Genomic DNA, 142,073 nt, shown 5'->3' on the forward strand with positions numbered 1-142,073 from the left:
AATTATATTTCAGCTTTTTTCTGTTTGCAATGTAAAAAAATATGTTATATTTTTTTAAGTAGTAGATATTATATGCTACATAATTAATAAAGTGAATTTAATAAGAACCAACATGTCTTTGTGCAATGCGATATTTCGGAAGTCTTTAGTCGCACTAGAAAACAGGCGCTTTTGGAACCATTTGATATTAGGTATAATGGTCCTGTCAGATCTTTCGTCCTATAGATCTATGAGAGGAATGGAATATAGCGTTATTTTGCTCTTTCTTTTTTTTGCTTTTTTGGCCTAAGTTACGTAGAGCCGAGCCAGTAGATGATTTATGTGCAAACAGCATGATAAATTTGTATATAAATTAATTAAAAGTTATGAAAAAGGCGATTCTTCATTGGTAAGAACATAACACTAACAAATAAACAGTATAAATGGAAGTGTGGAGTTGTGGACATCAACTTCTTTTCTGCGTATTTTGTGCGCTACATTAATCACAAGCAGAGTTCAATAATGGATTGGAAAATGGTCGTTGACATTGACTGTCATCTTCGCTCGATAATTGGCAGTGTGTCAAGTTACTACCCAGTGATGATGCTTTGCCACTTTGCTTATCAGATAATGTGTCGGTCGCCCAAGAGCGAGTTAGCATAATCGTGTATACTTTGGCGTATACGGATTTTAAATTATATCGTATATTTATTTGCAAATTGAAATTGTATTTTTAGAACATGAAAAACTAATAACATATCATATTTTAGACAGTGTATTAGTATAATGATTTCACTGTTGAATTCTGTATACCTATTATATTTGTATTACAAGATATAGATATTAAACCGATAGATTTGCATATAGATAATATGTATCTGTTGCTCTTTCAAGCAGAATTTCTTAATAGGTAGATAGAGCCTAAGGATAGAGCAGTCAAAATAAGAAGCAATGGTTATTAATAATATTTAAGAATAACCAATTCGTAGATTTGCTTAATCTTTATATATAAAAATAAATCGCAAAATGTGTTGGTAAGCGCATAACTCGAGAACGGGTGAACCGATTTCGATAATTCTTTTTTTATTATATTTCTTGAAGTACGAGGATGGATCTTATGTAGAGAAAACGTAAACATGTACCACGGGCGAAGCCGGGGCGGACCGCTAGTTAATTATAACTATAGCTTGTATTCTATGTAAAATAAGTAAATAACAAAACTAACTAATAATGAAACTAAATCATCATTTTATTATAAAAAAATATGAAAATATACTGCACTTAAAAGCTATTTAATTCATAATATTTCAATTTCTTTAAGTAGATTGCATTGCAGGTAAGTAATACGCCAAGCAAGTTTTTCGGTATTGTTCGCTTTCGAGAAAGTTGTTGTTTTCGATTTGTATTTTAAATGAGTTTGTTAAGCCTCTTCGTTTTGTGAAACTAGATCGAGGAATAGGGCATACGGGAGATTATAAAAACTTTGAAAGAGCATGTTTTCCATATCCCGACGTGTTGGTTTTATATTTTTATGTATCAAATAATGATAAGTTTTAATTACTACTACTACTACTTTTCTATATGCAATTAAATGTTGTATCATACATTTGTTATACATATTATGTAGCAACTTAAAGAGTGGCTTAAACTGTTTCATCAAATAGAACTCGAGCTTGAAAAATTGAATTCAATTACAGCGACGACTAGGGACAATTAAAATTACCTAACTTAAGGAAACTTTTTGTGTCTATGGTTAGGTCTATGATGAAATAAAATGTATTTCATCTTTGGAAATATATAATAGAATCAGCGTGTGTACATAGTATCTAGGTTATAAGTAGATATAATATAGTTTCTTTTTCTACTACAATTAAGTCCATCGATATCAATAGCATACCAAATCTCCACCCTATAATATTCTTTATGCATCAGAAACTTTGAATATTTGTACTTAAGTAATATTAAAATTAAAAATTAAAGTTAACGGATTGCTGAATACATAAAACATATATCTTTAAACTATCTTTAAATACATTCTCAAAGAATGTCATAAAATTATTTCATAAATCTAAGTTTCCAAGAGCTGTTACGGAACATTTCATCATAAAAACTTCTTCTTTAGCTATATGGTAATACAGCATTTTCCAATACAATACGTGACCCAAAACGCTTAATTTCGTTTATGTGAATTCACAAAAAAGCTTTATAACGAACGTCTGGGTCGGTTATTAAAAATATTTATAATTTTTTGTGTATCCTGTAGGCATAATTAAATAAGATCGCCTTTGAAGAAACATACTTTCAGAAAATTCGTCAAGTTGATGTCACAAGCGTTCAAAGGAAGCTCATAAATTTCAATACTCTTTAAATGTATAGGGTTGGAGCCCTTGAAAGGTTCTTCAATAGACATCGAGAGTGCGATAAGCGCAAGGGATGTGATTTGCTCGCGGGCAAAAGATAGCGAACATTTTATTGAATTCCTATGCAACACTCCTCAGCCCGTACTTGTGTAAGATATTAACTCATGAGAATGTTGTACAAGGCAGTTGTAAAGAACATATAAAGTTATATAAGTACTATAAGTTTACTAACAATACAACTTTACTCATCGACATTGTTGTGATAAGTGAGATTCTTAAGTATCTCATTTATAATGGTGTATTTACATCAAACGAACATAGGGATAGAGGTAGAGCAAGAACATTATTTCGTGATCTTTCAGTGTAAACAATAACTCGTATTCAGTGTGGTTCAGTATTCACGTGTCTTGTTATTTAGATTTCTATGGTTTTCACTAAAAGAATTTGACATAGTGGGGTTAGAAAAGGGTTAGAATGAGCATTTGCTTGTTTGATGTAATTGGACCGTTACACGCATGTAAATTCCAAACATATATCGAAGCGTAAATAAATTTAAATTTTTTAATTCTGGATATAAATTTAAATCGAATTTGGCACACTTTCATGGTGGCGGAGAGTATCCTCTTAGTATTTCAATAATGCTCCATCCTAATCTATCAGTGTATGCGAGCTTAGTTCCGTTTCACAGACTACAGACTACAATGAACGATCGGACACCATTTCGTACTCCAACTTTGCACTCATGGTAAATGGGTAATAAAAGTTTGCTTAGTTGTACAATTCATCATGTGCGTTATTGATGTTATAGCGCGTAAATGGCTGCACTTTTCAATAATTTTACAGTCTTTACCTACCTACTACATATAAATATTAAGTATGTACCTAAATTGATGATTATATCTATAATCATCGATCAACGTGTAATTTATGAAAGTATGTGGTTGTTACATTACATTATTCGTAATTTTTTGCTATAACTATTCAGTATCCGGAAAAATAATTCGAATATCACATTTTATTATCGGCCATCAATTATCACAAGTTAAAATCTATATCTATACTAATCTATACTGATATAATAAAGCGGAAGAGTTTGTTTGTTTGAACGCGCTAATCTCAGCCTTCAGGAACTACCTACTGAAAGAAAGCCCATTTATCGCGACTATAGACTATAGAGTAGGTATAGGCTATGTTATATCATGACGCTAAGACCAACAGGAGCGGGGCGCTGCGGGTAAAACCGCGGGGTACAGATAGTACATGATAAAAGCAATGAGGCATAAATAAATTCCTTTCTTACATGACACAAAATATAAAGGCATGAAACACGCGTAAGAAGAAATTCCTCGAACATTGAATTCCGATATTACTTATTGGATTTGCAGACATCACACTCTATCAGTCACCACACTATTCTTATTAATATTGGAATTTAATATTATACGACAGAACATTTTATTACCACGTCTTAGATCTACGATCGCATGGGCATGTTTTCTGAGGCGTGAATTTCTTAAGATTGCCCCGGTTTTTGAACAAATTTTTGAACGTGTAAAGTTGTTGATCAAAGTCTCTACATCACACAATGTAAAATAATAGAACGTGATAAAACTGAATCAGATCTCAAATAATAATGAATTTGAATCTATTTAGTTTTTTTTACAATACTTATGTACTTCATGTTGTTTTTTAATAACAAATTATTAAATGTCTTCATGTTTCAAGCTGCAATAGCCAATACGTAAATCGTCGTAGGTAATTATTCATTTTCTCTCCCAACAAATATTCGAATATACCATATTTTTTTGGCAAGCAAAACTTTGTCCCTGTATTCAGTAATGCAATTTATTAAGAGGAAATTGGGGAAAGTAATAAAATATGGTTAAATTGCAAAACGGAACCGCAGTCCAGCGCGCCCGCAAGATCCGCCATGTTGGAGGGCAGTTTTGCTTTGATATTTTGCAAGAAGGTTTTAACCGAACTCAGGAAATTCGTTACTCGCTTCATTTGAGTATTTATTAGAACGGTATTTTTTATACTTAATATTATCCAATATCTCCAATTCTCCATAGATACTGCTTTCCGAATCGGTGGCAATTGTTAAAAATATGTAAAGACGATTCGAAAGTGCTTCTAAAAGAAGTCTAATTGAATAAATAAATGTTTCAGTTTGAGTTTTGAGTTTATTTACATTAATACCGACTAGATGTGGATCTTTTGCTACTACTACCTATTTCATTCTCAAAAAGTCATAAAAAGTGTTTTTTATTATTTCAAAACAAATAATGAATTTAATTTCGTAGTTTATTCCAAATATTTAATCTATAAACAAATTATGTATGAAATCTAGCTGCAGAATATTTATCATATTTACTGAGTCTCTACGTTACATGTTATAGCGGTCTTTTGTGCTTTGTGTTACGAAGATTGTGAATTATGCTTCTTAGAGCAAAGCCATAGAGCAAAGCCTTCAAATTTCATTATTGCGATATTATAAGAGAAATGCAATTATATAACAAAGAGAGTTTTTAAGTATTATTATTTTTTTACATAATGTGCCTATTCGATTATTTTAACTTCAACACATAAACCGTTTTGTTTAAAATTAATGTAATAAAAACAAAATATACTTCTAATACACAATATCATTCCTGGCATTACAAAGACAATAAAGAATAATAAATACCTATTATTCCAATATACATTACGAAACAAACTCAATGTCACGATTCTATTATTCTCTCGTATAAGAAAACTTGATACGAAAAAGTAATACGATATCTACATTTTAAATACAACAAACGAAGAAATGCGAAGATGTCAAATAGGAACGTCTGACGAGGGTTACCTTTGTACCGAATACATAGAGCTATTTATTAAAAGTACGCAAATTAAAAGACGAACCAAATACCTTGACTATTTTCATAACAACAATATTTTGAGCTTATATTAAATGACGGTTGCAACTTGCAATTAACGCTGCCGCTAGCAATTAAAAAGTTACAGATATTTAAACTGTGAAAAACTTACCTTACAAAGATGATAACTGCTAGTAAAGGCCGGATCGTCATGACGGTTTTTCGAAAATTAACTTTCACACGGAACAAACGCGTGTTTGTTATTTATTTCAATTTGCGCGTGTATGGAGCTTTGAAACTACGAGATATTGGACGTCTTGTTGATGTTCGCGCCCTCGGAGCCTGTCTCGAGTGTAAGAGATTTACAATAACACGCATGCGCTAACAATCTTTCTATGAAAATCACCATCGTTATCGTAAACTTTGTAAAACAATTTACAGCAATGTTAAATGTGGAAAATAAATAAATTGTCATAACTTTAAAAATAATTAACGTAATTTTACAAGTCTTTTAAATTTTCGGAGCTTTATTAATTATTATCATCATTACATAGTATAAAACAAAGCAATCGCTTTTTCTGTCCCTATGTCCCTTTGTATGTTTAAATCTTTAAAACTACGCAACGGATTTTGATGCGGTTTTTTTTAATAGACAGGGTGATTCGAGTGGAAGGTTTTATTAGGTTTTAGACAAAGCGGGCGAAGCCGTGGGCGGTAAGCTAGTCAATTATATTTTTAACATTTTATTGGTAGAGTTAACGTTAGATTTTTAACGTGCAAAAATTGCCACCAAAAAAGGTTAAAGACCGTCTTAAAATTACCTTCCTTTTGAGCTTCTTGGCCGTGAATTTTGATGAACTCCGTCTATTGAAACAGAGAGAAATTTCATAACTTACCTATGTATGAATATTCTCGTCATCTTAAAGTAGTATTTGACATACTATGAACTAAAGAAGATGACTCATTATGTGGAATGTGTAGCAGCGTATTATTTTCGGATTTAATATTTGCAACTTTAGTTTTGCGGACTTATTTTGTAAAAAGTTTTATATTACCATTTATAAGTTTTTATAAAATCTATTCATACGATTCTACGCACACATAAATAAAATAGTCATTTATATTTTTCAATGAGCCTCAGAGCCTAACCTTATCATTTAGCTATAGAATATACTTGAACAGTTAAGTAAAATAAAACTAGAAGTAAAGATAATTTTCAATGCAAAACAGATGACCTTAATATCTGCATTAGTAACAGAAATTGACGTATTTTTATGTATTCATATACAAATTACAATCATTATTATATGAAAGCTCGAAGCTCATGTAGATATAAAAATAACGGACCAAGTGTTTTCAAAGACCAAATTTCTAAAATTGGTTCACTATATAGTAGATAAATTTTGCATGTATTTGTTGTATTTTTCAAGTAAGTATTGATTTCAGCGAAGCGAACAGAGACAAATCATGGCTCTGTCTTGAATGAAACAATGGCTGACAAATGACGGAGTCCCGAGAGCTTAGCTGATTGCCACTGAGATCATAGTGCATCTCTAATTTTACGTCTTAATAGATGTTTCTCAACTTAACATTCAAAGGCCAGCTACTTTCTTTTGAAATAAGGATTTATAATATATTTATAGATGCTGAAATATAATGAAATGAAGTTATTATTAATGATGCATACTATAAGTTTAAAATTATTAATTTAAATTAATTATAAGTATGTTAACTATAGGTAATTGTAATGCAAAATAATATAATTTGACACGAATATGTAATTTTCATATCAATAACTACCTACATATATGAATTTACTTTTGTTTATGTGTAATGTATACATGTGAGCTTTTAAATAAAAAGTTAGCATAATCTTTATAAATTTTAATATTTCGCTTAATATTTTAATTGAACTTGTAAGATTTATTGACGTCGTAAAAATGTGCTACAATAGTGTGACGCCATATCAAGTGCGAGCATCATTCACTTTTAAAATCGTCCGTGTCGTCCTTAATAAATTGAGTTTACAGCAGATTTGAGGATTGATTAAAATGCAAATTTCATCATGCTTAGCTCAAGCGGAATTTCAATTATCGTGTCGTTCAAACGTACTTTTCCCTTTACAGGAATAAAGCCTAAATTTACTTTGGAGATTTAAATGATTCGCTTTTGACAATTATTGTAATTGTTATAACAATTTTGCTACGGTGTAATGTTTCTTGATTGATTTAAAATGCGCAAAGTAAACTATAATAGAAAGAAGCAAAATGTTTTGGACTGATCGCTTCTAGACTTCGAATATTCGAATTTGATTTTAAATGAACACCTATTCGTACATTGTATATAAGTATGATAGAGCTAAATAGTTGACGAGTCAAACATTTTGTGAGCGTGTTTAGCTTTGAGGAGAAACAATGAAGGCAGTTTAAATGACCACATTATCTTGAGTTGGCGTCCCGCTGAAGATAATCTTGTATATATCCGGTACTTTGCCGTTATTTAGAGTTAACGCTTTATTATTAAATTATATAGGTACCTAAAGTTTTCTTAATCTACAAGTTATTATATCTAGGTTTTAGATGCAGTAGTTGAATTAAGTCATTTCATTATTATATTTCATAATAAGTAGTTTTCATATTTTTTTAAAATTTACAACGTCAATAGCAATGATAAAATTATGGTTACTTTAAAATGTTAGATAGGTATCTTATACTGAACTCTAGTGAAGGTTTCAGGACCAATTTCCTGTCGGTCCAGACTTTAGGTAAATGTATGAGCTCATGATAAAAACGCTGATGAAATGTCTACACATTAAAATTAATGAGATCCCTGGAGACGTTACTTCATTTTATGATTTCATATACGTTATAGGTATTTACAGAAAAGATTATTAATTATTATATTAAAGAATATTCGGTTTATAATAGTCACGATATTACATATTAATAATAATTTTTCATCTGTAAAATAATTAAGGAAAAACACGTAGGTTCTAAAATTGAGAATCTTCTAGTTAAAACTGTATAAAAATCTCTAATCTGTAGAAATTTTACTTTATAAAATATAAATTAGTTAATTGGTTGTAAAATTAACCTTACATAAAGCTATATCTACAACACACTTATCAAGTCTGAAATAAATTGAATAATGAAGTATTATAAATTTAAGTTTAATTTCAATTAGAACATGAAATTTACATACTAAACTGGTCTGTGAAATTTGTGAGTATAATGAGAACGAATCCTCTCTTACAAAACATACTAATTCTATGCTTGGCCCGTGTTTTACCGGAATGAAGAAAAAACCACTCCATCTGAGTAATTATTTCTATGCAGATTTATACATCGACCGAAATATAGGTATTAAATAAATATTGTCGAAATAATATAAGCTTCTATGTGGAGATTTGAAATAGGATAATAACATCGTATTAAATCCTAACGTCTTGGCTGGAAGAGATGAGATCAAACGAAGTGAAAGTATCTCCGATGAAATGTGACAAATACTCGAGACATTCATATATAAATCCTACTTTGTGTATTGTGATCTAGTTGAAATTCGTTCGGTATTTCCAAGTATTTCAATATTTTTCGAATAAAATTTAAAAGCACTGCTACGTCTTCGATACTTTGTGGTTTACATCGCCAGTTGCTAGACACGCAAATGAAGCATCTCTGACTGAATCTTTTGAACGTACTGTATTATTTTTTTAAGCATGTTGAAGGAGATACTATTGTATTTTATAAAAATATTCCAAATTCAGTCTTGAAAAATGTTTTGTCACATTTAAGGGACATTATGAATTCCTTATGAATTCATTAAAATTTGACTCACCGTTCATGTGTGGTTCATGTCCAGCCATGTATAAAATCTGCTTTCAAACCTTTTCATATTAAGTTGCTAAATCAGCATCAAATAAAGTTATTAAAATAAATTCAGTATGGAGGTATGTTGATTATAAAATTGGCAACATCGATTCTGAATGAGGAGGAATGAAAATGAATTAGGAAACATAAAAAGTAACTGAAAATCGTAAAGTTTGTTGCATGCATTGAAAAATAGTGCAGCGAAATTCTAATTGTAATTATATTATTCATAGTGAATTAGGGATATTATAATAAAATATATACGGATTCGGAAGTCATATAAAAGCAAAACTAGTTGAATTTTTTAAAATATAAATTGGGCTGTTGTTAGGCGAATTGCCTCTCGAAGGATTTTTTCCTCGATTTTAGCAAAAGTTTTATTTTTCAGTTATAACGTAAAGGTACTCATAATACCGTGCCATCTCTAAGCCGCGAAAATTATCCGAAAAGCAAACTGTCGTGGTTTAATTAAGATGATATCACATTGCAAAGTACACACACTATCGAGTGCATTGCGAGCTGACAGCTAATTTTAATATAAGCAGCGACATTTTGCGCTAGTGCGAATAAATGTTGCGTTTCAGAGTTGTAGGAGTGATATGAATGTCGCTTGATTACAATATTTAGTGAATTTTGTTTAAATTAGGTATGTGCAATATTAGTAATAAATCTACATTTTTTATGAATAGACTATCACGATTCGCAAATGAAATTGAAAACTTATAGAATGTTTAACACATATCAATTTAATTTTTAATATCTTCAGTGTTCAATCTCTTTATCCCGTATTTCCAAACATAAAAGGAGGGAAATCCAAAGTTCGCGAAACTTAGCCATAGTCACGGGGTGGCGCAGGCGCGACGGCACTCCGCGCGCCACGGCCGCCGCGGTCGCCTGCCTGCATCGCAACGAACTAGCGAACTTTACGCGTTTGTAACGTAATGCATCGAGTGATTAGGGCTAAGTCCGGTTGAGCTATAGAAGCCCTCCTGGGCTAACAGCGACCCTACACAAAAAAGAGCGTGTGTGAGCACACATATCAAAAGTGAAACTTCTTTGGCAAGATTCAAAGATACCAAAATTACTCTTTACTCCATGACGTGACGGTATTGCCATGACGCGAATTTAATTTTGACTCTCATCGAAAGAAGTTTCACTTCAAAAAGTGATTAGGGAGTGTGCGTGGTGACCGCGATGCGGCGTTTGCCGCGCGACAGCGTGCGATGATCGCGCGGCGCACGCCAGCGCGCTGGACTGTGCACGCGCGACGGTGCGCGACCCTTATGATTTTGGCCCTGTGCTTCTTTACGTTTGTACCAGTTAAGTAAGTAATTTGTATAATTGTAGGAAAGGAATGAGGATCTCTTTTTTATTATTATTAAGTGAAATTAGAAAGGATTTTTGTTTAAATTTATTAAAATGTAACTACTTAAAAATTTATTATAACGTTAAAATAGAACATATTTTTTGGTTTTAAATGGATTTTTTTTTCAAAGTGGATTTATTATTTTATACTTACTTACACATTTTTTTTTTAATTTCAAACATCTACTTATATCGTAACGAACAAAAAAAAAGATAATGATAAAGAGTATGTTTTTAAATATAGTTCTGTGGTTTTTAATGAAATATTCTATGATTTAATATCAAATAGCTTTGCTCGTAATCTTCTGAGAAAAAAACATCGTCAGTATATTCATTGGGTATTTGATGTGGTATTAATTAATATTTATGAGCTTCATAAAATGTTATGTAGAGCGCCCAAGCATACCGTTGCGACGGCCGACGGGTAAGTTCACAAAAACTACTAAATATCTGTGGTCAAAGGTATTAAGGGTCGGGATTTCACATAATTCCAGTTAAAACTTGCCTTAACATTATTTAGTAAGTTTAAGTATCTTCACAAAGTAATCCTAAGCGTGTAGAAACTAAAATTATTAGCGTATTAATTTCGTAGAGTTAAACTAATCTTAGTGTTTGGTAATTGTAATCTTTTTGTCACTTCATTTAACCCTTTTTAGCACAAAGAGCAGCAAATAAAATTAAGCCTCAAAATTGACAAAATTTCCTTTTCAAAATAATGATTGTTTGGGGTACCTACCTACCTTTTGCTTATAAATGTAATCAAATGGATTTATATTTTTTTGCGAACCAAAAGATGAACTTAGTACAGTAAATAAAATGAAAGGGACATTTTAATAATTTGATACTTGCTATTCTTGGTAATGGCGTCTGACAACTTGAGTAACTGTTCTTATGTTATTTATAATAATCTTATTTATTTTTCCCTTAAAAGACTGCTTATATAACAAGACAATAGACGATTATCACACACAATCTAGAGTTTCCATCAACCATGTGGTTGCAATAATTTAAGGCTCGTTTCGTCCCCAGTACCTTAGGTTAATGAGTCATTTGAAACTGTAATATATGTATATTAAGCGGATCTTTAATCGTGATGTCGCAGCATCCCAACACGTTGAAAGGCATTACACGTAAATCCATTGAACTAATTGCTGTCCCGAGCGTCACCGTAACTCAATTCCGCATTCTGTTTGCTGAATCCTCACGCTAAATGGTAATTTTGTACGGGAATCTCATTTATGTGTCCACGTCCACAGAAGGTGTAATTTGATAAGACCGTAATCAATGTCCAAAACGTTGGAAAAAACTGCTGTTTCGCTTTTTTATTGAGTTAGAGTCAACGCTTTTACACTTAAGAGTGTTAATAGTAGTGAAAAAGTAAGGTCTTTTTCGCAATTAATTCCAGTTAATTCGATAAAAAAGGATACCTAGTGAAAACTTTTGTAAGTTTATTTTTTTTTCTCTTTTAAGTTGGCTCTTTTTATAACATTTATTTGTATTTATGAATTAATAAGATGAATTATTAACAATGTTTACCCATCATAAAAATTACACAAAAATATTTTGTATGTTCTCTTCTATCTGTATAACCTAGGTGTAATTTTAAGTATTTTCAATGTATAATCATTTTTAAAGTTAAAGAAAATATTGGTGCATTTTGTTAATCAAAATCAGTAGTGCAGCAGAAATGAACGAATTTTCAATCAAGGCTTGTAAATCAGTTTGTTAGAAATAATGTGAAAGAAAATATGGATTCAATTTTTTTTGGTTCAATAAAAAAATTGGTTAACAGAATTACTTTACCAATAATGTAGTGTAGCAGAAACACATATTTTAGCAAGGGTTGTTGGCCTACGACAACTTACACTGACATGAATATTAAATTACGACTGGCATTACATGAATGCTGTTTGATTTTAGGTTAGAGCGTACAGCGGCCGTGGATCGGTTGGAAAACGTGACACACACCGTGACTCGGATACTGGACGGATACGATATACGACTACGACCCAATTTCGGTGGTACGATATTTTCAATAGCAGTACGATGAAATTTGCAGTGGTTAATTACTAAAAATAGGTGTAAAGTGCTCTTTAGTTTTGCATACATAAATATCTGCTCTAAAGTTTAGAGTTCTAAAGTTAGGTGTAGTTTTACGCTGTCTATTTTCAGGAAAAAATTTGGAATGCATTTTTTGACACTTTCTTTGTGTTTTTTTTTAATCTTCAGGATGAGAAAAGCAATTTAATTATTAATCTAATTAGTTAACTAAGTATATGAATATCATTGCTAAATTAAACATTTATTGTAGACTAGCGGTCCGCCCCGGCTTCGCCCGTGGTACATGTTTACGTTTTCACTACATAAGATCCATCCTCGTACTTCAAGAAATATAATAAAAAAAGAATTATCGAAATCGGTTCAGCCGTTCTCGAGTTATGCGCTTACCAACACATTTTGCGATTCATTTTTATATATAAGATAGTAATACCTATTTATGTATTAATTTATAATGAAACGTATACAGATTTTCCTTCAAGAGATTATTATAAAGAAAACCCAGATTCTTGTATGTACCTCGTACAATAAATCTTTTTATTTTAGTTCTTGTATAATACCTTGCAAATAAATCCATAGAGCGGTAGGTTGCAGCTGCTGAGAGCGGTCGGATTAAGAAATAATAATATTTCTAGTCTGTCTTGCTACTCTTGTTCCGTAAAATTAAGTTGGCACCGTGTACGGATATAATAGTAATCCAACTATAAAATGTACAACGAAATTAATAAATTTATAAGAATACATCTTTGGTTATGAATAAAATAAAATATACATATGGTTATAAGAATGTGTTTTACATCTCTTGATGGTCCTAGAAAAGGTTTAGTGCTTTAAATATAATGTTGTATGCTAATTTTAACAGTATCAGCATTGCTTATACTAAGGGTGCTTTGAGTTAAGAACATCATAAAATGGTATTTTTAGATTGCTTATCTGAATTCCAAAATGATGAATGAATTTTAATTACGAACTTTAGATTTAAGAGTAGAGTCCCGTGATTTACCGGTTATGTAGCAGTAATCAAAGTTCAATATAGCGATTATAGAAAATTGCGCATAAAATGCAAATGACGGAACGCAGTAAAGTTATGTATAGTACATAAATACACGATAAATATCATATAAAGAATGTATTGAAAATGTTCCATAATTCCAAAGCCCTTCATACATCGATTCACGTGATATTACCGCTTTTGAAGAATACCACGATATGCTTCGAAAACAGCCTTTATGTTAAAGGCATATTCATGCTGTGGAGCATGTGATACAAAAGATATTGAGTTCGTTCAGCAAACATATGGCCTGTCAGCGGTTAGCCGGTCACATGTGATACCTTCTTGCATAAAATGTTATTACTTTTCAGGCGATCCGCTGTATGTTGGCATGGATCTGACCATCGCGAGCTTTGACGCTATATCGGAAGTTAATATGGTAAGCTTTTATTGATAACAAATATTTTTTTTATTCGGATAGGGATTTTAATACTTCATTATTATTTCAGGTTCAGGTTTTAGGGTTAGATATTCAAAATAAATTGTAATATATTTTTCTTAGACTTATAGGTACATTTTAATTGTTGTTTTAAACTTAGTTACCAACTATTTACTACCTATGTAACGTGAACAAAAAGTTGTACTTAATCTGGTCGCCAAAGAAATGATAAATGCACAACGTGGGGTAAACCGATAAGTGGACGCACCGAAACTTCGGACAAGTTTTCCTTTGGTCCAAGGATGTCACTCTTGATCGCTCATCGTGTTCGTTAAGCTTTTAATAGCGAAAGAGCGCAAGGCCAGCACTTGACATACATCGCCGGTCACCGGGGGCGGAGTGCTGCGTCAGCCAATCGATGGTGCCGCGTCTGGTGACACCTCCCACTCATTCATGCTTTCAGATGTAATGTGTGAAAGTTTTGTTAGTACTGGTATCTAGATGGTATCTATTTAAAGACAATTAGGATTTGTATTACATAGTTTTTGGGTAAAAGTGTATTTGAGGATATGATTTTGTAACATTTTGTCGAAGCATCTAACACGTTAAGTACCCCTTAACCTTGGAAAAATGTGCCCTAACGAACCATTTTATATTTAACAAATTCAACAGAATACGACGTGCGTTATATTATGTAAAGCGTGAACTTTTTCAGGATTACACAATAACCCTTTATCTGAACCAGTACTGGAAGGATGAAAGGTTGGCTTTCGGTTTAATGGACGAGGTCTTAACCCTCTCTGGGGACTTCGCTGATAAGATTTGGGTTCCTGATACTTTCTTCGCCAATGATAAGAATAGGTCAGTGCAATTGCAAATAGATATAATAGTTTTTTGATCTATTGACTTGATAAATTGTTACGTGTTTTTATTTTTTCTTATTCACTATTTAAAAAAAGCCATGCACGTCATTCCGGACGATATTAAAAATACATACATATTATATACTATATGTATTTACAAATTATTCTTGTAACCCGTGCAAATCAATCTCTTGGGCTCTTTTGGTGACAGCCGAATGGAGTTTGATCAATAACTGATCTGCCTCATTTCGCTTAATATTTTTGAGATGATTTGTTATACAACGATAAATAGATAGGACTTAAGCTATGTTTTGTTTATGTTTAAATTGCCTTCGGAACGAATCCATTGAACTAAACATAGGAATAAATAATCTAAAAGTTTATTATATTGCAGTTTCCTCCACGACGTCACAGAGAGGAACAAGCTGGTTCGTTTAGGAGGCGATGGGAGCATAACCTACGGGATGCGCTTCACGGCCACGCTGGCCTGCATGATGGACCTGCACTACTACCCCTTGGACAGTCAGAACTGCACCGTCGAGATTGAAAGCTGTGTGACTCCATAACTTTAATATAATCAGCTAAGCTTCTGCTTTGCTAACACGCTCTGGTCATGTTCTATGAATCCGGCACCTTTTGCATTCTTATGATTTTGATTGAGGCACAATTGCACATTCGCACATAATGCACGTATTGCAATTACGCTTGCATTAAAGTATTTTGAACATTAAACACATTTTTGTATACTTACGTATTCTTTTAAAACTCGAAACCTTAGAGCATTAAACCAACAATGCTCTTACCTCGAAACGATGATTATTTTTAAAAACTTATCGAACTATTTGGTAAGTTTGATATAAATAACATGGCTAATGCAAAATTAAAATTATTCCACTGTTTTGAATACGAGATATGAAACGTATTTCTCTTTGTAAAGTTATTTCAAATAACTTTAAAGCTGACTATTCTAACAGATGGTATTTATAATCTGTAGATGGTTACACCGTGTCTGACGTGGTGATGTACTGGAAGGATACCCCGGTACGGGGTGTGGAAGACGCTGAGCTGCCGCAGTTCACGATACTTGGACATGAAACTAACGATAGGAAGGTATGAAAGTTAGAACATCGAATATGACTTAGTTACCAGAAAATTAACACTATGATTAACATAATAGTGTTAATTTTAACTCTCTTTGTTATTGGTAATTATATCTGCCTGTTAATAAAAATAATGGATTGTTCGAAATTATCTATGTATTATATGAGCGTTAATACTGAAAAATCCACACATCATCTACTCAGTTCTATACACTATTTAACCTCTAATATAATCACTAAACATCCTAAACTCCATCTCTAACAAATGATTCAATTAAACCACGAAACGTGTCTATTAGAAACTATTAACATTCTAGGAGAAGTTGGCGACAGGCATCTATCAGCGTTTGTCACTGAGCTTCAAGCTGCGAAGGAACATTGGTTACTTCGTGTTCCAAACTTATCTGCCGAGCATCTTAATTGTGATGCTGTCCTGGGTGTCGTTCTGGATCAATCACGAGGCAACGTCTGCAAGAGTTGCTTTAGGTAAATAAAAACATTAATAAATAATGTATTTTCTATGTTCTTACATGATTTTTTATTAAAATAAAATTTTCGTTGTGATCCACGCATCGAATTTTTTTTTAGTTTACTAACATAATAATGTCTTTAATATACACAAATGAATATGGCTTAATTTATATGTAATTAGTGCCTGTAGATAAATACAATTAAGAAATTCGGAAGAAATAAGTATGATTAATCTATTGTACTCTATCAAAAAGAAATTTCGCTTTTCTGGTTTTTATAATAAATTTTATGCAATTAGTATGGGGACATTGTTGCGGTTAAGGAAATTTCGGGTTTCCATTAAAATCCATCAAAAGTTTGTCATTTAGGTAGACCCGCTGCGGGAAAGTCCTGCAATTTTTAATTTGTTCTTACAACAATTATTTGTTGTTTATAATGAAATTTATTTATGTTTAGGTATAAAACGTTTTGATGGATCTCCTTAATTGCATTCAACAACAAGTTACTGAAGTTTACTCAGTTATTTGCAATTCTTTTTCTTTGTAACATAATATTGCAATAATTAATTAAGAACTTATATTTACATCACATAAATAAATAGCTCTACGAAGTAAAAACTCTACAAACTAGGTATTATCATTTATTAATTCAATTCACAACCAACCACATAACTACCGATGAACAGAAATCCTTATGAGGTATAGCCCGGTATAGGTACCTAACAACAGTCCTAATAATGACATAAACTGACACACTGACTAAAAAGTAAAAAAAGAACTTATTTACACCATTACCGACCAAACCACATAACTACAGACAACAAATCCTGGCAGGTATAACAACGGTGCTCACAATGACAACAATAAGTACGGGCGTACGAAGCAGCCTGCCGCGCATTTCATATGTGAAAGCCATCGACATCTACCTCGTCATGTGTTTCGTGTTTGTGTTCGCCGCATTGCTTGAGTATGCGGCTGTTAATTATACGTACTGGGGCGCTAGGGCAAGGAAACGGGCCAAGTTAAAAAACAGAGACCTATCTGCTAGTACTAGTGTGGAAAAGGATTTGAAAAGCTCTGGAGGTGGGTATAATACAGGTATTGTGTTTACTATTTGGATAGATGATGTTTTGGTTTACTTTTATGATTATAAATGGATCAGATTAATACTTATTATAATTGAATCTTGTACTGTCCTTACTGTTGATATAAAATATGGTTGTTACCAGTGTTTCATTAGCTCAAAACGAAATCTAAAATATCTCCCTTAGAGCTTTAAGCTTTAGGGGACATATTTCGATAAATTATATTATTTGTGGAGATTTTTAGTATTTTAATAAAAATATGTCTTTTAATCAATTATGTATTATGTAAGATTTTTTACATTATTGCAATTCATTTCAACGTCTTCAAAATTATGTGAAAATTAGATGAAAAATATCCAATAATACCTCCGTGTAAAAGTGATGCCGTACTAACATAATTTTACGCATTATTTGACAAGGGTCACGATCACCTGAAGAAATTATTGCCCTCCGCGAGTGTACGCCAACGTCGGGCAGGGTTTCGCCCCTATTAGGGCTGCGGTCTAAGCCACTGCCGCCGGCGACTGGCGCTCCGCCCTCATTGCGTTTACAGAGGGACCATACAAACCTTCGTTATAGGACCCGACCGCACTCAAGGACTTCTAGAAGTGAGAATTTATTTTAGACAGCGATAAAACTTTTAAACAAATAAAATGTAACGGTTCGATTTTACTTATAGCATCTTAGTCTATTAAAATACAAAGAATAAATTCGTTAAAAAGTGATCAATTTATAAATTCACTTTTATTGTCTCTATTAATTATAAGTTTTATATTTTTTATGTTGTTTGTATTGTTTTTTAAGAAAAATGTTTGTTCGAAGTTAGAGAGCTTTACATTTTTCAATCTTTACTTTGAAAGTTTAGGCACACTTAATCAGCTATTTCTATTTACTAATTGAAATTATGTCTAATTTAATTAGTACCTATAGTTAGAAACAAACTTAATAAAATATGACACATTTTTCAGACAGCGCAACCAAACCTCGTGTGATGCACGCTCTTCGGAAAAGCGCTACAGTTATAAAAGCTTCGATGCCAAAAATCCGTGACGTCAACGTTATAGACACGTATTCACGCGTCATATTCCCCATAAGTTTTCTTATCTTTAACGCTATATACTGGGTCTTCTATGTAATCGATTAGACTAACCAATGATACTATTGGCTCCCAGTAACTTTTATGTAGATACTAAGCCAAGTTCAGAATCATGGATATGTTAAGGATAAGAAAATCCTTTAGCGTTATAATAGGATGGTTAACTTAACGGTTTTTGGATTCAATATGTAAATATAATGCTACGTAGTTAATGTGAACCAATATTAAAATATATTGTGCGTTACTAATTAATTATTGTCAAATAATGATCATGTGAGAAAAATGTGAAAACGAGAGTCTTCTTTTATTTATTCAGACTTTTATTTCTACCACTTTATTACTATGTTGTCACGGGACCATACATGATTTACGCAGGTGACATACTTTAATTTTGTTTATTTATTCGTTTAACTGTATGAAAATAATTAAATGCATAAGTATAATGCATTGATTATTTTAAACAATAAATTAAAACTGTACAATATCTTAATTATTGTTAGTTTCTGTAAAACATAACCTTGTTATTTTTTCGTTAAAAAAAGACAAGTAATTCATAAGGACTATTTTATGTCTTATTAATAATAAATAGATTTAATTGTATAGAACCCTGCGATGTTCGAACATTGTGCATACTGCAAACTATTACTTTAGTAGAATTAACATACTGCCAAACATAAATATCAAATGTAATTTATATTATATGATACTACTTAAGCATATTATATTTTAAGTTAATCATACTAGGTTATAATTATATGTTTATGTCACGTTATATGTTAATAGTTGTAATTTTATTTATTAAACAGTCTAGCTATTATAATATGTAAAAAATAAAAATTATTAAAAATAATAATGTATTGTTATATATATATATATATATATATATCTAAAAAGAAAAAATAAGTTGCGGCTATAAGTTGAAGAAACTGGAAAATGTGAATGTTTGATTTTATCAACGGTATGAATTATTTTAATTTATCTATAATATAAAAATGAATCGCAAAATGTGTTGGTAAGCGCATAACTTGAGAACGGCTGAACCGATTTCTTTAATTATTTTTTTATTATATTCCTTGAAGTACGAGGATGGTTCTTATGTAGAGAAAACGTGAATATGTACCATGGGCGAAGCCGGGGCGGACCGCTAGTTTTTAATAAAATAAGTAATGGCCCGGTTTTACGTAAATTTAAAGTATCTAACTTTATTCTTTTATTAGATTTAATGCCTTTTTGTAGCAATGGTTTTTAACGTAAACCTTCCTGTTTTATTCCATTTAATGAATTTTCGCCAAGATTTTTAAATAAAATGTATCTTGGTCCATGGTCGCAACTTTATTCTGTAATAAATAAGTAAAATAAAAATTATAATGTAGTAAATTGATGCTAAAATGAGATTCTGTTCAACAGCAAATAGTCCAATTTGATGTTTCTATGTAGTTGCAAATTATAAATGATATATCCATGAAATAAAAAATATAATAATTATATAATAAAGGTTTTTTATTTACCATAAATATTGAGTATTGTATGAAAAGATGTGATTATGATTTAATATATTTTGGTTTATTTTTAAACTTGTTTTCTTGTTTAAATCTTCGTTCTTAATTGAAATGGTAATCTTTTATTTTTCAAACTATTAGGACTTAACGTGGTTTGCTTCAAATAGTAGTAAGATATCATAGATAACATTTTTGAAAAGAAAAATAATGCTTACCTATATTATTAATCATAATTCGAATAACAGCAGTGATAATTATGAAAAATATATTAAATTAAAGTTAATTATCATTAATTGCATACGAAAGCACATAATATTATGACCCTTGGGTATATTTTTTTGAAGAAAACGACATCTTTACATTGACCTTTGAACGAAAGGCTTTTCCTATAATACATACTATTCAATAAAGCCATCTAGATAATATCAAAATAACTACGAACTAGAAGCCTGTCAACTAAGAAAAGCAAAATCCAACGAGAGCTCTACATTTTCCCGTCGCAAGAAATACAGCCACTAAACTTCAAAGATTTTCCTTCAGATGTCGCTGTTTATACATTTCGATACAAAGATTCAACATCATGATATTTATTTTTTTAATAATTGTCAGACACTTGGCAAGTAATTTTTTTGATATATTTTTGATATATTGTTGACAAGAAGATTGTTGATATATTGTTGTGTTGATTTGGTTTTTTTTATCCGACTTCCAAAAACCTAAAGAAGGAGGAGGTTCTGTGTTGACTTTTGTGAATGATTTTTTTAAATATTTAAATTATTTGCAAATAATCTGATCGCTTCTCAAATATAATATTATTATTTATTTATAAATATTTTAGTATTCTAGTTCTATTTAAAATGTATATTAGAGTAAAAATTTATAAATTTCGTATCTAAATAAAAATTAAATCAACGCTAACGGTCATCCTCATTCGCATTACTTACAAGATATTTTTTAATCAAACTTAAAATATTAGACAAATAAAAAGAGTCCACGTGAACATTTCTACTATATATAAGCAGTTCGTCTATTTCCATCGAGTGTTATTCTCAGTAGCCGATATAATACAAATGTTATAAGATAGCAGGCAGATAGGGGCGGGCGGTCCATTCATCGAGTAGCGCAGGTCGCGGGGCGCAAGGGAGGGCAGCAAAGGCTCCGGATCACTCAGTACCTCCCTTGTTACGGCGCGAGTACCGCGTCATAAGCCTGTATGTAGAGGTATTGTTGTTGCTTCCAGCTAACATTATTGCTTTTGTGAGTGATTATTAATTGAAAGTGCTCATGTGAACGGATTTTTGTGCTGTGCTCTTTGTCTTGGAAATATGTGCGTGCGTTTTTGATTCATAAAAGGTGTGTATGATAAAATATATTTCGAGACGTTGGCTGAATTATAGGGCAGAGCTAGAGAGGATTTTTATAGGAATTCAGTTTGATAAAAAAAAATGGTTGATTTTTTTGGGATTTTTTGGTTTTTTTACATTACGTTTTTTTCTCTATCTATCAACTGCGAAGATATTTCATACAAAATTTGCTTATAATATTCCCTTTTTAATTTAAATAGGTTGATAGCGATTATGTTAAAATTTAATTAATCTAAAAATTGACGTCGCAGAAAATTTTCACGGTCGTGTCCGTGGGTGGCGGGATTCGGGCTGCTAGGCTCAAGGGGAGAGGGGAGAGCGGGGGACGCTCACACGCGCAGCCTCCGAGCCGTATTGATCGACCAATTTTCATTGCTTAATTGTAAATACTATATCAAAAGTTATTTTTAAAAAAATATCTAGAATATCATTCAATTTCACGGAAATATTTACAGTAAACGAGGTGTAACGAACTAACGAGGTAAGGCTTAGTTTAAAAAAAATATTGTTTTATCTACGCGATTTATGTAGATAAAACATTAAATAAATTAGAATAATAATAAAAAAAATACACAAAACATCTCAAAATAAATTAAATTTTGTTGTAAACTACAGAGAATAGGGACATGAATAACTTAGGTTACCATGACCTACTCACAAGGTTTTAGAAATCTACCCTCCTTGAAATTCTGTTTAAATTTTCCACAGTTCGTACTTGAAATATACGTAGGTGTATCTCTCATAACTAAAGCATTGCTAAAAATAGAATTCGATCATCTCGTACTTCGTTAAAATTTTCTTAACATTAATCTTTTTACTGCTCTAGTAATCTCACAAGGCACACGCACTTACTTCGGCGCTAATTTGTTTAATTATAATTTCATTTTTAAATATACTTTCTAATCTGTATTAATTATAACTAATCATGTGTTACATGCTATGGAGATTTTAAATTTTATTCTGCTAACTGGCACGTATTGTACAATAAAATTTCCCATTTATAGTGTACAGCCATGCTTTACTCGCTTATTTTTAAATAATAACTTAAAAAAAAAAATTAAAGACAACCAGAATAAGAGCAAATACGCTTACTTATTGTCACATTTTGTAAGGTTTCAGGGGATAAAATTCGAACGAAATGGAGTTTCTTTCATAATTTGCTTTCAGTGTATTTTCGACGTTAAAAAATAAACCTCTTTGTTACAGTATTTTAATAATAAATTCTTTACGTGTTACTTTTTACGAATTAGTGATTTTATACAGCAAAATATGGTTTCGTATATTTTAATAACAGTTATTGGGAGGAATCAGGCATTGATAACATATATTATTGCTATGATAAAAGAAGGGAAGCTACAAAATCTTTATGGAGGTCCTGAGCTACGGCGTAGAATGCGCGGCAGGGTGCGTAGTGAATGGAAACTGGAGCAACAAGTTGTTCGTGGCGCTAGCCCGCGCCTGCGCTTTCGTAATCCAATAAAATTGCCAATTTTCAATATGGCTGCTTCTATATAAAGATCAATTTAAATTTTTATGACTGAAGAAAACTAAAAGACTAAAACAGATAGGTAATAATTTATTTCTATGATTTTTTTCTTAAATGCTGTTGTTAAAGACTGTTAAATATATATAAAATGTATATTTAAAATGAAGATTAATATAACTAGAGTTTAGATGTAGATATTTAACTTTTGTAAAGTAATTACATAAGTACATTATTTTCTTTTAGCAACTACAATATACCCACTATCTAAATAATACATAATATATTAATATGCTTAGTTCTTTTTAAACAAAATCTTTTTATTATTTTGTTTACATACCTAAAATATTCTATTGATTTCTAATTATTATATAATAATAGGTCATAATCCAGTCCACTGCCGAATAAGACTAAACATAGATATTATGTACTTTAAGAAATATGAAACTTCTTTGCTTAATAATAATTAATCATATTATATATGAACAAATAATATTTCAGGTGAACTATTAGTAACTATTATTTTATAATATAATATTACCTATATTTCAGCGTACAAAGATGTGTATCCAATACACATAAAGCCGAAGATTGTCACGTGCGTTATCAATGAATATTTTAAACCACAACTCAACATGAATCATTTCCCATAACATTCTATTTATATTGGACGAGTATATTAAGCATAGCTACTGTGTATCTGAAATCTGAATTCATGAATGTTAGAGGGAAAATACTCCTTCTATAGCTATAACTGACGTCATTGTGTGGGTGAACAGAATTTATATCGAGTCAATTTGTATAATGAGATTATCTTCCGAATTGAATGGCTACAGAACCTACTGTATCGTTTTTCTGTAGGTATTTTAGTTATTTACGCTTGGGATTACTGCGTTCCTAGTATAAGATTAGCTCGATAATCGCATTATCCTAGTTTCAACGAGTTGCGAAGTTATTTGTTGAATATGTGAGTAGTATTTACATGGAAACAAGAAACGTTTACATAATAGTTTTAACAGTAGTTTCAACATGCCATTCTAACATATAGTTATTATCTTGTATATTAAACCCGTGTTTATATATTCAGGAATGAAATATATACCTACATTAAATATTTGTACATTATACTTTTTAGTTGACGATTCCAATATTTTTTAATTAAAATATTAGGAAGGAAGTGTTGTAAAGAACTTTTAGATTAGATATCCGTGGTTTATAGTGTCTTCTTCGTTTTGATTCTATGAAAATGTTTTCATTTGTCATATGTAAAATTTCTTATAGAAATTTTACAGAGCAAGGTAATCTAGTAAAAGTCAATCAAAATACAAGTTTATTTGTGAACAGTTAATAGCCCACTATTTCCAAGACATCAATAGGTTTATAAATGGGAATTCTAAATTAATTTGTCAAGATATAGAAAATCTCATTTTATATTTTCATAAGCAGTGAGTGGGTTGTGGGCTGAATGTTCAAAGTGTATCCATGTATTTCGATCATTATATTATATTTAAATCGTGTCTTACTCATTATGAGTACATTGTAGTTTTGTGAAACGTATGTTTCATCGCTGCACTTAAATGCAACGGATGATAATGGTTAGTGTGAAGGAAAGACATTATTTTTTTTAAATCATATTATCAACGTGTCTTTATGGGATAGACTGCTTTTAGTATCTGTGTAAAGAAGTTAAAAGCACTATAAATATCTAGATTGTTTAATGTAGGTACATATTTTTAGTTTTCTTATAAATTAAATGACTCCACCAAGTAACTGGTATCCAAACCAAGTTAGATTTATCACAAATATAAACTTTTAGAATTCAATAAACGGTTATAATTATAATTATGAACTTTTATGGTTGGTTTAACGAACACACATCATAAGACGTTCAAACTTTTGTATTTTAAAAGGATTAATTTGTTACTAGGTTAACAGTTTAATCTTGTCAGTAGGTGAGGAGCCGGCGCAAAGCCATGTTCCACCCCCCAAGGGCCAGATCGCGCGGCGTCCACGCTCAGGTCACCTAGACGGTGACGTCTACCACGCTGCCTAACCGCCACAATGCTCAAGCAACTTGTCTTATATTTCAATTTTATTGCGGTTTTCTTCCGTTACGGTAAGTGGGATTTTGGAAATAAAACGTACTTATGCTATGGTTCCTATAACTTTTAAGTTAAGATTATATTCTTCTTGTAATTTGTACAATTGAGATAATTTTTAAAATTACGTAAACTATGGTAGTCTATTTATTTTGTGGCAAGGGGAAATCTTACAGTATTCATACCTTACATAAATTTTAACATATCTGAGAAAATTCTAGGTATTATTTACAGTAAACGTAAATATAGTTCATTTAAGTAAAGAGATGATGTGGACTAATAGAATTTTGTTGTTGATCTTGCCTATTTGGTCGGAAGATTAAGCTTCACAGACCGAGCCTCTACCACCTTGTAATCTATACGTTAACAACATTACAATTATTCAAGTTAAGTAATCTATATTATTTACCCCCTTTAATCTAACAGGGCACTGCGATGACACCGTAACGTTATCAGTGACCCGCTACGCGAACGGGTCGGTAGAGCCGCCGGACACGCGGTCGGTGGGCCGCGTGCCACCCTACCAGCCGCCCGCCATCGGCCTGCCAGGGCCCATGCAAGTTCCTGGGTTCAGACCACACAGCCCCTATACCAGGGTTGATGCTTGGCACCGTAAGTACAAACTAACAATAAGTATGAAAACATATGTAGCAATATAAAAACAATATAAAAAAGCTAAAATTAGACAACCTTGTATGAACATAACAGTGGATAATAAAGTTATTTTTGCACAATAGAGTAAGCACAAGTATTATTTACAGCAAATGGACGCATTTATATGAGTCCAAAAGAATTAGTAGAAGAAGACCTCGAAGATGATCATCATGTTGGCTGCAATATACCATGTTCCAAAGAATTCTTTTTTTGCCAGGTTAGTAACTATTGATAAAAGAAGATGTAGAACATGTAATATAACGAATAAGCATTATAATATACATATGTAGAAAAAATGTTTTGTATCAATATTAGGTAACTAACTGTTTATAAATACATAAATAAGTAATACAAAGAAACTCTTGTAATGTCTTTCGTGCTACGAACCGTCGTAGCGTCGTAGCCCATGACAACTTTCGTAGCACGGTTTGTATCAATACCAAGAAGCACAATGTAAGGCACACATATGAATAAGTAATAAGTAGACTCTTGCAATGTTATGCTACGAATATTCGTAGCACCTCCCAACTTTCGTAACACGAACTATTTTTGCCTTTTGATTCTTTGAATAGTAATAATGGAATGTTCATGTATTGTATCCCTATAATTTAATATATAAATACCCAGTTAAATGTTATCGCATTAATGGATTATGTTCTATTTATAGCTTTAATGAAGTAAATAATAACAATGAAAAGTGCATGTTACTAAGTAATACATTCCACAGACGACATGCAAATGCATAGCTTTGGAGAAGCGTTGCGATGGCATCCAAGATTGCATCGACAACGAGGACGAAGCTGGCTGCAGGAAGTCCTGTGATGAACAGGACAATCGGACGCTGTGCCACGGGACCAACGTCTGCATCGCATTTGACTGGCTCTGCGATGGAGACAACGACTGTGGTGATTTCTCAGACGAGACACATTGTGAGTTTTTCAGAACTTTTTATAAACCCTGTGTTGTAGAATTGCTTTTGCGATGATAAATTTTGTAGTGTGTGTAATTGTGTCCAACTTGGCAAAGGGTAGTTTTTATTTTCATTTTAAATGAATTATTATAGGAAAAACAAGCATTGCTACGAGCTTTTTCCCATTTCACGTAGAAATAAGTAAAGAAGAAAAATGCAAAGTTTTACAATCTTTCTTTTCAATCAGGTTTGGAAGTAAATTGTACAGACGATCAGTTCCAATGTACAAATGGACTTTGCATTCACAAATACTGGTTGTGTGACGGAGATAATGACTGCAGAGACAATTCTGACGAGATGACCTGCCCAAAGGGAAAGTAAGTGATAGTTTAATATGTAAGAACATGTAAGAAAAAATGAATTAGATATAACTGCAGATTTTTTACTTCCTTCGATAAAATATGTATATCTATAAATATTATAGATATTCAAATATAAAGAAACATCTTCTTTATATTTGTCTTCATTAACATAAAAAGTTATAAATTGTGACATTATATAATATATTACTAGTCCCTATAAATCGCTAGGAGAGGCACAATGGTTGGAATGGAAGTAATCCCATTGATGGGGATTTCGCTCGTTGACGTAGTAGAGTTACGTCAAAGATTTATTTTACATACATTACGTGACCTCATCGACGGTTGAATGTTTAGTGGTTTGCGAACACGGATTACGATTAAACATTAAAGAAGCATATTTATATACTTATGATTATTTAATAACTTTGTTTTACATATAAAGTAACTAACATATTTGATACATGATCCGCCTTTTGCTGCCATGTTTATGATATCTCGGTCTATTATTAGCTAATGAAACAAAAAAAAAACAATTATAAAAGATTATTTTTAATCAATAAATTAAAAATAAATGTATTTTGTCGATAGGTGATTTAAAAATAGATTCGTTCCTCAAAGCTAAAGCATTACATCTCTGAATAGGCGTCATTAATCGATTACATCGTAATAAGGCGATGCTCAAGCAATTTGCGACTTATTGGATCGAGGCTAGCTTGCACTGGATCGATAGCGAGGCGGCAAGCGGTGCGCGCAGGAGCGAGCGGGGGTATCGTAACCATGGCAACGCGCCCACACAAGCCTTGCGCCGTCACCCGACCCGATATATCCACTTTCGTGGGCGAGCAATGTATTGAAACATACTGTTTTTAATTACGTAACTTCTTAGCGACCTTTGACTGGGCGATTTTAGATTGACATCTCATTCGAACGCGATTTCTTGGAAATCAGACTGACACCTCTGCTTTTAGATAGTTCGTAATGAAGATAATGACGTAGGTTCATGCTCTATTGACTTAGATGATGCAGCCTACAGCTGATAGAAGAGACAAATATATTCTCATAATAATATTTAAATTCTGAATATCCTTAGGGCTTTGAGTTCCTTCTTCTGAATAAAACATTGCAAACTCTATTTTAAATTCACATTTCCAAGCAGCATATACCTACTAAAAATATTCACGTAACTTTCAGTTGTCACATTACTCTCAGTTGTTTTAAAAAAATAACTTCTTTCCTTCCAACGTGTATTTAAGAACAGCCTATTACTTCAACGATAGTTATAAAGTAATATTTAATCCCACCAAAAACATAAATGTAAAAATTGGAGCCGAGTTCAATCGTTGACTTAATTTGCCAAAAAAAGAAATGAGATCTAAATGTGTGCCAAGTTCTGCAGACAGTCCAGAAATTTATTTACAAAGATGTATTATGTTCTTAGATTGACTGAAAACTCAATTGTTTTATTTTCCCTTAGAGAACAATGTTTATTCCAAAATACAACTTTTTTAATTTGAATAATATAATTATTTTCACAAAGCAAACAATTAATGACCTATTGACCCCATAATTTGATGAGGCTAGTTTTACATACTGTTTAGTGTTTATATTTTGTGAGGTTCTAAAAACACCTCGTAATAAAAAATAATGTTGAAAATAGCACTGAACAAATTCATTCTATTATTATTCAACATTTTTATAGTTATTAAGTATTTTCAAAATGTTTATTTAAGTAATTAAAATTTAGGTAAATAACTTATTAAAATTTCGCTTTTCTATCATTTAGATGCAGAGAAAACCAGTTCACCTGTGTGTCAGGTGACTGCATACCTCTACATTGGCGCTGCGATAAAGAAGCTGATTGCCCCGATAATACAGACGAAACTGATTGTCGTAAGTTTTCCATTTATATGATCTTTAATTAATATTAGGAATTTCAAAAAATATGCTGAAACTAGTTTATGTGACATAAACATCTTTTTAATGTTAAACAATAACATATTTATTTAGATGTATATTACATCTATGTATATTACATCTAATTACACATTAATACTTGCAACGTTTGGAATTAAGGCCTTTTAAGTGTTTATAACTTTATTAAAACCATGATAATTCCGCAGCTGTTGATCTTCTGAGATGCGGTGAAAATGAAATACAATGCGATAACAATAAGTGTGTGAGGAAAGACTTTCTTTGTGACGGAGACAACGATTGTGGAGACTGGACCGATGAAAACTCATGTCCTCTTATGCCTGGAAACTGTAATGCTGCTGAATACAAGTAAGTAAATATGTTAGAATCAACCTTATCACAAGATATGCAGAGAACATAATAAGAGCCTAGAATATAAGATCTTGATTAACTTCATCATCATGACTTTTTTCACGTAACACCAACATTGTATTACCATATTCTTGCGAATATATTAATTTCTTCACAAGGACTAAGCCTTAAATTACTAAATTACATTAAAATTTACCTTTAATAAGCTAATGAAAAACATCTTACTTTTAAAATAGATGTAACGATGGAAGATGTATCCCAGAACTCTGGCGGTGTAATATGGAGAAGGACTGTATCGATGGAGACGATGAGTTGAACTGTGAATCGCTTGGAATAAGGAATTGTACCGTTGATGAACATATGTGTGAAGACAGGCGATGTATTTCGGTAAGATTGTCATATAAAATGAACTGTGTAGTTCTGTTAAAAAGTTTATAGTCGTGTTTCATACATTACAATGACGTTCATTATTTATATAGAAAACCTGGCTTTGCGATGGAGTGCGAGACTGTTCCAATGGTGAAGATGAAATAAACTGCCAAGTGTTTTGCGAAGAAGACCAGTATATGTGCAAGTCATTAGACAGCAGTGCTTTCAGAAATTGTGTTAAACGAAAACACGTTTGTGACGGAATGAAAGACTGTCCACAAGGCGACGACGAAGAAAACTGCCCAAAAAGCAGACAGTGTACTGCGAGGGATAAATGTGAAAAGCTATGTATACTGACATATGACAAAAGACAAGCTTGCTCCTGCCCACTAGGATATTTACTAGCTGAAGATGGCTACAGGTAAATATCCGCAACATAATACGAATGAAACATCTGTAATCGAATTAGAGACTGCATTCACATAAGACCTTATACTTGAATGTTATCCTCTTAAGTTTGAATAAAACGGCTTCTGATGCAACACAATGTGTAAATGGAATTAATCCTCTTCTCGCTTACATTCTCCTCTCATCCTTTTAATGCGGTTATGTTAAAGAACATAATGCAATAATGTAACAACTTCTCACAATGCGATTATTGAAGGATGAGATACAAAAATAATATATTTTCTTACAGTTGTAGAGATATCGACGAATGTATGTACGAACAAGACCCAGTGTGCTCTCAGACATGCTCAAATACACAGGGGAGTTTTCTATGTGGATGTATGACTGGATATGTGTTGAGGCCTGATGGAAGATCTTGCAAAGCAACTGGAGAATCACCAACTCTTTTATTTTCTAATCGCATCGGAATACGAAAGGTATTTTACGTTTATTTATTTATTTATTTATTTTAAGTAATATATTATTTATTTTGTTTATATTTTAAACCTAACTCAAAGTACGTATACTATTTCATAGGTATAAGTTCGTATATTAATAATAATAGAATGCTTATATAATTATTATTTTCATGCAACTTACATTTTAAAATCTTTTAGGTGTGGCTCACTGGTGAAAATTACGAAACGGTATTGAAAGGCCTCCACACTGCTGTAGCTTTAGATTATCATTATGATAAGAAGTTGATATTCTGGACGGAAAATAACATGAAAGTTATTCGATATGCACCTATGGATAGCAATAATATGACTGGTAAGGAAGCGGAATTTTCGATAGGACATTGCATCTTCTTGTAACGCATACTATAATTACATAATTATGATGAATTTTCTAGATGTTATACGATGGGGATTAGAAACTCCCAGTGGCGTGGCAGTGGACTGGATACATAACTTATTGTTCTGGACGGATTCCGGCACAAGGAGGGTAGAAGTTGCGACTTTGGATGGTCTCCAACGGGCTGTAATAGCGGCCAGTGATTTGGACAAACCCAGGGCGGTAGCTGTACACCCAGGAGACGCGCTTGTTTTTTGGACTGATTGGGGTAAGATAAACAACATTGAAGAACAATATTTCCGGGATATTCAACATACACATTGATTTCATTGAAATAATCAGGACATATTTCTATATTATTTTTAAGCAAATTATTATAATTATAATATGGTTATAATAAAAAAGGTTATTTCCACTTATGCAGGTCCTCGGCCTAAAATTGAATGTGCGAATATGGATGGAAATAGACGGAAAAGTGTAATAATGGACAACATCTTTTGGCCGAATGGTCTAACCATTGATTATATGGAATCCAAGATATACTGGGCAGACGCGAAGCATCACGTTATAGAGAAAGCTTCGTTTGATGGAGGGGATAGAAAAAGAGTAAGCATAATTTTATATATTAAAAACATACTTATTTTTGCCTTACAAGATACAAATACAATTACACAACAAGTTACAAATACAACATTACAAATACAAGTCAAGAAATTCTTAGAATTTCAACTTATAACTTGGCATGCCTTCTTATAAATTTCAAATAAGTACAATTTTTTTATTATAATAGTTACAGTATATTCTGCATAACAATATCTACATTCTCTTTCTACTTAGATAACAAATAAGGGCGTACCTCATCCATTTGCCCTAACTGTATTCGAGGATGCCATCTACTGGACAGATTGGCACACAAAAAGCATATCAACTATTAATAAGAAGACTGGTATGGGCATACAGGTTGTGCACGCTAGTTTACAAGTTCCTATGGACATAAAAAGGTAAGTTATCATATTTCAGCATTATAATTCTTGTAAATGTACTATCGTCTCTATTAAATGTCGGAAAAAATACTGATATATGCTGTTTTTTATCCTTTAACTGAAAAGCTCTACAATTAACTGTTCCCTAAATATGTTGCCAACTTATACAAGGAAATAAACTATAAATTTATTCCCTTTGAGAAAGAGATTCAACATTTTTTTTTTCAGTTTTCATCCCTTACGGCAATTGACAACATACAAGAATCGTTGTGGACAAAATAATGGCGGCTGCTCCCACCTCTGCCTTCCGAATAGTGACGCATATACGTGCCGCTGTCCTATTGGTTATAACCTGAAATCAGATGGGTAAGTATTTTTTTATAAAATATTGCACTTAAATAATTATAATATTTGGTGCTACTAAATTATAATAAGTAAAAAATTAATTGTGTGATACAAGCGATGGTAAATATGAACATAAATTACAAAAGCGGCGTTTTGAAGGCGATATTAATTTTTATCATTAAAAAAATATTTTAGCCGAACTTGTGAAGATACACCGGAAAAACTATTACTTTACGCGCGGAGAAAAGACATACGGTTAAAACTTTTGAATCCACGCAAGCAGATGGATGGATTGGATATGGTAAGTTTTTAACTATAATTATATTTTAAAATGTTTTAAAATATCAGTTGATAAAATAAACTAAATAAATTTCATTAGATAAAATAATTTAAAGAAATTTCAACACAGCATTGCAATCAAGGCTATAATATTTTAACTCTAATTTATATCTACGCCATTTTTGCAAAATGCGATAAAAAACGTAAGAAACTAACATTGTATATTACTTTTAGGTTATACCAGTAGATAGTATAAAATCAGCTGTTGCTTTGGACTGGGATCACGCGAGAAAGAGAATATTCTGGACTGATGTGGAAAAGGACACGATCAATAGAGCCTTTTTAAATGGATCCAATCAGACTGTTATTGTCAGCACTAATTTAAGTAAGACTTTATCTTTGTAGGTACAACTTATAACACAAAGTATTTTTTTTTTGTTTTTTTTTCTGGTTGTGTTCAAATGAAAAGCTCTGAAAAGCTTTTGTACTTTAAAATACTACGTAAAGTTATTAAATATTTAAAAAATGTAGTATAATACTACAATAAAGATTTTAATAACCTTATTTTATACTTCTACAGTATCACCTGCTGGTTTAGCATACGACTGGATGACAGACAAGCTCTATTGGACAGATGCTGGAACCAACAGAATCGAAGTGTCCAATTCAAATGGCACTATGAGAAGTCTGCTCGCGTGGGAAAATATTGACAAGCCAAGGGACATTGTGGTTGATCCTAAAGGTATGTAATAAAGCATTTTTTATAAACTTTGGAAAACAAAGAAACGTTTGAAAGTTCAATTATCTCAAAAAATTATGATGTTTAAATTATAGTTATAATAACTTTATTATCGTTTAGTTAGGTATATTTTATAGTTGTAGTATCATATATTTTATGGTCTTCCTAGGTGGCGTTATGTACTGGTCAGACTGGGGTAAGAACCCTTGTATAGAACGGGCTGACATGGACGGGGGAAACAGAAAGAGACTAATCTTTGGAGACATGACTTGGCCCAATGGGCTGGCGTTAGACTTGACTTACAATCGCATCTATTGGACTGATGGCGGCAATCGTACTATTGAGTTTGCGAACCTTGATGGTACAGGGCGTACTGTCTTAATAGGTATATATGAATTTTACCGCATAAAATAATTAATATCTACAGATCATAAGACCTTTAATAATACAATACTAACACATTATGGACGAACAGGAGGTCAACACTTAACCCACCCATTCGGCTTGGATCTCTACGGTGATGAGGTATTCTGGACGGACTGGGACACGAATTCCATTCAAGCTGCAAACAAGTTTACAGGCAAGAATCGAAGGACACTGGACGCTGGTGTAGAAGGTCTGATGGATGTGAGAGTCTTCCATAAGGAACGGAAGGGAGGAGTTAATCGGTAAGTGGGAAAGTGTGCTCTTCTTTTATCGTTTACTAGCGGTCCCCCCCGACTTCGCCCGTGGTATATGTTTACGTTTTCTATTCATAAGAACAATCCTCGTACTTCAAGGAATATTATAAAAAATTAAATTATCGAAATCGGTTCATCCGTTCACGCGTGATGCCGTGGCCAAGCGAATCGATGTGGATTCATAAATATAATATTTCTCGTTTTATTTTTAAAAAAATATTATGGCCATTTTACTCATTAGGTTAAGTACTTTCGATATCAGTTTAAAGTTTTTTGATATCTGGAAGAGTAACGGAAAAATCGCACACTTAACGATTACACCCTGTACAGAGATTATAATATAAAATGGTTTAACAAAGCGTGGAATATGTTATGTACCTTAGATATTTTCAAGTAGTACTTAACTCATGTCTTCAAAATGTCTTCAAACTACCTACGTGTAAGTTTTAAGATGGAGATGCAGAAATTTTACAAAAATCAGAAAGATATTATATTCAATCCATATATATTCGCTCTGCAATGTAGAGGGTAGGTACATAACAATTTCGTAGAAAAATAAGTTTATGGACGAATTGTTTCCTTTTAGTTGTGGCAGAAATAATGGTGGATGTTCACATCTGTGCCTTTTGAAACCAAGAGGTCGCTCCTGCGCATGTCCTACTGGCATCAAAATGACGGTGATTATTAAAACTTTCTATTATTTTAAGAGAAACCTATTAAGTTTATAACTCTACAAACATGATTTAAACCCAGGTAATCCTTATTTATTTGATTTTTTTGGTTAATTTTATTAGTTCTTTAAGTACCTACATGTTATTTTTTTGTAAATAAAAATCTCTATTTTATCAAAAAATTGACAAAACATTTCAATATAGGAGGACGGAAGAACGTGTTCAGACGGGCCCATAAACTTCTTGATATTCGCACACCGCGTGGACATACGATTCGTTTCTTTTGACGTTCCTTATTTGGTGGACGTCGTATATCCGTTCCAATCTTTGAAGAATGCTCTAGGAGTTGATGTTGATCAAAATACTGGTAAGTATTGTTTATAATGTTGTTTGTTATTTTTAAAGAAGTTTTAAGTTGGAGATAAGTTGCGAATGTTTGCTGTTGTACGTCTGAATCTAAATGTAAGAGTGGATGAAGATTGTGTACTAGCCATAAATTACATCAGCTACTACAATTTTGCCAATTTAGAATTGACATTTTTATTGTTTTCATGTAAAATACACTTAAACTTTAGGTTTAATATATTGGACGGATACCGCGGAACGTTTAATTCGGCGAGCGGACAAATACGGGCAGCAGGGCAAGACTATCATCACAAGGGGATTGCAAACTGCCGATGGGCTGGCTATCGATTCTGCTGGAAGAAAGGTAAGAAATAATGAAAATCTGCACACTATTAAATTGTTTTTGTTTAATAATCAACTTTTGTGTAGTAAAGTATTATTATAAGAAATGAAAATAAATCGTATCACACTGAAAAAGGTTAAGTTAAAGTCCATAGATCTTAAACAGCAGTTTATTTCAGCTATACTGGACGGACGGGGGCCGCAACAGTATCGAAGTATCAGAATTGGACGGGTCTAACCGAAAAGTACTTGTGTGGACGGGTCTCGGTAAGAAAACCTAAACTTGATACAAAATGTGATATATTGAAAAACACCTACAAAATATTGTAGATTTTCCATCGCTTACTGAATGAACGTTGAGTTACATTGATACATCGCCTGCTGCAAAGATATAAATAAAAAATTTAATTAATATTTTCTAGACTCTCCTAGAGGAATAGCACTACATTACGAAAGAGGTTACATGTTCTGGTCGGACTGGGGTACTGAAGCCAAGATAGAAAGAGCAGATATGGATGGGACTCATCGGTAAATGACAGTCTACTAAAATTTCTTAGAAATTTATTTACTAGATTTTGTTGTAGCAACGCTAAAATGTATTTTTTTTATTTTAGTTAAAAAAAATAGTCGGTACATTGTATTCTAACCCTAATTAAATAATTACAGGCGCGTCATTGTTAGCCTAAACGTAGAATGGCCGAACGGTCTTGCAGTGGATCGGATAGAAAATCGAATATATTGGAATGACGCTAAAGCCAGAACAATAGAAAGTTCCGATTTCAATGGATGGGATAAGAAGACTATTCTCAGTAATGTTCCATATCCGTATGGGATAGTGATAGTGGGACAACATATCTATTGGACCGATTGGAAGACCAAAGCGCTGCATAGAGCGGATAAAACTAATGTGAAGGAACAACTTGTTATAAGGGACAATCTTGAAGGCTTGATGGATATAAGAGCAATTCAGGTAAGATTAAATTTACAAAAGACGGAGTAAAGAATCATATCACTATCTGGGTTTTGTTTGTGAAAATTAAACTAATAATAGCAAGTTTATGGGATGTTATATTATGTATTCGTTATATTATAATTGATGGAAATTTTGCCGATATAAAGAAAAATGATGAATATTATTATCAAAATACTCTATAAAAATCCCTCACAATGCTAAACTAAATATGAAATTTTAGGGTGACTACAAACTAGATAACGAATGCGGTACAAACAACGGAGGCTGTTCTCACTTATGCCTACGAAATTCCCGCGGATTTTCTTGCGCGTGTCCCACCGGCTTGTTATTCGAGAATACCACAGACACAGAGCCAAAAATATGCAAAAAGCATCCAGATAACTTCCTCATATTTGCCACTCGAACTTCGATGACGATTATTTCATTGGACACACCTGAATTAAGAGATATCAACATTCCTGTTGAACATATGGAGAGTTCTATCGCGATTGACTTCCACTGGGATAAGAAATTGATCTTCTATACTGATGTCAAGCTGAATCAAATAAGGTAAGTGAGAAATTATCAAGTAAAATCGATGAACGTTCTAAACGCATCTTTAAATTTTCGATTTAATGTGCTTAGAATCATTTTGTTAATCTAACGAAAACGAAAAGTATATCTGTAATGGTTTATTTGTCTGTAACATGTTATTTAATGTTTGTAACAATGTTCGAATAGGACACTGAATATGGAAAACATGACGGAAAATAAAATGATTGTAAACACGAGTTTGGAGACACCTAACGGCCTAGCAGTAGACTGGATTGCAGACAATTTATATTGGACTGATAATGAATATAAGGTATGTGTTTATCAATAAAAATGTGACAAAAAGTGTTTTTACAAGAGCTATGACTGTAATTATTCTTTTTTTTAATAGGTTGTGGAAGTTGCGAAATTAGATGGAACGTGTAGAAAAATCTTACTGTCTGGATTAAATGAACCGAGAAGTGTGGCACTGTTTCCAGCTAAAGGGTAAGTTTTGAATTCTTAAGAAATTTCATGAATATAATTCCATTAAAATCCCAAAAAACATAATCTCAAATCACAGCTACTTGTATTGGAGCGACTGGGGCGAAAACCCAAGTATAGAAAGGGCAGCATTAGACGGAACTCAAAGGAAAATCATCGTCGACCACGATCTAGGATTTCCAAACGGTCTGACCATAGACTACGTAGAGAGGAGATTGTATTGGACAGATGCGCTTAAAGATAGGATCGACACATCTGACCTGAATGGCCAACATCGTGTGCAACTGGTACCTGATGCTAAAAATCCTTTTGGAATGACTCAGGTATTTAATGATGAATTTTATACTAACAATGATTATTGAACACGTATTGAGCTGCGATTGTTAAAAAATAATATAATTTTAATTCTGACATAAACGGGTGTATTTGATCAGAATCAATTTTTAAACACAGTTACTAATTATTGTGAATATAAAAGTCAAGCTTGAAATCAATGCAATGTTAACACGACGTTAACAACTTTAAACCAATTTCAGTTCTGCGAGTTCATCTACTGGACTGACTGGTTCAAGAAGGCTGTAATGCGAGCAGACAAGGAAACGGGCAAGAACGTTACTGCAGTTAGTACGAATTTCGAGATGGCCATGGAGATAAAGGCTGTGTCACACCATCGCCAGCACGGCTGGAACCCCTGTATGGAAGAGAATGGTGGATGCTCGCACTTCTGCTTCTTTAGAGGGCACGACTATGTGTGCGCCTGCCCTGATGCACCTGATGAAAGACCTTGCTCTATAAGTGAGTGTTTCCCTTATTTTCTTGTAATTTTAGGTATTAAATAAATTCAAATTGTGTTAAATATATTTCTTACATTTCTTTGCGATTCTAAAATGTTTGATAAAATTTTATTTCTTTTGACCTTTTTTTTAACATTTGAATTTTATTGTACATAAGTATATCTTATATACATATTTATAAAACATAACAATAATTAAAATAATATACAACAATTTTCATCCCTTAGCGCCAAACAAGCGCATAGAGCTGCGCATGCCATCCCATTACCCGCCGAACTACGACTACATGGACTACGAGCCGGTGCCATCACCCCCTCCGCCGACGCATTCCACCGCGCTCCTCGTGTCGCTAGCTGTACTCGCTGTGGTGCTTATAGCGGCTGTAGTCATCGCTATCGTTTGTGGTGAGTGGTGTTATCAAGATAGATATAGAGATGACACTATTCCTTTCACCTGTTAGTCACAGTATACGCTGCTCTACGGCTCTATATGTAGAGCTACATGATTACACAGATCTAACATTTCCTTGTACTCTAAATAATTAGTTATTCGCTAAAATTCTAAGTTCGCTAAAAATAATCTTATATAAGTCGATAATTTGATTGATAGAGTCATAACATTAGACCAACTTAACTAAAGAAAACTTTACCTAAGTATTGCACCCCACCTCAATGTTATAATGGCATTACTGAATTTATTATTTAAGTTTAAAATGCGAATGGTTGTCGAAAAACATAAACCTTATATTGCAGTGAAAATTCTTAAGGATCGCGGCGGTGAGTTAAAAGAGACCCACCGAGATTCGAATTGCCATATATCATTCCACAATCCTAACTACGAGCAAAGTGCCGCTGGACTCAACGAACAGGACCGGAGACCTTATCGGTTACAGGGCATCTTCAAATATGACAAAAATCAGGTAAGATTTATAGAAAGCTAGTAATATGATTGAATTGACTTCGTCGTAATTAACAAATGTCATTGCCGTGTTTAAAATTAAGACAGTGTTCAAGCACACCCCGGACACTCCATACAAAATTATCGTTTTGACAGTCACACTGTAGAGACTGCAAATGTGTGTGTTAACGCTTTATGGTTGGCACATTTTTGACTAGCGTAAAAAAAATCGCGTTTTTCTGATGAAATACATCCGTAAACAGCACAATATCTAACCATTTTCTACGAAAAACGATAATCACAAATCCAAAATAATAAAATTGCTTTAAGTCAATTTGATTAATGTTGTCAATCTTCGTTGCGTTTCGTCTAAAGACGTCGTTGGTATCGTCCTTGCGGGGAAATGGGTACCATAACATGTCTGATCGTGCGGGGTGAGGTAAGTGTTTAATTTTGGCGGGAGGCGGAGAGTGTCCGTTCTGTAGCGTTTAGCTACTATTATGTATTCTGTGGTTCAAGATTAATTTGTGTAGAAACCACGTAAAACACCGCAACAAAATACAGACTGTGTTAGTGTACCTAATTACTTTTTATTGAAAACGCTGAATTGATCTATTTAATAACACATCTCAATTATATTATAGGGACGAGTAACAAACGTATACATACCGGAGGGCACCAGTCTCCTGCCCCCGCCCCCGCCGCCGCCGCACCGCCAGCCGCTGCGGCCGCCCACACACGACGACTTCGAGCCCGTCACCTTACACTCCTTCACCTAAACGCCACACCACAGTGGCGGATTTATTGAGAGCTAAGGCCTAGAGCGGCATGAAAAACTCGGGAAACCAGCCGCCTTGTAGAACCTACCCTAATGATTTTGCTATTCTAGATTGCATCACATGTAGGAAGGCGGCAAATGTGAAACGCTTGGGAAACGGGTAAATCCGCCACTGCGACTAGATCTAGCCAACGACTACAAGTTTAGCAAAACTTAGACATGACGTAATTCGACGGACTATTACTTGTTAATATTTGTGCACTCGGAGAGTTCGAGAAACATCTGCACTCGTCGAGGCTCGCACCTCGAGTAGGTATTAACGATGCCAATCATTATTAGAGTATAGAAGAGTATAATGACTATGTAAATAGAGGCTAACAAAGATCCCGTGTTGTAGTACGTTTCATAGAAAGCGTATGTTAGACATTGTCGTTAAGCCTAATTCGGACTGCGATATGCGACTGAGAACTTTGTGAATTTTGCGCACAAGTCGTACCTTCAGTGAGGTGAAGTTTTGTAGTCGCGATATCGCGAGTTACTAATCAAATTAGTATATTTGTTGATAAGATATGATCAGATTATTCGTATTATTTTTGTACAATCGCTTGTCATTCGACTCTCCGAGGCTCACGGGGAGCGAACGACGAACCTTATTGTTAGATTTGTACCTAGTGTTATTATTTTTATCTGGTATACAGACGTTGTTGGGAACTTGGGATGACTATTTATTTCACCTTAATGTCCCGATCTCACGAAGTATGGCTGTAAACATAAAACAATTCAAAGAATTTGTTTTCATAACTATTGTTATTTAGGGCCTTTTTCATTCGGCGCTATATTTGTTTTAAGTATCTAGTTACTGTTAAAATATACTTTCCAGAAGTTGTATCTAGTTGTCTTATATTAAGAAGCGTGTATAGAGAAGGAAATGTGTTAATTTTTAGCTTTAGACTCGTCAAAAACAGCGCTTCGTCTCCTATTAGTGATAAGTTTTCTTTAGAATGTTATGATTATTTAATTCGATGTGTGCTCAAGTGGAACGGTAAAAAGCACTGAATGAAAGGGGCCGTATAAATCTTAGTATTAATTCACCAGGATAATATGGTGACAATAAAATATCAATTGTAAATAATTAGTTTTAATTACGACGTTTTTGTTCCACCTGTAATTTTATTGTAAATATTTTGTTTGTCATTGACTCTGCTTTAATTTTCTTTGGAAAGTAACCTGTACCTGCAAGTATCTTGCAAACATTAACATCTCATATCACAATAATTTGTTTAGTGAATAAGATTTATGTGCTCTCAAATGAAATGTGTTATTAAATAACAAATTAAACTAAACGTTAATAATATATCGTAATGAACAATGAAAATATTCCTTTCTGATACGTCTCGCCACCAGAGTGACGGCAAGAATAGTAACAGGGTGTTTATAATCTAAGATAGAAGATAGTTTATAGGACGGATGTCGAATACAAAGGCTCATAATCCGAAACTGATTTTATTTATTTAAACAACTACGAACACTTTCATTAGCTACCTCGTTAATATTCGAAGGTTTATTTTAGAAACTCAGCAGTGTGATAGAAATCTATTATAAATAAAACACTTGCATTACATAATAGTTCAAATGTATGTACATAGAAGCTAAATATATTTTTTAACAGAAAAGATTTTTAAAATGAAGATTTATTTTATAATTCGGAATGATATCAATTTTACTCGATTTGCAGGTAATATTTTATTATTTTCTAAAGTGTGGCAACGAGTATCCCATTCTAATGTCTGTATTATTTTGTAATATGTATTACTTTTTAAATGTATGGAATGAGTGAGTAGATACACCTGCTTTGTATTATAAAATGTACCTACTTATTTATGAATTAAATTCAGAAATTAGTCCGCCCTAAGAATTGAATTGAAGATTTTTTAACAATTATTTACTTGACTTATCCTAATTTCAATCACCTTTTTTTAAATCCGAGGTGACTCAGAGTTGTTTAGTAGAATTTTATATAACGTTTCAATTAGTTTTAAGTGAAGATTTTAAGTAAATTGTTTTGTTATACTGATAGCTTGTAAGGGGAAGAAAGTTGAGTGCTGTGATACCAGATGCTTCGTGAGTAGAGTGAATTAGCGTGATGGTGGTAATTATTTACATTTTTATCGTTTGAAATTCTGACTTTAAATCGGATTTGGATTAAAGGTGCTAAAAACGCACACGACGAATGTACCCAAAAAAGTTTATTTCTGACTGAAAAGGAATGATAACGTGCCAAAATTCAAAAGTATTGTTTTTTTACTTTAATATCCGTTGACATTAATTCGATCTTTAGTATTGTAAGTAAAATAAACAGCTTTTACACCTTATAAGCCTCCTAAAAAGAGGTGTTAAAACTGTTGTCCAATTTATAATAAATAATAGAAATTATTCAAATACATTGATGTTTCATTTCATTTTTTTTATCCCATCCTTGCATATTTAGAAGGGGACGCGCTGATGCGAGTGGTACGACTTCGGTTAAAAACTATAATATGAATCGAGTTTTGATCTTAACTATAAAAATACCCTCTGGTATTTTTTATGCACATTCTTAATGGTGCATAATGGTTACTTATTAATACTTGAATATCTTAAGCGCATAATTTAATATCATTAATATTTTTTTATTTGCATATTTTTTATAGAATGAATAAAAATTAAAAAGATTGAATAGATAACAGACATTGTTCAATACACTGTCTGTTATCTATTGAGAAGTTAAAAAAAAAAAAAACAAAATGTAGTCAGATATTATTTTATTGAACATTCTAATTTACACAGAGATGAACATGCCTTATGAAGGTACATCTAGTCAACGTTAAAATATAACATTTAATATATAGTCCCAAAGACGTGAAAACATTATTTTTTAGTATAATTTAGTACCTATACGAAATACTTAGAGCCTTCTGTAAGAGTTTATATAAAACTAATACGTATTATTACTTATATTAGGTACATACATTGTGCATTAAATAACACTTAAAGCGAGGCCGAATCACATAATTCATAGCACTGTAGAAACAGAAAACTTTAAAGATAGAAAATTTCCAAAAGTTTCAGGCCGGTTGCAGAGCTTCACTGACCATCAGTCGCGCTTGTCATATGTATGGAAATTCATAAAACTGTTCATAGCTAGACCGACCATACGCGTATTTCCATACATGTGACAAGCGCGACTGACGTACGCACTGATGGTTGCTGAAGCTCTGCAACCGGCCTCAACTATTCAAACCTACCCGCCTACTTTATATTTTAATTATACCTGATTGAAATAGTTCACTTATTCTAATGAGTAATCGCTAAAATTCTATTATAAATGGATGATTTAACGTGTACCAAATTACGTGATCAGGCCCCATAACACATAAAGCTAGACGGTATTTAAAATACCCGAAACACTGGAATGTAGCATAATTTGCACGTACAGTTATTTAAAGTATTATTTACAAGAGTACATATAACAGTCATACACTATACAAAATATAAAAATAACTATAGTCCATTAGGTCTATACAAAATGTAGTTTAGTGAAATTCGAAGACACGAACAGTCGTAACGATTGCCTAGGGCGCCTAGTTGATTCCACAGCCCACTACATAACGACTAGAAAAACATGGGATGGCTATAAAATAAGCATATAGAGTAATTAAGTAAAATATAACGTAAGGAAATGAAAATGCCTCTTTTTGGAATAACGATAAATTACAATTAAAATACTTTCATTTAGGATAGATTTTTGGTTCAATAATAACTTGAATCTCCTGGTACTGGCATGGAATAAATATTATCGGGATTTTTTCTCAATTTTAAGGCCGGTTGCAGAGCTTGACCGACCATCAGTGCGTACGTCAGTCGCGCTTGTCATAATATGTATGGAAATTATAAAACCGTTCATAGCTAGACCGACCATACGCACGCGTATTGTCATGCGCATTAGTGTCATAGTCATACAATTGTTGATGCGTATCGTCAGGACCGACGGTACGCACTGACGGTCGGTCAAGCTCTGCAACCAGCCTAAGAATTGCAAATTAAAACATATTAAGGGAGGCTGTGTGAATTCCTCCTCATCAACAGTTTCACTAAGATTTTTAATATTTCCAAAGTTAAAAAAAAATTATTCAGATAAAATTATGAGAATTCTATAATCCGATCGAAGTACCAATCATCAAATAAAATATTTTTGAAATAATCCACTGACTGCCAATACAGCTTACAAGTTACGCGTCCAACCTTACATAATTAAGGTCGTGATTTATCCAACATCCATTTATTATTTATTATCAAGATTCAAACAACACCAATGATTGTTATCAATGTTATCTCAACACATTTTATACCTAATCTCCTTAAAATTTTGAATTTCAGCTACATAACACATCCACAAAAAATAACAGAGTCAGGTACGTTATAGGATTCGATTTGCAAAATATATTTTAATAAATAAAAAAATATACTAAAAAATCTATCGGCATTAATTTGACCAAATTAAAATGACATTTCATAATGATTTCAAATAAAAATCAATACATCTAAATGTGTCCACTTTTTAAGAAACTATTGCTGAACAAAACTTTCTTGATAATTTGGTATTTTTTTAACACGGTTCATCGACTATAACAAAATGGCCGTGAAATTAATAGAAAACTCCTCTTGGCACATAGTAAATAAGCGGAAAGTAGATACGGCTATAAGAAATACATTAAAAGTCCGCTAGTATTGATATGTCAGCAAAAGATAGACCAATATTAACATATTATTACTACAAGTTATATTGTTAACATCCAATAAACAACTACTATTTATGATTAAACAAGCACGATTAATGTAGTTGAACTTCTACTTTTTTTAAATAACCAATCATTTCTACGTATATTCTATAATTTGATAACCAACAATAAAGTATCAAGATTAGGAGATCCTTGTGCATTACTTTAAGTTAAAAAAATAACACAATAAACGTATTTGATTCGAAAAGGAATGAGATATTTTTGTAGTCAATAGAAAAACAAACGAAAAAAATAAAACTTAAAAATAACACTGGTTATAGTTCCACTAGGTAAATCAAAAATAATCTACGAGCTTAAAACGTTTTAAGTCCCAAACTTATTTGTGACAAACATACTAGTAAGACAGCAACACATAGCAATATACTACGTAAAATGTTCTAAAAATGAGATCGGTCGATTGCTTGATAGCCAAGATAAAACGTACTATGTACACAAATCGTCACAGATAAATAATAAAAATGAGGAGTAGAAAAATAAAATAATTAGCATCTATCGCCAGCATCCCTGTAAGCATTATTATCAATACACTTATCTATTGTCGGTATCCTTTGGCTTCGTTGAGCGACGCGGTGTGGTAGCGCTTCAGCTCGGGAAATACTTCTAGGAGAACCAGCTCGAAGATTTCCTGGGATACATTATATTTTATTTTTTTATTTTTTTTTTACCACAAAATTATTATAGTAGGTATAAAAAGTTTAAAAATTGTTCGTAAAAATAATTTTGTCTATGATTTTTAGATATGATGGAAAAAGCTTTTTAATGTTGTTTATTATTTTATTTAAAGAGAAGATAATCATGATAGAGAAAATAATGGAATACACACACATATTCTTTATGTTAAAAAGTATTATCCATTCTAATTTATTATTTTTTTATTAAATATAAAAGGTATCCTATTACACATCACAAGTATTAAATATGAATTTTCTTTTATTTATATTTTGTCTATTAATAACATACGATAAAAAATTTCTTGCATTTACAACATTTATAAAATTCGCGTACCTTGTAACCAGACAAGCTAAACCAAAAACGCCCGCCAATTAAAAATAGCATTCAATTAAAATTACACGTAACCATTTGTCCATGTAAAACCATGACATTGATTGTTGACAATTTGGATGGAGCGCCTAGTGTCCACGCCGGCTAATTTAAGAACTACTATATCTTCAGATTTGCGGAAGAATGTTCACACTTCGAATCACAGATTCATAACGTGATTACGCTCGAATAAAACAGTAACGATTTAACGCTTTCGTACTCGTAAAAACATACGAAAATATACACTTTTTATCATGTGAAAGTTAGGCAGGAAAGTGCGTGAATTTTTTATGTTAAAAAGTGCTTGATTTAGAAGTGAAGATTTTGTTTGTAAAATGCCTATTTTATACAGTGCAGTGGCAAGTGATAATAATATTGTAAGTAAATTCGCCTCGTGCGATGGTAATTTTGATGAAATCGTTGAACAAGTGATATTAAAAATTCCAACGAATATCAATAAAATGACTTATTCTCATGGACGTTATTTACTGCACTACATACTTGATGTGGACGGATTTTATTTTTGTATCACTGACAAAGTGAGTATGTCTTATTTAAAGATTTATGTTATTTTTTTTTGTATGCTAATAATAATAATTATGGGTTTTGATATGTCTTCATAATAGTTAAAAAAATAATAATAAAAGATTTTTTTAATCCTTTCGCCGATTCGCCTTTCGAATTAATTTAGGTTAATAAACAAATAAATAACAAAATTCCAGAGTTGCGTAGGGGTTGTCCAGTAGCGTCATAAATTTGGCTTAACTCCATCCAAATCTAGTTTATTTATATTGGTAATAATATTATTTTTGTGTGTAGGCATTTCATATCACATTTATTTCAATAACCGTGGATGATGAACATTGAATTAAATGTTGAAGTTTTCTTTACTCTGTCCTTAATATACAATTTTTTTTCATATATTTTTAATTCTTGAAAAACATGTAAGTTCCCCTTCACCCCTCGACCACTGAACCGATTTGAATTAAATTTGGTACAAAGATAGTTTGAGGTCTTAGAAAGGATATAAGATTTTATTCCGGATATCTCAAAGAAACTGTGATTACGCGGATGAAAGCGCGGATTGAAAGCTAGTGCTTTACAAATTTTATTGGCGGTCAAATGAATAAAAATAAAAGCTATTTTTAATAACTGATATTCCTGTTACGTATATAAGTAAATAAATAGTGTCATTCATTAATTTCCAGACGTGCCAAAGATCCAGAGCATTTCTATTCCTCAACGAAATAAAGAGACAATATGAAAATCATAAAAGTGACTTCAGACAAACACTGGCGCAAGAAATGTATAGATATAACGAAGACTATAGTACCATAGTGATACGTAGTGGTGAATTGGAAGAACTGAATTCTATTGGAGTCGATAGCAGTGGTAAAAACTTTATGAAACTATAATAAAATCTTAAATTGTTATTCCAATAAACTAGGTTTAGGAAAAGGAATATTGTAAAAAGTATTGAATATTGTAAATATTGCAAATTTCATTGTTTGCTTGCTTTTAACAATTGAACTCAAAAACTTATCGACCAATTTTAACACTTCTTTTACCTACCATTAGATATTTACATATTTACCGCTGTACAGAAGCTATATTTTTTATTATTTTTTTCGTCCAGATCAAAACAGCTAGTTATTTTATGTACGCAAAGGTGCGTGAAAACTTTTAAATAACAAGACTTGTGTTTTTTCAGAAAGTATACTTGGTGAGAAATTATTATTTGTGGAAAATGCTGATAATTTAAGATATACGGTGAGTAAATTTTTAACATTACTAAACTAAATGTTTTGTTTTTATCCGCTAAATATGTATGTAGTTAAAAATGTAATAAATATGAGAGATTATTGTAAAAATCATGACATGTGTAAATTTACTGGTTTCAGTTTTATCTGTAAAAATGTACTGTAGGTATTATTTAGCAGATATTATTACGGATAACGATTCAATACCGATTTATTTATGTTTTACCGATTTGTATAGGAAGAATTGAGTTCGTTATTATTAAATGTGTTATTTTTTTTTTATTTTGCAGACGATCTCATGCATAGAAAGGAAGCCACAGCGAGTATTAATATCGCTCGATGAAAGAAATCTTAACTATATTATTATTGTATTAGTAATTGTTGCTGGATTAGCAACCATATTCTTTTTATCCCCTTCTACTCTTGCGGTTGTGGTCGTCATACTGTTATTGTACGCAGTTAAAAGATAGCATTGTAAAGAATGATTAAAAATGGTGATGAAATAAACGTATAGTTCCTATTATGCCTTTTATTTTTCCGATACAGTTTTATGAATTATACTATTTTCAGGAAACTAATTTACAATATTCACTTGAAATGAATTGAATTAAATTATTTTCATTCGAATAAAAACATTAGCGACGGTTGAAAATGTAATAAGCTATAAGTTTAGTCACTCATTGGTTACATATAAATCTTTAATTACGAAATTACGCGATTCAACGAAATAATGCTTGCTTGTTGTGGGTTTTATCTAGAAGCAAAACAATATAACCTCTAAAAATCATCCGCTCTGCATGTGAAAAATCACATAAAAAACTTGTTTACTATGTTACAGCATGTGACGGCCATTATAAAATGGTCGACATTGATTTGATAAGACATGATAATCGCGCTCGCACTCTACATATTATACATACATTTTGTGGAGTTTCACTCGCTCCTTATTTCAGCATGTGCTACACTCTCACACTTTACACGCTTTACCTGCCACGATCTGCATTTCTACATAACGCTTTCCATCACGCTCTACGCCTCTACATTCGTTAACATCACGCTCTACACCTCTACATTCGTTAACATTCACGCTCTACGCCTTTACATTCGTTAACATTCACGCTTTACGCCTCTACATTCGTTAAAGTTTACGTTCTACGCCTCTACATTCGTTAACATTCACGCTCTACACCTCTACATTCATTATCGTCTATGCTCTACGCGCTAACTATACTTCGTAAACGTATGGCAGCGCTCTACACGTAATATATTGCTGTACTCTTCAACTCTACACCTCTACCCGCTCTACAACTATACACCTCTTCTTCTGACCTATATTACAGGTTTACACCTACCATATGCACCAGCTTTCCACACCTGTTGCCAGTTTAATGTTATTTAAATACTGTACATGTACTGGAAAGAAATAAAAATACGTCTGGCACTCGGGGACTGCCGCGGTAAAGCTATTGCATGCTATGCCTTCAAGCCACACCTCCAAGCCCGTCGGAGTGGGGAGCGTGAGGTTTTTTCGTTACGGAATTTCTCGATTCGGTCCCTACGCTCAACGCCCGCGATAGAAGCTATGCAATAGCTTAATATTTTGTATTTATTTATTTACCTTTATCCGCTCTACGCCTCTACCCGCTCTACAACTCTACACCTCACCCGCTCTACAACTACTCACATAGAAGAGCTGCTTGTTGTGCGTGCTGTCCTGCAGCGTGTGGAACAGCTTGTGCGCGCCGCGTGCGGCCGCGTGCGCGCCGACCAGCGACGACAGCGCGCCCACCACGCTCTCGCTCACCTGCGCGAGCGCTAGTGTGCGCGTGTGCTCTACAAATTATATTATAATTCAAAAAATTACAAAATAAAAATGCACATATTTTAAGATTTTCAAAGAATAGAAAAAATCAATTTTGTAGCTGCATTCTAAACCGCGTTGACATGCTGCATGCATGCATGCCTGACGGCTCGACCACCCATAATAATCGTGGGATCAAATACTTCACTGTCTTAAACAGAACTTTTAAGATGATTTTATAGAAACAACCTGTCTTAGTTGTTTTTAATTTAAGTGTTCAATTTGTTTTTGTTATCAAGGCGAAAAATAAAGGAAAAATATTGGATATTGCGTTTATTTTTAAGGTTCGTACACTATTACGCTATATTCGGTTTACGTGTGTCCGGAACACCATGTTAAATAAATAAATAAAAATAAATAAAAAACACTTTATTGCACACACAAAACAAAACAAAATCAAACAAAAATAATACACCTGCAGCTACGCGTACCGCGTGAGCCGCCGTCCGGTCAGTTTTTGATCATGCGTCAAAGAGGACGCACCCGACTGGGTAATGCTATAATTGAACGGCAAAAAGATAAGACACGCATGTTCTTCGAACCCGCTATCCGTACGCACCTTTAAAGCTATTTCTATTTTTGTATGTAATAGTAAAAAAAGTATTAAAAACTTTTTATTGATATAATAGCTAATCACAGTAAAAAAAGTATATAAATATACCTTTATCTCTAATATTTCTGTTGGAGGTAGTTTCACTGAGAACGCCACCCGGCCACCACGACTTCAAAACTATACTAATATAGTAATGCAACATTTGTTCAGAGAATAACCATGATATCGTCTCTTTTATTTGCCTGTGAAAGAATCATGAAATTTAATAAAATACCTATTATTTTTTTTATTACATATTTGGAGTACCTTCTATGGAATATGACGAAAAACTTATGACCATTGGTAACTAAGCAAACTATGTTTTCTTAGTTGTTATGTTATGAATTTACAACTTCATACAAAATGTTTGAAAACTTATACAATCTTTTCATTTAATTATAGCCATAAAGTGAATATAATAGGACTTCTTTTGATAAAAATAATTCTCTTGCATTTAAGGAATCCACCACAATTTTTAATATTTCATTCTATAGCATAAAAATGTTTCAATACAACACAATCTCACCTATTAATAGTTCGTCCATACGTAATTTGCACGAAAGTAACCAGAGTTTTCCTGAGCCACTTGAACACGCCTCGCATGTCGAACACTTCACTTAGCAAGGCGTATAGCGGTTCCGCTATGCTATCTCTCTCTTCGCCTATTGGACCTGTACCTAAATTAAATAAACATAAGTGCTGATTTACACAGGGTCAGTAACTGACTACAAATTCGAGACAAATCAGTGCTGACCAGAAAAAAAACCCTGTGTAAACAGAATTGAAGTCAGTACAGAGGCTTGAAGTCTATGTAAACAGTTAAAGTCAGTCGCGGCGCCGAATTATCATCGCCTTACTCCATGCCGCGACCTTGAAATTCTACCCTCACCGCGCCTAAATAATTTTCAGATCATAAATGCTAAACTTTAAAGTAATGTTTATTATTTATATAGAAATAAAAAAACATACTTTAATAATGTTGATTAATGGCACATCAAAAGGGTCTATCGCTAGTAGGCATTTGATTACAGATTATAGAATTGGACCGATATATTGGTATATCTTTTATGCACATAAATTTACACATACAATGTACTTTTATTAATTTAAACTTATTGCTATCATATAAAACACAATAATAATATGGGTATCATGAGTAGCACATACCTCTCATAGAATTAGTGACGTTTTTGCCGGCATTATCACCGCCGTTCCCATCAAGGTACATGGATATCTCGTCGTCGTCAGCCGATGTATGCGGGTACGCTTCTTTCTCTTGTGACGATCTGTTCGTTGCATCACTACTTGTGCTGCATATGCATGGAATTTTTATTCATTTTTAAAAGAGAAATCTTGCTTAATATTGCTTAAAAAAGGCTTTTAAATGCCTATAGAGGTTTAAGCGGATTAGGGGTATCTCAATGGGTACGCGATTAAATCTCTAACGTAGTATATTATAGAGATTCTAATCCCGTACCGATAGGTATACTAATACCCACGGCGATAGCCGATAATTGTAGCTTAACCGGTAAAAATACAAAAATAGTGTTTTTATTGATCTAGTAGATTTTGAGTTAAACCGTGAAAATTAAATAACGAAACAACAAAAAACATTTTGTTATAACAAAAGCTTTTTAATTTTTATCTTACCTTTTGAACAATGTAGAAAATGAAAACTTATTTTTCTTTGGTAAATCACCTTGTTTAAGGTACTCAGAACTTGGGTTTAGGAATGTATAAAGTGCTTCGCATTGATTCAACCTATCATCTTCTAAAACAAACTGAAAGAGAATTATAAAATAAAAAGTTATTGAGATCATTCTATATTTATTTAAGACAACATAATATAACTCAGCCACAAAAATCCATACTTGAAAATATAAGTTACATACCTCTAAATATTTTTGTATCAAAGATTTCGCCTTCTCTAATGAGTTTTTATCATTTTTACCGAATATAAATTTAAAAGAATTTGAAGGAAGCTCTAGATTTTTTAGTTCCGAACACATAGGCCTTAATTTCCGATGAAGTTCCTGAAATCAAAAGTTTTATTATTCCCACCAAAAAAGAGTGTGTGTACTTATGCAGACGCGTTAGAAGTTATACTTCTTTGGCGTATGGAAAAAAATACTAGAATATACAACTGGAACATAGTTATCAATTTTCATACCACCTAGAACTAACTTCATGCTGTTAAATTTAGGTGTCGGTGTGCGCGCGCATCGTAAAAATTCACTCTCATCGTTTTTTCTCCATCGCGCCAAAAGAAGTATAACTTCAAAAATTATTTTCATACAAAATATTATATCAAATTAAGCAATTTTGAACAATTTTGGATCGAGACTCGAGTTACCATTTTAACAACAAAACAGTAATAGAATTGATTAATTACACACAAGGTCCCGCCTCGTGATCGAATTTTTTCTATCCTTTATAAATTTATATTTATAAAGCATTTGAATGCCATAAAAACAAAAAAAAATATAATTACACACAATTATCCATTATATAATAGATCAATTAACTTTAAGATAAGCTAATTTTCAATTGTACTACGATAATCTTTAAAATTATTCAAGAGATTGGAAAAATACCTGAAACTCATTGAGTGTCCTCAAAAGCACCCACCCAGTGGTGATCTGTTCAGGTCTGTCTTCATTGCTTGGGTCCTGTTCAGCCATGTGAACTACTATCACGAACTGGGGTGGTTTTGATTCGTCAATTATCTACAATAAATGAAACAATTAAATTTATAAAGTTCTTTTTAAATGATATTTAATTGAGTTAATTCATATTGATCCACAATGTTTAACAACTGAGCTATAGAAATAAGTACATTACAGAAATAAGTAATAAGTATATTATGGTTAACAGTTTCAATAAATTAGAATGAATATTTCTATTACCATTTTTAACTGGTCATCTCATACACACAGACAATCTTACCGCACCAGCAAGCACGCAAGCACGTATACACGTATGCACACGTAAACGAATGCTGAATTTAAACGAAATTAAAACGAACGAAAGTGTCATTCTTAATTAAATAAATTTCATGACTGATAAATATTCTGCGCATACGCGACGCAAGTTTCACTTTGCGTTTTTGCATTTGATACTTCTCGCCGGCGAACCGCTCCACCTTGTTAGCAAGCGTGGTTAGTGCAGGCGTATATACACACGCACACACACGCGCGCTCATAAACACTCACGCAAAGCACGGTTAGTGCGAACATACACCCACACACACAGAATCAATCCAATCAAAACCAATGCTACACACACACACACCTATTTTTTTTAAAGTGGGGAAATCAACCAAAGATACCCACGGCCCCCGGGGAAGGAGCCGTGGGTTATGTCGGATTCTTAGCGACTAAAACCCCACTGTGTTCCGTCGAGCGGCTTTAATGATGGGGCCGCGGGTATTGTACACAAACACACCCACCTCAGCGCTATGCACGCTCGCGCGCCACTGGCCCAAGTGTTCCGCCCACGTGTCAGTACGCGCAAGATGAGCTTCGAGGCGCATCTGTTCGCCCGCGAGCCGTTCGACTTCGTTCGCGAGCATGGTTAGCGCGGGTGATTCCGGTTTGAGGGACGCTCGGAGTGCCGCTAATGCCTGTAATTTTTGTAATAAATAAAATGTATTATTTTTATGATGTGATCATATGATTTTAAGGGTCATATAAACTTTTTAGTTTATATTAATATTCATTAGTTAAGTTGTAAAAGTATATGTACATTGAAATACAATTTACAGCTTTTATAACAAACTATTTACTATGTGCTATTTTGTTATTAAAGATTGTTCAATTTTTAAAACACATTTTATTTTTTTTACTTTTTATCCTTTCCCGAAAAATCTACCTTCCTAACAGTTACACATAAATAAATAATATAAAATACCTGTGTTTTATTATTATGTCGTTCTTGCAATTGATCCAGTTTCCGCCTGGCATAAGTGGAATGTTCTATTAAATGTACTGTACCGCCGACGCTTTCCGCCGATGACACCGATTCACTAGACAGCTGACGATCTTCTATTGGCGATCTCTCTGATATTAATTCTGAAAGAAATGGATTTACTTTTATTTTAAATTAAGTATTATATTTTTATTTATTCACTTAGTTAAAAATACGAAATATAATAAGTTTCTTACAAATGTGAGAAGAGACAAATAGTCAGTTTATTTCATCATATCCAAAATACCATTTTTAAATTTTTAATTACATCAAAATAAAATTAGTATATAAAGGAATTTGCAGGAATATCAAAAACTTAAGAGTGATATATTAATATCATTGATATAATATAATATTAATTAAATACACTTATTATTAATAACTGACCTTTATTAGCCTCTTCTGTAGCAAGCTCAGCATTTAAAGCTTTATATTGATCACTAAGTAAAAAGGAATGATAATATTTCTCTTGTATTGTATCCACTATAGTATCCTGTACTTCATAAAATACTTCTGGACCTGTGTCACCTAGTAAAAATGATTCCATTCTTTTCCTTGTTTCCTAAAACATATTTTTTTATTGAATGAATAAATATGTTCCTTCTTTATAACCCAAAAAAACAAATCACTAATTATTTTATAGCATTTCATAATTAATATGTAATGTTATTGTTATTTTTTAATTTATAAAAAATATTTTTTTTTTTCAGTGATAGTACTATGTATAGTATATGTAATTTCTTGTAAAAAAATATTACGCCGCAAAGCAAATGCCAGTTCCATTTAATTCGTAATTTATTAAAAATACCTTATCCACTTTTATTTCTGCACTCGGCGATCTAATGTAAGTGTAAAATATTTCGGCGCCTAGCTGATGCCAACTGCTTCTAGGGCTATGTCGTAGCTCTTCCACTGCTGTCCAGAACCCAACAAGACCTTGCGAGCAAAGTGTCTCCAAGAACATTGAAAGATACCTTCGTCCAGTCACACTCTCCAATATTTTGTGTAGTGGCAATGTCTGGAAATAATGAAAGGGACTATTGGCAGTTTCTAACTTTCTACTGACTTTATTTCACCATGTAATTATAATTTATATAAAGGTCAATGAACACAATCACAGGTTTGCAATTTTGTTTCAATATGAATAATTGTATTAATTGAGATAAGTGTGTTTAGAAGAATTAAGAAGTTCTTATTATTATAATTAATTTTTTTTTTGTAATTTCTACATACATAATTTTGTTGTAGGTTTACACATACCTTGCTATCAGATTCCACAGTAGGAAAAGCACCATCCCACCCCAGGCTCTGCAAAGCAGCTTCACACTCTGCTTTAGCGATTGTCAGCTGATCAATGTATCTCTTTAGTTTTCTAGCATCAGCCACTTGTTGCCGACTCACATTGTGTTGGTTCCCACTCTTCTCTATTACCTCTATATCCACGCCTTTAGCTCGTTTGATGTTTTGTAGCGTTGTTGCTTGCATTATCTGTGTTACTATATCATACCTGTCGTTTTTTTTTTAAGTTAGGTCTCATCAATATCTTTTCTTATTATATTATATAATAATTGTAACATGTAAAGAAAGATATGAAGAACACCAGTTGTAAGTTACAATGAGTACATTAAAAAATATCATATTCACTGTAACATATTTTACACATCAGTGAGCAACGCTTATGAAACTAAAAATTCTTGTTCAATGTACATACCTCAAGCGTTTTAGCGTATCAATATTATTGCAGTTATTAATAAGCCGAATGTAATCTTCAAATGTTTTAGCATATTCATGGGTTCGCACATGCATAGCATCAACTTCCTTTTGTGCTTCTAAATACTGTATAATTTTTTGATTTATATAATCAGGTTCTGTTATAAGATCTATTGCTGGTTGGAGAACTAAAAAAAACAAATAACATAAAGAATTGTAAGACTAATAAATAAATTTATTTTGAATGTAATACATACTTTTGCATGCTAGTACTTCTCTTAGTAAATGAGAAGCTGGTGTCAAAGAATAGCATCTAGGCATCAAAAACATAACAATCATTTCACTTATTTGTCGGAGATAGTGTAGTTCTGTATCAAAAGACATCAAATGAGGTAATAAGGCAAAAACAGGTGGCTGATTGAGTTCCAATCTGAAATAAATTGTTTTTATTTATTATGTAAAACTCTCATAGTTTTAAAATAGAATGAAATATTAATATGAAAGTAATCTACTGAAGCCAGTTAACTAAACACAATGGAGTAAATAATGTCATTATATGTTTATTTAAAGATGTATGATGGAATTTTAATCAACAATTTACTCACGCACAACTTTTTGCAATTCTTATCCTCTCAAAGTGCTGAGTAATTTTAGTCACCATATCATTAGCCAAAAGCTTTTCAGCGTCTACTCTCAGCAATCTCTCATATAAATTTTGAACAGCACCCCAAATGTGTTCCTTAAATTTTTCTATAACTGGTTCTGGTTTATGAGTGAGTTCTTTTATCCATCTTGTCACAAAATCTCTAAGAAAGTAGTCTATTAACTGCTGCAACTGACTATCAACTGTTCTTCCAAAAACCACAGGCAAATGAGGTTTTTTAGTTGAATAAGACCAATTGGTTTGCTCCTCCTTTAAATTAAATTTTCAGGATAAGTTTTGACAAAAAAAAATATATTTAAGTCAATGAACATATTTACCTACCTACTTCGTTTATATTATACAAACCTTTATCGCGGATTCCAACATTCGAGCTTCCTTTTCAATACTATCTAATATAAATAGCGATGTTTGATGTGGAGATGACAATGATACATGGCCCCAAAGAGTAAATGCGAAGATTACCACGATAACTGATAAGCTAAATAATCCAATAAAAGTTAAGTTCCAAGTTAAAGGAAAATACCAAAAAATTGATACACACAAACATAATATAAAATAAAATCTTCGCATAGACATGGTGTTTTGTTAATCTGATCATATATGATATTCGAACTATTATAAGAAATGTAATCAAAGGAATTAAATCACAAGCACGGAACGGTATTACATTATTAAAATTACAATTATCTTTAGACGAGATTCAATTTATATTTAGATAAAAACACATAACAAAAACTAGATAGGTACCCATTTCCCAAACCCAATACTGATTTTTGATACTTCAGCAGACTTCAGTTGAATTTCAATTTACATACTTCAAACGTCACAGTGACATTTCAGTAATATAAAACCAATATACAACACAGAGGTATAAAATAGAATTGGGTTTTTGGTTTTAACCTGTGGTTTTACGGGTTCAAACTCAAACTCAAACATTCATTTATTCAATTAGACTACTATTTAGTAGCACTTTCGAATCGTCATTACATAATTATTTTAACATTTACCACCGATTCGGAAAGCAGTGATCTATGGAGAAGAATCGGCAAGAAACTCCATAGTTGCTCTTTTAAAATCATGTCGATATTACATAATATGTAACTTATATCTAAATACATAATATATCATAATATACAAAGAACTGTCCTGTGGTTTTTACGCGACAACCCTCCATGGGTTTTTATCGTCCATATATTCCTGAATACTGTAGTATGCTCTCTGAACTAGTACATTTTTTATATAAGTTTTAAATTTAGAACTACTAAACTCTCTAATATTATGAGGAATTCTATTGTAAAAGCGTATACCTTGACCCGTAAATGAATTTTTAACTTTAGCTAATCGGAAAAATGGCATTTCAATTCTATTTCTGTTCCTTGTGCCATAACAGTGTCTATCTCCTACTCTTGTGTGTAAGTCGGCGTTTTTGTGTACATGCAAAATATTATTAAATATATACTGTGATGGTAGAGTAAGTATACCAGTATTCTTAAAGAGATCTCTTAGTGTTCTATGGAATACATTATTAATATTACAATTTTCTTTATTTAGACTAGCTGTGCCTCGAAATTTTACATGCATTATGTTTAAGCACGATGATATAAATATTTATAGCCTTCCTCCATAATTGGGCTAAGAAATTATTTATGTATTTAGGTAATTCCAGATAGATGAGATACTAACTTAAAGTCTGTTAAGCAAAATGGCCCACAGGAAGTGTCTGGGAGTACTGATATCTTATTTTTAACTGTTTATTCTAAAATATATTATGTGAAAATCAGCCATGAGAAAATACGTGAAGTAAGCATTGAGATACTATTACTACGTATGGAGGAGACACCACGAACAAAATCTGTGCGCCATTTTTTTGCTCTAACTGGCTGTTTTCCAATTACAGAGCATAATGTGACTCAGTGGCGCACAATGCCGAATTATGCTGATGCTTAATTGGAACGTGAAACGCACCAGCAGGTTGCGCTAAGTTCAGTGTTGAAAAAAAAAATATTCATAGAGTTAGAACAACCTCATTAATGTGTAAATAAAGTGGTATACATAATAATTGGTTGATCTAATTACAGCACAAGAGCGCATTATGCGGCATAATGCTTAACGTTGAATGTTTCAACTACAGCAACGCTTCGCACAATCGAGCACTCTTAAAAGTAATGCGCGTGAATTGATGCGTGCAATCCATTTATCGTTAGTATTATTATTAATTGTTGGAAAAAAATTTAAAGCTTTCGTTTCATTGTAGTATTTTCGAAATAATCAAAGTTAATTCAAATTGTGTTAAACTTTCGAACAAGGTGCAAGATGCAAGTGCATTGTTTAGGGCACTTACGATTCAATGATTCGGGGTGATTCGGGCTTGATTCGGGTGTTTCTGGAAATACGATAATTAGCGAAGATCTGCATGCGCATTATTAATTTTGGAGTACTGTATACACACTGTATACCACTTTATTTACGGGGCCATCCATAAAGTACGTCACACTAATTTCATGAGTTTTTGAGCACCCCCCCGTCCTTGTCACAGGTGGTCACATTTCTAAGACCCCCCCCTCCCTAGTGTGACGTCACATGTTTCGCAATTTAACATCGAAAAATTGTTAAATTAAAACAGCAGTTTCAAAATAGTTGGATTTCCATTTAAATTAAGTAGATACTTTTTTTATGAAATCAACATAATTAGTCCATTGAAAAGTTACATTTTGGGTTCGCATTTTTTAGAGGACGCAATTTTATTTTTTTGATGTGTAGGGGGGGGTCAGTGTGAAGCTATCGCTAAGTTTGTGGGATCGCCACCCTTGATCCGCGGCCGCCATCTTGAAAATAGTGGTTGATATGGTTTTTATGATATATCTCATAAACTATTTATCTGATAAAAAAAACATTGTAAGCATTATTTGTTGCAAATTAAATTCTCTACAACTTTAGTCCAGTAATTTTTTATCGTAGAACTATAAATAAAAAAATTATAAGCGAAAATGTTCAGAAATTAGAGATATTCATATTTATATTTTTCGATATTTTTTTTTTATCATTTTAGGAAGAAATTATATCAGACAATTTATTTAGATTGTTTTTCGAGGAACAATTTTTATTTACAACATTTTTTAATTACGTCAGTACTAGCTACTTTTTGGTTTACTTACTAGTTTTACACATCCAAAAAATAAAATTGCGTCCTCTAAAAAACTTAAGATTTGGCCTAAAAAATGTAACATTTCAATGGACTAAATATCAAATATTTTAAACATATTATAACAAAAAATAAACTAAAGAATAAATATAAATTGTCAACAAAACAATTTAAATCGTATTGCCCTAAAGATAGAGTTGGACATATTTTTTAGTTTAATTTATATTTCAAATTACGCGATTAGTACCTGTAGATTTTGAAATGTGATGTCACGAAACTTAGGACCCCTCCCACCCCTTGTCACACCATGTCACACTTTGTTGACCCCCTCCCCCCCTCTTTACGTGTGACGTACTTTATGGATGGCCCCTACTATTTACTTACTACTTTATTTACGTTTATTTACTACAACTTAGCGCAACCTGCTGGTGCATTTGAAAACTAATTCACGTTCCAATTACAGTACGCATCACGTAAAAAGAACGCTGGATGCATAGAAATCTAAATAACAAGGCTGGATGAAAGTGATGGGGTGTGTTTGCGCATGGATCGAGTTTTGCACGTAAGCTATGTGCCGATTATTTTATTTTTAAAGTAGGCTCGCGAATCGTGGCTTCGCAACTACCTATTTGTTATTCTTATACACTTCTTATACCACCTCATATCACCAAATAGACCGATAAATCGCCAATGCGCAGCTTAACCGTCAGCGTTCTTTTTACTTGACGTGACCTGTAAGCATCAGCATTGTGCGCCACTGAGTCGCATTATGCTCTGTAATTGGAAAACGACCACTAACACTACCCAATCGTCCACATTTCTGAGGTCATTCATTCTTTGAGGTCTGGCGGTCCTGGGATCTTGTAATATAATCGGAACACACCCGTAGGTACCTACCTACCTACCTACCTACCCCATGCTTCAGATTTCAGTGATGAGTGACAACTGACAGACGATAGGTAGCTGTTGTCATGCTGTTGTCACGTGGTTGTCAAATGTCACTTGTCAGTTGTATAAAGTTTTATTTACCTGCTAAGAAGTTAGGATATTTCATATTTTACAAACTTAAATAACTTGAATCATTAAATTAAGGATTTCGTTTTGTTTATATTTAATGTCTGAATATAAAGCAACGTATTTAGTTGTGGGCGGAGGAATAGCTGGTGTAACATGTGTGGAAAGTCTTGCAATATTACATCCTGAAGAATCCCTTATCATTTTAACAGCTTCTTCATTAATTAAAAACGTCAGCAACGTGAGCTTTTATGCTAAAACAATTGTTAAATTTGATGTCCATGATACCGAAGCTACTTCCCTACACAAAATTCACCCTAATTTGAATATAGTGTATGACTCATTAAAACATTTGGATACCACCAATAAAGTCGCTGTTACAGAGAGTGGAATACAGATAAATTATAATCTCGTATGTATATGTACCGGAGGTATACCAAGATTGATATCTGATTCAAGAAAATGCAAAAGAATACTTGGTATTAGGGATACAGAATCAGTACAAGAGTTCCAAGAAAAATTGAAGAATGGTCGTAAAATGGTTATAGTAGGCAATGGTGGCATTGCATCTGAAATAGTACACGCTACAAGAGGCATTCAGAAGATTTGGGTTATAAGGGATGATTACATTTCAGCAACATTTGTAGATCCAGGTGCTGCGGAATTTCTTCAAGATACCTTGAAAAGTAACATAGAAAAAAATGATAGTCCAGTATTAAGAAGACATATATTTTCTGAGGAAGATACATTAGTATCATTGAATAAAAATCTTAAATCAGCAGCACTTGGACCTGATTGGTATAGAAAATTAGAGAATACAAGAAATGAAACTGGGGAGCAAGAGTTGGAAATTATCTATAAAGTGGAAGTTGAGTCAGTAATTGAAAGAGAAGATACTGAGTTTCCCCTGGATGTAAAATTAAGTAATGGAAAGACTGTTCAATGTGATTTTGTTATTTCTGCCACTGGGGTGGAACCTGCTGTTAGCTTTACATGGGACATTGAACCAAAATTTGGAAAAGATGGGGGCTTAGCTGTTAATGAACTTCAACAGACATCTATAAAAGATGTATTTGCTGCTGGGGATGTTGCTTGTGCATCATGGGAACATGCTCCTCACTGGTTTCAGCTAAGGCTTTGGACCCAAGCTCGGCAAATGGGTTCTATGGCTGCTAAGGCCATGCATTCTAAAATAACAAATGAAGAAGTATTACAAGACTTTTGTTTTGAATTGTTCACTCATTGCACTAATCTTTTTGGATATAGAGTAGTGTTATTGGGAAAATACAATGGACAAGGACTTGATCAAAATTATGAAATTCTTTTAAGAATGACACGGGGTCATGAATATATTAAATTTGTACTTAAGGATGGCAGGCTGCAAGGTGCTATTTTGATTGGAGAAACAGATCTTGAAGAAATGTGTGAAAATCTTATTTTAGACCAAATAGATTTAACTCTTTTTGGAGATGATATACTTAATCCTGATATTGATATTGATGATTATTTTGATTAATTTAATTTTTTATATTTTATTAATCTAATATTATGATATGATTATTTATTTTATGATAATATGTTAAGATACAAAATGCTATACTGTTTGAGTTGTTAAAGTTTTTTTTGTTTATCATGTTAAATTAGGAAATACATTATGATACATAATGCTTTTTTTATTACCTACTTATTATCCAACTAATATATTATTAGAAATATTAATTTACAATATAAATTTGACGAGTATTAGCATTGTAGGGGAAGTGGGAACACTGGGGGAAGTTTACACATTTAGTAAATTTTTACATGCGCAAGGTTCAACGAAGATTCTTATCATCTAAGTTTACATCTTAGCGAAAAGTTTATAATTTGAAATAAAAAAAAAAAGACACTTAGTGAGTGTGGCACTCGGGGACTAATGATCTAAGGGACTGCCGCGGCCGCGGTAAAGCTATTGCATAGTATGCCTTCAAGCCACACCTCCGAGCCCGTCGGAGTGGGGAGCGTGAGGATTTTTGGTTACGGAATTTCTCGATTCGGTCCCCGCGCTCATGGCCCGTGATAGAAGCTATGCGATAGCTTAAAATACGTGCAACATAAAATTGATTTGCTGATGTGTGTAAAATGCAAAAGCCTCTCCTTAAATTATTTAAATATAATTTTTTTTTGTTAAAATTATGGTCGGAAACCTCAGAGCAAATTGCTCTGAGTCGGAAACTTTTTGGGAACTTTATTTCGTGTCTGTATGATGGTGGTATGATGTATCTGACATTGACATAAAATGATAGATGACTGAGCAATGAAACATGTTGTCTTTGTCTTTTGTTAATTACATTGTTTGTCGTCGTTTCTAGCTAGTGGTTGTCGTGATTTCCAATTTCACTTTTAGCTTTAATTTTGTTATGAAAGTTACACTGTTAAATAATTGGTGTCATTTCTATCCATAAATATATAACAGACTCCAGTAATTTAATACAGTGATAAATTTCTAGAGTTACGAGTTGTTTCCAGTAGTCGTTGGCTCTTTGTGTTCATTGTTTAGTTAGGTAAATATCGCAGTGAGATCAAGCAAAATGCCTATTTTATTCAGCGTAGTTGCTAGAGGCACAGTCGTTTTAGCCAAATATGCAACTTGTGCTGGAAACTTTACTGAGGTGACCGAACAGATTTTATCGAAAATTCCACCACATGATGACAAATTAACTTATTCTCATGGAAATTATCTCTTTCACTACATTGCTGAGAATAAATTAGTTTATTTCTGCATTACCGATGACGTGAGTAAATGTTTATTATCTACTGAAGTGCTTGATAAATGAATTATTTTATAATATGCATTTAATTCGATATTCTAGAAATTTCAAAGATCGAGAGCGTTTCTTTTTCTCAATGAAATCAAAAGGAGGTTCACATCAGTGTTTGGGGACACTGCCCAGACAGCTATTCCATATGCCATGAACAGTGAATTTGCCAGAGTATTGGCTACAGAAATGAAACATTACAGCGAGTCCAAAGACCTAGAAACTATATCACGGGTCCACGGAGAATTGGATGAGTTGAAGAATATCATGGTTAAAAATATTGGTAAGTTATACATAATATTATACCTAATTATAGTCTGTAAACATGCTCAATAGTGTTTGTAGTCACCGTGTGAAATTTCCATCTTGTTGACATAGACTGTTAGCATAATAATTGATATAATTAAGAAATATGGATCAGAAATATATCATTTAAATTAATATCTTATTTTCTCTGAGAGAATATGTTTTTATTTATCTATGCAGGCCTTGTTTCTTTATCATTATGATTTGTGTGTCACACTACTATGTATAGTATGTCATTGGTCTGTTTATTATTGATGATGCATCTAATGTGATTCAGGATAAATAATTGTTGAATAATATAAACAAATAACAAATTAATTACAATTTTTTAAAGACATGTCTAAGATAAACATGTTATCCAGGGAATAATCAGGATTAAGATAAGACTTACTTTGCACATAAGACCTTTTTTATTTCATTTAGAACAAATACCTACGTTACAAACCTACCTAAAAAATACCTACTTATTTTTGTAACCGGTTTTGTAAATCACTTCATGGATTCCGTTCATAATGTTTTTTTGTGTTATATTTTAGTATCATTGATAATATTAAATAATCCTCTAAATCAAAAATAGTTTAGTTACATACAATATGATAGAATTCAATTGGAAATGCTCTTTTTCTACACTTCCATTGACAAAATGCATACAGTCATAAGAAACTTGTATATCTATCTCAATATGGCAACAATTTTAGATTTAAATACACAATAATAACATTTCTGTATGTATTTGGCTTAACATTAGTACATAGGTATGTGGATATACAGTCGAGTCTCGTTAATTCAAACCTGCGATAATTCGAACCTCTCTATAATTCAAAGTTATCACGAGGTCCCTACAAAATCTCTTAATATTTCGAACTAAATTCATACATTTTTGTGCACTTGGTAATTCGAATGAAAATAGCATTGCTATATAACAAAACGACGCGTTAATTCGAACTCATCGGCGTCCAACACTCGACAATTCAAAGTTGCAGAGAGAAAGAGGCGGAAAAATTGTACGCAGGTAGTCAGGTAGGTACATTTTGCGACAAGTTCAAACTTGTTCAATGACGTGTGTTTTTATTATGATTAGATTGACTTTACACTTCTAACGAATTGGTATGTTTAGTTATCATTCGGTTACTGTAGAATAGCATTTAATAAATAAAATAATTGATTTACAATTAATAAGTATTTAATAATTCGAAGTTTTATTTATTTCCTCTCACAAACTTCTAACCATTTGATATTTCAAACTCTTGATAATTCGTAATATTTTGAGAGTCCCTCGGGTTTCGAATTAACGAGAGTCGACTGTATTATTACCCGTAATAACTTATAGGTTTCATATAATTAAATAATACTCAACCTAAGCAAATGTATTGTATATAGAATAAATCTAAAATAATAGATACTATAAGAACTAATTACCTAAAATTTATTAGGTTAATTGTATAAGGCACTAAGAAGGTATTTAACTTAATCCATAACTTTAAGTAGGTTAAATAGTAATAATGTATTTGTATTAGGTAGGAAGCCATGGGTTATTAGTTATTCTTAGTATATATTGATCCCATTCAAACTTGTTTATTTCAAATGTTATCTCTGATTTAATGAATGTTTGCTATTCATTATGAAATCTGTTAAAGGATTGAAACATTAATCATTATTTGTTAATTATGTATGTTTATGTGATATCAAATAATTAACAGTTGATAAAAATACAGATTTGTTTAAATGAGAGTAGATTTAAAATAAAAAAAATCCTTATCCTTCATTAATACAATTAATTGGCAGAAAATAATTTTCTGTTATTGTAAAAGCATTTAAATTTAAAAAATGTATACTTCTTGCTTGTTAAGAAATACCAATGAAAATGTTTACTTTTATTTAATCCATTTGTGGAAATACTTCTCTTGTTTATATATTATATACTATGTATATTTGCTGTACGGGAACAAATATTTCATGCAGAAGCAACCTTCATGCTTGTGATTATGTATGATTATTTGAGATTGTTACCCTCATTACTGATGATTCTACATTCATATAGCCAATTATATAATTTAAATTGATGATTCAACCAAGGAAGGGAAATATTATGCAATATGGTACCAAAAAACCTTTATTCATAAAAATATCTTATCAAAACAACCTAATTAATATGTAGGTATAATGGGTCCTTAATGCCAAGATTGCCAAGAATTAAGGGCATTTTTTAAGACAAACATATTTTTATATAGTCTTCAAGTATTGAATTATAATTTTTTTGAATACATTTTCAATTGTTTTGTTAAATAATTTTGTAAAATTGCATTGTGAATTTATATCTAAGGTGAAAGTTACTGTAGGTACATACTAACCTATACAGTAAAAAATGTTTTGAGATATTCTAGAAAAAGCATTGACCTTTCTATTAGTTTCATATACCTATTTATAATATTATGTAGTTACTATGAAATTATAATGTACCTTGACCTTTCTGTTTAAGGCATTTTTACGATATAGCGAAATAATTCTAATTCACCCACACTATTAAAATTGTTCTTCTTTTATTTTAATTATGGTTTTAAATGTGTATACTTAGTTAAATTATTTTCAACCTATTTTAGTTATTTATAAGAATGTCAAATCATCACATAAATAATCAGATAATTATTTCCTATTTACAGACAATATGGCGATGCGAGGCGAGAAATTGGAACTTCTAGTAAACAAGGCTGACAATTTAGCAACCAGTGTAAGTAAACATTATTTAAATTTATTCAAATATAGTTGATCTGCTGTTTAAAAACGTGTTAAATAATATAAATTTTTACATGTAATTTATATTTCTTATCAACTTATCTGTATATTGGAATGTTGCTGAATAAGTTTGAAACTGACAAAGTTATATCTGTAACTTTATTATGCAATGTAAACCTTGTGCGTAAATAAGAAACAGTAAGGCTTCGCACTTCTTACGTAGATCTTTATTTGTATCTCACAACTCATTGATTCATTTAATACATGTTTTTCTTGCAGTCCGTCTCGTATAGGACTTCGGCGAGGACCCTACAACGTTCACTGTTTTGGAAAAATATTAAAATGTACGTGATTATGGCGTTGATTTTTGCGTTCGCCATTTATTTGATCGGCGCGATGGCTTGCGGTGGACTTGCGTGGAGATCTTGTGTTGGTTAGGAAGTTAATTTTTCATTAAATTATTAACCTGATATGCAGAGAAATGAGAGCATCGATTTTATTGCCGTCGAACATTTAAACGTATTATATGCAATGTATCTTTCCTTTCATTTATTATTCAACAAAAACCCTACAAAGGGACCTTGTAAAAACGCGAAATTATCAAATAGATAGGTAATTTAAATATAGATTCAATCATTATATAAATCAAGGCTTAACCCTTTGTTGTTATAATATGCATAAAAAAAACAAATGTCCATTTATTTACGTCTAGGATAATGCACGTTTTCACCAAGAACCATATTATAGGAAGCCTCCGGTAAAATATTATAGACTTGTGGTTTGAAACCACTACCTTAATACAGTAATACAATTTATAAAAGGAAAGGAAACTGGTGAACTCGTGCCATTAATAAATACCTATAACATGCAATAAATTCAATAAATATTGTACAGCTCTCGTCAAACAATTCGATCGCTCTGAAGTTCGTGAGGGGTGGAGATGCAAATACTAACTTAAAAGCGATAGAAAAGGACAGCATGTAACTTCAGAGTGGTCTACATGTTTGATTTGACAGATCTATACCTATCATAGAGAGAAGTTAATAATTATTTTAGTAGTGATGTCTCAAGATGTTTGATTTGAAAAATCTATAAATATGCTCAACAATGTTTAGGAGAGAACTGCAATATACTATATTAAACACTTAATTAATTTATTAGGTTAAAATATATCTTAATTCGAATAAGTGAACGTAATTAAATTAGATAATGTTTAAACAGTATCGAAAATCACATTATTATTGTAGTTTCTAAAATAAATTATTATATAAAAACCACGACGATACTCCAGTGTCCATTGAATTCAGTTTATTTTTTTTATTTGATATTTATACAACTTTTCAGTCTATGTTCGAACTACGTCATCTTAAGACATCACTGCTATTTTCTATTATTTTTATTTATTCAGAATATCTATCACACAAATATCGTTGTTATTTATTTGTATGTAGTTAAATAAATACAAATATAATGACACTGTTAATATTTGACTCGTAAACTCATAGAGAATATTATACGATATAAAATATCAGATAAATATTATAAAAAAAAAATGATTCCTTACACAATATTTAGTTTTAGAAAATATGTAATTAATCAATTCCATAATATTTGCAATATAAATATTTCAGATTGATTTTGTATTTTAATTTTATTATGTATTTTTGACGTGACAACGTCTTATAAATTGGTTTGCCGGGTGACACTTCAAGAAACTGCGTTACGCTCCGCTCACGTTATGCGCTCACAATGAGAGCGAGTGAGAGGCACGCGTCCCTTCCACTCGGGCATGGTTAGCCCGCCTAAGAGCGAGAGAGACAGACATAAAAAGTCGTTGTCACGTAAAACTTTCGCCCGTATACCGACTTTACAGGCAAACAATTTTTTTCTGAATTGATATCTATAAATTGCATTTGAATTTATTTATATAGAATTATGATCCTATACCGTTAAAAACTAAAATATTGCAACACTGACATTTAATGTTATAGTCATCTAATGTACCTAATATGCATTTGATTGTATGTTCGATAACATTTTTCCTGTTTCTTAATCTATACCTAATAACTTTGTTCTTATCAATCTGCTCTTTTATCTTTTTTTTTTCTTGACATTTTTCCAATTGAAACTAGTAAACTATGTTGGATTTAATATAAAATCTTATTAATTATACTTTTGATACTAGCGGTCCGCCCCGGCTTCGCCCGTGGTACATATTTCGCAATAAAAGGTAGCCTATGTCCTTTCTCGGGTATCAAAATATCTCCATACCAAATTTCATGCAAATTGGTTCAGTAGTTTAGGCGTGATAGAGTAACAGACAGACAGTTACTTTCGCATTTATAATATTAATATGGATAGTGTCTCACTAAACTGAACTTTCGATGTACCTAATCTTATTTGATGGCCATTCACTTACTGAAAATTGAATAAAAATAAATTATAAATACAGTAGGTAGAGTTATTAATTTTTTGGCTGTGAATTATTCGTTTATTTACCTAAAAATTTAACTTATCTAAGTGCGAACTTGCCATCAAAATAAAACATATTTCTATACATATTTTAGTTTTTAACGGTAGACATATACATGGTGTCCATGATTTTGGATCTTTTAGTTTATGGTTTTAAAGTTATATTATATGAAATGAAATAAAAGTACCAACGAATAAGCAGAAAAATACTAAATGCCTAACACAACTAAAAGGACCCAAAATCTAAAACACGATGTATGAACTTTTGTCACCAGAAAATGTTTCTTTATCCTATCCCAATATAAAGACTTTAGTATTGTGATATCAATTTTATATTTAAGTATAAAACTTGTTTATTAATTGTGTAACTATGTTATAAATTTGTAGATTATTATAAAGCGTTGTTTTATTTGACTTCCTTAATGAGGGTTAGAATATAATGTTAATTAAATGTTTCTAAGGTTTATTCTGTAGTAATAAGAGTGTTAAAAAAGACGATTGATTAGTGAAACAGTATTAAGCAGAAAAAACCATCTTCTGTTCGGGTTTTTCATATTCGTTATAGGACTTTCTTACTTATGAACTAGAACAGCTGTTTTGTTCATTAATTAAGTGCATTTTCGTTATCATGAATTTAAATCGATCACAGAGAATATTATATAGACTGAATAGAAAATCTTGTGAATCATATTGCCAAATCCACAATTTAAATTTTTATTTATGATCTTGAAAAGGCTGCACAGTGGTGATTTTAGACTGTAGTAAATCTATACTAGTATTGTAAAGCTGAAGAGTTTGTTTGTTTGAACGCGCTAATCTAAGGAACTACTGGTCCGATTTGAAAAATTCTTTCGGTATTAGATAGCTCATTTATTGAGGAAGGTTATAGGCTATACAGGGTTAGTTTTCAATGACCGGCCAAATTTTCAGAAATGGTTCAGAATCGATAACATTTTAGATCTAATGAAAAAAAAAAACTTTTTTTTAAAATTAGATTTCATTCCTGTCCGCCACTAAAAAGCGAACGTGTGGACATTACAAAAGCACAATTCAGTTCAATAACCTAGATACCCAGGTAGAAGTTAGCACACACATAAATTTGGCGATGCGCGCACGTACACAAGTGCATTGATTCTGGCGGTGTTTACGATTTAGGAAATTTTTAAGACATTTTCAAATGAATGCTATTATTTTTATTTTATTTTATTCGACAATAATGTTTCAAATGTACCTTTGGTTTAATATCTAGATCTTAATTTTAAATTTTGGCTGGTCATTGAAAACTAACCCTGTATATCATCACGCTACGACCAACAGGAGTGGAGCCACGGGGGTGAAACCGTGCAGAGCAGCTAGTATATTATATAGGTACTAGCTTACTGCCCGCGGCTTCGCCCGCATTGTCTTAAACTTAGTTAATTATGTATATAAAAAACCTTCCTTTTGAATCACTATCTATTAAAAAAACCGTATCAACACCCGTTGCGTAGTTTTAAAGATTTAAGCATACAAAGGGAAATAGGGACAAAGAAAGTGACTTTGATTATACTATGTAGTGATAATTAAAAGTACCTACTAAATAAATAAATACACTTATTTGGCGACTGTTTCGTGCCTACTTACGTGTCGAATCCAGGATTTCAGTTATCGATTCGAATTTTAATGCCGTTAAGCACACGACTCCCCTTTTCGCATCACATTTCAGGGGATAACTTTCGTGAAAATGTTACAGGCTATGGTTACAGGATAAGTATATCAATGAGCTTGCATGTTTTTAGATTTTTAGAGAAAAAAGAAATTGCTGATTAGGTACCTTAAGTTATATCCTCATTACTTCGATAAGAGCAATTAACTTACGGCCTATTTTATGATGGTGAAGACGTAGATGCGTTTTTGTCCTCGAAATCTTTCTTGGAAGAACAGTCGGACGTACGCAACTTTCACTATCTTGCATACCGTACATTGGATTATTCCACAATTGCCATTTTACTTTTTGATTTAATTCTCTTCAGGTAGGCAATCCAGAATTAGATTCCAATCCATGATCCATCACGTCTTAATCTGGACTAAACAAAATAACTTGTTCGTGTTTCCTGTCTCATCCTGGTATCTACCTGTATCTGTTGGATAGAGTGGCCGTTATGCTGATATACATACTGAGTTGTGATACAGAGTTAATGAGTCCTCCGGTTACTGCTTCAATTAAAACTTAGTGAGCTGTGAGAGTACAAAAATAAAAAGCTTAGACTAAGCCTAAAACCTAGGTTTAGTTCGATGTAGTTTTTAAGGACGCTTGCGTAGTAGTGTGCATATTTTTTACCCAAGCATTAAAATTTGGAAATGACTGGACAATTCTCTTGTTCAAAATTATTGTAAATTCATTAGAAGTAAATGTTCATTTCAGCTTCCCGATAAAATATCTTTTAGATATGTATGGAATATTATCGTAGTTATTATACGGTACCTATGTACCTATGTATTAAATGTCGCTCTAATAAATATTTGATATTGTCCGCGAATGTCCGTTAATTGTCCGCGAACGAGAAAGTACAGTATTAAAAGATCGTTTAAGGTACAGTTAATACTGTATTCATTTGGTTGGTGGTCCAACTAATTGAAATCCGAAACCTTATCTAGGTGGGTGGAGCAACGATTGTTGCTTTTTACGGAAGTATAAACTTCTACAACAAAATTCCTTAAATTTGTTATTCAAATCGGCATCGTATAGGTAGGCACCTACATAATTTAGCTTTCAATAACAAAGGCTACTTTTATTCGGGCACCCTTCAAGGGAAACTGCCAGCTGAAGCAAACTAACGACTGTGTTTCAGTGCGCAGAGTTTTGAAGATAAAGAAACGAAAGAACCAGCCACTTAACATGTGACATAGATTGTCTCGAACAATTATATTCAAGTTCATCGGAAGCAATTGTGACGGTATTCGCTACCCCATAGAGGCCGATCCGTTTCCGGGTTCAGATTGATCCCGCTGGCGAGGGTGCGTCCCCTCCCTACCGTGCTCGGTCACCTCCCGGCAATCGCGCGCTGTCCTTTGCCGCGGGAGGGCGCTGCCGCAGCGCCGTTAGTTTCTCTCACGTGTTCGAATACGTCGAGTTTCGTGACACTACGCGCGTGTCTAGAATAGGAATCGGCCTATTCGTGTGTAAACGAATGTTTGTAGCGCATTATTGTTGTTCCCTGAGGATTAGTGACGGATATTTTTTATTCACCACGAATGCATAATTAAATAATTTGCAGTAGTTTTAGGTTTTTGAATCTGTTTGGCTTGCACGCTAACTTTACCATAACGGATGTCGAGATCAAACAAATAGCGATCAGTTAAAAATGATTGGATATGAATTATTTATAAATGACTCAACAGGATGGATCGTCCATATCAAATATTTTAAACTACTTGCGATACATATTTATGATCGGTAGCTTTTAGGCGCATAATTTGTTTGATTGATGGCTTCGATTATTTTGGTAGCACCTTTGCCGCGCAAACATAAGACAATAAAAATATAAGCTTGACGTTACTAGCACCTAATTTAATTTTAACTAAAATTGTTCTAATATGCCAATTATTTACGTTTTGATTTAGTTACTAAATTATTTTTTATACCGTGCGTACGATCCATCGTTGGTGTTCATTTAAAACGCCGGGAAACGGTGTCGATTTTGGGGAAGGTTAAACTAGGAACGGTTCACAGGTCATTGTTCTTTTTTACGACGGTTCTTTTTTTGGTTAACAGAGATAAATTACTATTGTTCTATTAACTATTTTTTTTCTTTTTGATTGTAAGCATCTGGTTTGGAACGTGAATTAGTCAAATGGGCGCCGCACAAGTTGTCGGAATTCAATTATACAACTATTGTAGAGTAAATAATAATGCATTTATAAACGAGGATAGAAAGTGTCCGTCATTAGGAAAAGTTTTGTCTTAAAATTGTTTTTAACTCAGGAACCAGTTGTAAACAAAGTTAAGAAGATGGCTTAACTTTGGTTTTAATGACAACAAAATGGATTACAAAGAAGTGAGAAAGCGAACTGTATATTGATAGTTAAAGTTTGAATGGAGGTGAAACAAAAGTGACAAAGATGGATGATAGTTCGCCGGATCTGTCGCTGAAATTGCGACGAGGGTCAAGCGATTCCAGGGAGTCCTTTTATATGGACTTTGCTCAAGGAATCGATTCTGATATTGAAGAAGTGACAACTATTGAGAGGATTATCCCGGAGCACCCGGGAGGGAGAGCGGAAGGCGACGCCGACACTCTTGCAACTCCCTCTGGGCTCGAAGACAAAGATTTGTCGCAATGGTGAGTGCAATTGCATTGTTCTCTTTATTTTTATTCCTTTTGACGACATTTGCTTGTTTACTTTAGGCTTGAAACAGCTAAGGTGTTTTATTGTTCTTTTATTCATCCTATTTACTTTCTAGTTAAGATTTTTAACGTCTATAAATTAATTTAACTTTTTATTGGCTACAGTTCTTAGATTATAATTATTACCAATCCCATATCAAACAATCATTAATATTTGTGTCTCATCTAGAATTAAATACATAGAAAGAAGAAAGAAAAGAAATACTGTTAATAAACCAATTCTCTATAATATTTAATTGCTTTATTAAAAAATAAAGGGGTGTTTCAATGTAACCGATGTTAATAGGATACGTGCAAAGTGTGGTTGTCAGACACCAATCGATTTCAGACAATTAAATTGAGCGACGTGTTGTTTGCACTTAATTATCTGTTTTATTTGCAGTGACAATAATTGGTAAAAAATTAACTGGGAAACAAAGAATGGACAGTCAGGTTTATACTGGTGCATGCAATGGACCAATAATTGTAAATTGTATAACAATATAAAAATATTTTTATTTAAGAACACACAAATAATTTTAATTTAAAACATATGTCATGACTCTACATATATTTTACTAGCTGTTCCCCGCGGTTTCACCCGCATTGCTCAGCTGCTGTTGGTCTTAGAGTGATGATATATAGCATATAGCCTTCCTCGATAAATGGGCTATCTACCACCGAAAGAATTTTTCAAATCGGACCAGTAGTTCCCGAGATTAGTGAGTTCAAACAAACAAACAATCAAACAAACAAACAAACTCTTTAGCTTTATAATATTAGTATAGATGAGCTATACTTTTTAAGAAACAATGTGACAGCAAATATATATCTCACAAGAAAGTAATACGAAATAACAGTAAACAAGCCGTTCTTTGCATTCATCAAGATACAATAAGCATGAATGTTTTTTATCTGCCACATTATACGGCAACCGCGAAGACCGCAAAGTAGAGTACTTCGACGCAAGAGCATGTCAGTTAGACACTCGTTTGACAGGTCCGATAAGGCTTTCTACGGCCCTATGGGTCAGATAACCATATGAGATGGAGCTATTCAGGTTATCAGATTTATGCTTGCTCATCGCGCTAATAACCGACCAATTAAAGTTTATTTACAAATGGTATATTGTGACGTGTGAGATATGTCGATTTAAGTTTGCTTTGTCAATTATATGGATGAGGAGTTTGAGTACACGTGCATACTAATATCTTGACCATACAGCTTCGTATATCTTTTTTTTTTCTGAAAATAATATAAAATTTAAATGAAGTTGTTTAGTATGGGATGGATGAATTATTTTTCTGGTTAAGTACGTACGTGATCAGCCTAAGATAGATTGAAATGTCTCAGGATGAATCTCAAGACATACCTATTGGTTCTACGCTCGCCTATTAACCACTCTACCAAGGAGATTGTCAGAAATAATAAAGAAGATATTATTTCTTTTGTATTCTTAACTACTGTGTCAACCAATGTACGAGCTATAGAAACAATTAAAAAATAGAAAGCATCTCCAGCGTTTCTTCCAACTAACTTAATAGTTTTTTTTAACGTTGCACCATTACTTAAATCAAACCGTCGTCAGAGTACTTATAAATAAAACGGATTAATGTCTGTTTATTTTTACTTAAAGTGCTTTCCAACATGATTGATTTAAAGTTATGTGTTAAGTTCTGTGAAATATATTATATTAATGATACTCCACGAATACCACGAATAGATGCAAAATTACAAGAGGTCATTTTACAAAATTTGTTTGGTATGTTTTCGTTCTAAATTCTCTTAGCTCATTGTCGTTCACTGGCTATGCCCCATTGGCTTTTACACTTGATGCCGTTTACAATTGATACACATTTTATTGAATACCACATGAATGAAACTTGAAAGCCGTTGTATACAGATTATAGATAACTATGACGTCGCAGATTTGCCGTTTGTGATTTATTACGTATTCATCCACGTCATTTATATTGATCTTACGTTCAACGATCGCTACAATAGGCGCTCCTCATTCAATGTTTTTCGAAACTTCATCAACTTTATTTAAATAAACATTGGGTTTTAATCCGTTGCTTCACAATATAATTTATTTTTAGCCATTTATAACGCTTATGTTGGAAGATTGGAATATTTAGGTTGTATTTTGGTTGTATTTATTACAGTTTTGACTTTTTTTGGACATGGAATTTTGACTTGGAATTGTTGTGCCTAATAATACGACGATTACATATCGTTTTAGTTTATGAATCTAATTTTAATCATTACTTACCTAGCATTGTTTGTTCCATGAAAACAATATTTGATTTAGATATGATTTCTTGAAACGAGGGATGTTTTAAGTTTAAGGTGTGTAGATCTTGCTCTACCTCGGAAATCGTAGCTTCCAAACGGATGATGATTTGAAAGCTTCAGTCACAGTGGTTACAGTATAAATATGCTTTGCTTGTCAATGAAATATCTTGCGGTAAAATATACCAATATAGGATGTAATTTATAAGCTACCGTAGTAAGCATTACATTACCTACATTACACGTAGACATAGCGAAGTTAGACATTCCTACTAGATACATTCATGTTAACTTAAACCGCATTGATAATTGTATTTATAACATGCAACGGCATTCATAATATTATATTGATCATTGACGTGAGGTTAAATAGTACATAATATTGTATTCGAATGAGAGTATCGATTATGTACCTACATACACCGCTAAAACTATTAATTATTCTTCTACTATTTGATATCAAGTATTTTCTTTGGAGAATTTTGAGAATAATGTATTGTAGGGATTGATTTTGTGTTAGACTCTACATTCATAAATACATGCTTCTTTATGTAAAAATGAAAGCCGTTGTAATATTTTACTACATCCTGGGTTCACAAAGTACCTACGCGAAATTAATTTGGCAAATTTATAAGTATCTAGATAACTACATTTGGTAACTATCCCTGTTTATAACTTTATGGTTTCTTTAAGATAACTAGTTTTAATTCTAAATCTATACTACCACCATAATATCTACTTATACTGGAAATTAAATACGTTTTGAAATCATGTAGTACAGTCTAGTTTCAGACTGGTACCTGTGCCTGAATGCATATTTCACTAACCTACTTACTCTGAGATAATATAACTAGGTACTATTTTGGTTCGCAAAACATTCGAAAATTATTCGTTTATAACGTTCAATGTGGTACGTATAATATGGGCTCCATAATCTATTTTTATCTAGAGGGTGATCCGGAAACGCTTCATGAATATGAAAAATTTCGCTATTGACTGGGCACATTGCTCTAAGCTTATAATAAATGTCTTGCGAAAGAATTGAACCACTACAGTAAAACATTGTTGCTTTTTTGTAGTAATATTACTATTTACTACACAAAGCTAATCGTAAGTTAACGTTGGTACGGTCAGCAAAATTCTGGAACTACTGAACCGATTTTAAAATTATTTTACCGTTGGAAATATACGTGGTCCCAGAGTGATGTACGCTACATAATATGTACCACGGGCGTAGCCGGGTCGGCCGCAAGACGCTAGTTTATTATAAACAGTATAATATAAAGATACAGTTTTCACGTTTCGAAAGGTAAAAGGATTTTAAAAAATCTACCAAACAGTTTTAAACAAATCTCTATAATATAAGTTTAAGATGTAATTATATCCTACACAAGTGCTATGTTGCCTATCGTCCGTCATCATGTGTCACGACCTGCGCTCACGATCGTCTTGTGTGGTCTGCGTATTAATAACTAGCAACTCTTGCGCAATGTCTAATAACATCCATTAAGTTTAAAACGATTTAGTTCTCATAAAGCTCAGATTTTGGTTCCGTCAAATAGGAAAGGATGTTGTTGTTGTTATTCCGTTTCGTTATACCTATTTTGTATTTATAATTAATAAGCCAGTTGAATAAGAAATAAGAATCTTGATTTAAGGAAGGAGTTAATTAATTATTATTGAATTGTAATATTTATTTCACTTTCAGCAAAAGACTAGAACAAAATATGCTGCCTTGGACTTTAATAAAAAGCGTCAACCTACAATCTAGGTTTATGATGTTCTCTGTACACGAATATGATAAAAAGTAAAAACACAATACAATAACTGATCATTTTACTTAAAGAATGAATACACCGTTATTTTAATTACAGAATTGTAATATCAAAAGTGCACCTCCATTAAATGTAAAACTGAGAAAGTTATGTAGGTTAAGAATTTTATGAGGGGTCAGGTAGGCTCCTGCGTTAACCCTTGTTCGCCTATACCTACAGAAAAATGTTTCACGTTATAACATTTTTAGGAAAGGTTCCTGTAAAACATTGGATACATTTTAAGTCGCCAGCTCTTACGGGAAAATCCTTCGATAGAGTACGTCTTGTTTGGAATTTGGCATACGAATCTCTAATGTACAATGCATGAATTTAATTATAAAAATATACGATTAAAATTATCGCGTATTTAATTTATGGAAAGTGATATGAATAATGTGATGGTATTTCATGCAATTGCTATGCAAATAAACGTAATAGAGTTAAACACGACGTCAACCAGACACCCTACGATATAATTATGTTTGAGAGTTTACACTTCTCGATTTATTGCCAGGACCATTGACTAGGTATCATTTTATGTAAATGTACTAAATTGCTAAGATTATAAACCTATTTTATATTTATTTAAGGAAATGAGAAATACTGATTTGTGGATGAATTAAGTCTTCAAAAGACGTATGGTTATTGGTATATTTACATATCTCAATCTAAAAGAATCATAACCTAAAAAGATTTTTTCAAAACATGTAGGTATGTAGGTATATCCTTAAAGAGTTTAATCAAAAAATGATTGTCTCCGGCGAACAATGTATACCTAATAATTAATAAATAAGACATAAACACCCGAGACACAATAACACAAAAATGAACTAATTATAATGTTCCTAAATAAAAAAATATAAATTTTCTCTTACTATAAAAATATTAAAAGGGGATGCTAAGTAAATGTAAGCATATGAAAAATGTGTGCAAAGTCCTGCAGAGAAGTAAAACTTGTATTTCAAAAACATATGCTTAGATTTATGCATCTTTACAAACGTTTATTTATTAAATAAAAATGTATAAATATTATACAGTTTATGTAGAAATTAAATGAAATAGCATTTACTTTTATGCTCGTAAATGTTGAAAAGCTAGCTAATTTGTTTAAAAGCATCCTTCTTTAGACGGAAAAATGTTTGAGAGATAAGTATCAGTGGACAGGAATATAAAACTTCGAAGAAATCTGAATCAGTCATTTTATATCTGGATACTGATAAAAGCCGTTGAATCTTCTAACTTTGTTTTGTATAAACGGTCTTGAAAAAATAACTGTATTTAGAGTTAGGAATGTAAATAAACATTATAACCTGGTTTTATTAAAAAAAACCCTCTAAAACATAATAGTTAAGTTTATAATATTTAAATCAAGTAAGTTATATTATATACTTAAAATATATAATATATTGATAAATATTTACGCGTTTTTCATTCGCATGACATAATTCCACCTGAATTAATTAATATATATTTTTAAAATAAGCAAATATTTAGTTTGCATTAAATAGTTATAATATAAAGTGATGTAAAATATACCAAGTGAAATGAGTTTTAGTATTTTTAATCCTCACGTCGTTTAACTACGTTTTAACGTTGCACATCAAGTACCGTCAATTAGGCTGTAAATGCGATGATTTTATTATAAAATCTAGTTAATATATTGCGTTGAATATATATTAAAGTATGTTTTCCCAAACGATTTTTCAATTTATAAGTGAGAAATGGATGATGAGTAGCTAGCTAGGAAGCCGCATTATTTCTATCATGTTTTACAATTATATTTTTTCGAATGTAATGTGTAGGTAATTAGGTATATAGTATGTTTTTTACAGTGTATAAATAGGTAAACCATGTAAAAATAACCATAGCGATAATTGATAATCTTTCTTGTCAAGTAAGAAATCATTAGTTGGTATTTTATAAATGATTTCTCTAAGGCTTTTCTATATTGCATCGAAAAACGTCCCGATGAGGAGGATAACGTCAGAATGTCTTCTCATAAAATACTTTAACATGGCTTTAGAAGAGCCAAGGGACGCATCAGGCTCAAAGGAATTATGGGCACGAAAAACGCTGCTCCTGAAAAAGTATTAAAATTATTGAAAAATAAATGTTGGAGAAGTTCCTTCTTTTTAAAATAAACCAATATAAGATGATTTATTTCTACTTTTGTAAATTACAAAGTCAGTGAAGTCATTAAGTGAGTATGTATTTCCGAATACATAAATGTTGTCATTTATCTTTCTGTACGGATAAAAAAATCACTGCCTTACTGCTCGCACACGTTAATTGTAGACGCTAATAGATCCAATTAAGAAGTACCCCCCAGTGGTGCTCGTTACGTCAGTCATTGTATCGGATAGCTATCATTCCACTATAATCATTCCGTCTGCTTCCGCCGTTGATTAGAGCATGCGGTCCCCTCGTCTCAAACAGACAGTTTATAGCATGATTCGGAAACAGGAACACACATGAGTACGTTCACTTGAAACGACATGCGACGCTAATTTCACGCCAGACGGCTTGGCAACGGCCTTCCCCAAAGCTTTTACAGAACGCGAATCCACCCGCGCCAAAACGTTGTACATCGCTCCATTGACAACAATGTCATCGCGGATTATGTTCTGTACACAGCAATGCACTACGCTTTCCACGTAGTTTTAGATCCGCGGTATTCGCCACGAATTACTGCGATGCTGCATTTCCGGGCGTCAAAAGCGTAGCGCATAATTAAAGTTATCTGTTATTCGCATTTCTGATATTCGTCGATCGGCGTCCAATTATAGCATGAGTGATACATGGATTGACTACCTATACTCAGTATGAATTCACACAAATTGTAAACATTTCATTTAGTGGTATCACCATTTGTAAGCTTCATTTTATCAACCTTATAACTCGTATAAAACGATCTTCTAAATTGATTTAAGTTTCAAGAACACGGTATTATTTCAATGAAATAAAAGCTGCAATGATGTATAATTTATTAGCCTTTCGTAGTAACGAACTTTTAAGCCGTTTTACTTTTTTGCAGAAAGTTTAAAGCGTGGAAGCATTAATAGCAGTGAGCAATTTTTATGAAAGAAAGTAGGTTAAAATTTTTAAAGCTGTTATAAGCTTATTTTGCAGTTTAATAAAAACATCGTTAATGGATTTATGTTAGTAATGCCTAGTAAAAGCTCATGAGTCTTTTACATTTTTGCACAGGTAAAATATACTAAAAGCTATTTAATAATTTATGCTAGTGTTTAGTTTCTGAACCTATTTATGTAGGTTAAAAAGACAATAAAAATACATATCTAATTTATAAAATGCTATCCTTATCGCTTTAAAATTTAAAAGATGTTTACGGAAATTTTAATTTAAAATTCACTAAATAATTAAATTCGTAAATACATTTATCATACGCGGTGACGATTATTACTTTTTGACACGTTAAATTAAGCTTAAATATTATAGTTTAAAAATATATTTAATTCGGTTGTACTAATTAATTGAATGGGAATTTATAATACGATAAGCTAATTGATGCAAGTTGTTCTACGCTCATATCAATCTAAGGGGCTTCTATTTAACTCGCTACGAAGCCGTATCAATTTGTAGAGCATGCGAGTATAAAACAATTACCCCAAATACATTCTATCATCTATGAAGCATTACACGGAACGTGTTCTGAAACAGAGCCTAAGTTCGCCTTCAAATTGTGCAAATAGTTTGCTGCCTCTGCCATTAGCATAAAATGAGCTCTATCCAGTTTGTTTATACAAACGCAGGCACCAGGCAGGTTTCAAACAATAATTATATGCACAAAACAAAGACACTTGCGCTAGTTAACAATTCTCGAATCACAAAGGCAGTGTTCATTATTTCCTGATTGCGACTCAGTCAGCCGTGACAGAATTTGTCGTATTTTCAGCAGATATGTAGGTGACAGCCTGTAAAATTGGGAAGCAACAAAAATTGCGTTTGGTCATTTGGTGAAGTGAAAATTGCATCACATACATGTGGTGGGCTTTCTAATGTATATATGTTATGTTTAAGTAAAGATGTAAGAAATAAATAACATTATTTAAAATAGATTGTAAGAAGTTAATATTATACAAGGTTAAAATAAAAAAATTGCTTCTTCGCCTAGCGGTTAACCACATCGTTTGATTTACATCGCAATGTAACACCTCTACAAAATACCTACGTACAAAAAACACAGATTTGTGGAAACGACGAAAATGAGACTCGCTAAAATCTAATAAAACCAAGTAAGATGAGAGATTCTCAAGAGTGCACGGTGCCTAAGGAGGCTCTAAAACAATTTCGAGTCATACTAACGAGCTTTCACGTCTGCATTTCATATTAGCCGCGGTATAATGTTCTCTGTGTACGCCCATTTCGCATTAACGGTGTTGATCTTTGTTCTACTAGCATGGAACTGCTTTAGGACTTCCGTAATTAATCCCTGAACTTGGAAACGGAGGAGGTATCATCAAGGAACTTTTAGCAATCAATGAATAATGTCAAGCAAAACAGGTATTAATTTAGCTTGATTAATTTTGTTGAGAATTGATTGAATTGTCATCCGTTGATTGGATTTTCTCTTTATCCTCGGTCCCTTTATGGATTTTTTAAGAATATAAATTATAACGAAACAAAAGTGTAAAATTTCCTGAAAAATAACAGTATAAGTAGTTTAAAGCACTTTAACGGCTTATGTGACTAACTCTTTTTGTGAGAGAAGTTTTGAAATTGAAGAACAAAGAACTTTAAATAATAGAACAAAACTAAAATATTATTGTATTTTTCTTAATAAGTAGCCATTTATTGTGTAATATAGATAAACGACGGGCTGACAGCAGGGATGAAGATACACAGCTATATGAATATAGAGAGCATTTAAAACGCAGGCACGTAGGACCAGGAGCAATATGTCAAAAGCGAGAAAAAATTGTTGATATAATCGTATCTGTCTACAGAGAGCCACAAAGGAGTCTCCCCTGCTTTTGACGCCCAACCCACTAATATTTTACTCAACGGCCTATCACGCACCATAAATCAAACATTGTGGGCTGCTGTATTTAAAGCAGGGAAGCCATCTATTTATAATACCTTCGTGATTCCGCAAAATTATCATTCTTTCTGACAGTCACGTTCGGCCCGTGATAAACGTGTTTCGCAAAGTCGCACTTGCCGAATTATCAAATGAAGATGGATTGCGAGTTATGGATAACACGAAATGTGTTTTTGTTCGCTTTGGTTTTATACAGTTTATTAATTTTGAAGATAAATTTGTAAACAGACATTAGAAATGTTCTGGATAAGATATTATGCGGATAATATTGCATTAGTAAAATATTTTGTATCTTGCTTTAACTGCACATATTATTATTTAAATAATATTATAATGTAATTTATCCAAGCCTAAAGCGAACACCCTGCATATTTTGACAGTCGAGATAAACAAATACCAATGTTTTTCAGACCTTCAAAAGTCACGTATCTTTTATTCAATCCCGTTGCCGTAATCGGAATCAGTGAGTTTAGCAAATCAATTCGTTTCCATAGTTTCTCAGCTGTCTCGCCGTCAATATCCTGAATTATGCAGCGATCGAGACCGTTACCAGTCGCATCAGACACAGAGATCCGCATGCATAATAAAGTTCGCGTAATTTTCCGTTTCGCGTTACGGTTAAGTGCATGAGGTTTTTCATTGACACACTTTTTGGAGCTTGTATGCGAGAATCGCGTGAATCAACTTTTAACACTAGATTAATTATGTGAAAGCTCGACTTTCATACACCTATTTATTTTTCAAACTCTCTGCCGGCAAGTCAATAATGAGATATAAAGCGGTAGCTGGTTATTTCTGATGAAATAATTATTTGGTTAAATAGTTTTTGAGTTGATCCACTACATATAAAGAATAATAATTTAACTTTTTTACCATATTATACACATAGAGTAGTGTGTACACTATTTATTCAACATGTCTACTAAAGTTAGCGTACCATGAAGTGTTTTCACATTCTCATACAAGTGATAACTGCGTTAAAAACAACCGACTTCAAACTTGCACTTGCAAAATTTACAAATACCTACAGACAAAAATGCTTATAAAATAAAAACTACTGGGCCTATCCGAATAAAATTTTTATGGGACCAATTCGACACCATCCCGCATCGAACAAAAACAGAATCACGTAAATCGGTTCAGAAACCTCGGAGTAATCGGTGTACATACATAAAAAAAAAAAAATATACCGGCCGAATTGATAACCTCCTCCTTTTTTTGAAGTCGGTTAAAAAGATAAGATGCTTAAAGCTACGGTGGTTGAACAAACAAATGGATTGGTAAGAGAAATTTATTCTATCCATCAAATTAAAATTAAAATCGTCTTTAGAGAACACTGAAAATTGAATTTGTAATTTTATCTTTCTATTGGTTCTGTATCACAAGTTTATAAGCCTAAGTTAATTTTATCAAACTCCAAAATTTTGGAATTGAGAGCATTTGTTATTTTAATTCAATTTAATTTGACCTTTTATTAACTTTACGTCTAGTAAATTTTTTGCATCAAATAAACTATTTTTTTCACAAAAATGGTCGGTATGAATTATATATACATCATTCTACTTAAACACAAAAACAACTAGACATTTCAAAATTGTTTTCAATAACCGGGCTATCAAGCAACTTTTACTTGAATGATCATCAAATTAAATTTTAATCTGGTTTTCCTTATTTCGTGGAACTGGAACCGAAATAAACTTAAAGAAATTTGTAGTGTTTGTCTTGTTTGTGTTACATGCAGGTTAATGACCCGGCTGACGGGATGTTTTTTTAAATGACTTTTTACGACGTTCTCGAGGATGCTGCAAGACACCTGACGGAGAAGAGGAATGTAATTAAGGGACACCTGAGCTTGGAATTGCGTTGTCCCTTAATTCTTTATAAATGTAATTTATAATCGGTTGCTAAATCCTAGCTGAAACTATTTACGACACGCTAACGAATAAATAAAGAAAATTGATTAGAAAAAGCTCTATTTTTTACAGTTATGAAGTCTAGTTAGTAACTATAAAATCTCTTGAAGATTTACGATTTAGTATTTAAGTTGTTGTAGGTAGTTAAAATATTTATTTCATAACCTCTAATTACTCATTACATTACCGAATTGAGTCAGATCTAAGATTTATCTCTTCCCTTATTAATGGAGGCCAGATGTGTGTTGAATGTCGAGATCACGTGAGAAAATAAGCAATACGTAGGGTAGATAACAGTAATGGCTCGAACGTACTAATGATTTTTGCAGCTGACAAGAAATTCTGCTTCGAGTAAATCTTTTTCGTCTATTACTCAGGCGCTAATTCATAGTAACTTATGAATGCTTTATTCATATTATTTATGTCCTATTTATTGTAAGTAAGTATGTATGTTCATAAGTAATACGTATTAGAGCTGAAAAATTCGCACAATTGGGTTTACAAATAAAAATAGTCTTTTATTTTGTATAAATTGGCCTATACTTATAAACAAAAACTTTTGAGAGTGGACATTGACTTTTTGAATGGAATATTAAAAAACGTCGTAACTAGAGCACCAACTTTTGGAAAAAGTTCAGTATTTTTTAACGTCCAGCGAAATAAAAATGTAAAAAGTTTAACGTTCTCTCTTGTCCTGTCCTGTCCCCAATTCTGCAGTTTGCAGATAGAGATAATACTTGACCGAAATTTAATATTGATTGTTCTCGGGAATTGTGCCTTTTATCTTTTAAGTGCGATAGTTTATTCATTAATTTATAATTTATTAGCTTGGTTAGCTAGCGTTAAATTAATACCACATGTAGAGTGTTTGAAAAACAATGAAAATAAAAATGTTATATTTTTCTTAGTTTTAACTTGTGCCACATAACCTATAATTTTTGTAGTTAAATATAAAAAGGTAAGGTTACCATGGCATTAAGAAACCCCCATAACTTAGACTATTTGAAGTTTCTTTTGTGTCAACTTGCAGACTTACGGGCATTGTAAGCTGGAGAGCTCTACACATGTCGTGGCACTCGACGTCGCCTACGCAGCTTATAGCGATTCTATTCTTCTTACCACGTGGTGGCGTTGTTTTGTTTGTACAGCCGTGACATAACAATAGTCCAGTCAGATTGCATTCAATATTATGCATGTCTAGGTTCGCAGCTTTAAAGTGAGAGATAGTTTAGTTTGCATTATATTGTTCTGAAAATTACGTAGCTTGTTTTGTATGAAATTTCTGATAGTTTCTAATCTCTATCACTAAAGATAGTTCAACAATAGATGAAACCACCAGCCATGAAACTATGATGATTACTGTTTTTTGTTAATTCTAATATTTGAACGAAAAAGATTAGAATTTTCTTTAACAATACTTACGTAAGGGTCCACATTTATGTGAGAAAGTTAAGTTATGACCAATATTTTATATCTAATGTCCAATATTGTCGTTCTCACCAACCTACTTCGCATGAAATCAAAGCAATAAAATATATTGTTCTGAATTCTAAATGCCTTTGTTTTCATACTATGGATACAATGTATTCTCGCGTAAACAACAAATCTAATAAACAGAGACAAGAAGAGGGAATATTTGCCTATGTAATGAACAGTCGCGCCGTCAAGGAAATCGAAACATTAACATTTAACATCCTTACTCCATCTCTCTGCAAATGAAAAGACAATTTATTAGTCGGGAATTTTATTGAATTTTATAGCATTTTTCAAGAGCCATTTGGAGTTGTATTAAGAATTTATAGCGAGAGGTTTACTGGGAATGGCAGGATATTATTTCAGTGCTAAATTTTCGTGAATTGAACTATGACACAGATTATTTGTGTGCCTATGTTAAAACTTACATACATAGGTATATTCTTACAATTAATCTATCAAGTGAATTCGAAAGAGTGCATTGATGAACTGACGTATACCTATGGATCAAACATAATATATTTGATGTTTTATTTTTGTTTAAAAGTGCTATTTAACAACATAGAGCTCATAAATGACTAGGATCGTCTTCGTCGATCGTCGATCGTCGCACACACTTAAATACAGTAATAGCAGTAGACGGTTTGGCGCCATGTCGGTCAGCTATTTGCAATAATTAATGTAGTGTAACCTACTTCTGTATACTTATCCACGACTTGCATGATGCGAATAAGGTGTAGCATGTGATTATTTTCCCGCGACTTTTTTTTGTATTTATAGAACAAAGACAAAACAAATATTTATACACTGAAAAGTTCTAAAGATTTTTTGGAAATAATAGTGTACTGCATACTTAAGTATATCGTATGAAACCGAAAAGTTCTTTTTACTTTAAAATGTGAAGAAATAAGATATAAATGATTTATGATGTCTGGTGTTAGTGGATATCGTGAAGCAACATTCAAGACCTACAATCTAGGTACATACTTAATATTATGATGTTTCTAACTAATTTAATTTTGTTTTAATTCTGTTCGCTTATTACTTCAGAATTCGTTTATTACTAAGTAGATCAAAAGGATAAGTCTTATCCTTTTGATCTTGAAACAAACAATGTGATAATAATAATAACTACGTATGTACCTCCACAATATTGTATACGTATGAAATTAATAAAACATCAAGTAAAATAGCTAATAAACATTCTTGGGTTGCTTTGGGTCGACATTTTATATCATTTCATAAAGGAATATTATGTGTAAAGCATGTTTTTGATATAGATGTGATTCAGATAATGTAGTCGCTACATTGTTCATAGAGTGGCTCTACACAATTTGATAACTTGTGTGGTTGTTTGAATTGATAAAATCACGAATTAAAGACCTGCAGGAACCAGGTTAAAGATAAGATAAATACCTAGATGAGAACCGACATTGTGTAATGGTTTTACAAATATAGCATACTTACAAGGGAAGTTTGAATATAGCAACGTCGGATTTCTATATTCCAATTGAAAAATCGCAGTAATTGGAGCTTAACTGAAACAAATCACTGCCGGCCACGTGAGCTGCGGCGTGGCCATAAATCCAAATTGACACTAACTGGCTTATGTTGATCTGCCATTTGGGGTCCCACTTATGTTCAAATGTTGCGATAAATCATTTGCAATTGTGCCAATTTAATTGTAAGACTAACCGAGATTTTGTACGTGAACGTGTCCTTTTGTGTTCATAATTTACTTGTTAAATTCATAAATTCAACTGAATAGCCTTGTTTATCGCTACCCGTACAAGCTTTAGCCTATAATTTGATAAACAGGGCTAAAAGTTCGGAAGTTTTTGCACGACGGAGCAACAAATGTTTGCACATCTACACATACATACTACCTATAGCTATATTCGTAGGTTTCATTGTAATTGAAATTTAAGTTTATATTCAGAATAAAAGCGCATTGTTATCTCCAATTGATCTTTAAGTTCCAAAATTGATATTAGGTTGACCTTCTATCATATATTTAACCTTGTAATCATACATAAAGAGCGCATACAATCGAATCTCTATCTCCATCGTTGCAAAATCGACAACATCCGCATTGCTTCCACCAGACCCCCACGTCCTCTCATCATGGTTAGTTGCCCCTTACCATTATTATAATTTATAATGGCTGTGTTATTAAAATATTATATTAAGCTGCATAGAACATTGTTTAACTATTTCTAGTTCATACTATGAAATACAATGAAATTTCCTTACAATTAAAAAAGGAACTGTATTCTTTTTATGGGAAACAAGACGTGTCATGTTCTAGTTATACATTGGCGCCCACCACCATCCAAATAGGAGCATAAGCTACGGATGTGTCGCAATCCTAAAATAGTATGAGGAATAAGAATTGGATGTGCCATAGAATAGTATCGTTTTGAGTTGCTGGATTCTCACATAGAAGTTTGGATATCTCAGCTAACTGGCTATGCAAAATAATATGCTGATTATCATTCAGTCAGTATTTATAATCATTATCAGTAATAATCCTGTATATTAAATTCAAGAATTGATCCAGGAGACTGTGGGTATAGTTTCACATCAAACAATTAATTATAAATGATTGATGTGTTAATAAAGTAATAGATTGCAGCGTTTAGAACGCATGCAAACAGCATAACACAAAGAATGTCTTTATAGTGTTATTTGTGGTTCAATTTCGCTAGAGAGGTTATGTCCGGTCTCGCCGTCGTGTTTGCAATGATGGCAGTAGAAAATTGCTGCAGTGGTATCATCTAATTTGATGATCCCCTGTTCGTATCAAGAACAATTCAGTATGGAGAGCGCGGTTGTAGCGGACTGCGCAACATCACCCATAATAGTTGTTTAAAACATAATCTGTTTGAAATAATGCCAGTTTAGTAAGTGCTTAAGTGTTATAATGAAGATTACGGAGTCGGTGCCTAGTGGAAATGAGGTGGATGTTGTTAGAAGGTACTCTTTTATACGTACATTTTTATATAACAGGTAAACCTTATCTATGCTTTTTCTGGATTTATAGGTGACAAAAATTATAATTTTTTTTTATGAAAAGAATATTGATTGATAGCTTTTTTTAGTAATTATAAGGTATATGGAAGTTATTTTATTAAAATAAACAAACACTTACCAAATGTGGCAGTAAATCTCGACATTATGAAGTGGAAGTAAGCTGTAAGCCCTTGCGCTGTAAGGATTTGATTTAAAAGCGATACTATTGTCTGGCTAACGAAAGATGAGACTGGAAAAAGGCGGCAAATTAAAAAAATCAACATATGGCAACTTAGGTTATAGTTGGAAATATAGTTTTAATACTTTTATTTATTATTTTCTCTTACGAGCAAAAAAAAAACAACAAACTCTTCATCTTTTTAATATTGATTTATACAGTAATATAGTAGTTAAGTGATACAGACAGACAAAAAAGAACACCGAATGAAAGCAAGAAAAAACACAATAAAAATACAATTAAAGTTTGTTTAATCAATATAATCATATTAAATCTAAAAATTCAACCGTGAGTGAATAGTAAGAATCACTATCATTTTCTCTGACTCTTATTATGAACTCTTCCATTTCTGCAGTTATTCCATCTCGTTTTTTATGCTATCTTCAACACGAATATCATGGTCCGGTCATAGAAGAAATCTCGTCAAGATACTGATTTTGTGTCTTTAAACATTTTGAACGAAACAGATCATTCAATTTTTTTTATTGTTGCTTGAATAGTTTATAACTGGACTATTGGTATCATCCATGTTACCTGCAAAATAATAAATATTAAACAATGCAATCAAAATGAATAGTATCAAAATATCAAAGTCACACTTAACAATGCATTGAGATATTTCACGTAAACACTCTTGTTTTTCCTTGAAAACTACATCTCTTTCAACTTGTTTCTTTTCAAATTTACTAATCATAGTAAAAAGAACCTTTTTTAAGTCGCTTTTCAATGTTTTCGTCTCGTTTTCAATTAGAAATCACTAAAATTGCGGAAATAATTTTCACTTTGACACATCAACAACTCAGGTTTTATTGACAATTACGTAATTATAAGTGTTGCCATATAAATTTTCGAAATAAAACGCCAGTCTCATCTTTCGTTAGCCAAACTCTATGTTCCTGTTAAGTTCACTTCGAATTACAAGGTGTACGGAAAGCATAGAAATGAAACCATTGACTCCTGTCCCTCGCCGATGCCCTCGCCCTACTTCCGGACGTATCAATGTTATAAACACGGCTCGTCCTTAAAGCCGGGTCATCGACCGCTTACGTGAAGAATCCCTGTTAACAAGGGTGGCATGCAATTAAATTTAAAATGCACCGAAATGCGGACACTGCACGCAACCTGACACCAAATTAGAAGGCGACACGGTCTATTTTGTTCGCCATAACAGATGTTCGGCAATGTGTCGTTTATATTCGAGATTCATAGCCCATTTTGTTGGGTAAATTTTAAATGTCTCTTAACTCTTAAGTAGGGTCGGGCAGCGACGTAATCGGAAAGGGTACATTTTTAAACTAGAGCTTTTATAGATGAGCTTAATATGGATCTTAAAAATCATAATGTTTGCAATTGTAGGTAAGTACCTATGTACAAAGTAGCAATAATAGTTTAACTTCATCTAACAGAGCTGCAAATGTTTTTGTAAATCCTTTGATATCTCAGAAGTGCGTGTTTGCTGGGTGGTTCCTTTTTGCGCCGTAAATACGGACAATAATTAGTCCATTGTGTTCTCGATTTTTATACTTAAATACTTATTTAAAATATTAAGGACCAGAGCATGCTTTTTTATTTTATTATTATTCGAAATAAATATTTTAGACAATTGAAACTACAGAAACTTACATTTCTATTTATCGAAAATGTAGGTAACACTGATTCTGTCGAATTGCCTATTCCATAAATTTTATAATTTGCTCCCATCAATTCCCGAAAAAGCTCAAAGACCCGAACAATAAATATTTGAACAAAGGGAATCTAAAATTAAATTACTTACGAAGATCGGAAAAACGATCAAAATGTGATTTACTCTCGCTTTTAGCTGAACCAGTCTGAGTAAAATCGCACTCAATCCCTTTCAGAATTTTTTCCCTAGCGCTGAAACGTTCAAGTACAATAACTACGTTGAACGTAAAAAGCCAGTTACTACAGACGCCCATTGATCACCAGGCGGGCGGCCGGCGAGCTCTAACGAAAGGGAACGCTACGAAACCTACGCTTATTTTAACTAACCATGCAACGAACTAAGCAAAAGCTCCACTCCTCAAATACAAACCTAACAGCATACGCAATAAAGTCCGATTTGAAACACGCTCACAGCGCAGTTCTGCTTTTACTTTCGAGACGACTATAATACCAAATGTATATCTAGTATGTATCCAGTAGTATTTGTTACGGGGTACAAAGATTAGTAAGGTTTTAGATAGCGTCAGCTTTTCGTGCGAGCGGATTTATTTGTTCGCATTAAAAGCTTTCACAGAGCGCGATGAAAAACTCGATGTATAACGAACTTTTATACTTTAAAACCATGCTAAATGACGATTTATGTGGAGTTGCTTTTAAAATCCTCACTATGCATCACGTTTTTAAACTGGAAAAGAAGTAATGAATTACCACTTTACCTTTTAAAAAATTGTCTTTAATATTGTTACCTATTTGGTTTTTATCAGAACATACCTACAGCTGAACCATTTTTAATACTATATTCTTCAACAGTATAAAAGGGTTGTCTCTATGTATAACTCTATTAAGGGCAACTGGAATATTGTACTTGACATGTCTGAGGTGACGAGGGTAACACAAATCTGTCTTGATATGATTATTTCACTACTATGTTAGAGATAAGAAAATAATCCGTTTTATTTATGAACTAAATACATAAGCTTAACCATATATAACAGACTTGGCGTCTCCAGAGCGTCGCGTCACAACACGTAACTCTTCCCATTTGTCAAGAATACATTTCGGAAATAAACCAAGCCTGAAAAACAAAGCGGTGTTGAATAAATGATTATTATATACGTTCATGGTACCAAAACGTTAACAAAAACAACAACTTAAATATATCAGTTACATCAACTTTTTAAAATAGCTTAGTGATAGAATTTCAAATTAGCCAAGTTTAGATTTACAGTCGCACATATGTTTAAAAACCGATGATAGGAAATATTCGTTAAGTGAGTCAGTAACTCAGTAGATATTAATAATTTAACTTTGAGTTAATTCTTGTATACGATCCATTTAACGTAACATAAAATATAACCTAGAGTCGATTTATTGGCTTAGCTCAATTATTGCAACTGGAATGCGATTGCTTGAGATTCATACCTACATTCTGCTCCTCAGTCCATGCACGAAAAATAAAATTTACTTCCCGATAAAGTTCCTTGCCGTTTCGTATTGCTTTCATAAATCGATTTTACACGACATTTTCAGTATCTAAGACGCTTTGTTATGTGTTTGGTGTGAAAGATTTGTGAAAATTGACGTATGATAGGCATTTTTTTTTAATTTAAATTTAAATTATTAAAGATCGCCATTTATTCCTAAATTTGGCATTGTGGTGAATAAAATAATGAAGAGATTATCCATCACCATGAAGAGTGAAGCTTAATATTTTAATATTGCATACAAAAAAACAAAGTTCGTTCTTTATAAAGAAAAATCCTCCTTTCCTTGCCATAATTCTCTGTCAAGTGGGGTGCCAGCTGCCAAGTAAAAAACGTGGCAGTGCCTTGTAATATCCTTCACGTTTAAAATTAAAGACCCTTGTATTGAGAACATGCCGTCGTAGTATATTCAATTTAAATTATTTAGTAGGTACATTGTCACTGAATATTTTATCAATAACCGTGTTTTGACAGACGTCGTTAACAGGCCCTGTTGGTAAAATCAATAACTAACTACATCATGATTTTCAATAAGATACCAATAATAGTAAAATAGGAAAAGGAACTTACAGGTTAAATGGAATGACAAAATAAAATATGTATAATCGTAAATTTAGAGGAAAAAAACATCTTGGCCCAACTTTATTGACATTATTATAAATCAGCTTCTCATTCTCAATCTAGCTTTCCGCCCGCGGCTATGCCCGCGTTTTCTGAGGAAAACCCGCATAGTTCCCGTTCCCGTGGGATTTCCGGGATAAAAACTATCCTATATGTTAATCCAATATACCCTATATATGTGTAAACTAAATTTCATTGTAATCGGTTCAGTAGTATTTGCATGAAAGAGTAACAAACATACACACATCCATCCTCACAAACTTTCGCATTTATATCTAATATTAGTACGAGTAGGATGGGAATCATGGGAATATCAATAAAAACCGTTAACTATTGTTTTAAAAGTCATTATCGATTTTATCCATTATTGAAACTATTAAATGCCAGCGGATGATGTAGACAGGTTAATAATGTTAATAATCACTACGGTACCGTTTAGTTGATTAAAATAAACGTAGCATGTAATCCAGGTAAACCATTTACGCGGGAACGGGAACGGATATCAGACGCCGCCATATTGGATACGGAAATGGTATTCACGTCGCTTGACGATCTTCTGTATCGATTTAGTATTGGCATGCAGTTACCTATATGTGTTTTTATAGTTATGGTTTGTAGAGAAGAAAAAATATGATGAGTTATGTGAATTTAATTTCTTACCCCGAATATTTCTCTGATTCTTTTATTGTTCTTGGATACTTATAATATTGAGCATAAATATTCGAAATTGAAATTGTCAACACGGTTTTAATCAACTTTAATTTTCATTGCATATTAAATGTTCAATTCTTCACTAATTAAACATTATGAAACACAACATGTGAATATACTTGGTAAAATATCAAACACACATAAAATATGAAAGCTATAAACCCAGTACATGTAGGAATTAATTTAAAAATATACTTATTTTAAAATGTTCACTTTTAAGTTTTACCTACGTAGGGTCTGCTGAATTAACGAACGCTAATGAAGCACGACCGTATTTATTTCACCAACCACAGTCCCTCTTAATTTCGTCTAGTTCGTTAAAAAACATAAAATTCAACACAACTTTTACTATTTTATCTGTATACTTTCATATGACGAAAGTAAAATTTCGATTGGCTGCAATGTATTGGCCGGAAAGACGAATCGTTAGAATAAAGAAAAAAAAAAGACTAAAGAAAAGAGAGAATTAAATTGGCGGAGATTTTATAAAATATTAAAAAAAAATCAATGTAAATTATGTTTGTGGTGTGTTTGTGGTTTTTGTGTTTATTGAGAGAATAACCTTGTGTTTGTATTCATATTTATTAATTAATAATTTACTATAAATTATGATAAAAGTTTATAATTACAGCGGGAGATTCAAAACAATTTTCTTCAGATTATTGTAATTATTTTCATGAAACGCGAAATTTATAAAATATTTTTAGAGTGAAACAGGAATCTAATTAATCACGTTACTAGAGCGGAAAATTGTTCCATGGGTATAAGTACCATAGCGCATGCTTCTACTCAAAATGTTAGCAAATAGAATATTTTGACCTGGAAACTACGTTGTTTGCGGGTTAAGTGTTTGACAATTCACATTTACACAAACTCTATATTGAAATAACATTGTAATTTTGAAATGACTGTAAAATTTTATAGAATTTTGCATTGTACAAATCGATGAAAGAAACGTGATGTTTCAATTATTTTATTTTTATTTTGTTTTATGTTTATTAAGTTTGTGCTTTGCAATATTATCATAAAAAAGTACTTTGGAATTTAGTAAATCAATAGAGCGTAGAGTCCCTCGTATTATCGTGACACCTAATACTTAATAGGCTAATACCTACATACTTACTTTGCAAAAACATTAAGCTCACTTAAATCAAGTTATGGAATCCTTTACAAAATGATAAGTCGGAAAACAATGAATAATCACTTCCGATTAAGAAAGTTCAACGTTAAGCATACCTAAGTCATTTTCTATTGTTCCTACATTCCATTCAAAATAGATTATAGCTTAGGCCGCATTCAAACAGGGCTCCATGGTTCTATGCTTCATATTTGATTTATGACTTGAAATTTAACATCTTCATTTTCGGAATAATAATTTGGAAGATATATTTGCAATGCCTTAGAATGCTATAAAATTAATTTTATCTAAAACAAGCTGCTCGTTTGACAGGAATGAACTAGGACAACGTTTAGTTCGTTAATGTAGGATCTAGATTACTAAAATAATAAATTTATTTAATAACAAGTTTTTGGATGGTAAAAATTTTTCTGCATTCATTTATTTGTTCAAGAGCTTTGATTGTGTTTGTATCGATATACAAGATAGGTATCTTATAAATATTATTTTCGACATTCCTATTGTCTGTGTAGATATTGTATTTCTATACAAATTATTTATTTAGATAAAAAAATACAAAGCGCGTGTGGCGCGAGTATGGCCAAATGTTTATGAAAACACCTAGAAGATTTACATTGATATTACGTCACAATTTTTTATCAATTCAATATCAGCATATTATGTAAATTCGTTATCACGGCGAAACATATGAAGCACCATCAATTACTAGCAGAAAAATGTTCGTATGAGAATAATTGAATAGTCAGCATAATAAAGCATGAGGAGGCATTTAAGTGGACCCCCTCCCATACTTTATAGGGATTTCGGTATCCATTGAACCATATTGATCTGAGTAATGGAATTAAGATAAAGATGGTTATTCAATTTATATCCTATTTCGTGTTCCTTGCACGTAGTTTCTTGAATATAGCATTGGAATAGTTTTTCATATGTTTTAAATATTACAATTAATTATTATACAAACCTTTTCTATACTAGTAATTGCACGTTATAGATCGTTTATCTTGAAGTTTTATTTTGTGCCAAATGTGAAAAAAGTAGAGCTCTGTTTTGTAGACACTTTGGTGAATAAATTGTATATATTATTATTGTAATTCGAATAAGTTGATAGTAATAGTTATTGTATCGAGAGGTAGATTCAAACTTACCCAATAATAAACATTCCATTCGGGAATAACTTTTTCCTTTGACGTTAGTGTTCGAAGATTCCAAAAGTTCATTTTATGTGAGAAGTATTTCTAATTACACGGATACCTGAACGTTTTAATGAGAATCTTCAGAAGTTTTAGTTTTAAGGGTGATCGATTTCACGCATTTGTTAGACAAGATATTGATGAACTTTAATTTTATACATCATTAAAAATACAAGTTGGAATACCGACTTGTAATAAGACTACTATAATAATCAAAATCTCTAGTAATTAGAATACTACTCTACTCTATCTCTTATCTAATCAGAATATCGTAAATGTATAAAAGTAAGACTGAGAAGATTAAAATAGGGCACCCAGATGATTCACTTTACATAATTTGTAGATGATTACAATATAATACTCATACTTATTCACTTACTTTAAATTAATTGACGATTGGGTTTGCGAATTAAAGTATCCCAATATGATGCTCATGTGTTTATATTTTATAGGTAATTAACTAACTCTAACCACAATTCTCAAATGAATATCCCTTGCAGTTGCTTCTCAATCCCCGCGAACAACATGTCTGGCGGGTCCCACGTGTCTCGGGGCACGTTCGGCGACTCCGAGATGTCTGGCAGCAGCGCTCCGCCCCTCCCGAGCCCGGCGTCCGCGGGGGCTGCGCTGGTGTCTCCGGAGACCCTGAGCAGGCATAGCAGCCCCCCGCCGATACCCGCGCACCCGTGTCAGCCGGCCCCTTCGTGTTCCTCTCATCATGTGCATATGGAGTCGCCGTTGAGGTTTGTTAACCACTATAATGTAGGTGTCGAATCTACAAATATGTATGTGATTGTATTTGCACCTGTCTATAGACCACAGCTTCGATTGCTACTAAGGGAGATCGTGATCAAGCAATCCTATGGTCCGTAGAAATAAATAACAGATTAAATCAATATTAACTCACGTGAAACTATAAAACTAGGACGTATTATAAGTTACATTATTTATTTTATATTGCAACAAATAAAAACATGAAAATGTTGTGTTTTACACTTCGCTGCCATAAATTATTATAATACGATACCTTAATTAATGGGTCCTGGACCCTGGTATATAATTATACACCTAAGTTTTGTCTACCGCTAAACTCTCGCAAACCAAAGGCGAAAACGTATCCGAAACTTGAACTAGGTATAACAAATGTGGAAACACAGAAATTTTATTCCATCGGAAGTTAGATTAAATACCTACCTTTGTTATGATTTCCTCTCGTTTTAACAGAGCATTTTGTACCTATTTAACAAGAGTTTATCCTATGCTTCTCATTCTATTGTGTTATGTTTTGTTTTGTTTCTCTAAAAGTATAATATAATTCGACTTACACTAAAATGTAGAGTCCGTTTAAGAAAAATATGTTTACGGGAATGACGATAGACATATTTCTTACCCTACATTCATTCAAACGACAATATAACTTACTACGAGTATTTCCAAGTAAATACGCTGCACTGCGGCTGACTTTGGTTGTATAGTGCACACTGTGGACTGAAGATGTGCAACTGTAGGATCTGCGGAAAACCATAACAAAGGACTGTTACTTTGCATAAACTGCATTTCGCTTGCTTATTCTCTCTGGAAACATACAACATTTTACCAAGAAATCTACACCTACTTCACTATTAATAATTAAACTAAAATAATTATTATGTAACTCATACTATATAATATATACCTGTACATCGTAATTAATTGTAATATATCTCATTCTCCCAATATAGTAAAAAAACAGAAACTTCTGCTCTCAGTCTCAGATAACTAACTATGTAGCTATACAATTTATAATGCACACGTTAAATAAATTACTCTTCGCTTTTCCCGCTATTATCGAACAAAAAATGTGAAAATATAATATTATTATAATATTTTAAAACTGTAGACAAAGGCGTTATACGATCATAAAGTAAGCAGTGCCAAACAAGTATTAGAATATGATACTCAATGAGATTAGTATCGAAATGTATCGGGTTTCCACAATATCCAGACAGGATGGAAAATGGCGGACTATAAATTACAGGAACGGTCTAGGTTTCATAACTATGCTATGTACGTGTTGCTATTTAAATGGATTCATAAATCGATGGTAAATTGTTGGCTTATTGGCTATGTTTTTTGCGTATGGTGTATACTGATAAATCGAAATGATGATTTACATAAATATTTATAATCATGCTTAAAATGTTAGGCATAATATTATTGCACACCTCGGCCATACTGAGCCATAGCACATGTAAAACAGTAAATTAAATATTTTCACGTAATTTTTTAAATCAAATTACCTTCTAGAAATATACAAACCAGAATGAACAATAGAACAATTTTGTCTATGTAATACACAAATTTTATTAATTTAACAAGGGAAAAGTTTCCTTTGTGTTCAAATAGGTTTGTAACAAAACGGAAGTCAAATGCGGGCTCGTATTACGTACTAGCCGTATCACTTCGAAAAGCTAGATTCGTATGAAACTTTCACCTAAATAGACAAGTTCTATAATCTATTTTAGTATGAGATTTAAATTAGTAGTGTTTTTTTATTAAATGAGAAAAAGTCTATCTATTGTGAGAAAAAGTCTATTGCATTGTTGTTAGTTATTCGTTTACATAATATATAAAATTTTATTAAAAGTCAACTTATTACTTACCACATACAATATAGCTTTAAAGGAACTTGCGAAATAAGCAAATTCTTAGTAACCTCATGGATTTATATCTAATGAAAAATACCATCTGAAGGCATCTTGAAACGACTTCAATACGGAATCATTATCGGAAAAGCAATTTTATATTTATCCTCAAGAAGTAAATTTCTGTGCTCCGTATCCAACGAAGTAATCAAATTTAATTAAAAAATAGATTTCAATACACATCTTCGAAATCTCATTAAATTGTTCCGTAAAAGGAAATATCTTTCATTTAACGGATTATATGAGGTAGAGATCTAAGGTAAAGGAATTAAGAAGGCGGTACTGCTAAGTGCTAACAATGCTTCGCCTATAATTATGAGAGAGTAATAAAGGAGTAAATAAATTTCTTTCTCCAGTGGCACTTGAATGGAGAGCGGTTTCTGTATGAGATTTATGTGCTGAATGTCGTAAATTCAATGTAGGATTTAGTGAAGCAAGTGTGGTCGAGCTATTGGTATTAATTTGATGCGGGGCAATTTTGTGCTCTTGGATTTAGTCGGCTTTAAATACGCTGAGTCGTCTTAGGAATATGATGGATAGCGGAGCATTTACAGTGGCTTATACTTTTAGTCTATCTTCTGTTTAGAATATTGTTTGTTAACATTGAATGTTGGTTAAATAGTTGTAGTCCATTAGGTATACATTGTAACTAAATTTATATAGTATGAAAGTAGTGTTTTAGTGACAAAATCCATGAAATTTTGTTCAAAATTTTTGAGTGCTGAATAGTGATTAATCAAAAACTAAGAGCAAAGCTGCTTGAACTTGAAAATGAAAACTGTTTTATTGCAGTATTTTTAAGTAACAGAGGTCTTCTTGATTGTTTAGTTGCTTTTAGTAGCGATTCAGAAAATCGTTGTACCTAGAGTCAGCAAGTAACTCTATATTTCATGTTTAAAAAAAAAAAAAAAAAAAAAAAGAATCTTTTGGTTACCTATTCTTATTATTACATACAATAAAGACCCTAATTATTTCTTCATAGGTTACCCAGTCCACCATCGCTAGGAACCTCATTGTCTCTTCAGCCCGTACTGTATGGCCATTCAGATGGAAGTTCGCCGCGACCACCGCTACCGCCAGCACGACGACCTTCCAGGCCAAACACTGCTATCCCGAGCATGCATATTATTAGCGCGTGAGTATGATACAATTTATAAAACAATCTATAAAAAAGGTAGCGTATTTTAAGATCCAGGTTTTTATATGTTTACGATTTATAAGGTAATAATGTAGAGGCAGTGGTAAAATTAAATATTAAATATAGGTAAGTGGTGTTAAATAGTATAACAATAGAAAATCATATATTCGTGGATAATGTTTCAATAATACAGTAATTGATACAATAAACAATAATTAATTGTAAATTAATTATTGCGTTCCATTTAATACTTAGTTTCAATATTAGGTGGGACTGGAACATGCTTCCTGAGTCTGTGTTCCCCGACGAGTACAATATGGGGGTCTTCAAGCGAAGAGTGAACGGGTACCTTCTAGGGAAGCGCGCTCCATCTTAGGCCACATCTCAGCTTACCATCAGGCGAGATCGTGGTCAAGCGCTTCCCTATCGCACAATAAAAAAAAAAAAAAAAAAGGTACTGAGATTAGGCAATAGAAAAATTAATATGCATACACTTGAGAAAAATGTGACTGCATCTTTTTCGTATATCTTTTTCGTGTACTTACATGTTGTGATCAATACTGGATTTAGCGAAGTATGGTAAAGTGTGTATAATTTATTAGCAAATCCCCGGTCTGTGCTTTTGACTAACTTTATTTTGGCTACTCGCCAGTAAAGTCGAATCCTGCTCTAAAGTTTTTGTACATACAAGTTACAGATATTGATTAAAATTTGAAATAAAAATGAGAAGCTGAATATCATTAGAACTTGCATTATTGAATATTGATCAATATCAAGGATGTTTTTGTTCGCGCAATGCAACATTAAATAAAATGCTTTAAAATAATACTTAGAGATATTATAGAGAAAAAGCGATGAAAACCTTCGGCTTATTCATATAGTATTTTCTAATAATAAAGAGGAAATATAATGAGGTCAGAAATAAAGGTGATGCTCTCCCAGTTCTGGCGTATAATCTTATAATATAAAAATGAATCCCAAAATGTGTTGGTAAGCGCATAACTTGAGAACGGCTGAACCGATTTTGTTAATTATTTTTTTATTATATTCCTTGAAGTACGAGGATAGTTCTTATGTAGAGAAAACGTAAACATGTACCACGGGCGAAGCCGGGGTGGACCGCTAGTCTTATATATAAAAATGAATCGCAAAATGTGTTGGTAAGCGCATAACTCGAGAACGGCTGAACCGATTTCGATAAAAAATAATTATTATATTCCTTGAAGTACGGGGATGGATCTTATATAGAGAAAACGTAAACATGTACCACGGGCGAAGCCGGGGCGGACCGCTAGTACTTCTTAAAATTTATGTGACATTTCAAATTTACTTTTATCACAATATTGATCGTTAAATGTACCTTTAAAAATTAGCACATTTACGTTTTTAATCTGTCATGATTATTTTATGGTAACATAATATATTATATCCTTTTCAAAGGATATATCGTTTGGTCGTTGGGTTCAGCTGACGCGGTGTCTTTGGGCCTTCAACTGAACCCTAATAAAACTTTATGCTCACTCAAACTGTTATCATATTTATATATGGATCTTCCTTTTATTGCGAATAATAAGATATGTGACTACGAGAAATATTTTCGTATTATTTCGATTTTTTAGGGAATTTTGTATGTTGTCCAAGATGTTGTCGCATAGTTGTGGCTTGTCATATAAAAGCTCGTTTTTATGTCATCTTTTATATTCAATTAAGGACTCTATAATATTATCTAAGAAAGCTCTCCATAATATATAATAGGACTCCATAATATCTAATAGGAAAATGATCTCTTGGGTTAAGTTTTTATTAGTATTTTGCTTATCCGACGTACATTCAATTGTTTTATTTTATTGATGGTACTTAATTTGTCTCTTCACCCACCCTCTTTCCATATATCATATACTAGCCGCTCCGCGCGGTTTCACCCCCGTGGCTTCTCTCCTGTTGGTCGTAGCGTGATGATATAGCCTATAGCCTTCCTCGATAAATGAGCTATCTAACACCGAAAGAATTTTTCAAATCAAACAAACAAACAAACAATCAAACAAACAAACTCTTCAGCTTTATAATATTAGTATAGATATAAATGTGTAAATCTACAACCATGTTATCGAGACGTTTTCACATCCTCTCAACATAACACTGTATTCACCGATTATGAAGAAAAGTAGGCACGTCATAACAAAAGAGAAAGAATAAAAAAACATCCACCCAACGCATATAGCACAATATGTAACTTTCAGTTACACTCCCCTTCTTAGGGTCAAGAGTGATATATAACCTTTGTCAGAATATTACATGTATTTTCTGAAATAATTTATTGTACTTATTTGATTTCCTGTAGTAGGTACGTAAAGACGCTTGGCGTCATCTGTGGCGAACATGTTTTACACCTGTTTCATTTGGAGTTTGTTATTTATAGATGTTTTATTCACTCATTTGGAAGTTATGAATCGAAATTAAGATTTGATTAAAACTCTATACCTACTGTTATTCAATGTTCAGGTTATAGCAATGGACTTTATTACAGTTTGTCTTTAAACAATATTTATTTTAATGTCATGTATTTCTAGTTCGTATCATTGACATCACATGCATGATGCATCACATATAGTCCAGTCTGTGGGGAAGTGTAAAAGCCTCTGCTCTACAAAAGGTGGCGTAGAAAATGTTTTGAAACAATATTGTTTAGGTATAAAAGGTTAATAAAAATCCAAGTTTTCGACCTTGATGGACCCAGGCGCTAGCCGCCATCTTGAATTAGTGCCCTTACGCACTAGCGGTTAACCGCGGGGGCGGCTAACCGCGCGGTTAGCCGCTTTCCCATTTTAATATGCAACCGCTTATGATTGTACGCACTAATCATAAAAGCGGTTGCATATTAAAATGGGAAAGCGGCCAACCGCGCGGTTAGCCGCCCCCGCGGTTAACCGCTAGTGCGTAAGGGCACTTAAAGGTGCTAAAATTAGGTATAATTTAAATAACTTCTCAATTGTTTACTACATCACAAAAGTCTCTATGAGGGGTTCAAAGAAGACAAAATTACCTACATTTTTTGCATACATGATTATTCTGTAAGTCTTAAAGGTAAAAAGTTACAAGCGACGGAAATAATAATATTTACAGAAATCATATAATTTTAATTTTGTTTAAAAATTGTGCAGCTATCATTTTTTAATTCTTTTTGATGGCCCGGACTGGTTAATGGTGGCTTCTTCATTATCGTTGCTGAAATTTTCTGTTTCATTGTCTGTATTTTTAGTTTCCAACCATGATAGCTGTACAATTTTTAAACATAATTAAAATTATATGATTTCTGTAAATATTATTATTTCCGTCGCTTGTAACTTTTTACTTTTAAGACTTACAGAATAATCATGTAAGCAAAAAATGTAGGTAATTTTGTCTTCTTTGAACCCCTCATAGACACTTTTGTGATTTAGTAAACAATTGAGAAGTTATTTAAAATATACCTAATTTTAGCACCTTTAATTCAAGATGGCGGCTAGCGCCTGGGTCCGTCAAGGTCGAAAACTTGGATTTTTATTAACCTTTCATACCTAAACAATATTGTTTCAAAACATTTTCTACGCCACCTTTTGTAGAGCATAAATACCTACAGACTGGATTAATAGCCGTGGGTAGAAAGCTAGTAATATGTAAAGCTAAATTATTACAAAATTCACATTGAAAGATAAATAAAACAAAATATCAAATCACACATAAAGCACGGTTACGCACCAGCGAAGCTAGTATTTAATAATCACATAAAATACATACATTTCTAACTTAGCTTAAACATTATTAATATAAAATATTTCTTCCATTGTAAGGTCTACACCATGACACATGTCTTTAAATCGTCATGTCTCAGTTAAGAACCCTCCGTTACGTGTGACTCTCGGGTTATTGTAAATTTGCCACAAAGTTAATTCGTCACCTAAAAAAGTATGTGTAAATTTGCCACACTTTTATTTTTTTAAAGTTAATTCGTCGCGATTTAATATCAAGTATTGTAAATTCGTCACATCGATAATTTAAGTACAGATAGCAAAAAAATTAAACAATAAATTAATTTAAAATGTTGATTTCTTAATCAGTTTTAGATTTTCAACCTTACATGTAAAAAAATCACAGTCAAATTGGATGACGATGGACTTTGTAAAAACATAAGGAACATCTATTTTGTATATGTTCTAAAAATTCACAGCAGTTATAAAGAGTATTACTTAACATCTACATTATTCTACATAGGTAATGGTAAAAATCACAGTTCTCTCTATAAATATTTTTAAAATGTAATGAAATGAGAGCGGCTCTATAATATTTATCACAATCGTATAAAAATAAGGATAAAATATTTTTCACCTATTTTGTGAGGGTGTAAGGGACAGCCTCCCGAAAACTTTAACCATGGAATCATTCTGAGCAACTTTCCCAAAGAAACCATATTGCGGAAATGAAAAAAAAAATTCGGCTTCCCATACAAAATTTTCGAGTGAGATGCTAATTTTGTATAGGAGGTTGAAATTTTTTTTAACAAAAAACTCAAACAGACTAGCGCGTTTCATGTTCATGACACTTAATAAATCACAGTTAAAATCACATTAATTAATTTTATAATTCAACTTTCGTTTTCCATAAAAATAAAAATTCTAATACATATAAAATCATTTCAAACTTTTAAAAAGCGCAAATCAATTTGACTCCATAATGAATTTACCTTATGTTATTGATGAATTTACCTTATGTGAATGATGACTGTAATATTAAAATGTAAATCATTATATTGCTGGTTTCATCGCAGGCTGAAAGGTATAATTCCCTTGCCTTGCTTGCTGGCGGTACTTTACTACTTGTGGCAAATTTACAATAACCCGAATATATCTGTGACGAACTTACACATACTTTTTAAGGCATGTGACGAATTTACTTTCAATGTATGGAGTTTTAAAAACGTGACGAATTAACTTTGTGGCAAATTTACAATAACCCTGACTCTCCATGTCACGAGCTCCCTTCGCTAAGGGCTCTCTTGATAGAGTTGAAAGATTTCACTTAATTAATCGAAGTTTCTTAAGCTGTTATTCATTAATTCTAATATTTATTTATATTATTTCACACTTTTTTGTGATTTCATTTAAATAAACAATGTGAAATGTTTTTAGCGTTTTTCTATGGCACTCATAAGATATTTAACATAAATATTTGTCACTCGATTAACAAATAATTTCCAATTTAATTTATTAAATATAATAATTAGAAGTAGGTTAATACATAATCTAATTAAATGTTCTTACATTGTAATAACTTACCTCTATCTAGTGTAGAAAAACACGTTCGATAGTAACATTACATTGTCGTAATTAGATCAAGTATCATATTCTCCTAACGCACTCAATATACTCGGAAGTGCAGCCCATCGATATGAAGAGAATTTCATCTCGAGAAATTTCATTAGCACTTGCGAGCAAATTGGGAATTGCTCTCGTCTGGAGTTTACTTCCGTACTCGATTAGGATATTATGTACGTGTTATATGCATTTTGCTATCTTCATGTCACAAACAAGTTTTGTATATTTTATGATAGCAAAAATATCGATCTAATTTAAGCTATTTGAATGCTGACTACTCTATAACTTTTCTTCTTCCATCGTGTAGGTAATAAATAGTGATTAATAAAAAGTAAACATCTTTTTTCCAATCGTACAATATGTAGATAGGTACATAAAAAGCGCGCTTGCCTCATTTCCGAGGTCTAATTTCTAAATTAAAAGCACACTATTACATAGTAATAATAGTTAGTAGGTACTTTGACAATACTTACCGCTTTGTAGCGGAATTATACCTCATTACAAAGGCTCGACTGTTCCTAGAATAAAATCTTCCTTAGTAGGGTAATGGGAATTCTCTGTTTACTGCTAGTGTTAATTATAAGAGCGGCCGCCTCTTATCTAGTTACTGTAATGGAATTATTATAGAAAGTTTACTGTGGAAAATGTTTGTAAACCAATATCGTTGAATGATTTATTGTGTTCAAAACCTGAGTGCATTTAGAACTAATAGATTATTCAGATTATTGTACTATGGTATATTTTGCATAGTTAATATGGAAGCAAGAGAATGTTTATGGTAAAACCTTCATTTGGGAAGAAGGAACAAAAGTGAATAATATTCTTAATGGGGACAGTTCCTTCCAAGACTTTATTTTTCTCCCTACAATGACGTCACGTTTATGATATCATAGACATTAATCACAAGGGATAAAACTGTCTTTATGGCCAATGTTGGAGCACATATATAATATTACTACTTTCATTTGGATATTATGTTAATCACAGTAGAAATGTACCGAGTAGCAATCGTCTTGAGTAAATTGAATTGAAAGCTCCCTTCCCTCATTATAAGATCTATTGATACTTTGTTTTGATGATGACTGATCAAGCTTCTCTTTAGTTACATTTCATAATACTTTTGATTTTGATTTGTCATGTTCTGTTTTTTATATGAATTTACTGAAAATAAGACTATCTTCAAACTATTAACACAGCTATTAAATAGAACTAATAGGTATATTCTATTAATATATTATGTAAGTAAAATCATTAGGATAAAATATAGCACATCAACGTTACGTCACAAGTTATTCATCGCAAAAATGATTCGTGCAAAATGTTAGTGAAAGAATACGTGAATCTCTGCTAAGTACAAATGTAAATTTTAGGTATTCTTTTGTTCCATTCTTGTACTACAATCTCGACGCGTCTAAATTGCGAGACGAGTATGCATGATACTTTATATATATAATCCCTCCTAACTACTTGCAGAATAATTCGTATTCAAGTGCGTTCATTCAACTCGCGAAGTTAAAAGTGGAACAACGCACAAGGAGTATCTCTCAAAAACCAGGTCCCGTCCTTTTGTGTAGATACGTATGTTTTGGAGGTATCGTTAGGATAGCTGCGGGGAGCCAATAACACGCCGTTGTCATGGTAACGGAGCATGTACGAGAGGGGGCTTACCCCAAGGGAATGAGGGCTCACAAAAACCAGACACGAAGACACCTTGAGTGCTACAAGTTTGGCAACGAAGTTTCGTGAATGTTATTGTATCTAACAATGTTCGCGGGTCTAGTTTTTCTGGTTTTATAATTATTTAGTGCCTTTCTGCGTCCTTGGTAGCGCATCGTGCCACCTTGAATGTTAAAGTAACGACAACAGAGGATTATGAGCAAATTATATTTATCTTTACCTATCTTTGACAATTATCAAATACTAATGATTAATTCAATTGATTAACTACAGACGATGATATTAAACATGTAATTTGCATATTGAAACAATAGTCAATTTGCATGTCTACATTTTGTCTATAATTTTAGAAGTATCTTTAGTCTTGCTATCAATTCCAAAGATACTTAGATATACTTATTATGTTTATATTATATTCCTTATATTCACTTCCTTGTGTTTGAAATCTCTCACTCATTCAAGGGCTTGACGTCTAACAGTAAACAGTTCCAACTTCATAATGCTAATCTGTTATAATTGTACCGTATTCTTTCAAGATTAAAAGAAAAGATGCTTTATAAATGTGTTTATTATGTCAAGTTTTTCATCGTCAAGGGAACACTTCTGGCGGACGGGAAGAAACGATAAAAGCTTATTTCTGTAATATTAAAACAGATTACTGTTATACAGCTTGATGAGGGTGCAGAAAATGAGACTCTGACTCGAAAATAATAAAGTCTATTTTACGATAAAGAGCTTTAATGAATCCTTTCTCACGTGCTTAACGAGTTTGATAAGGGCATGTTCCACGAGAACGCCCCAGATTTTTAATTAATAACTAAATCTATAAAAATAACTTTTTACGAACACGAAATATCAGATTGCGAAACTGGGTTGTCCTGTTTAAAATATGTGGTACAATTAAAATTAAAAGTTACGTAAAAAGCAAACGAATTATCAAATACATTTTATAAAAAGGGAAGAATGTTTTATTTGTACGATACTTAAAATAACAAAGGAATTCCTGATTAATTTGTAAGAATAAGTAGATTTGGGGTTTGAAAATATTATTAACGATGTTGCCATGAGCACAACTAATATATTCGGATTAAATGGTGTGTATTGAATTGTAATAATCAAGATCAGAGGCTTTATACAGACCATATACGACGCGTCACATGTCAAGCCGAACGAGGTAACGTGTTATTTTGATTTGGGTATACCTACCTATACCGACGAGTTAAAAGGGCATTGAAAATTTTCTGGCATATCAAACCCGCCGCCATTTTGATTTTTTTTCAAAATCGCGGCGCACGATTAAATTGGTATGTATGGATAGAGGACACATAGACGAACAAAAAATGTCTCATAACATAGTACCCTAAAGCGTCACATTACCGAGATATTTGGAGGTAAATATTCACTTATGAGTACGACAAACACTAAAAATAGACTTATTACGTGTCTATATGCATAATTTTATCTCCAAATAATCACTCCCAAGTAGATTATTATTATTACAGGAAGAAAGTAGGTATTCATTACATTACTTACATTTTTATGTAATGTATGTATGTTTTTATGTAATGAATCTACCTACTTTCTTCCAATAAACTGTTATTTACCTCCAAATATCTCGGTAATGTGACGCTTTAGGGTACTATGTGATGGGACATTTTTTGTTCGTCTATGTGCCCTCTATCCATACATACCACTTTAATCGTGCGCCGCGATTTTTTTTTTTTTTTTTTTTTTTTATGTTATGGGAAGGCAAACGAGCGGACGCACTGCCTGGTGGTAAGCAGGTTGCGATTTTGAAAAAAAATCAAAATGGCGGCGGGTTTGATATGCCAGAAAGTTTCAATGCCCTTTTAACTCGTCGGTATAGGTTGGTATACCCAAATCAAAATAACACGTTACCTCGTTCGGCTTGACATGTGACGCGTCGTATTAATGGTCTGTATAAAGCCTCTGATCTTGATTATTACAATTCAATACACACCATTTAATCCGAATATATTAGTTGTGCTCATGGCAACATCGTTTATAATAATATGAATTTGTAAGGGTTGTCACACTAAGCATATTTTACTTGCTTGCTTATGTAGCGGAACAATATAATCACACCTAGATATGTTTTAAGAGTAATTTATCTAAGTTCTTGTTTTTAAACATAAAATTGGATATATGGTAGAGAGAAGAAGATAATAAATATTTTCTTACTTTAAAGCGAAACTTTCATCAAATCGTGTTTCCTAATAAGTCATTCCAAAAAGCATTAAATATACCTAAATAAATATCTGAGTACTTCCAATAAACAGTAAAGATATATATTTTGAAATAAACCATAAACCATTTGGTGTCTATAATAAATACCCTCTGGATAAAGATTATAATATTTACACTGACAAAATTTTCATATTTTTCCCGGGAAAATATATGCGGGTGTGAGTTTCTATTCCTTGGCTTAAAATTGATGGTCATGAACATTCTAAAGATGCTGTCTATCTGTGACTACACTCGCTTTAAAATGTTCAAACATTGGGTTCAATAATATTATGAATAAATCCCGCTTACAATTCTTTCAAGTCATACTTCTACACAAAATTAAAAATAAAATAAAATAGGTTATTGTAATCTGCATTTAATTAAGGTACGTCCATTCAAATTCTGCCAATAAACTCAATACAAAGTATATAATGCAATATGTATTTGTTTATAGGAGTGAAGCTTTCGCAACGACGCTTTCAGCTTTATACGGAAAGCTCCTGGTTGTGATGGGAATTGCATTTCCTATGGCTGAAGTTATTTCTACATACATTCCACCATCGTTTTATGAGGTAACATCAGCATTATAAATTGATAATTTTATGTAAGTTCAGTAACAAAGTTGCATCTATAAATTTCACATACGATGTTGTTCAAAAATACACGAGTCGTATGTTCAAAGCTTTGTGAAACGCAAATTGCAATTGAAAACTGGACTTACATCAAAGAGTATATTCATGAGCACTTAGATCTATTTGAATATATGAACAAAATATGTAGTATATTTACTTTATAATTACTATTTTATGCATATATTATATTTTGCAGGGTTTTTATTTATACCTTTATATTGGAAGCATGGTATTTCTTCTCTACATGTACGCGGCGTTGGTTCGAGATAGATCGCGTTCAGCAGCTGATACTACAGTTATGGCAAGTGAGTATTTTGCGAATAAAAATATCCATCCTGAGTTAATACATATGAACTAAAATAAGGATTTGTGATTATCGGAATTTAATAAAAAAAAATGTAATCAGAATAGGTTCGATGTGAAAATAGTAGTAGTAGTAGACAGGCATACTTAGACGATTTTTGAGGTAGTATCTATTTCACAGGTAAACTGTGATAGTATTCTCAGTGAACTAATGGTATTTCATATTTATTCATCTAATCTGATATATTTTCTGTTCTGATAAGATATATTATCTTCTTTTGGTTAAAGAACAATTTCCTCATCAATTTACTTTTAAGCAATTATATAACCGCTTGAAACTTATTATTAAATTCATTATTCGACGAGGGTCGAGCTTCAATTAAAGTTTACTCAAGTCCTCGTCTCGATTTTAAGTAAATTTTCTTGCGACGTGTACCTGTGTAGATGCTATGCAGTAAATATGGCTTCCTAACTAAGTTTGTAGAGGCAGGGTGTTTTTGAATTATATTCCTTAAGATATTGCGGTCTTGTTGCCGCTCTGAAATTTCTCGAAGCCAACTAACTTTGTCAGCATAAACCCAATATTTTTGTAGTGTACGCGTAGGATATTGTGTTTGAAATCCATTTTGTATCATGCAGTTTCATAAATTTATTCCTTGTACCTTTTAAAAGTTGCGGTAGCCATTAATTGCACATTTTTCCGGCTATTAAATATTTTTATGAAACCATAATATAAATTTTAGTGTACAAGCAGCAAATTAAAGTAAACTTTCATATTTTGTCACCATTGTCCTAATAAAAAATAAACCATATATTTTAATAACCACATTGTGTATTTCTCATACAACTTTTAAAGACGACATAGTTAACCATTTTTTAATTTCCAAACAGAATCAGACAGTTCATCCCAATCGGAGTCCGATTCTTGTTCTTCCCGTACTGAACGCAGTACAGCCACCACGCACGTACAACCGCAACTATTGGCCAAGCGACTGTCTCTTGGCTTCGCCTTAACGTCCAGAACACACCACTATGGGAGCTTCTACTTGAGGATGGGGGCTGTTGGTGAGTGACTAACCATCTTACTATACGATATACATTATACATACATTTTACTTACAACAGAATCAGACAGTTCATCCCAATCGGAGTCCGATTTACGTCCAGAGCACACCACTATGGGAACTTTTACTTGAGGATGGGTGCTATTTGTGATTTATAAATGTATTTTTTCCAAAGTGTTGTGTCTATTCATAGCATCGTGGTTTTATTTTCATAGTATTTTATCTTTTTTTAATTGGATTTACTTAAGAATTATTTTTCTCATGTTCGATTACAACAATTTCCAAAATGCGTAACAAGTTGCGTTTCGAAATAAATATACATATGTTTATACATATTATATACATTATCCTTATTTGCCGACTTGACGTAAAGCAATGGGTTCAAATGGAAGTAAGTATTAAACATAGTAACTATTTCGTAAACTGAGGACTGTGGTTACCCTTAAAGTTGAGTACAAAAACTTTTCGTAGTAGTTTACATTATGGTATGTATGAAAGGGTTGTATTTGTTTTGACTGGTTTCACAGGTTCTATAGTTTCTAACTGTGATTAAATTAGGGATAACATGTTGGTATAAAAAATAACACTTTAAGCAAAAAGCTCTATTGCCTTAAACTTATTGATAAGGTTCACCATCTAAGAATTCCGAATCTAAATTTTAATTTTGCAAATTTATACGTAGACGCTGTTTCTTATAATTTAATAAACCTCCGAATTTGATATTAACACATTAAATATGTTCTAATGTTAAGATTGACAAAATATTTAATCTTAAAACTTTTTCATAGACAACGTTAATGATTTGAAAATATTTCAGAAACACTTTCTAGAATAATTTACTAAATCTCTTTTAAAACTCTAAGAAGTCCTTTCTCTATGTGGAATGGTTACTTTTATTTTCTACTTAGATTTATCTTCTCAGACGAGTAGACAATCAATCTTCTCTGTCTGTACATTTTTAAATTACGTTTTAATTTATTATTTAAACCGAAATTCTCAGTGCAAGGGATAAATCGTGGAAGGTAAAATGTTACTCATGAATAATTTGAATTTTACAACCGTTTATTTTTTAATCAAGCTTTCTTTATGGATCTAATAGCTACTCCTCTGATAATAATATTATATTAATACATATAAGATTGTCATTATACATATAAGACCAATAAAAATCTGCGTGAATGAACAAATTATCTCTTCGAATAACTTTTTCCTTTACATCATCATACATAATGCTTTATTGTGGCAACTTCTATTCGAGAGATTTATGAAGTAGAAACTTGTTTACTTTATAAATAGGTTTATATCACGCGAAATGAAAAGACGCGATGGAACAAAAAGACTGCTAGTTTTTGTAAGAAGCTGTACAGAATGAAATAACTACAAAATTCATATCTTTGTGAATACAAATTTGCCTCTCCAATCTTCACATTTTGTCTCTCGCTATAAACAAATTCTATTATTGTTTTCGAACAGTGCTAACAAAGAACGAATAATTTTATCACTTAGCAAGAATAAACATAAAAGTTGAGAACGTCCCAACAATGCCGGGTGAAAATAAAAGTAAGAGTAACTATTTCGGTCGAGAGGATTGTTAATCTACGCGGACACTCTACAAAGTTTACTTTTTAGTTTATTCTTCCTCGTCGCGTTTGGTCGTTTCGTCTGCAAACAAATTGCTATTATTTTGGTCTTTGGTTTTTTTTAACTTCAATTAATTTTCTTACGCAGTTGCCTCCATTTAAAGCGACTCTCATAAAACTGTTCTTATTATACGAATAATTTAAAATTTATTTATAAAAGTTTTCGCTAGCTCTGTATTTTCTTTTGTATTAAATAGCATTTAAAATCAACGTTTCCTCCAATACTAGGTAACTAAATAGGTATTTAATGACTAGGTGATACGAATATTTACATTCTAAGCGCCAACTATATTTCAATTTCTTACCATTAATTGTTCTAGTTTCAGGTAGATGTTTTCTATTCAGTTATTAACTTGTTTATAATGAAGGTAATAAATATTGGTTTTGTTACTCTTGCTGGGAAATTAATTAATGATTATAATTTTTATTATATGTTGTTTAAAAGGTTCCCATTTAACATTTCTAGCGTTCGGTATCGGTTCCATGATCTACTCCGGTCTCGAGTTCGGTCAGTACTGGGAGCTGGAGAGGAACACCAATTGTCACAACGTGTTGCTCGCCCTTACACCGGCAACACGAATGGCCTTCATCTTTATACAGATGTACTTCATCTTTCTCAATAATGAGGTTTGTATCAGTTTTACTTTTGTTATATGTGTTTGGTTTATTCGAGATTTTGATTGTATTTGCTATTTTTTTATTTCTTATAGTTCAACTGTATGTGTAATATTATATTTAAAGGGCAACTAACTGAGCCTATTTGTTACGGTTACACGGCTCTTTGGATGAATTGTAATGGAATTTAGATTCAATAATAACTTAGCTATGCGGGACAAATATTTGTATGGGGAACGACTGTTGCAACTTGCGTGATAATTTGAAAGTGCACGCGATCAAAACGGTGGGTGCAATAGTGATGATCATGTGATGATATTTGATATTTTTCAAATCGAGTGTAGTTAAATAATTATTATGGTTTATATCTAATTTTTCAATCTAAGTGATAAATTTCAAAGCAAGTTTTTTCAGTAAAAGTTACTTTATCGATAAACGAAATAAAATTTACAGTCACATTAAAATTTTAAGCGTTTATTGATTTTTATCAGTATGTAATTATTAACATAACAATTTCAGATGAAAGTGTACAAACACAAGATCGTCGCTCGATTCGGTCTCATGCACATGGTTGGAACAAACCTCAGTGTGTGGCTCAACGTGCTCGTGCAAGAGACGAAGCACGAGATACTCACTTTTTACGACCCGGAGAATAAAACTATAGGATTGTCGCATAGACTTGGTAAGTGAAGAAATCTTCCTTCCTTCCAACCTTTTCCTCAAATTTCCCAGTTGTTTCCTTAATGACTATCTAGCCATTCTTTATAATTTATCCATAGAAATTGGTGTGCTGCAGAAGAGAACTCTGTGAAAATCGAATCATTCTCCTGTGCCCACTGAAACTTAAAAATATATAGCGTTGGTTTTTTTACATTTCCATACAACACGGGGTACTTAGAATAGCGCAACTAAGTTAGAGTTAAGTGTACGAAACAAAATTCATTTAGTCTAATTTCAAACAAAAAAAAAATAGCTACTGTATTTAGTAAGAAATAAAGAATTTTTATAATGATTATTATCTAACTTAAAATCACATTTTATACAATATCTAATGACGTAAACAATCTTTTCAAAAAAAACAGTATTTCAATTTTTTGTAAAACAAATTTGACCTACTGGTCTATTCAAACTTTGTTCATTATGCAAGAGTTTTTCATCAAAAAATTGGTAACAACACAAACCACAATAATCGTGCACGAACATTTGAAAAGCAAATAACGAATGAGTTTTTAAAAGGATAGCTTTTATTCCATACAATGTAAACGTAACATTCTATTTATACTGTGTCAATGTTCAATACCAACGACCTCATAATTCACAATGCCACGTTTTGAAAGAAATGTAGGTACTTACCTATGGGTGCGTGACCCGGTACTATTTAATGGTGTTCATTCGAATGTTATTTCAACCCGTATTTTTGTAACGCGTGTGGATTTTTCTCAGTTATTTCAATCAACGGCGAATTGGAAATGTGTTTATTTTGTAAAGCGATTTTTGATGAATGTAGAGTTTATACATTTCTGTTTTTTTTAATCGCAGTACGATAGATATTAATGACACATACATAATTTTCTGACGTTACTATTATTATTTAAATAGGAATCGTTATCGTTATTTAAATAGGAATTTATGAAATATTTCCGAAATTTGGATATAATTCATTTTAGGACCTGAAGCTTCATTAAAATTGGTCATATCGATAAATAGGTACCTACTTGAACCTAAATGATATTAATGATAACAAAAGTTTATCCAAATAAATTTTAGAAAAAGCTCCGGAAAAAGAGTGTAAAAGCTAATCATTACGATATCATTTGAAATGATAAAGTAACTAAATCAATTTTACTATTCCATTCAATCCCATTACAGTTAGCTTCAGCAAGTGATACTCGTTAATTAATAAATGTATAAAATGCCACTGTTTTATCATTCATGTGGTTGACAGTGAAATAAAGTTAGAGTGGAGTGGAGAGATAAAGCTAATTCCACAGCAGCCGCGAGCACGTGATAATTTCCTTTGATCAGTTAATTGAATTAATTAAATAGTGACGGCTGAATGTAGTTACAAAGTCGTTTGCTTGATTTGATTTATCAGTCCGGATGCTGGCTTGATTGTTACATTCGACGGTAATCCTGAATTCTATATGGGTGATTTAAAATAAAAATATGAATATATGAATGATGAATTTATGAAAATCCATAGTTTAAATTGGTGGTTTCGTATTTTGTGTGTTGTAAAGGCATTTTAAATGTACATATATAACTTTTGAAGTTTTATTTTCCAGTATAAATTTTACCCTTGATTTTACCTAATTAAAATGACAGAAGTATAAAGTTGAATGAAACTTTCGCGATGATCCCAACAAAGTTCAAATCTAAATTAAAAATTCTTCCGCTTACACAAATCTACTTTATCTGATTTCTCTTTAAATGTTTAATAACTTAAACGGTTTTTCATTGTAAAAGAAATCGATTATGCTTTATGACTTTATTTGTGTTCTAATATCATATAATTATCTGTGAGTTACGGTTTCAATTTTTTTTTTGTTTTGCTTTAAATATGTAGATGTATTGTAGATGTTGAATATCACATATTTCCAGGAGAGTTTTTGAAGTAAATAAATTCGGAAAAGGTAATTTCTCGTCCGGTCACTCGCAAAACAAAAGGGATTTTCGTTTTATCGAAACGAACCTCATTTTTTATGCACGATCCCGACCCGGAATTTGTTTTACATTTTCACAAATTTGACTTCAGTTTATTTCCCCGAAATTGGTAACTATATACTTGAACTCTTTTACCGACTTCGTATAAAAACGCCGTCGTACACGTCGGACTGCACTGCATTTTTTAGTTTTTGAATAACATTCTCGATTAGTTTTAGAATTGATAATTTTTAATTGTCATAATTTCCAAAATAAGAACTCATCGACACATAAAATTACTACACATATCTACGATAAAGTAACTATCTATTCAAATCGATTTTTTTGAGGTACTGTTTCTTTTCACACTATTAATTAAGTGCTATACAATTTAATTAAAAGCTCTACATAGAATAAAAAGCTAAAGCATTTCACTCGACCTCGAAATAAATTAAAAAGCCATTCCTTACTTTTTCCGTACTCCATAGCATTTATCTATAAATATTCCCATTGCCTGGATATTAATTCTTGGAACCCTCGTCAAGTGTTCCCGAAGTTATGTCGATAGCGTTCCAATCGCGTTTGACCCCGGAAGGATTCTCGACCTAATTTCTAGTGATCAAGCTTGACAGATAATTTCGAGAGTTTGAATTACAGCGTCATTTCGAAATAATTATTTGATAGCTCGTTGGTTATGCGATATTCGAACATCTGGCAGATACTATTATTTGAGATAATGAATGCTGTTACATTTAATCGTTGTATTAGAATTCTATATGAGATATATTTCCTGTTGTTTTATTGTTATTAGTATAAAGTATTTCTCAAATAATATATCATAATCACAAATAGACCAACGATAACACTTTGTCTAGTTAATAATGTTAATTATATCTAGTACCTAACTTGTTTAAATTGTATAAAATACGCCAGCAATCAAATTCAATACTCATATTTGTGCATCCCGGACTGTGTTCAACATATAAATGTACCTAGAGTATAAATCAATGAAAGCATAATAACAAATTAAATTATTATGGACCGGACAGAGTGTACGAAAGGAAATAAATTTAATTTCGTAGTCCATTAACTCAGTCACCGTACGAAATATAACTGAGAATAGAGCCATTCGAGTTTTATGGGAATCTATTTTAATCAACGTTCCCGAAAACGAAAAGACTTAGATTTGCTGTCTATCTTTTTTTACCTACGTCCTACATTTTTATAGGGCTACATTTGTGAACGTTCTTTTACACGTTTTTCTTATTGTAATAAAAAACTTTATTATCTCATTTTATTAAAAAAACTTTATAAAAACCAGAAAAACATGTAAATGAACATGTTGTTTACTGCAATAAATATGTATTCTGTATTTTGACCTCTAAATGGAACTTCATTTTATAGTTTAAATTTTGAAATAAAGCACACAATTTACTATTTCCACCTGTAACTAGTGAATTGTGTTCATTTCAAAATGTAAACTATAGCCTAACCATAGAAGTGAAACTTCTTTAGCTTCGTTAAGAGTCAAAATTTCAAGGGCGCGTCAAGGCAATACCGTCACGTCATGGAAGGCGACGATTTTGGCATCAATGAATCAAAGAAGTTTCACATCTGACACCTGTGCTCTGCGCACACGCTCTTTTTTTAAGTTACCATTTCCCATAAACTAATCTATATTTTTTCCAATTCCAGCGTTCCAGAAGGCCTTTGCATCGCTATCAACAGAAGTGCCCCCCTCCCACCCCGCGGCCGCGCACCTCCGCGTGCCGCGCGGACTCAAGGGACCACATCACATATTCGAATGCAGACGTACTAACATCATGGGCTCGTTAGTCCAAGACGCTTCTCCCTTCTTATTCCCTTGCACTATCGAATACTCGCTTATTTGTGCAGCCATTCTGTACGTGATGTGGAAAAACATTTCCAAGTATCCGTCAAAAGATGTCGCAGAAGCGATAGCGAAGGCGAGAATTCTAGAAGGTCTCGCGTATAAGAAGTCGCCACATTTATATAGTGTTGATTGCGCCAGAGCGCACAAAGGACTGTTTTTCGGCATTTTAGTCCTCGTTCTCACTATCATTTCTCTGATTCTATTTTTCGTACTCGTTTCCAAAAAGGATTATGCGACACTAGCAGTTGTAGAAGTTAATTTGTGTGAATTAGCTCTATATGCGATGACAACGATAGCCAGTTTGGCGGGAATGGTCTGTGTTCGTAATCTCAAGTACGACGGGAACAGAAACCTTGAATTGGACAATATTCTGCTTGTTGGAGCACAAACCGGCATGTTCATTTACGGCACATTCACAATTATCGGTGGACATTTCACCATTGAGAAGAATACGATATTAATCTTGGTTACAGCCCTATCGTCTCTCATACAGACAACTTGTCAAACAATGTTCATTCTAGACGCAAGTAGAAGATCTGCGAAGACTCCAGAACAATTACGCAAGAAGCCAGGACGGGAAATAGTGACGTTTCTACTTGTGACAAATTTGGCGATGTGGGCAATAAATACTCTGGAAAAATCTAGGGCGGAATCTCATCCTGTGCAATTGCATTTCTACGGGCTTTGGGCTTGGACCATAATAACCCACGTGTCCATGCCTTTAGCAATCTTCTATAGATTCCATTCGACTGTCTGTTTGTGTGAAATCTGGAAACGGGCCTACAAAATGAAACCAGCGTACATGTAGCATACAACGCCAAAGGAAAACCTCCACAAACTTAACGAATACTTTTAAAGTAAACATCGCATAGATGTTAGTGCCATAGGATTCTGATGGATTCGTTATTATAAGTCTTAAGCATTTCATATTAGATCACTTCACTTCCCAGTGCACTCATTTGTTCGAAGTTGGTTACGTTAAGTTGAGATTAAGATGTTTAATGTTATTTATTTGGTAGCTTTATCAGACGCTTTAATTACCATAGTCCTGTTGATATTTTAGTCTCAGTATTTTGCATTTAGAACGGGTTGGAATGATTTAGCGTTATTTTGTTAGAGTAATGGCGATCTTGGATCAACTATTCATATTAAACATTTTAACTAGATTGTTTTTAATGTTATTTGTTTGGGTAGTTGTTCCAAGGCTTATTGTTATGTGTTTAGATGTAGATAAAGATTTTCCTGTGTTGATTTTCACGTTTTCACGCTTAGAAGTTAGATGTAGTTCGTAATCTCGAATAGTTACATTCCACGTCATACCGCATTTACTCATCCAATCTGATTCAAAGGAAATGTCTTCCAATAGGTTATATTTTATTAAGAGTAGCCTCTTTACCCAATGTATTCTGAATTATGCTTGGAATTTGAAAAGCAGAAGTTTGCTTTTTAAAGCAATTTGTAGACATTCGTCTAAATAATTATTAATCACAGTTACCTCTATATCCATAATGTCGAATAAAATTTTTGGGCGTGTTTGTAAATCGTTGAAAATGTCCTTACGGAAGCCTTTTGTTTATATAAATGACTTTTTTTTACAATACCTATAAATCTTTAAAACATACAATAAATTTTTAAAGAACAGATAAATATCGATCAAAATCCAGACCACTCGGCCACCCGTGATCCCGCCAGAGCAATCGAATTTATTCTATTCTCTCGGTTTATGCTTAGAGGTTTTATGTGTTTAAGGTACACCCCACGCCATCTATTGAGATGATTAAACAACCAATCAAAAATTTATAAAAAGTGTTTGAATAAGCATTCAATTACTTTATAAAAAATTTTAAAGAACAGTAAAAGTAAAATATCAAAATTAAACCAGTTACTACTAAGTTTGAATAATATTAGATGTGAAATAATAACATCATATTTACTGATTTGTCCGTTATTCATTTCGTTTATAGACAGGCCCAATGTTTTGCAAATTCCTCTCCATGATAAAACAACGACTTTAATGTATATTTGCTTTTTTATATTATATGTAGAGGAACTGCAGCAAATTTGGAATACCGGTTTGTTTTTTGGGAATAAGTAGAAAATAAAATGGCTTAGCCCAATAAAAAATACATCAAATGGTCAGAAAATTAATAAACTTTAATAATAGAAAGAATAAAACAAATCGAAAACTAAGAACAATATCAAAATTTTAATGAAACAAATAAACTCCAAAAGCATCATTTGACTTACGGTGCAGATAATTTGGAATATAGTATTCCAAATTATGATCACCTTTTTTTCTTTGATATTGCTTACACTTTTCCTTCATATCTAAAAAAAATCTTATTTTTATAACAGTTTAACAGTTTTCAGTTCTCTTGATAATCATTTTTATAACAAAATAGCTTACACTAATACAATTATTATGTAATAATCAGTCACAATAATCACAGATCAGTGTTAAATTAGGAACTAAAATTACTATATTTATTAGTCATCAATTCTTGCAGTAATCACATATAATATAAATACCGGATTCCGGACCTTTAGCAAATCCATCTTCCAGCAAATCCATCCTTAAAAGCATTTTGAAAATTATTTTTTATAGCTAATCGATATGCCAACCGACGCAAACGTCCATTCTGGTCAGCCCATAAAATTTATTCTCCATAGTTACTTATGTACTCAACCAGCATGTTTTCAATATCTGTACCCAAAACTGGCCTTCGACCAATGGCTTTATTCTTTATAGATTCAATCGAGGAGTCATTATTAACAAATCGAAAGAGGGTTGACCTGGGAATGTTAAAGTGTTTAGCCTTCAAGTATCTCATTCTCTTTTCTCGAACAGCGATAATCGCCGCGGACACGTTGTCCCACTTCTTTCTCTTGCTGTACTTATGGGATGCAGACATTTCTAAAAAAAAAACAAGATTGGATATCTTCTTACAAAAATTTGCACAAAATTTGGAATATTCCAAATTATATTCACTTTCGGTATTCCAAATTAACAACATGACATCCAAACCTAAAATTTCATATCACATTTTTTATTTCAGAAATATTAACAAAATAAAAGTAAAATCATAAACTAAAAAGGTCGCTTAATAGTTTTAATAATTACAATAAAGATTTTACATATAATAGTAAATGATTGTCACTGATTGCTTTCTTACCGAAAAAAATTTGAATATTGACGTTTCGCTTCTACGAGGCTGGCAGCCGAAATGTCAAGATGGTGGTCTGTTTTTAGTACTCATTAGATCCGTATGGGATATGACGATAATCTTGAAAGAAGAAAACACAGATGGCGCTTATAATTATTGAGTATCCAAGGTATTCCAATTTACGTGCAGTATTCCAAATTTGCTGCGTTTCCTCTACCTAACTGTATAACACGAGCAACTTTATGGTGTTGCGCAAATATTTTAGGCTTTAGAGATCTACAAGAAAATTAGTTAAAATATACCTACCAGTTGTTGCATAATTTGAATTTTTTATAAGATTTAAAAAATGAATAATAATTGATGCTTCTATAATATTGATATCCACCCAAGTGGTTAAGTATATAGGTAGATATTGCGAAAACAATTTGGCTTATAAATTCACATGAACACATAAACATATTATATGGCTCATAAATTATGTTTTTTTTTTATAATTTTTAATAAATATACTTTATGACAGAATACAACAAATAACATAATACTAAAGTAATATTTGCGCAACACCAATCTAGACAACGGGAACAATTATTATATTGACGACCTAATATTTTTGACATCTTTTAACCTGTAGTGCAGTGACGAAATGATTCAACCTATAAATTTCATACATACATGTATTAGGTATTTATTACATTTTATATAAAAGTAAATATAATTCTGATCAAGTTTAGAACATTTTTGCTGTATTTTTTCTATATAGCGTCAGTATTTTGGATGCAAGTTTTAAATTTATAGCAATATGTAAAAAATGGACCCAGTAGTTAGGAAAAGAGAAACACCAAAGTTTTATATAATTGGTAGATGTTTTGGAGCTTATACCGGTAACTTTAGCTGCCATTAGGGTTGAGTATTTTTCGATAGACCTAGATTTAATGTCGTCCAAATATCTTTGATGTGTTCTGCATTGGTAAAACTAACACCGTGATGGCCAGTCCTTAAGATTTGATTTCTCAAACATTTGAAAGAAATTTATTTATTTTTTTCAGAAAAAATAAATCAATTCTATTAATTTATACCTTATTCAGAAAAAAATCGGATCTTAATTGAAATTTACAGAAATGTGTCTGCAGATTTTAATATGAAATTTATGCTCTTTTAAGAACTGGCCTGACTCGGTTTATTGATAACAAAAAAGTTAAATTTAATCTACTTTGTAATAGTTGCATGTAAACTATTGAAATCTTTGACTGTAGTTTATAAAAAGACGAAAGATTTTGAACTGCGGGTTATATTGCTCAAACGAGGTTTCGATAAACGAATAATTTATTGCGTATAAATAAATTAATTTTGGTTTATACGGATTCGCTGATTATGTACATGTTTTTGAATATTATTTAATAAAATTTAAAATAACTATCCTAAATAATTAGATGCTAATTTATGAAAGCACATTTGTTTACGATAGTGTATCCTACATTAGCATTAAAAATATATTTTATAAAGTGTAAAATAAAAGGCTTATGAATTATTCGTAAATGAGATGCAATACTCAATATTTAGGTGTAATTTATTTATAGTAACTATTTAATCGCTTTTTGTATAGGCGTTTTAAATTATACATAGCCTTAAATGATAATAAGCTCATTTATATTCATCTTATTATTTTATTACGATTCCATGTTATTATTTATGCTTATCACCTTTAATGGTAAAGGAATAAAAACTTTAAAGCTGAGTTGGCTAGAAAAGAAAGAGTATATTATTATTATTCACAATATTTTATTTCTCAATAATTCTCTAGACTTAATATTCATTAATCATAAAATATAATGTAGTCGCTTAATGTTGTAGACTCGAAAAAGCTCAACACAAATCGAAATATAAAAAGCTTTAAAGTCTCCTTGCTCCATAATATCTATAAATAATGAGATATTATTAGTTTTCAAGAAAATAAACACAGGTTTTAGCAGGTATCGACAATAACAAATGAATGTTTCGACTATTACAGTATCATAAAATACGTGAGTCAGAATTTTATTATGAGATCGAGTTTTTTTTTTTTTTTTTTTTTTTATTGACGATAGGGAAGAGCTTGACCACAATCTCGCCTGATGTTAAGCTGAGATGTGGTCTAAGATGGTACGCGCTTCCCTAGAAGGTACCTGTTCACTCTACGCTTGAAGACCCCCATATTGTACTCGAGTTTTACAAAAGGAGAAGCTCGATTCACTGCTTTGTGAAAAATATTGAAATGAGAGCGTGATCAGATAATACGAATGTTAAATATTCAGACCATGCAATATTATACAATTTAAAGTTTTTATTCCTTTCAAATCATTCATAACCTGTGACTACAGAACACCAAATATTTCTTAAATGCCTTAATTTTATTGAATTTCAATACGATGCGATTTTGTTTAATGTAATAGTGATACTAGATTAATGTTTTTGATTATATATTTGTATACTATTTATTGGTTTAGGCGATATTGTGAATAGTCTTAAGTATTTGATGTTTAACGTTTACAAATAAATTTTAAATTATCCTTGAATACTTGTGTTATTTTCTCATATCCCTGTGAAACCTTGTTACGTTATAATATAAAAAAAAGATTAATATATTAGTTTATTTTGTGATTTATTATCGTTTATTTATTGAACTAGATGTTTTGGTTTGTTACTTATTATAATAGACCAAGGGCCAGTGCTGAAGAACTATAAAGGGACATAAAATTAATTGTTTTTATGCGAGCAAAGTACACTCATGTATTATTATTAATATAATTCAAGAAGGAGAAATGAAAATTGTTGAGTAGCTGTTGCCCTTAACTTCGTATCGTATGAGATGCTGTAGAATTACCATTTACCTTTAAAAGGTAAATATATTTAGTAGAGAAATTAAACACAATTATCAGCTATATTCGTTAATTAATAATATTTAATACAAAAATATTATATTAAAAGCATATCTTCTATAAGCTCTTTACGCAGTACATAATCTACCTACCAATGTTTGTTGGTATGATTAGAACGTCTCCATCGTGTATATTATCATTGCTTCCACATTCCTAGATCTCGTATGGCTTGTAGCTTGTTAACGACTTGCGAGCTTAATTACCTACTTGATTGATATAAGGAAAAATTAACAGCTCCTAGCGAAAACACGATCCCCATACTTTTAGAAACCTGCTAGTTCTCTACATCCATACTAATATTATAAATGCGAAAGTAACTCTGTCTGTCTGTCTGTTACTCAATCACGCCTTAACTACTGAACCAATTTACATGAAATTTGGTAAAGAGATATTTTGATACCTGAGAAAGGACATAGGATAGGTTTTATCCCGAAAATCCCTCGTGAACGGGAACTATGCGGGGTTTTCTTTGACTGCGCGGGCGATGTCGCGGGTGGAAAGCTAGTAGTTACCTAATAAATTATTATTGGCGTTACGTATCTGCCATACCCATACTATGCGTGATGATAGCATATGTTTGTCTGTCAGTCTGTTATCTACTCACTACTATCTGGATGAAATTTGGATTGAAGATAAACTTAGGATATTTCTTATAAATCAATCCCTAAAGTTAATGAAAGTGTCTGCCAGTAATTTTGTCTGCGTAATAAAATTAAATGTTCTCAACAAATAAGTTAACAGTTTACAGTAGGTCTACTTTATTGAAGCGTTTTGTTTCTCCAAAATAACAGCTATATGACTGGAAATCCCAAAGATTAATATTCAAATACAACTCATTTGTGAACTATAAGAAACATATAATTTTTAAACTTTATCGACAGCGAGATTTACGATTAAAAGAAAGTAAACATCTCAAATTGGCATAATAACCGTTTTAATTGGCGGTGTTATAAAAAGTTGCATAGTTCTAGTTCCTCACAAACGATCATTAATCGTGAATCTCGCCTGACAACACAGAATGAGGACCGACCGGTTGTTGTTAAAGCTTTTCTTGTTTGAAATTGATCGCATTCTGCACTTCAAGTACTTATAGCTTATTAACTATAGACGGATAGTCAAAAGGAGGTTTGTTTATACAAAAAAATATAGGTATAATTGAGACCTCAAGCTATGATCTAGTTATAATTTAATTGAGAGATAAAATTATAATGAAGCTCTTGATTAATATTTTTATTTCTTGAATTTTTTCAAATATATTTTGTATGCATTTTAATTCTATGCAACTAAATTAAAATCAGATCTCTAATTAAAATGATCAGATCATCTTTGGAATAAAAAAAATACTATTTAAGTTGTCCTACTAATATTATGATTCAGAGATATTACATACGGTAAAATTTTTAAATTAAATGTTCGAGAAAATTTCGTAAGTGCGACATTTGAATTAAAAATTCGTCATCACACATCGTATATAATATTGAATACTTACACTCAATATTGTAGTTTTGCTCAAGCGGAGGTACTAGTTTTATTGACCCTATTTTCAACGATATTGATATATCGATGTTCACAGGGCTGGCGATATCTATTAAACTATTTTTTTGTGTGGAGCTGCTTGTATTTTAAATTAATCTAAAAGAAATGTGTAGATACCAATCACAATTGATACACGAAATATTAGATAATATAGTAATTCGAAAGTAGTCACCAAAATATTTTCGATTTTATGTCGTGATTCTACTTTTATTAGTTCTTCGAATGCTATTTGTATCTAATATAAACGAGAAAATTTGCAAGAATGTGTGGATGTAACTCTTTTGGCAAAATTATCTTAGATCTGTACGAAAATAGATATAAGAAGAGTTAAATTATATGTATAAGTTATAGTTGGAAATAGCACGTAGGCTATCGCGTTAACGCATAATATGCATTTCATCCAGGTACCTCGGAAATGATACTGCTGGTTTCTGCGAATGTTATCATAAATGTTATTATAAATTCAACAACAACCCAGTCAAGAAATTTCAATTAAGACTGTGTCAACCCTAATATATTTCATGTCATGCGTCGAAGATACTACGTGAGCGCTTGAATACTTCGCTTATTCAATAACCAGCATCATGCGGGCCTTGACAACCGATAAACAGTTTGCTATGCTAATCCATACTGCTTTATTCACTGCCGCCTATTCTTACATATCTGCTGCTTCCCACAGGGACCGGGCCTTCATTTCCGCACTTACACTTGTCAGTATTATGAATCTTAATTCCCTTGGCGGCTAGCATTATATTATGTTCTGTATAAAATAGGGTGTTATGCATTAAATGCACTTAATTATGGGTCAAACACCTGACAAACTTTCATAGTAAGTACTTCAAAATAAGTACTGGTTGTTAAATTGTATTCATAAATGTAGATACAATTGGCAAATGCAAGAACAAAGATAAGAGAGAAAGCCCAATTTTTGTGCCGTTGTAGGCGTGAACAAATAAAAAAAAAGATAATCTTCAATCTTAATAATCCTCTACGTGATACAAATGTAGTGAAGATAGATTGTAGATTTTACGCCTACCAGGTCTTATGATGTTAACTACTTTATATCCGCTATAAACATAGTTTAATACTTTACCGTAAGCCGTACACTCAGTACAGCCTACGGATTTATGTCGAACTAATTTCACGAATGCTACTGAAAGTAAGAAACCAAAATTAAGATTTTAGTTATTCGTATGAAACCAAAATTAGGATTTTCGTAATAAAGAAATGGAATCCCAAATATCAAATTAGAATTAGCAAGAGCGGGCCTTGTAAAGCACTCGATGTTCACGGCTACTCCAAGCGCTTTCATCAATGAGCCACTTTGAAGCTTGTCAACAATTACCCACATTCAGACAAAGCGTTTTTATCACGCACTTACCCAGCTGTCGTTTTTTGACGACACATTTGGAGATTCGGCTCATAAGAACAATTGAATACCACACAAGTATTAGGCTTCATAATTTTAAGCCCCATTTTTTTGCAACCGTGAAATATTTTAGGTATACTATAGTTGGTACTTTTTGTGTACCAAATAACTTGTATTGCACACCTCGGAGAGGTAGTGCTCTATCAAATAAAAATATCACGATCAACTTCCATACATCTTAATTTTATATTGTAATAATTATATATTATTTTTATATTGTGTAACTACACAAAACTATGAATATAAACTTAAACAGAGTACAGTAATAGACTCCAATATAAAAAGAAACAAAACAATACACATAAATGTCTCGTCGTATCGTAAAGTATTGTAGCTAACTGAAAACTTATTGTTACCAGATGCGTATCTTCGTACAAGGGTATTGTATTGTTACCCACTTTGTAAAACCTTTTGTAACAGGACTTCCCTCGCTTGGTACGACGTGTAGAATTCCTTATCTAGTGTCAAGAGTGTTTGATAAATTCTTTAATATAACCACAAAACGATTGTGTAACAAGCAATAGATGATTATTCTTTCTATGCATAAAACATAATCACGTACCTACGCATTGTTAAATATTATTTGGTGATGAATTGAAGACTTGTATTACTCAAACCAGTCAATCTTCTACTAGAGAAAAGTATTCAGAGTATTCAATTTATTACCTTTACCGCAAAAGCTAACATAAGCTAAACAAATAAAAACGAGATCCTATAAACAAGAACTTGACAAATGCCAGTCAATAAAATAAACAAATGCGATACGACTGAAGATTCCGCTGATTCAATTGACACAAATATCTTGGACTAATCTATCTAACGGGTAGTGTGGACATGAATTATACATTAACGGTTTTCAATCAAGTGAAATGTTTGAAGGGCAATCATTCGCAGAGGTTGCCGTATAAGGTGGCTCTTTCTGTATAAGGAGACAAACTCTCTCCAGCACTAAGTAGATACGACCGTAGAAATGTCACACCACGAACTACAAAGAGTTCCTAGTATTGTCCGGTGTCCTATTCTCAATAGTTCTGTATTCTGTATTTTATAGTGTGGATAAAATTGTTAAATCGTAGATACGTAACTCACAAATAAATTAATAAATTGTAATGAGAGCTGTCTTTAAAATTTCTGGATGTATACATCTTAATAAAAATAAACATAACAATAGTGTCATACATTTTTTGTATAATCTTAGTCTTGCAATATTGGATGCAACAACGATTGCTCCCAATATCTCGTAATATTTGAATCTCAAGTACAGCTGCGCTTATCAAACAACAAGGAGCTTCATTATTTCGTCCCGATGCAAGGACGAAGCGATCAATACATATCCGTGGAAGTGCAATGGCGGCTGTATCGTATGAATTGGAAATAACGACTTGGATATGCGATGTTACTGCGAAATTTACTTTATTTTGAACGAATGTGAATAAATTGGTACAGCAAGAATATTTTATTGATGTGCTTATTACAAATAAAGTTCTGTTTTTTTTGCTTTATTTATCTAAAATACACAAATAAACCAATCCATAAAAATTATCATGTTAGAGTTGTCTCTATATTCTGAATTGACTCGTGCTTTTAACCAAAATAGAGCTTAAATTAGTCATATTATAGTACGTACTTACTTTCTATATGTTACATTTATTTAGAATATTATTTTGTATAACTATTTTCGTACATCTTAGTGTAATCACGGTGCATCTCCCCGCATACCCTCATATTCCAATTTTGCACCCTCTCCCTAATCATAGCATTGCCTAATGCCTATCCCTCTTGTTCGTTATTTTGCTGTATTTGACTCTTATTAGAGCGGAATTGGTATGATAAGTTGTACGGGACTCTACCTTTTTATTTTTCGAGTATTTTGTGTCATATTTTTTAATGCATTCGTATATGAGTAAAAAGGTCGTTAAGGTATTGGCATGTGTTTAAAAAAGTTTTCTTTTACGATTTTTGGCTATGATTAAACTTCAACTAAAAATAGACACAGTATTACTAAAAATATGTTAATCTACGTGTATTTAAAGCTTGTTTAGATACAATTACCTAGCTCTATTTAATACATACTTAATTACAAATCCCGTTACTGTGGTGAGTCTAGACACGCGTGGAACATCTGTCAAAGGTATGTCTATCTTTTTGTGGTTAGTTTAGGTCGATTCTATGTCTGTCTCTAATAAGTCTATTATACGAGTAGAATGGAATGTTGCGATTGTATGTGTAGTTGTTCATTTTATAATTCGATAAAAACATATCGCGATGTACCGGTAGGAGTAAGTAGTTTCGAAAAATAATACATTTTACACTTTTTATTTTTAAACAACGAAGGAAAGAATTATCATAAAAGTAATGACATTTTTTTTCTTCTTTACGACATTTACAATTCCACAAATTCTGACAAATTTTGATAAAAAATGACAAAAAATAGCCATTGCACAGGAAATTTAATGGAATGGCTACCGTAATTATAAAATAGAGTCTAAAGAAGTTACCATGAAAAACTAGAACCTATACGTATTATAAATAATAGTCCTGCGGCTCGCTCATAAAACAAAATAAGTAAGATACCTATGTAATGTATTACCTACATAATAATAATTATTAAGATTCAAGTGTATGCAGAATACACTGTTTGTAATAATTCCCTTTCCGAACAAAATAATCAAGTCATGAGCTCTAATATTTACAACAATAGAAATCTAATTAAAGATAATTTACTCATAACGAGAAAATAATATGGATCCGTTACTTTCTCCGCTTCATTTCTGGGTTGCGTTCTAAATAGGTAGTATTTTAAAGAAATGGCTCCTAGAGAGCAGATGCAATCGCATAATTAAAAGTTTCGTTTTTAATAAGTAATTATAACTATTATCATAGCTTAAAGTTACTTTATAAATAAACGGTATAACATTTTATGTATGTAAATAAATATATTTTTGTTCACGTACGTTTCACCAGCGTCAAAACTTTTGTATTCTAAACGCACATAACGCCTATAAACTCGGTTCACGTTAGATCTATTATGAGATAAAACGCAGGTAAACGTTTCGTTTAATAGTTTTTACAACTTTTATTTGGATCACTTTTATCTTACACGGTGACTTTGAAATTTAAAAACATTAACAGATTAGCTTTTACGAGCGAGTCGGTAAACAAAAATTAACTTAATTATGTCCATTGACTGGCTTCGGCCTTTCTCTAATGGAACCCGCATAACGGTACGCGTGATATTGACAAACTGAAGCGATAGAATATAAATTACTGCCTACATAACATTTCAATCAAAATTCTATATCAACCCACGTATACAATGGTAAAGAAACATCGCTGCCCACAATAGAACTTACATCTTTTCAGATAAGCATCAACTAATGCATCTTTTGTTCAAACTTTTAATTTGAAAGCCGCACCGCATAATGTGAATTTTATGAGTCGTTACCAAAAATCAATAAGGAAATGAAGAAAAATGTATAGCTTTAGATATGAGGGGGATCGCGTGTCTGGCTTCCATGGCACAAAAGACCCGTAGTTAGTAGTTATGACTGTATACTACGAATCAACGCGGGCGCGCCGCGAGTTTGCGTCGAGCTTTGGTGTAGATCGCGCGTTCGCTTACATATTTATACGCGCATATTAATCGAAATAAGGACAATTTATACACGGTCACTTTCGGTTTCGATGAAATTGGCTTAACAGTGTGATTGATATATTATTTGTGAACGCTGGGGACGAAGTGTTTGTGAGTGCGCGCTATAAACTTCGAACGAAAACAATGAAACTTTTCCAATAGTGATATTCGCGTCGGGAAAATGAAAACGTAAGTATTGTTCAATAATTGATCTTTATTTTATTTAAACGTTTTTTAGAAAATAGTTATGGCTATATGGTAATTACAGAGACAACTGGTTTAACGGTTAACCACATTTTTCTACTAATAAGTAGGTAAGTACGTATTCAAAACATAGAATTGCAAATATCACGAGAATATATTTATATTTATTTTCCGAGGTAGGTTTAGATTAATTAGATTTTAAAAGAATCTATTTGATTAGTTATCTCTACATTTTATCCAAAGTTTATAAAAAAAACTCTATCGAATGCCATGCATTTATGACCATAGACGTTCAATGTACTAGTAACTAGATAAATCCTACCACAAATATAAATACCTATATCTATACCTATGTAGATCTAATAAACTGTTATTGATATACCTATCAGTAATATAGATTTAAAGTAGTTCTATTATAGTTCTTCAAACAATATAATACACATGGGTATTGGGTATGATTGTTACGGACTAAAGATGTTTTGTTTATCAATATTATTGATTATATACCTACTTTATACGACCTCAGGTTACGCTATTTTATTTCTAAGCATTTAAATTACTATAATTATCTAGGTAAATTAGAAATATTTAACACTATTCTGACATTTACATTCAGTTATTTCACTCTTTTTAAGTGACACGAAAATGTAGAGTCTCTTTATTTACTTTTTGAATTGTCGTGATTTATTTTTCATGCATCTAAGACAAGTGTTAAGTTAGGTATATACCTAATATTTATAATTTCTGTTATAAAGAATGACCTAAGTAAAGAAAACTGTTCCGCTCTACTAATAGGATTTGCTTATTAGAATGTGTCATATTTCTTAATATCCAATAACGCTCCAGTTTTGACCTCTTTTCTAGCAAAAATGCATACTTAAGTAGTTCAATATACCTATAGTGAATATGATAATCTTGAGGGTGAAGAAATTTTATCTGTGTCATGTTTCTAAGAAGGTATAACGAAGCTTTTAAAACCCCTATAAAATGTACGTGTTAACCGAATGAGAGACTATAACAAAATCATTTAGGTAAGTAACTAGGTAGGTACTCGTTTTTTAATTTTAGTAAATCCGCTGAATTTGTATCACTCATTTTTCAATTTTCATAATTTAATAATTGTTTTACATTTATTTTGGACTAGGCCATATCTAACAAATCAAATAGGTACCTAATGTCAGAAAATGTAGAGTCATAGTTTTTATAATTTTAGGTTTTTCTTTACTCACTTTAATAGATATAAATGGGTAGATATCCTATATATATTAATAAACTTTATCATATAAATAGATTCGGTAATTTTTGAGTCAAACATCATTGCATTAAAAGTGTATCTAGACCATCGTATCATCGCGTTAAAACTATCTAAAACAATTTTTCATAGTTTATATTTTGTAAGTTTAAATTGTAAGTTTAAAATCTCCAAAATGGAGTTATTTTGAAAGTCTTTTAGAATCTTAAAACGCACTATCCAATTTCTTAAAAAGATACTTTTGTCGACTCCAAACAATAGGCTACAAATATGCACAAACATGCAATTTTTACAAATTGTTTCTTGCTTAAATTGACTTGCGCATAAATCGTGAAGACGTAAACCTCATTGTTTTGATTTCAAGGTCTTGGTAAGTCAAGCTCAGCTAATTGTCAACCGGGTTCCCACAGTTTTTATTAAAACGATTTTCTTGTAAGTTGACATAAGACCATTGTTTTTCAACGTAGTCTTGCATCATATTATGTTGTACATATACAGTCATAATATGTGGTGATGAAATTATTATTTTGGATATTATTGTTGAAGGCGATTATGTAATGTTCATAGAATGAATATACGGATGACATTAGTTGTTTATGTTTGCATGAATATTTGTACATTCGCTAAACGAAGATGACTACCCATTTAGAGGATTTAAAAAATATATCTACCTTTAGGTAGTAGAACTATTTTGTACATAATTATGTACTTATCTCGTTGTGATTATACTTAACAATTTACAGTATTTTGATATATGTACATATTAAAATCATAATAGACTAGGGCGGCCGTACACGGACCGCTCGAGCAGTTAACGGCTGAGCGCCGTACACGGACGGCTCGAGCGGTCAGCGTCAACTGCTCGAGCCGTCATTTGTTGACCGCTCGAGCCGTCGCTATCAACCGCTCGAGTGGTTGATTTTTTTGACTAGTCAAGTCATTGATTTTCAGGGGAGGAGCGAGCCGACGACGGCTCTAGCGCAGTTAACGGCTCGAGCAGTCAGTGTATGCCTCACGACCGCTCGCAAGCCGTCAACGGCACGGTGGAATTTCGTCATGCAGTTGACGGCTTGAAGCGGTCGCGACGGCTCGAGCCGTCACGTGTACGGCGGTGAATGAATGCCTATAGTTCACCGCGCGGTCGCGGCTTCAAGCTGTCGGTCTCAACTGCTTGAAGCGGTCCGTGTACGGCCGCCCTAACTCCTAATAGGACGCTACTAACAAAAACAAAACACGACGATTTACAAAATGCAGAATATTCGAACCAACATATAAATTCAGGAAAATTACAATTTTTTGTTACTATAATACAAATTAATGTTACAAAAACAGTGTGGAAAATGAAAAAACCGAAGGCGAATACAGATAACTACAACATTATTAACCGTAAAAGTAGCCTTGACGGGTTTGGCAATATTCACCTCGCCGGGTTCAAGGCTTGTCTGTGACATAATAAATATTATAATAATATTACGTTCACTATAATTCAGGGTTGGATTCGAGTATACGAAAATATTTATTTAAAAGAGATTCTAGTTAAAGTACTTTTAGGAACATTTTATCAATAAGTACCTAATAAGTAGAAAAACCATTGCTCTACCAAAGCTCTAATCGGTCAAAATAAGAGAAAACGAGAAAAAATTATACATTTTAAAGACTACTTATACAATATGAAGAAATAATTATGAGATGAAATATGTAGTACGAAAACGCCTATTGAACTATTTTATTACCTTTTGGTAGAACGTAAAAAAACTAGACAGACCAACAATATAATATTAAAATTATAGAATATATATTATACATACATCATAATAGATAGTATAACAATATATATGTATATATATACATTATTTTTAATAGATAGTACAACAAAAAAATATTTACCTTTTGTAAATAAATCCCACCCAGACTTTACAATACATATTTATTTTAAAGCTTTACATTTTTAGGTTCTTCAAAAACCTGTTGTTGAACAGTTGTTATCCGCCCTCTGTTGCCATTAAAGTACAATGTTTTTTTCGTTTTATTACAAAATATGTATTACAATGCTTCCATTTTTTGTTTTAATTTCGCGCATGTTGCTCGTAATCATTAAATAAAAAAGATCTAGATTAGTTCATCTATAGTTAACGTACGTATACAAATACTTCCTCTTTCATTAACGACTCTATCATATATTTATAACCGGAAAATATAGCCGTAACCACCATTGCAATTAAAAGGGGAAGTCCTCAAAATCGTATGCAATGCACAAATTTCGAAGCATTGAATTAAAAATGTAAGAGTTAAAGCAAAATAGACCTTATTGCAACTAACGAAGATTGAAAATATTTTTATTTATTTGCATCGCCCCCATGTTTTTAGTGTTGGCTCATGCGCCGTAACTATCAGAGTTGTCTAATTAATCAGCCCCTGAAGGGTTCTCTTGAGAAATATCCGTTTTGTTTTTATTAAAACAACGAAGAAGCGCTGATTTATGTATTCGATATATTGTGTGGTTGAATATTCAAAAGAGTTTTCTAATGATTGAGTTGAAACAAATGTTCTGATGTTTTCTAGAATAGTGACAAGGTCGACCTATATTTTTTGGTTTTTATGGCATTCAAATGCTTTATAAATATAAATTTATAAAGAATAGAAAAAATTCGATCACGAGGCGGGACTTGAACCCGCATCCTTCGCGCCATTCCGGGGCGGATGCCTAACCAACTCAGCCACTCGTGACCCGCCTGAGCAATCGAATTTATTCTATCCTTTCAGTTTTATGTGTCTTAAGGGACACACCGCGCGCCATCTATTGAGATGATTTAACAACCATTTCAACCAATATGAAGCACTTTTCAGTGAATACAATATTGTAACGATGGAACACGACCTTTTCTTGAATTTATATTTTTTGGTTTTTATGGCATTCAAATGCTTTATAAATATAAATTTATAAAGAATAGAAAAAATTCGATCACGAGGCGGGACTTGAACCCGCATCCTTCGCGCCATTCCGGGGCGGATGCCTAACCAACTCAGCCACTCGTGACCCGCCTGAGCAATCGAATTTATTCTATCCTTTCAGTTTTATGTGTCTTAAGGGACACACCGCGCGCCATCTATTGAGATGATTTAACAACCATTTCAACCAATATGAAGCACTTTTCAGTGAATACAATATTGTAACGATGGAACACGACCTTTTCTTGAATTTATATTTTTTGGTTTTTATGGCATTCAAATGCTTTATAAATATAAATTTATAAAGAATAGAAAAAATTCGATCACGAGGCGGGACTTGAACCCGCATCCTTCGCGCCATTCCGGGGCGGATGCCTAACCAACTCAGCCACTCGTGACCCGCCTGAGCAATCGAATTTATTCTATCCTTTCAGTTTTATGTGTCTTAAGGGACACACCGCGCGCCATCTATTGAGATGATTTAACAACCATTTCAACCAATATGAAGCACTTTTCAGTGAATACAATATTGTAACGATGGAACACGACCTTTTCTTGAATTTATATTTTTTGGTTTTTATGGCATTCAAATGCTTTATAAATATAAATTTATAAAGAATAGAAAAAATTCGATCACGAGGCGGGACTTGAACCCGCATCCTTCGCGCCATTCCGGGGCGGATGCCTAACCAACTCAGCCACTCGTGACCCGCCTGAGCAATCGAATTTATTCTATCCTTTCAGTTTTATGTGTCTTAAGGGACACACCGCGCGCCATCTATTGAGATGATTTAACAACCATTTCAACCAATATGAACCAATATGAAGCACGCGAAGGATGCGGGTTCAAGTCCCGCCTCGTGATCGAATTTTTTCTATTCTTTATAAATTTATAAGGTCGACCTATATTTGTATTAATTGGCAAATGTCTAAGAAGTTTATTGTTAATCTTTTTTGTATTTACATGTTAATTTTATTATGTAGGTAATTAGTTTATACGGGTCCATTGCTAGCAGTATAGCCGGCAGTAAAAATGCATTGTTCTTTTGTTTGTCGTTTAAAAACAGAGCTTTTGACGCTCGGTACGTTTTTGCGTGAAATGGCTGAGTTTGAGTGCAGTTTTATGTCGGGACGAATATTTCGTAAGTGGGAGCCCGCGTTGGTAAAGTGGTGAAAAATATCTTGCATTGTGATATTTTAATATTTGTAATGAACGTTTTCTTGCTGTGTATAAGGTTGTTTTATACCTGCCAAACTTTTTTTTATCTATAAAAAAATAAAAATATGTGCCGAAAACTCGTTAAGAAAGAGACAAATTAAAATTTTCACCTTAAAAGAAAGTCGAATTAATACTCTCTCGTTGAAAGAGGATACTTAGCGTTTCGATTCAATGGCTCTTATGACTCGTCCACTTTTATCGGAATAGAAGCTGTAGAATTTTTTATCAGAATTTGCAATTTGAGACCAGCTTTGATGACCACGCCGGCGTCAGTATTGATCGTAATTATACGCCTACAGGTGGCACGAGGGTTTGTTTTGGTGAGGACGTTCACCCCACAGGGGCGCCACCCCACGCATAGACTTTAGTAGTTTTACTTTAGTACTATACACGACTCATTTATACACTTGATTTCTAGCCATTGTTTTTATGAAGCAATCATTACACAAAAACTGCATGAAATATTGACGCTTATTTATTCGTGTCATAAATTCGCTAATCGCATGAACAAGGTGAAGGTCATTTAAAATTATTTTTTTTAAAGCTTATGCAACTGTTTGGAAGAATTAAAAATGTTTGTAATAATACGAATACTTGAAATGTCACCTTGAATAACATTTTTGTGCAAAGGTTGTCGTTTCGTTTGATATTATCAAAGTTCATAATTTTTGTAACGTTAAATTATTATTCTTGGTTAAAACTATTCATTAGCTCTACAATTTGCATTTATTTACCTTATCTACAAGAAAAAAAAAATTGAATTGACTAATAACATGACAAAATTTATTAACGTCTCACTATGGATACATATTTGGCTCTAAGATGCTTAACTACGATTTATTGGAATGTTTGTGTATGTCAGTGATATTTATTTGCTCAAACGCCTACATCTTTATACGTACCTATGTAATTTATAAGACATTATAATAAGAGCAATAAATATATTGATGTGTACTCGAATTTCTTTTACAGCCTACTCGTATGTTAGACAGGTGTATGGTATGTATGCCGTGGGCGGATTGCTTTTCTTAGCAATTTCCGTTAGGGGCGTGACTTTGCTTCGTTGCATAATAAGTATTGGTATTGACAATAGAAGGACTATGACGTCATTTTATCCTTTCTTCTTGTTGGGTTCAATTGTTTTAAATGTCAAGGATACGGAATAACGAAAGAACTAATTTCTCTACGCTTTTGTAGTGTATTGAGATTCCGATGTAGCTGTAAGTAATTCTAGGTGCTAATTAGATTTTCACCGCGTAGTACAAGCAAGAATATATTTGGTAAATGGTATGGTAAATCGTTATAAAGAATCGAGGTGTAATAAGTAACACGTACATTGTATGTTACATTATAATTATCGTGATGGATATTCTTTAAATGAAAGATGTTATCGACGTTACACTTTACAGTCAAGTTGCATAATATGATTATATAAAGCGGCCGTTGAACTTATTTCCGGACTACATTCGACATGTCGTAGTATTGGTTTACATGATTTAGGATGATCATATTGCTTATTAGTGTTATGGTAACTACTAACGATGTATTGGAGATATATTCTTTCATATTTGAATTAGTTTTTTGATCAAAGTGCGTCTCGTATTGGTGCTGCAGCAAAGTGCTTCTTATCGACAAGACAGAGGCTCTATCCACAGAACTATATCTCGATATAGTTCTGTGGCTCTACCTATCTAAATGGATAGAGCGGCCTACCTTATCGATAAGAAGAGTCATATAATAATATCATTAAGTACCTAACATAAAAATTTAAATATATAAATTTACTCTTAAATAGACAATATTTGGTAGGTAATAGGTACGTTATATTATTATGTGAAAGATACTCTCTTTATTATATCATAGAAGTTATGGAACCAGTGACAGTATAGATACTTAACGACCCAATACTGTAATATGTATATCGATAGAAACATTCTGTGTCGATAGTTTCATAATAGGTGCTAAAAGGGCAATTGGTTGATAAGTGTCCGAAGCGTGTAACTGTCTCGCGATAGTTAATCAAAAGTAACAGATAGTTATAGAGATTATGAATGAAAATAAATTAAAAATAAAGAGGTATTTTGAAATCTAAAGCTTGCAAGTCACACATACCAATGTGAACTTCTTATCTAACAAAAAAATTATATATCCATACTTAATATTATAAATGCGAAAGTAACTCTGTCTGTCTGTCTGTTACTCAATCACGCCTTAACTACTGAACCAATTTGCATGAAATTTGGTATAGAGATATTTTGATACCCGAGGAAGGACATAGGATAGGTTTTATCCCGGAAATCCTACGGGAACGGGTTTTTCTTTGAAAACGCGGGCGTAGCCGCTTGCGGAAAACTAGTTAACTTATAATTGCGTATTATATTATTGCAACAGTAAAACGATAACTCTAATGAATGCGTATAATACCACAATAAAAACTAAGTTGATCTACAAACGCTACTTGACATATTTTCATTCACAACGTCTTATGAATGCAAAATCCACGCATTTCATATTCACATAGCTACCATAGTATAAAGAGATATCACGTAGCTCTACTTACCGTTATGATAGTCTTGTCTAGTTATACACTTATTTCTCAGTTTGTTTGTTTGTATCTGCCGACGTCGGTCAATGGGTAAGCAATATTCCCAGAAGCAAAGAATCGTGAGCCAAGAGATAATGTACATTTCATGAGTATAATGGAAGGAAACGTGTTTCTGAGCCATTTCACGAAGATAAACATTCCGTTCGTTATATCTGATCCATCCGTCGCCGATTTAAAGCTTCTTAGTTACTCTTTATGCTATATTTGGATGTTATTTAACGATTTTTATCATATTACTTATGTACTCGTTTAGTGTGCGTGAAAAGAGTGTTTTATATGCTGATTTCTGAAGACTCAATTTTTATACTACGATATTTTTTAATTACCTACACTTAACTAATGAAATAGATGTTTAATATCTAGCAAACCCTACAAGGATACACAACAATAATCAAAATACAAACGTATACGCACGTGTAAACTACAGTCAGAATGATCTTTTCACTCGTTAAAAAGAGGAGAAAACAAAAGAGACGTTACAACTTACAAGTGTGTGATATGGTGAGAATCATACGAGATTTCTTTCACATCATGCTCTGTGACTATTCATTTCCTGGCGTATGACATAAAGCCATTAGGTACAGCACTATAGGACAGCTTTTACCCCGCGCTCTCCCCATCTGTTTTCTACAGCCATTAGTTTACCGACAGGCTATTATGGATGTCTTTTAACACGTATTTAAGATTTAATTATAACTTCATTTTTGTTGAGAATGAACTTATTTCCTCAGTTGAATTTTCTGTGCTTTATTTAGCGACTAATTAGTATCTAGGTATCTTATTCGGTTAATTATTCAAGCCATAATAAATAATAAAGCTAAAACTTGAAATGTCGTACACATAAATACACTCACATGGAAAATGAGAAACTCCAAATAGTCTTAACATAAGCCAAAGTAATCCGATACAAATAGTTCGTAGCCAAGTTGAAGCTTCTGCTAAGCTAAATCCACGCTATGCTTACATGAGTACGCGACTGTACCCGGAAGGAGCCGACGACGTCAGCCGAAAGTTGTCTATCTCTCTCACTCAAACAAAAACATCATTTGGTTTGTGAGCTTTACAAACATGGACCGGTACGAATCGAACGTGTTCTAAGTTCTTCCTATGTGTTTGAACAATGTTGCGATTTGTTTGTGTAACCAATATAGTTTAGAATGTTTATAGAATATTGTTTATGGTGGTGTGAAGAAAATTTGTAGAATTCCATTGGAAACGAATTGGCGGTGTTTGCAATAATGTAAGTTTGTTGTTTTTCATTTTATCGTATTGATGAACAGCTATTTATAATAATATTATATTGAATAATTAATTTCCGTTTGCTATATTTTGTTAATATTACGTTTGTTAGTACCTATGATTGACTATTTCGATTTCAAGAAAAACATTTTCTCCGGCTAACTATTAAAAATAAAAAGATGTTTAATTATACCAATATTAAACTATTAAGAACCGAGTTATTTGTTTTTATAAATGCTATTTTTATAGAGAGCTTTTTATATATTTATATTAAAAACTTTTCGAAATCAATGAATTTATAAAAATGAATATATCTATCATATTCATATTGTGATGAGCTTTTGCGCGAGCTTTCAATTATCGTTTAAAATTTAAATAAATGTAGGTAATTGTAATTAAACTTTCAGTTGAAATGTTATAAGTTAAATGTAATTAGTATAATATTATATATTTATAAAATGTCTTTAAATAACAATTTTTGGTCATATAATCTAAAATAATTTTATATCAGTAAAGCTTATTACAGTTAACTTGAAAACGGTAAGAAGTTTTTAATTAGGTATATCAAAATGAATGAATCAAATTATGAAATACTAGAGGTCCGCCCCGGCTTCGCCCGTGGTACATATTTCGCAATAAAAGGTAGCCTATGTCCTTTCTCGGGTATCAAAATATCTCCATTCCAAATTTCATGCAAATAGGTTCAGTAGTTTAGGCGTGATTAAGTAACAGACAGACAGACAGACAGAGTTACTTTCGCATTTATAATATTAGTATGGATTGACACGTACTCTTAATTAAAATTCATATCTCGATCATACAATGAATGGCAGCGGACAAGTTAGAAGTAACATCCTTTTTCTAGCCTAAACAATATTCATTCAGATACGTTACTGCAAAAGGCTCTGTAATAACTATAGTTTGTATTAAAAAATACATATTATATAATAATATGGTTTTAACCATAAACTTACAGCGACAGGACTTGGGCAGTGCATTTCAATTTCGTTAAAAGCTTAGGTTACGTTTACTCGTCTACTAGTAGTACACGTTTTCCAGCTGCTCAAAGGTAGTGTAGACAACAAACGAATTTCCTTTAAAATTTCACCAAATGGTGTTTAGCTTCGCTCCTTCAGGGATTACGATGATATCGTGATTTATGTGCCGTATAGCAAAGCGTGCGAACAATTTGTAACAGTAATGCTCCGTTGGTACGGAAGGTAAAATTGTTAAATGGTATGCTCGCTCTGAAGTCTGATATAGATATTGATTTAATACGTCCATTAATTATAAACAACCATGAGTTTTATAGCATTCAAATTCTATATAAATATAAAATTTATAACCGTGAATCAATTTCAATTATTAAATGCTGTATCAAATTGAATTACTTAAAATAATACGACAGGCATGATTCCGCAACTCTACATCAAAGAATGAAAAGAAATAAAAGGAAATTATGGAGTACAGAAAATAGTTCTGATTACGGTTACACATTGATAATTTTAATAAATTTTTATGTGTTGCTCATAGTAAGACTTTTGTTTGAGACTTACTTAAATGTAGAGATCATTGTATTAATTTCTCATATTATGTGATGCTTATTAAATGTAAGACTCCTATTTCAGTCTCACTTAAATGTAGAGCACTGCATTGTATTAATTTGTAGTCATGTCCGAAGTACCGCGATAAAATAGCAACTACACATACATAAAGATTACTACATAAATATGTATGTACACAAATGATCATGTTCTACGCCGTATCGTGTATTCATTCATTGATTGCCTCATTATGCAAAACGTGTATTTTTATATCTAAGGTCAAGTTGAGTATTTCAACCGCGACTGTTGATACCCAGTGCCAATGCAATGATTGCAGTGGTTGGAGGAACGCCAACACTCTGACCACATGATAGGAAGTCAATCGCGTTTCGTTAATCGGTTATGAAATACTATACAGTTTGTTAATAATTTGCGAGTGATTTTGAATTAGTTGACGTAATATACTATAACTGAGAGGTGATCAACTAAGAAAACAATGTCTGATTGGCCGGAGAAGGTTAGTTGGTTTTTTAATAATAAATAAAATCATATTAGTTGGAATGTTACTGTTTTCGTGTTTAAGGTATTTTTCCGTTAGATTAATTAGAATAAGCTTTTTAAAAGCTTAAGGATATTTGATAGATACCTATCTAAATTAATTGAGTACATAGCAGTGACCTAGGTAATGAATATATTTGGTCGCGGAAGAATTCTAATCAATACCCGCGGCCCCATCATTAATGCGGCTCGACGGAACACAGTGGGGTTTTAGTCGGTAAGAATCCGACATAACCCACGGCTCCTTCCCCGGGGGCCGTGGGTATCTTTGGAAGATTTCCCCACTATAAAAAAAAAAAAAAAAAAGGTAATGAATATATTTACCATCACACAGCCCAATTAAATTACGAAGTTCGTGAGTGAAGTAATATAAACGTTACCACAATGCCCTAAAATGTAACATT

At 32.4% G+C, this 142,073-nt stretch overlaps 7 protein-coding genes and 1 long non-coding RNA gene across 10 annotated transcripts; 6 read left to right on the forward strand and 2 right to left on the reverse strand.

The window, feature by feature from the left end:
• The first annotated feature begins 10,187 nt into the window (after positions 1-10,187).
• Positions 10,188-19,254, forward strand: LOC123691748 (gamma-aminobutyric acid receptor subunit beta-like). The gene is made up of 10 exons (XM_045636288.1): positions 10,188-10,387; positions 12,349-12,449; positions 13,849-13,916; positions 14,632-14,777; positions 15,174-15,331; positions 15,774-15,889; positions 16,197-16,365; positions 17,184-17,432; positions 17,854-18,042; positions 18,403-19,254. Exons 1-10 carry the CDS (start codon positions 10,287-10,289, stop codon positions 18,576-18,578), a joined length of 1,473 nt encoding a protein of 490 aa, XP_045492244.1. The 5' UTR covers positions 10,188-10,286; the 3' UTR covers positions 18,579-19,254.
• A 1,968-nt stretch (positions 19,255-21,222) lies between these two features.
• Positions 21,223-42,076, forward strand: LOC123691761 (low-density lipoprotein receptor-related protein 4). 2 transcript variants are annotated; one of them, XM_045636309.1, is made up of 35 exons: positions 21,223-21,382; positions 24,826-24,992; positions 25,402-25,587; positions 25,737-25,846; positions 26,357-26,558; positions 26,787-26,916; positions 28,685-28,791; positions 29,022-29,181; positions 29,421-29,571; positions 29,664-29,974; positions 30,251-30,437; positions 30,618-30,771; positions 30,854-31,063; positions 31,220-31,401; positions 31,633-31,796; positions 32,007-32,144; positions 32,319-32,424; positions 32,637-32,787; positions 32,983-33,144; positions 33,311-33,526; positions 33,617-33,809; positions 34,408-34,498; positions 34,697-34,859; positions 35,068-35,201; positions 35,359-35,446; positions 35,602-35,707; positions 35,846-36,149; positions 36,373-36,701; positions 36,873-36,996; positions 37,075-37,169; positions 37,246-37,489; positions 37,703-37,961; positions 38,188-38,364; positions 38,713-38,879; positions 39,502-42,076. In XM_045636309.1, exons 2-35 carry the CDS (start codon positions 24,938-24,940, stop codon positions 39,634-39,636), a joined length of 5,691 nt encoding a protein of 1,896 aa, XP_045492265.1. In that variant the 5' UTR covers positions 21,223-21,382; positions 24,826-24,937; the 3' UTR covers positions 39,637-42,076. The 2 variants fall into 2 exon arrangements, with proteins under 2 accessions (XP_045492265.1, XP_045492264.1); XM_045636308.1 differs by having other exon boundaries at positions 24,829-24,992.
• A 1,930-nt stretch (positions 42,077-44,006) lies between these two features.
• Positions 44,007-56,837, reverse strand: LOC123691863 (sorting nexin-25). Its single transcript, XM_045636446.1, has 17 exons — positions 56,413-56,837; positions 56,009-56,316; positions 55,661-55,833; positions 55,405-55,591; positions 54,954-55,200; positions 54,502-54,711; positions 54,081-54,255; positions 53,637-53,797; positions 53,176-53,349; positions 52,322-52,453; positions 51,620-51,760; positions 51,378-51,508; positions 50,895-51,037; positions 50,254-50,404; positions 49,797-49,930; positions 48,959-49,107; positions 44,007-45,098 (listed from the first exon to the last, which is right to left on the reverse strand). The coding sequence occupies exons 1-17, from the start codon at positions 56,641-56,643 to the stop codon at positions 45,006-45,008; spliced, it is 2,940 nt and encodes a 979-aa protein (XP_045492402.1). The 5' UTR covers positions 56,644-56,837; the 3' UTR covers positions 44,007-45,005.
• LOC123691862 (vesicle-associated membrane protein 7-like) lies at positions 45,606-47,794 on the forward strand. The gene is made up of 4 exons (XM_045636445.1): positions 45,606-46,053; positions 46,723-46,906; positions 47,226-47,284; positions 47,565-47,794. The coding sequence occupies exons 1-4, from the start codon at positions 45,850-45,852 to the stop codon at positions 47,742-47,744; spliced, it is 627 nt and encodes a 208-aa protein (XP_045492401.1). The 5' UTR covers positions 45,606-45,849; the 3' UTR covers positions 47,745-47,794.
• Positions 56,838-60,228: 3,391 nt separating the features above from the next.
• Positions 60,229-61,888, forward strand: LOC123691981 (pyridine nucleotide-disulfide oxidoreductase domain-containing protein 1). Its single transcript, XM_045636581.1, has one exon. The coding sequence runs from the start codon at positions 60,324-60,326 to the stop codon at positions 61,737-61,739; it is 1,416 nt and encodes a 471-aa protein (XP_045492537.1). The 5' UTR covers positions 60,229-60,323; the 3' UTR covers positions 61,740-61,888.
• Positions 61,889-62,534: 646 nt separating this feature from the next.
• LOC123691752 (vesicle-associated membrane protein 7) lies at positions 62,535-68,322 on the forward strand. The gene is made up of 4 exons (XM_045636296.1): positions 62,535-62,997; positions 63,076-63,304; positions 65,988-66,055; positions 66,340-68,322. Exons 1-4 carry the CDS (start codon positions 62,794-62,796, stop codon positions 66,496-66,498), a joined length of 660 nt encoding a protein of 219 aa, XP_045492252.1. The 5' UTR covers positions 62,535-62,793; the 3' UTR covers positions 66,499-68,322.
• Positions 68,323-71,590: 3,268 nt separating this feature from the next.
• Positions 71,591-119,209, forward strand: LOC123691903 (proton channel OtopLc). 2 transcript variants are annotated; one of them, XM_045636489.1, is made up of 10 exons: positions 71,591-71,704; positions 72,497-72,854; positions 96,034-96,276; positions 99,200-99,352; positions 109,085-109,202; positions 109,459-109,567; positions 110,457-110,630; positions 112,736-112,896; positions 113,404-113,566; positions 117,223-119,209. In XM_045636489.1, exons 2-10 carry the CDS (start codon positions 72,634-72,636, stop codon positions 118,227-118,229), a joined length of 2,349 nt encoding a protein of 782 aa, XP_045492445.1. In that variant the 5' UTR covers positions 71,591-71,704; positions 72,497-72,633; the 3' UTR covers positions 118,230-119,209. The 2 variants fall into 2 exon arrangements, with proteins under 2 accessions (XP_045492445.1, XP_045492446.1); XM_045636490.1 differs by lacking the exons at positions 71,591-71,704; positions 72,497-72,854 and adding an exon at positions 88,286-88,429.
• Positions 88,832-89,556, reverse strand: LOC123691904. The gene is made up of 2 exons (XR_006751461.1): positions 89,410-89,556; positions 88,832-89,237 (listed from the first exon to the last, which is right to left on the reverse strand). It is a non-coding gene; the product is annotated as an uncharacterized LOC123691904 (long non-coding RNA).
• Positions 119,210-142,073: the final 22,864 nt, after the last annotated feature.

Source organism: Colias croceus, chromosome 5, assembly GCF_905220415.1.
Source record: "Colias croceus chromosome 5, ilColCroc2.1".
NCBI lineage: Eukaryota > Metazoa > Arthropoda > Insecta > Lepidoptera > Pieridae > Colias > Colias croceus.

Excerpts from the sequence above, each read along its gene's own strand:
- LOC123691903 (XM_045636489.1), top strand. The coding sequence starts at position 72,634 with ATGGATGATAGTTCGCCGGATCTGTCGCTGAAATTGCGACGAGGGTCA. Across the intron at positions 99,353-109,084 it reads AGCATGCATATTATTAGCGC|GAGTGAAGCTTTCGCAACGA; the intron begins GTGAGTATGATA and ends ATTTGTTTATAG. Across the intron at positions 109,203-109,458 it reads TTCCACCATCGTTTTATGAG|GGTTTTTATTTATACCTTTA; the intron begins GTAACATCAGCA and ends TATATTTTGCAG.
- LOC123691748 (XM_045636288.1), top strand. The coding sequence starts at position 10,287 with ATGATCGCGCGGCGCACGCCAGCGCGCTGGACTGTGCACGCGCGACGG. Across the intron at positions 15,890-16,196 it reads ATGAAACTAACGATAGGAAG|GAGAAGTTGGCGACAGGCAT; the intron begins GTATGAAAGTTA and ends TTAACATTCTAG. Across the intron at positions 17,433-17,853 it reads GGATTTGAAAAGCTCTGGAG|GGTCACGATCACCTGAAGAA; the intron begins GTGGGTATAATA and ends TTATTTGACAAG.
- LOC123691752 (XM_045636296.1), top strand. The coding sequence starts at position 62,794 with ATGCCTATTTTATTCAGCGTAGTTGCTAGAGGCACAGTCGTTTTAGCC. Across the intron at positions 63,305-65,987 it reads TATCATGGTTAAAAATATTG|ACAATATGGCGATGCGAGGC; the intron begins GTAAGTTATACA and ends TCCTATTTACAG. Across the intron at positions 66,056-66,339 it reads CTGACAATTTAGCAACCAGT|TCCGTCTCGTATAGGACTTC; the intron begins GTAAGTAAACAT and ends TTTTTCTTGCAG.
- LOC123691761 (XM_045636309.1), top strand. The coding sequence starts at position 24,938 with ATGCTCAAGCAACTTGTCTTATATTTCAATTTTATTGCGGTTTTCTTC. Across the intron at positions 29,572-29,663 it reads AAGACAGGCGATGTATTTCG|AAAACCTGGCTTTGCGATGG; the intron begins GTAAGATTGTCA and ends TTATTTATATAG. Across the intron at positions 36,150-36,372 it reads TGGATATAAGAGCAATTCAG|GGTGACTACAAACTAGATAA; the intron begins GTAAGATTAAAT and ends ATGAAATTTTAG.
- LOC123691862 (XM_045636445.1), top strand. The coding sequence starts at position 45,850 with ATGCCTATTTTATACAGTGCAGTGGCAAGTGATAATAATATTGTAAGT. Across the intron at positions 46,054-46,722 it reads ATTTTTGTATCACTGACAAA|ACGTGCCAAAGATCCAGAGC; the intron begins GTGAGTATGTCT and ends ATTAATTTCCAG. Across the intron at positions 47,285-47,564 it reads CTGATAATTTAAGATATACG|ACGATCTCATGCATAGAAAG; the intron begins GTGAGTAAATTT and ends TTTATTTTGCAG.
- LOC123691981 (XM_045636581.1), top strand. The coding sequence starts at position 60,324 with ATGTCTGAATATAAAGCAACGTATTTAGTTGTGGGCGGAGGAATAGCT.
- LOC123691863 (XM_045636446.1), bottom strand. The coding sequence starts at position 56,643 with ATGTCTATGCGAAGATTTTATTTTATATTATGTTTGTGTGTATCAATT. Across the intron at positions 53,798-54,080 it reads TACAGAAGAGGCTAATAAAG|AATTAATATCAGAGAGATCG; the intron begins GTCAGTTATTAA and ends CATTTCTTTCAG. Across the intron at positions 45,099-48,958 it reads ACAACAAGCAGCTCTTCTAT|GAAATCTTCGAGCTGGTTCT; the intron begins GTGAGTAGTTGT and ends AATGTATCCCAG.